Below are 144179 nucleotides of genomic sequence, written 5' to 3' on the forward strand. Positions count from 1 at the left end.
GGAGGGGCACAAGAAGTTGGCACAGGACACAGAGAGGGCACCTGACCCAAACTGGCCAACGGGGTATTCCATACCATGTGACATCATGCCCAGTATATAAACTGGGGGGAGTGGGGGTGGGGGGATCGCCACTCGGGGACTAACTGGGTGTCGATTGGTGGGTGGTGAGCAATTGCACTGCGCATCATTTGTACATTCCAATCCTTTTATTATTACTGTTGTCATTTTATTAGTGTTATCATTATCATTATTAGTTTCTTCTTTCCTGTTCTAGTAAACCGTTTTTATCTCAACCCACGAGTTTTACTTCTTTTTCCTATTTTCTCCCCCATCCCACTGGGTGGGAGGGGAGTAAGTGAGCGGCTGCGTGGTGCTTAGTTGCTGGCTATGGTTAAACCACGACAGTAGCCCATGGTAAATTCTCAGTTTCCAAAGTTGGTGTTGATTTGCACACAGTGTCTTTTCCTTATTTGAATGGATTTGCATAATAGTATTAATATGAGAAACATAACTCTAAGAGTAGCATTGGAAGTGTGGAACTGATTACTGGTGTTCTGTAAAATTTTCTTAATCTTCAGTGTTTGCCTGAATGTCCTTCTGATAGCACATGCAAATGAAAATGGTAAGGACAGAACCTAAATAAACTAAAATGTTATTTTTCTTCCACTTCCATTCTGCCCCAGAAAGTGCTCTATCCTTCCATCTGAATTCAATTAATTCAACAATTAATCAGGAATGCTGTATCTTAATGAGGCTCACCCACACAGTGGCTTTCCACTCACTGCAGTTCTCATGTTAAACTCAGTAATTAGCACAACAATATGAGTTCATGTTTGTTTCTTTGCAAGATGTTCCCTCAAGGATCTTCTTGCAAATGAGCACTATGCTTCAAGGATTTTTTGCAGAGTAAATAAACTATGAAAGTCAGGACTAGAATGTTACCCACAGATACAGTTTCTGCATCATGAGCAGGATGCAGGAGATGAAATAAGGAACAGAACTATAAAGAGAATGCCTCCTCAGGAGCAGTGTGAAAGGGTAAGCAAAATATATTTAAAATCTAAGGGCATGTCAATGCAAACAAATGAACATAAAGAACTGATGGCAGCTGCTGAATTCTATCAAAGTGGTATTGTAGATGAACATCTAAAAATTTTGGGGTTGTATAAGCAGAAGTAAACAGCACTGCCCAAGCATTCAGCCAAAGCCAGTGCACCATGAGAAGAAATTAAATGCAAGGTTTTTTGCTTGTCAGACAAAAGTATTGGGTCCAGAACAGAGTTCAGGTGATGTGATCAGAAAGCCCCTGAGCTTTTGGTAAAATGGGGTGGTTACTGGAGAGATTAAATTGTCACAGAGGAAAAAGAACTGAGCTTTCTCATGGCATGGAAAGAGAAGAGATTTAAACAAAGCGATGGTATTCTTGTGTTCTTCCCTCCTAAAGATCTGTTCATTACAGCCAAGCTCCAAGGTGAACTACAGGGTCTGTGCTGAGTTTGTCATTGCCCTTTGGGAGATTTAGAAAAAGAAAATCTCCCTTCTTACTAATATTAATATTAATCACATAGGATAAAATGTTAGAGTTTAAGTGTTGGCAAGTGGCTTGGAAAGATGAACTCCAGCTTTGGTGAATTCAGGTGTTAACGGTCTCTGGCTTTGGACCTCACTCTTCTGCCAGAGGTTGATACAAAGAGGAGGGTTGTGGGAAGGAATATGTTATTCCAGCTGGACACCCCAGTTTTAAATAGCTGAAAAAATGGATGTGAATTAAAAGAGCTGTCTGTGGTGTGCTGCAGCAGAGCCTTGGTCATGGTCTCCCTCCTGTTCCCCAGCAGTGATAACCTCCTGCAGTAGGGCCCTGTGAACAGCAGCAGCATCTTGACCTTTACCAGAGCTACCTCTGATCATTCGTCTGCCCAGAGCCCTGATGTAGCTGCTGGTTATTGTCACCCTTAAGTAGCCTAAGTTGTCACTTGTGATCCTTGAATTGTCTTGCTTTTTCTTCAGAGGGAAAAGTGATGACCGATACCCACCTGAGTCCTACTTTGGAGGACTAGGAGTAAGAGCAGAGATGTTTTGGGGAGGCTTTCTGTTGTTGTGCTATGCTGCTTTTGTACTATCCCTCAGAGAATGGGGCCTGAGCGCTTTAGCTAAACTGAGTGTTAAAAACAATTTAAGACAAAGATTAGCAGCAGAATACATGGAGTAAAAACTTAGGTGCTTATGAATGTTGTATCAAGAAACCATCTGATACATGACTAAAACAGAGACTAAAACTTGCAAGTTATAAACTCCAGCTATCTTTTTTTTGTCCAAAGCCAAAAAATATTCAATTTACTCAACTGCTGAATCTTAAAGACAAACAAATGGAAATGTGATTTACCTTTGCTGGTCTTACATCACACGGACTTGAATTTAGAGGGGCTCTAATTTCTGTATGTCAAGCCTTGTAGTTGTTTACATAGTTTCTGCCAGCATTGCAGCAGCTTAATTTCTAAACCACTTTCTGATCCACTTATGCAAATTTATATAAATATTATAACCACATAAGTCTTTTGATTTTAAAGGAGGCATCCATACATCTGAATATAAGTGTGTACAGACCTGTTATGGTACAATGGGACTGATTTAACCAGAATAATGTCCAGACACCATCAAAACACTGGGACTGTTAACAAATAATATTAAGTTTCTGGATCAAATCAGTATAAAGCGTATGTGAATAGTTCTTCTGTATTGTAAAATGTACATTTATAATGCTTCAGAATTACTAGAAAGTATGAAGCATTCAATTCAAGTAAGAAAAGTTCCATGGTTATCTAACTTGTAATAAAAGGCCTATGATAAAGATTGTTTTTTTAAAAGTCAGGGTGAGATCCTGGCAGTGATAACTTCCAGAGGTCTGAAGTTTTTGCTACTCATATGCAATGCATGGAGACCCAGATTGTTGATGTGTACAAAGGAATCTCTTGTGATTATATGGCTATGTAAGATTAAAGAGAAAACTAAAAAGAAGCAAAATCTGTTTTCTTTTGGACATGGTTTACCAAGCCACTAAGGAGACTTTGAATTTGAGAGATTTTTGCACTTGTGTGCAAAAGTGATCTTAATCTTGGCTTTAATTTTAAGAATACTCACAATGGCACTGCCAAATATTTTACACTTATCTCTTGGATAGGCATACAAAACCCCCTAGCTTCCTAATTCCTCCTGATGATCTGTCCCTGAACTGAGGAAAAGGTTGTATTTTCCATTTGTACAGGCAGAGGGGACTTCTCCTTAAGGAGAGCTAATAAATTGGATTCTGGCATGAAATCTGGGATGACTGATGGACTCAGAGAGCTAGAACAGTTTTTTAGGTCATAGTGACTAAAATATGAGTATCTGAGTTGAAAGAGTGGAGCTGCAATGATTGTTCACTGGTGTGCAGTCTGCTCTTAAGACATTTCCCAGCTGGCTGGGGAAATATGTATCTTAACTATAATTTAGACTGCTGATAATTTTGGTATTGCAAGTTATATTTGAAACAATAAGAAACCCAGTCTATGTGGGTAGGCACAAGAAAAGAAAGCAAGAAAATAAATCCTAAGAGGGACAGTTCTTCCCACATTATAATTCCTACCAAAACCCATGGCAGATACAGAATATATTGCACTAAACCAACAAGTGAATATGAGCTCTGGGAGGAAATGAAATGGTTTCTTTTTTAATGCAAGCAGCGCACTAAAAACTGTCAAGCTTTTAATTGTCTTTTCCCACTAGCTTCCCAGAAACTCAAAGATAGAGAAATGGAAGCCACCATAGAATTATTGTGAACCTTTCTGTTCAAATTTAATCACACTCCCGGTGGACATGTGAGAGTTTTATCAATGATTTAAACTAAAGAACTATCTGGCCCAAACTTCTAGTGCTCTCCCTAGTTACAATGGAAGGCAGGCATTATGACAAGTTTCCTTCAACGGTCAAGACAGAATTAAGATCTGTTTCATCTCTCTCATTTTGATCGATTAGTATGTGTGGATGACCTCCACCTGGAAGAGATCTGTAATTTTACAAGATATAAACCTGCAAAGTTTGCCTGGCTTTGGAGAAATGTTTATACTGGCTTCGGATAAAATGATCACTGGTTGCTTGGCAAGTATGTAAAGGGGGGATTTCCAAATGCAAAACCAAATGTGACTACCTTTTTTGTAAACAGATTAAAGAAAACCTTCTCTGTGAAAAAATTGTCCTTCCTTCCCCCGCTCCTCTCCCTCGTCCCATGTTTGGAATGAGGTCCCAGCTCTCCTGGCAACATGGCAAATGAAGCGTGCATTACTTGCTTTAACACTGTTCTACTAAGAGCTGTACTTACACCATGCCAGGTGGCTGAGAGCTCAGAACAGAGCACCGGAGTAAATGGTGCAACTTAATGAGCTGCTGATCCAAGTCCCCCAATCAAAAAGTGCCAAAATAGTTACTACCTTCAGTGGGCCTTGGGAAGACCTATGAGAAGTAGAAGACTGCTCTTAACATGTAACTTTTCTCTTGTTTGGGGGTGGGTTTTTTTTCCTGTTTTTAATGAATGTGATCACACAATCATCTGAACCCTTTGTTTAATAAGTGTTACAGAGCATGAGAGAAAAGCACAGAGCTAGCGGACGAGAGAGTGGACTGCTACAACTCATTATTCAGTTCCAGCTTGTTACCAGTGATAGCAGTTTCAGTGTCAGATCATTTTGCTCAACAAATATGTCACCATGTCTTATTTTAATTTGTATCATATTCTAATTAATTTCTGTACCTTTTGAAAGAGCAAGTGGATTTTTTCTTTTTGCATTTTGCAAACTCCTGACAAAGTGCGTTGTCCTTTGGCAAAATGACATTTTGTGATAATGTCAAAGAAAGCAATATTGTTTTCAATAGTGTTGTATTTTATTTATATGCATCAATTTAATATCTGCTTCTAGTCATCTGTTCTTTTGGAGCAATAAATGCTATGCATAAAGAAAAAACAGTTACTTTACATTTATTAGAAAGTGTATATTGATTTTCCTTGCCACTTAGGACTTGCATTGGGGATTTTTTGGATGGATTCTATTCTAGGCCCATTTAAATTAAAAAAAAGAAAACAAACCACTATTAATTTTCACTGCAGGAGAATTTTCACAGAGGATTAGGTGTTATTAAAAAGAATGGAAGATAACTATGTACATATGAATCTGCACAGCTACAGCAGCACAGCAACACAACATTTACCTTTTTGTTCTTTTCTGAATTAATACCTGGCTGTGGGACCTCCTGTAACAGCCTCTGTTCCAGACAACAGGACCATCATCCCAAAAAAGGAGGTACTTTCTCAGTGACTTTCCCACAGACCTGGAACTTTAGTCCTGAAATACCAAGTTGGCCTGTATTGCCTGCCTCAGGAAAAGGAAATTCAAAGTCAAATTTTGTCATGTCATGCCATTGTTTGGAAATTATAATAGAGCTGAATTAATATTTCTGAAATTTGTCATTTTCTGTAATCTTACTCAAAGTTATAGTAGGACTGGGTTAATCTTACTGAAAGAAAGGAAGAAGAAATATATATTCCTTAATATGAAAGGTAGTTGGCTCAGGAACAGTTTTGTTTTGTTCATACACCGTTTTCTATAATGTTGTCCTTTGGTTTTAAAAAACTAACAGCCTCCCCACCCCTAAGATACTTTCCAGTAATAAAGTAGTTGAAAATAAAGTTTCGCTGGGTATGGGGCTGGAAAGACTCTCTAGGATTGGACAGTTTTTCACATAACTGAAGTAATTTGGGTAGGTTCAGGCAGGAATGTGCGTATGGTGTATTTCCCTTGTCATGACAATCAACCTCAGACTTGCTCCTTTCATTTCATTCTACACTATAAGAGGGGGAAGCTGATACTTACATATTTTGTGCTTGAGGCACAGGAGTCAGCAGAAAAGTGAGACGTTTAGGCTCCGTTTTAGAATTGTGAAAGATTAGACATCTTCCTCCAGAGCATCCACAAAATTTCAAATCATTACATTTGGGCTGCAGAAAAATCTTGTAAATGCCTATCTGTCAATTTATGTGTAAATTTGATGGTTCTTGAAATGTTTATTGTTTTGGAGTAGGAATTTGCATAATCTTATAACAGGCAAGATACATTGTGGGTATTTCTCAAGAGGTACCGATTATATTTTCTTCCCATTCATGTATTTTGGAGTAGAATGGGGATTACAGTACTGTAGTTGCTCAGTAACTAAACCGTCATTTTAAATTCTTACACTATGGACATATATCTCCTAAGCACCAACTTTGTTATCATTCTGGACAGATAGTTAGGCAGTTCAGAAAATATAACTTGTACCTTTTTTATCATTACTTAACTTCAAAAGTAAAGTGGTGTTTGTTGTAGTATTTTCCTACATGTGATGTATTTTGTGCATAAGATAGAACAGCTCCTGCACAGTGAAATAGTAATCACTTAAATCAGCGTTAGTGAGAGCTAGTTTATTGCATATTTGCTGCAAGAATTAATGTGCATCATAGGTATGACTATACCTCTGGTTTTGTGTATAGACAGAATTTTCCTTTTATCTTCACAATAATAAAATGAGTTGGCATTAGATGACATTTAAAGCATCATCTAATCTGTAGGACAAAGCACACTAACAGTACTGTCATCTGCAGTATCTCTCTTCTTGCACTTTACATGGATTATTTGGAATACGGTGTATGTTCTAATACTTAGCTTGGGAGACTGGTATTAGGATTAGTGAATTCTGTTATTGCTGCTGTCCCTGAGTGCTGGCAGTCTTTGTGAAATTCATTTTAATAATACATTTGAATCTTAAATTTTATATCTGATTATCTTATGTGTTGATTTTTTAAATGAATTACATTTGAGGCATAATTCATATTTTTATTTAAATATTTTAAAACATTTGATCATTCGTAGGAATTTAGAAAAACCCAATCCCTAATGGTACTGTGGCAATGCATTCTATACTTATCCACAGTTGTAGGACTACACCTGACTTGCGAGAAACACAAGTCAGGTTAAGTGTGGGGAGGAGCACTAACTACTTGTATCTGTGATCTTTGGTAGGCCTGTCCCATGGAGGAGCAAAGTAAAAGGCTGCTGCATTTTCCAAGCTGGAAACACTAGGTGCTATGCTTGTTGAAACTTCCTCATTCTTTAAGATCCTTGCTTTTCTTGGAACTTGAGTATACTTCAGTCTTCTGAAGCTTAACCTAAAGGCAGTTAATCTGAATCATTTTTTCTTTTCCATGTTTTCTAAAGAGTTCAGAAGAAATGGGTTGTCATTTGTGGCTGTTATATTCTGTCATCTTTCAGGAGAAATTCACACATCTAATATCTCAGTGTTTGTATTCTCGCTGCTGGCAAGAAAACTGGATACATTTCAATGTCTGTTTAATGTAATCTCTGTATTTAAAATATAAGCATCTGGATTAGCTAAATAAAAAATATGCAGCAGGGAGTTTTGGGGGGTTGTGGGGTTTTTTTAATATATTAAGTGACATTTGACCAGAACTCTGCATTTCATCTAGATTTCCTAAACATGTTTAAAAAAAAAAAAGAAAAAAAAAGAAAATTCCTATCTCTGTTTTACATTTAACACACAACATTAACACAAGATTGTACATCATATTTACTTGTTTTGGAGTGACATATAGTATATGTTTGAGCATTAAGCAATATTTTGCCTGTCTTAATACATACTTAACTCACTTATATACCCAACTCAATTTATAATTCGTAACAACATATTCATCTGCTGAGTCCAATTTCCTGATTATTGCTGATGAGAAGTTCACACAAGTTATTTTCTTTAGATTTAATAATTCAGTGAAGGATCTCTGAGCACATTTCTTAATTTTTTATACTAAATATTCAGAATCTCACCATGACTCTTACCACTGAAATGCTGCAGTTAAGGTCTTCCACTATGTCCTTAGATACTCAAAACTGGAAAGACTAGATCTGGTCTTTTCCCAAAGAGAAATATTTTGGAAAGGATGGGTAAATCCAGTTCAACTTTTTCTAACTAAAAGTAGTGTGAAATAATACTACTTTCTCCCTTTTATAGAAGCAATGAATGTTACCTTTACACCACTTTTAATACTGATGCAGCTGGAAAGGGAGCTAGAAAGTGAATTTCTGCAGCGAAGTGATTCCACAGTATTGGCAACACTGGATTAAAGAAAAAACCCTACACAATTAAGCATATTAAATTAGATTCACTACAATAAGCTCAATGTTCCTGAATGTACAGTCTGAATCTAGCAACAACCTTTTCTACAGTCCTGGGAAATAAAAAATTAATTTTAGTGGAGACTGAGTATCTAGTATAGAAATGTGTTTCCAGAGATGGGATCCTTTATTGAAACTGATGGTTAGAATCAGAAGATCTAGGAGAACAGAGGAGCTAAGTAAACTGTTTTTTTGTGGCTCTCGAATATAATGTGCTGTACTTTCACCCTATGTTTTCATTTAGTTCTTTCACCAGCCTTGAAGAGTGCTGCACATGTTGGTTAATTTTCATAGGTTCCTAACTTAGGCAATAAATTTGGGGGTAATGAATAAAGAATGCTTCTAAGTAGCAACTTTGGATTTATTCCTGGCTATCATTATAGTATCAGTGACTCGTACTTATTATTTCTTGGTTTTGTCTGGGCATAGAGCTATTTGTCCTTACTATAGCATGACCCTTCAAGGGTAGAACACAACTTTTCCCTTTCATTTAAACTATAACAAAATATATTTTATTAATAGCTTTTATAGTCCCTATTAAATGCAATTGTTCTAACAGTTTCTAGATGAAACACCTTTTGGAAGGACATTCTTCAGACAAGAAAAGGCATATAAACACATTCTTGCACACCCAACTCATCAAATATCAGTATTTCAAATATTTATCTCCCTAAATGTAGTCATAAATTAGTTCCCCTTCTCCATGTGTATGTCAGGACCAGTAATATACATACATAGTAACACCTTGCGGCCTAGATGGAAAAAAATCTTTGAAAAATATTTTTACTTCTGTAAAGAGTTAAGTAACATGTCAAATTCACATACAGTCCTTTAACAGAAAGCATGTCTTATTTATATTTATGCATTTGAACCTAAATAATGCCATAAAAAGGATCTTTTTTACTTCCATTTTTCCTTTACTAATAAACAATCCACCTTTCTTTTGTCCATTTTTTTTTTCCAAAAATATTTTAATTTCAATATATTTCTACAGAGTCTAAGGTGTTTTCCTACTTGGTTTTTTTTTTTAGATCTGTTTATAGATGTGATTTCTGGCAGGTACATAAATGCATGTCTAAATAGAAAAAGGTTCATTTTTGTGGGTTTTAGGTTAGAATATAGTCATTCTGTTATTTATTAGTCCTGCAAAACTGGAGGTCATCATTAGCCAGACTTTTTTATACTCTTGTATTAGCAGCAATAGGATTTTGCTGAATATTTTTCTAGGTGGTATTTGAAAGCCTCATTATTCTAATGGCAGCTTGCCACTTAAAAATAATGCATCAAAACTAGACAGGCAGCAAAATTATTTATATTAATGTAAATTAATATTTATATACACATCTTTTCAATTCTCTCAGTAATGGACTATTCTATACTACTATTTAACACCATCAAAAAGAAACAAGGCTCACTGTGGTGTGCTGCTCCTGGTAGGCTTGTCATAAAAAAAACCAGACCCAGACAAAGTTAGTGATTCTGCTATTTTACAAAACAAGCTAACAAAAATGTAATCTGCAACTGTGAAATGGTTAGATGCATTAATTGAGAAATTGTTAACATTTCATATGAGAAAAAGAGTGTTCAAAGGAACTGAACAAGTCAGGGACTTTCCCTTCCCAAGAAAAATTGCCCAAAGAGTGCAAGCAGAGATGAATCAGTATAACTTACAGCAGCATATGGTATTCATCAACTGTTCAATTTGCTTTTAACTCACTGGGAAGGCTTAGGACTTTGCATGAAGTGTTTGGGAAACCAGCCAAAGACAGATGAACAATTCCCTTTCATTTATCAAGAACGTATACAAAACCAACCCTTTGCCTTGCACATAGAGCAGTGGTATCCAAATTGCTTATGCATGTGTATTTACATATGTTAGAGCTTTTTGATACAAATGGCTTGAATTTGAGCTAAGAAAAATATCTGGGGTTTGGCTTTGAGGGTTTTTGGTTTTGGTTTGGTTTGGTTTGGTGTTTTTTTAATAGGCCCTCAGATTCGTGCCACGGCTTTAATCAAGTCATATTTGAATGTTCTGTGACTTGCTAAGTTTCTAGGGATTGGCCTCACACTCACATCATAAGTCCTTCAGTGCAACCTTGCTAAGGTTGGAGTTCTGCTCATTTTTTTAAAGCCTTGTATTTGTGCCAGGGAACTGAAGTGGACTTTGAAGCCTTAGATATGTTCACAGAACAGGAACACTAGGCAACAACACATCATTGTTTCCTACAAAGCCTCACTAAACCATCTCAATTCCGACATAAAGGGACCATTCAAAGCATAAAAATGGTATTTTAGTCTTTCTGCCTATGCAGTCTCGACTTTCAAGCCGAGAAGAGATCCCATCACTGGCTGGCAGGCAGGGAGTGTGCCCATGAATGGGGTACCTGTGCAAGAGATGCCTGGGGTACCGGTGGACCCCGGTTGCACTCACAGCCCCATTGGATTTGATACCTGCCTCAGACCCCCTCTAATGCTGGACTTATATTTTACACCTCTGGGGCCTTCCTCCCGCTTCAGGGCCCATCACTCTGAGATGGGGTCAGCTTGACCGTTGTCTGTGGCATGAGGGTGAAAGAGAGAGCCGAGGTTGCATTAGGCGGGTAATCCTATAGGGTTAGCTCTTGGAAAGGTGTGTGGGGGTGAATCTCAAGTCCATTGGCATCACTGGGCGTGATTTATACTGACTAAAGGGGTTTTGGAACTGAACCCTTGGGTTTAAAATTATGCATATCTCGTGAAAACAAGCCTCAGAGATAAGCACATGGTTGCGTGTAAAACAGGTGTAGTTGGGTTACAAAAACCTACTAAACGGTGCCTATTTACATAATGGGTTATGCATACACAATACCTATACATGCAACATACCTGCATGCACATCCAGTGCTGTTCCGGCAGGTGTCTGTGAGATGCTGGGGAGCATTACGTGATCAACTGCTACTCTAGAGGCAAGCTGCTCTACAGCCCAGGGTATGCCAAAGCATGAGGAAATTTGCTGAATCCAAGTGGCGCTTGTCATGCTATGAATTTTGGAAGTCAACTCTTGCAATAAAATTTGGCTCGCCTTTGCAAGTCTTTAGTATTTTTAAGCCTCAGTGTACTAAGCTGTAAAATGGAGATAAAGTTTGCTTATTCCCTAGAAAGCAGAGTTTATTCATCTACAGATTATTATTTTAAAGTGGCAAAGTGGGTTTTGAAGTGAAGAGTATACTAGTTAAATTAATACTAGTAGATAATTGTTGTTAATACCGACAGTGCAGGAGTTCAGAATCCTGAAATTGAAATGCTATTGTAGACTAAATGGCCACATGGCAAACATGGCCTGAAAAACAACCCTATCACTTTCCAGGCAAATACTGCAAGGATAGTGCACAAAAAGGTGATGCAAGTATATCAAATGAGATGTAGAGAGCCCACAGTTTAAAAAATTCCACACAAATAAAAATGCTTAATCTTTGTTATCTTTGTGTTCTGCCTTCATTTATACATCTGCAGTTCCACTAGCTTCAATAATATTGTTCAATTATAAACCAGAGAAGAATTTTTTCATTATTATTTTTTTGTCAATGCAGTCTTCATAGATTACGGTTTGGAGTTTTCTAGTATCTGGCTCTGCAGACTCTGGAGGGAAAATCTTTGTTATATAAAAAGACATGATGTCTGGGATGCCATGTGAATCTGGCTAATTTTCCACAAGCACAACTTCTATAAATTTTTAAGTCCCGTGTAGTACCTTAAAAAACAGAGATGTTGAAGGTAAAGGCTGTTCACATGATTTTTTAGTTAATAGCTGTCAGTAATAGACACCCTGGGTTAGATATAGAGCTCATCAGAGTAACTCAACTGCAGTTAATGTACATTAGGAGTGAGGGAGGCTTGGAGCCAGCTCAAGTCAGTGGTCATCTCTCAGCCTAGGTAGGAGGCATAGAAATAGCTGAGGCACCAGGACAGTCACTGAAGAGCTCTACAAATGCATGGAGTAAATATAGGATGGTATATTATGAATGTTAAAGAGTAAATTAAATTGAGATAATTTTTTCATCACATCTTATTATGGGAAAATTATTTCAAAGGGTTCTGCTGTCTTCAGGGAAATGCACTAATTTTAGATCCTGAATGTTTTTCCCTTGAACTGTGAGTAATTGGCCTTGAGTGGCACAGGAAATGGTAAAGGGCAGCAGCCAAAGCTGCTGGAAAACAGCTGATGTCTGAGTTTTCTGAGCAAAAGTACAGCTGCAAAATGCTTAAAATTAACAATGTTTAACACACAGAGTGATTTGAGCCAGCTCCTCCACAGATGTCAATTGGTCTGTATCTGTTACTGCAGTGGCATTCCTCTGACATGCCATTGTAAACTGTCTAGGAAAAAAAACAGTCAAAACATCTTTTCTCAGTTGTTTTTCTTCAGCTGAAAATCAAGATGCTGAGTCTTCTTTAGCTTTACATAGACTAGCTCTGCTTCATTGGCATTACTCTCAACTCTCACTGTTGTGACTACGAAAACAATCAGACCTGTTCATGTTGTCTCATTTTAAATGATCTTCCTCGATTATTTGGCACTAGTATGATACTCTCAGCTAGTGCACTTGCTGTTGCAAAGAAGTCAGATAATCTACAGATGGTTATTTTCCTTACAGCTCACAGGTTTCATGGACTTTTATGCATTTAAAAAGAAAAAAAAGTAATCTGGATGTAAAAGACTAATTTGGAATGATTTTATAAAGTAGCATAATGAACACATACATCCCATGATGAGTTGTTCACTGTGTAGCTGGAAGTTCTGAAAATAAGCAGAGAAAAGGATAGCAGTGGTGCAAAAAATTAGCTCAAGACCTAAATTGTCCTCCGAGTAGTGTTTAGCTGTTGAAGTTGCAGCTGCCACTGATGCTAATACCAGGTTCATAATAACCGGTAGGACCAAGGAATACAGGTTTTTACTGAAGGACAGAAAATCAGTGATGCAATGACAGCTATGGGCATATTTGAGGATAGAATTTAGCCAGTGAGTGACCTCTATGTTAGATGTTTAAGAACTGGATAGGGAATCTTCTGATGAGAAACTTTCATACTAGAATGTATTCTTAGCTGGAAGTGAAACACTTTAGAAGCAACTTCCCACCTTTTAATTAAATATTTGTCAGGAAGAAATTCTCAGCTCCAGAATGGAAACCACTCAAAACCAGAGAAAGGGATCCTTAGGTTGGCTGGCTTGCCTACATTTGTCTGTTTTCCATCTTTTGAAAATTGTCTCAGTATAGAATGGATTTTTTTTCTTATAACAATAATCTTGAATTTTCAAAATGTGAAAATAGTTCCTTGGCCAACTGTTCTCAAGAGAGAATAAAACAGATGAGATCTGTGAAACTTGAAGAATCGTAATGTTATAACTTGGTTCTTTAGATTAAGTTTTAGATACCAGTCTGATTTTTGAGACAAAATTAATTCACTTTCAATAACAGCAAATAAATAAATACAGTTTTCAGAAAACTGTAATCTCAGAGAAATAAAGCTGTGGGCAAGCAACATCAATTAGCAGGCTGAAAGTAAGGTAAACTGCTTCCAGCAATGCATGGTAACTGAAGATTACGAATGTACGTAAGCCTTCCAGTCAAGCTGATGCAACTATGCCAGCTGGTGCCAACGGCTTTTGAAAAATGCAAACAAAATGGAATATATATTAATCAGAAAACTTGGTGTTACCCTGACCTGCATGGGGGAATGAGAAGCAAGTAGCACTGAGAACAGCAGTAGCTCTCCTTTGAAAAAAACATAATGCCTTTCAATTTGAGGTCATAATTATATTGTTGTTGTTGATGTTTAAAGCTGTGGAAAAGCTGCAGTGCTGTATATGAAAACTTTCCAAGCGTTGATCTTTTCATGCTGAATAATCATGAGTTCAGTTCTTGCTGTGTTTTCAAGTATATATTAAACTATCAATAAGAGGCTTCATAAACTGTTCTTACCAGTGAATAGATTGTTAAAAATAAGCTTGATTTTATTTTTTTTTAAGTGGCATCCAATTCCTTAGTTTCTCTTTCTGCTAGAGGAGTATTCAAACAGGAATTGTGAACTATCTATGCTGGTTCTTTTTCTCCATCTTGTAAGAGACAGAGTCACAATCTTATGTACCCACACTTGCATGCACACACCAAGGGTCAAAATGTAATTTTTTTAGGAACAGCAGACAAAGAATACCAACTCCCTTAGCAAAGAACAAAAAAAAAATTATTTAGCAGGTTTAGGAAACCCTCCAAGTCTATATATTCAAGAAAAATACTATTAATATGTGTTTGAATCATTAATGAAGATAATACACTGCAATGACCTGAAGAACAACAATCTGAATAGAACTAGGAAAAGGAAATATTAAAATGTTTTCTAATACAGATGCTTAGGACAAGGATACATTTTCTACTGACTGTCTTAGTATTAATTATTTTTCGCATAAAGTTCCATATTTAGGTGTTTCACGCTTTCCTGAGGTTTATCACTGCTTGGAAAGCTGATGTAAACTTGAAAATGCATAGTAGGGACCAAACCAGATGAATCTTAATTTGTTTTCTGAAATAGAAAAAATTGTCAAATCCTGCTATTTGAGAGGTAAAGCATATCACAGAGTAAAATTACTTTCTCTTTTTTTTTTTTTTTCCTAGTTTGTCACGATATGATTTGGGTGAGTTCTGTTTAGGACAAATCATTTGTCAACATTTCCTTGCAAATTTCCCTTTGAAGCATTAAACCACACTGCTGTGGCAAACTGCTTTGTTGCTTCTGCAGCTGCCAGCTTATTATCTGTCTGTCTTCTCACTTTTCGTAGCAACAAAATACATTTCAAGCTTTTTTGGTCCAAGAGGTTACGCTAGAATAATTTTAATGATCTGCTCTGTTTACATTTGACATCTGTTAAAACAGCATATCCTGAGCTTTTCCCACAGACTTTAATAAATATTGACTTTTTTGGCCGCAGTGCTGGTTTATGCAACGCAACTTCTCTGGGTGCTTCTCAGGGTGATTTTTAATCTAAACCACTTTCTCTATGGTTGCCTGTGTGATCCCACCTTTCTGGCATACCTGAGAAGTATGGATGGCTGCTCAGGGGAGAAGGGGCTGCACAAGCTGCTTCTGCTGCCAAGAATTTGTATATCAGACAGCGACCTGGAAAATATCTTCAGCATAGATGACAGTAAGCACTGTGGCAATTATCAACCCACCTCAAACCTTGTCTTCTCTCGTTCCAGAAAATACAAAGTATTTTCTATATGGGATGTGTCATGGCTCACTGCTAACATTGCAGTAGCTGTTGTGCTGAACATCTGAATGAGGATTTATCCAAATAATTGGCTCAGTTCTCTGTAATGCTTTTGTTTCAGGCCATTGGACATCAGACGCTAGTCAGTATCTTGTTCATGAGGAAAAAATTGTCCGTACATACCAAATTATTTGTGTTACGATAGCTATCCTACCTGCATGCATATACTCTCGTATACAAAAATGATCCTGGAAATAAGTTTCACACTTACTTTTTCATGTCAGCAGTGCTTGATGTTATTTCTGCACTATGTGTGTAGAGAAATCCAAGACCCACTGTTCTAAAGGTGTTGCACCAATCTAGTCTATTGTGTATGTAGACTTGATTTCAGAGGGGAAGGGGTTTCTGAGATTCCGGATGCAAGATGACGTACTTCTCACAGTTCTTCTGGACCTTTGTTTCAACTCATCTGTTTTTTTCCAACTTCAAGCACAGGATTTAGCTTAGATGTAACACATTTAGCATAGGATCAGACAAAGTCCAGTTTTTTTTCCTTAAGGGAAGTCTCAGCTGTGCTTTCCCCTGGATTTTCCACTCAGACCTTTCCCAAAGGGGAGCCACCTTCCCTTTCCAGTTCCCCCATGCAGCTCTGCCATATCACCATCTGTGATTCCCCCAGCACCTGGAAGTACATTGGCAATGGGGCACAGTGGGATCTGCGCCGTGGGTTGTTTGCTTGGGCCTGTCCACAAAATATTCAGGGGAATCAAGGAAAACATCTACAAAAAAACTTCCAGACCCTGCCACAAGGAGGTGGCCTGCTACCATGTTTCAAAGCTCTTCTTTAAACACCCTTTGAACCTCTCAAAAAAGTAGGTAAATGAACACCTACCTCCATGTGACAAGCCTCTCATTCTGCTTACACAGCCATTCATACAGCTTTCTAGTTTGCTTTCTTTAAAGCTACTTTCTTCCTTAAGTTTCAAGTGTAAAAACACTGGCTTGAGATAGTACCGTCTTTAGGCAGAAAAAGCCTCAAGCATCAGTACTAGGCAGTGTGGTCTAAGCCGAATGGAGGGACCTCTTTTTCATATTTTGTGGTGAGTTGCTGTTGGAAGTCTGCAAAGGTTTTATTTAGCTTCTTCCTTTGTGTGTGGAATGAATGAAGTAGAGGCTGTATATTGAAAAAAAGAGGAAAATAATAAATTTTTACCAGCCCAGCTTAGAGTATTTCTAGATATGAATACAAAGAAAATGGAAATCACAGGGAACTTAGAAATCAGCCTCAGTTCATTTGTTACATATGTCACCTAGATTCTGAGCAGCAAAAGTAAATTTTGGAAGCAATATTTATATTTTGATGTCCATCCCCATCTAGTGTCTGTGACTGTTATTAGCAAAATCATCCATCTCTATTGTCTCCTCCTTATTCCTTGCATCTCCCCTGCCTCCAGCACAGCGCAGAAAACGTCTGCTTTCTGCATAGCACTGACTTTCCTCTGCTGGTAAAAGACATTCTTTTTTTAAGGAATTGCAGTCTTTTCGACTTTTGTGGCTAATATACAAATAGTCCTTTTTTACTGTCCTCCAGAAATTAACAGATCTAGCTACTGAACTGATAATGAACCTCTATCAATGAAATTAGGTAAGGTCAGGCAACGTTTGTCCTCAGCCTGTTGCAACTCCTAATACTATGAATCTTAGGTAATGCGCAACTTTTCAGTAGCTTGCACATCAGTACCTTGTATTTCTACAGCTACTAGCAAATGAACTGGCATAAAATATTTTCATGTCCTAGTACTTTTTCCTTCTGATTCTTAGATCTATGGAGAAGTCATAATATTTTTATTAACACATTTGAATTTATTGACAATTTAAGACAAGACCAAAAATAAAAATCTAAAATAAATATCTTGTACATTTTAAAAGCTTTGTGCCAAGAAAGGTAAAAGCAAATTTGCATATCTGAGTGTCTGAAAATACAGTGAAACTTGTCCATCTTTAAATTAAATAACCACATCGTTAGGTCATCCAAAATATGGAAGGTGCAATTCAAGTTATTCCAAAGGAAAGAAAGATGAGATCACTATCCAATAAAATATTACCATCTGTGATTCTCTTTGATGGATATTTACCAGCAAAAAACACCATTCCCTCTCATGAAAATGTGACTTACTTTATCTATATAAAATTGCATTATTGGAACTAGTTTGCAATATTGGAAATAAAATAACATTAAAACCCAGTGGGAGTGAGTGTTGGCGTTTTTTTGGTATCTTTTTTTAAGATTTCTCCCATAGAAAGAATATTTTCTCTCTTTTGCAAAAGATTTCAATTTTATTTCTATCTTTTTAGAGGAGAAAAAAAAGAAAGGATTGTTTGTTCTGGTTTTAAATACATCTACTCTACTGCCTTTTATAGAATCGTTGTTGGGTATGGACAATGTGTCTTGTACATCAGGGCAGTGTAAACATCTAGAAAATTCAGGAAAGTGTATCTCAGTTTACAGAAGACAGCAACTATTATGCACCAAATGCCCTGAAATGTGAATACTGTTTATTCTTCTTAGTGATTTTGGGTGGCTGTGTACAGCTTCTATAAAAGATACTAATCTTTTAGAAGACTTGAGGAAGCATTATAGTACTGGTGTTTTTTAATTTCCTAATTGTATTTCGCCCTCTGTTTCAATATTCCACTCTTTTCACAAGCTCCACCATTAAGGATAAACATTTAGTAGAATATTTCATTGGAAGCCATAGCAATCAGCTACATTTCTACTCTCAGATTTTCAGTTAAATGATAGCTGTGCATTCCACTTACGTCTTCTGGGGCTTGGAATATGCACTCTAAAATTCACTTCTCCATCCTAGCTTTTTCATAATTGCTCCGTATTTCCATTCAGCTGTTATTCCTGTGTACTCATGAGATTTGCTTTTGGGCATTTTTAAGCATTGTTATGAAATGGGGGAAAGTCAAATTAAATTGTAAATGAAATATGTAAAGTTTCTTGGTATCAGGGTAGAGAGCAATTACTGTACCCCTTGAGCAATGTGGCCCCAAAATAATCTTGCATATCTACAAAATGCATCAAAAATCTAAGCTGTGGGAAAGAATGAGAAAAAACTCTAGGAAAAAGCAAGAGAAAATATGCATATGAAAAGATGTTGGGAATTATTGTGCTTCACTCACTCTGAGTAAATAGGAACTCCAGAGAGGGAATAATTATGAATTTTATTCCTTAGTTACATCACATCTTCATCCAAACAGAAGTAACAATGGAGATAGTAACTCAGTGAGGGATTTTTTTATATGAAGAAGTTGCTGTGTAGTCCAAAAGCCATGGGGAATTTTCTTGGAAAAACTGCCTGAAAAATTGAATCTAAAATTCTTTTGTTTGCTTTAAAGGTTCAGTACTGACCAAAGCAGATTGGGAGAAGTGAATTGCCATAGAAATGCTGGATTTTCTCAAAAACTTTTGTCGTGGTAGATAAATCTTCAAGAGTCTTGGGATGTAGTTTGCAATAAAAAACCTCTACTGTTCATGAGATTATCTTTTCTGGCTGAATGGAGTTTACTGTCCTCCTCCCCCCCGCCAAAAAAAAAAAAATTCTTGTTTAGTACTCTAATGTAGTAATGGTGTGACTTTCTTCATCGTAGGTGCAGCCAATTTGTAAATATGGAACTAGCTGAGCATAGTGAAATAAAGAGGGGGATGGGCTTTTTAGTATGCCTGAAACAGTCCTTCTAATACTTGGAAGAACTCACACTTGGGTGAAATATAGAGCTTACTGTTAGGTAATATTGGCAATCAAAGATAAAACATTCATGCTTCATGTAATTTCAACTGAAGGAGAACACCTAGAAACGTTGTGCCTTTTGGAGGAGAGTTTAATCCTTTTTTTTTTTTTTTTTTTTAATGCTGGAAATACAGGTTCCCAGTTTCCCTTCCTCTCCTCTCTACCCACTGAGCTTTCAGTAGCATTTAAGATATGATCAACATCGATCTCCCGGCATGACTCTGAAAGCTCTCCTTTTTGTGTTTTATTATAAGAAGTAGTTTTATCCGTAACATAGCAGTGAAGTTCCGTATGAGCAAGATGTGAATGTAATTTGGGAACCCTCAGAGGTTTCATAAGGATGGCATTCTGCAGATTCTCTCTACACCCATTGAAGGACAAGCAAAAGAGGGGTGTGTGTTTATAGCAGCCTGCAAGGTTGTGGAGCACCCTCCCTCAGGATACCTTATTGTTGAATTGCAAAATTTTGCACCGTTAAAATGTCACGGAGCTTGATTTCATATTTATACTCTCGCAGAGGTTGGCTATATGGCATGTATTGGAATGTGATCATTCACTTCTGAAACAAGGAATAAAATTACCTGAGGGTTAGTAGAATGCAATCCTACTTCAAAGATTTCAGACCGTATCCTCCCAAGACATAAGCACACACTTAATTTTGCTTGTAATAGTTTGTAAAAACATGATTAAACTGGTGTAGGACCACAGCACGGACAAACATGTTTAGTTGCTTACACTACACTGTCCTTTGTTAATATTGTCTTCTTTCTGAATTACTCTGGAATTGAGCTATTGAAATCTGCAAGGCTCACCAGGGAGCAAATAATTAGCACTCATAGTCATTACCAACACCATTTCCATTTGTATCTTAAATGTTTGCTTTAAGTAATTGTATTTAGATGCTGGTTTTTATTAAATCTTTGCAATCCTCTAATGAGTTATCCTCGAGAATTCACAGATTAACATGGTTAAATATCTGTTTTGGAAGCTGTATCTTGCCTATCTTTGTTTCAACTGCACTTCAACTAATTTTTATCCTTTCTTACATTTTCAGACAGTGTGAAAAATCTTTCCTCTGCTGCAGATGATGACAAACTTCCTTTTGAATTTACTTTATGTGTTGTCAGTGACCTCAATGAAGTGAAAATTTTACTTCAAGAAGGTAAGTTTTACCTTTCTTACACTGTAATTATTCACATGTCAAGAAACAAAAATCCATAACACATTTTTTTAGTCCTGTTGGCCTCAAAAAACACCCATAAAATGAAAAAAGAAAGGAATAGTGTCGTATCTGGAATAAACCAAATTAGTTGAGACAGACTTCAGTATTTTTTTATTTTATTTAAACCTACTTGAAAAGAGAATAAAATAGACATCATTAATAATAAGTGAGGAATGAAAGGAAAGCTAAGAATTGGGCTTTCAATTGTGTGTATCTGTATAGAAGGAGGAAGTGCTCTGGTTTGTGTGATTTCTGTCAGGAATGCAGTAGCATATCTGAGGTGCTTTGGGACACTCTGCCTGACTCTGGCTAGCATCTGATAAGGAGAAAAAGACACAGACCTGTCAGTGTTGCCATTTAAACAGGTAATGATAGAGCTGATGACTGATTCACTCAGTGATGAAGCTCTTCAGCAGCCTCCGCAGTGCTTTTCCTTGAAATAGCTTTAATTGAGAAGAATTTTTTTGATGACAGAGGCAATATTTTTTTAGAAAAAAAATTGTTATTATACAGCCTTTTTGACTTGTTTAGCTCTCATCATGCAATGAGATTGGTGACATAAGAGATCCGTGTTTTTTTCCCAGACATGCTATTTATCCAACTTGGAGAACGAGGCTTATAAAAATCAGTATCTCAAAGAACTACGTGACAGCTGTAAGAGAACTTGTTTCCTCTGATACCGCTGTTACACTGGAACTTCTTCAAGTTCAACTCAACTCCAAGAAGGTCCAGAAAAAGCTTAGAATTGGGTTTTCCCAGTTATCATTTTAAGTTCTTGCACCTCAAACGTGATCAGGGTACTAGTTACTTTTTCTGCTAAAGCTAGAAGCCAAGCAAATGAGTCACTTCTTACAGCATTTCAAATGTAACAAAGGTCTAAATTAAAGTCTTATAGACATGCATAAAATATAGACATAGTATTACAGACAAAATATAGACATCTGTAAAATCTCTTTCCATGATGCCCACAGCAACACATGGAAAACCCCATGTGGCTTCAGTTGCACTAGTATAACCAATGTAATGTTAAAAATTAGGATTATGACAGGGAAAATTGACCCTAAATTGTGCTGGCTTTTTCATCATGTCTGCTGATCTAACTCTAAAAATGATCAAATCTTAAAAAGCATGGAACACCCAGTGCTATTTATCCTCAGTGCAATTTTAGATGGAATGGTACCCTAAGAACGAACTGTGGTGAAAATCATCAGTCAACAAATCAACTGATCAAGAAAATAAAAAAAAAATGTGCTGTCTTCTGTACTTCAAATATCTACTAGGCCATATTCTAAAACCTTGTCTGTAGTATGTAAATAACTTGAGGGAAGAAAATTGAGAGAAGTGGTAGAGGGAGAAGGTGTTTCAACAGAACAGAGGAAATGAAAGGCTCAGGGAAGCACTCTGGAGAAAGCAGAGACCACATCAAATCAGGAAAATATTCTAGAGCCATGCAGTGTGTTTATAATGTATATGTGATTTGATCTTAGTCCTTTGTGCTGGTTTTGGCTGGGATAGAGTTAATTTTCTTCACAGTAGCTGGTATGGGGCTACGTTTTGGATTTGTGCTGGAAACAGTGTTGATAACACAGGGATGTTTTGGTTACTGCTGAGCAGTGCTTACCCAGAGCCAAGGGCTTTTCTGCTTCTCTCCCCACCCCACCAGCGAGGAGGCTGGGGGGGCACAAGGAGTTGGAGGGGACACAGCCGGGACAGCTGACCCCGACTGACCCAAGGGACGTTCCAGACCATAGGACGTCATGCTCAGCATGTAAAGCTGGGGCAAGAAGGAGGAAGGGGGAAATGTTTGGAGTGATGGCGTTTGTCTTCCCAAGTCCCCGTTAGGCGTGCTGGAGCCCTGCTGTCCTGGAGATGGCTGAACACCTGCCTGCCCATGGGAAGTGGGGAATGAATTCCTTGTTTCGCTTTGCTTGAGCATGCGGCTTTTGCTTTCCCTATTAAACTGTCTTTATCTCAACCCAGGAGTTTTCTCACTTTCACCCTTCTGATTCTCTCCCCCGTTCCACTGGGGAGGAGTGAGTGAGCAGCTGCGTGGTGCTTAATTGCTGGCTGGGGTTAAACCATGACACCCTTGCATTTGACAAGGAAGATCTGCTGACACAGGCAAATTCTGTCTACAGCAAGGCTTGATTTGTGGTCAAGCAGAGATACCATGAATAATCCTCTGTGGATAGTTACCACATAGTTTGCATTTATTTGATAATTACTGCCAGCATTTTGCTGCAAGTTGCTCTGTTTGCCACACCTGATGCTCCACATGCTTGACTCATGCCTGAGTTTGAAAGATCAATGAACATACAGCAAACGACAGGAATTGTAACTGTTGAATAGAGACTGTAGACTTCACAGTTGGTTAACTGAGATAATTTCCCCAGTTTCCAGATAAATCAGTAGAGTCAATAGTAAATTTTTTGGACACAAATATCTGGTTTTTTTCCTCTCTTTCTCTCCTCATTCTCTCATTTCTTTCCATCTGTGGTGGGTTGACCCTGGCTGGATGCTAGGTGCCCACCAAAGCCGCTCTATCACTCCCCCTTCTCAGCTGGACAGGGGGGAGAAAATATCACAAAAGGCTCGTGGATCAAGATAAGGACAGTTTAATAAAGTGAAAGCAAAGGTCGCGTGCGAAAGCAAAGAAAACCAAATGACATTATTCTCTACTTCCCATCAGCAGGCGATGTCTGGCCACTTCCCAGGAAGCAGGGCTTCAGTACGTGTAGTGGTTGCTCCGGAAGACAAAAATGCCCCCCTTCCGTCTCCCTTTACTTAGCTTTTATATCTGAGCTGACGTCATATGGTATGGAGTATCTGTTTGGTTAGTTTAGGTCAGCTGTCCTGGTTATGTCCCCTCCCGAGATCTTGCCCTGCCCCAGCCTGCCATTGAGGGGGGGGGCAAAAATGTTGGGGAGACAGCCTTGATGCTGTGCCAGCACTGCTCAGCAGTAGCCAAAACACTGGTGTGTTATCAACACCTTTCTAGCTACTGATGCAGAGCACAGTGCTATGAGGGCTGCTATGGGGAGTATTAACTCCATCTCAGCCAGACCCAATACACCATCTCATTTTTTCATTTATTTTTATCTCATTCTTTTGATGCAAGCCCTGGATTGTGCAGAATGCTTTTTTCTTTTTCTTATTCCTGTAATCGTTGGCCTGTGTGCACATCAGCTGTATCTCTTGTGTAATTTAGGTATATGTTGACTTCCATATTCCTAAGGTTAATTTAAAAGAGAGAGAGTTTTCATATGACCGTTTTAGGATCTAATGTTTAAAGGTTACTTTCAGAACCCAGAAGCTTAAAAGGAGATGCAAAAAAGGATGAGTTGTGTTGTTTTGTGCTTGTCCCAAGTTACTCTTTGGATTGAATCCTTGTAGGCTGATGTTTGGGGTTTTTTTCCCAGGTTTCTTCCTGGTGTTTTTTCCTCCTATATATTAATTAAAACAGACTTAATTCATGCCTCCACATGATTTACAGTCCTACTGCTCATTGTAAAGTGTCTTCTTATTGCCACATGTATTGAGAATATTTTTACACATATCAGTCAGCGTTAGTTGGTGGAATGCCTTTTGAAAGTCTGCCACTTGATTTTTAATATTGTTTGTGGATATAAGGTAATATATTTTGTTGCTGAAATCCAAGATTGATCATATTATTATGCTTCATGAGATTTACATTGGTCTTATGTCCACAGGGTGACTGAAACAGCTTACATTAAGGAAGTGGGATAAATCTCTCTCACGTGATTTCAGAAATGAAATTCTGTTTTACAGTAGTAAATTAGGTACTTGAGAGTCCAGTTTCACTGAAGGTTGTTTCTCTACAAGCACTTAAGTACTTTTGAAAACTTTCAACCACACATCCTGTTTGTGTCACGCTCCAAATTTTGTATGATCAGATGTTGTCCCTGGATGTGGTAGGTGCCTGACCTACTGCCTGCACAACCTTTCTGTTTAATGTAGGAGCATGGGGTTGAACAGGAAGAGTTGCAACTATAGTGTATTTGTGGTGGAAATGTAACTGATAGAGCACCGCTCCAGAATGTCTGACACTGAGCAGACTTGTTTTAAGTTGAAGTGTTCCTTGCAACCTTTGATGTCCCTCCCACAGTTTCTTTCATCCAAATAGTTCAGGTATTCCACAGGGACTAATGTGACTTATCTAATTTTAAAATCCTCAAACTATACACCATACCAGTTTGATCTTAATTGTTTCCAGATCTCATAAGGAACTGGTCCCTTTGCATGAATGTAAAATATTTTTTACTTTTTTTTCAGTGGAACGGATCTAGTTTTAGAGATCTGGCTAATGCTTTCCTGCCTCCATACTGCTATGTATGAACACAGCAATGTATTCCGTGGTGGACCTTTTCCAGTAGAGACAATGTCTCAATGTGCTTCAGACGTTATGTAGCTATCATATATTTTTAGATTTTCAGAATGAAATATTCTAGCAGGCACTAATTAAGTCATTCCAAAGTGCCTTCTAAAAGGTTAATGTTTTGCCGCTGGTATCACTCTTCAACTTGAATTTTGAAGACTAGGAGATTGTGTAAGAGTACAGGGGTTTTTAGTAACCTGAATCTTGGCAATCCATGGGAGTTGTCCACCTATACTCTTTAGACTGAGATTCAGGATAAAAGGATTATATATTTAATATTTCTACTAGACAAAAATAAAAAATAATAAAACAAAATTAAATATATATATATATATCAAGGAAGACTCCCTTGCAGTTTTCTCTACAACTGAAAATGTAAGTGTGTACAAGAACAGAAAGGCAATTGTTCATTTGCCAATATTATACAAGATTTTCACAAAATATTGGTGAAATTCCCATGAATAATCAACTTCATAAGCAGAAATTATTCAGAAATATTTCGATGCTCTGTGTATTGTCTATCAAAGTTAATACTAGTAGTGACATACAAGCAATTAGGTTAGATGAGGGGACAGCCTCTCTCAGAAAAGCCCTGCTCTTTGTGTAAGATTTTAGCAGCCTTGAATCTAAGTATAAAAAAAAAAATCCAAAAAATTAATCATGTTAAATAATATTAGCACAATTTCCATCATTTCTGATGCTCCTGAAAACAATTGTGCAAAATAAGAGACACCTTGAAATGTTAGAAATGTTCTTTTTGATGGCTGTTTTTTATATTTGCAATTTTATTTATGTAGCACAGCAAATTTACCTCCAAAGGTTGTATCTGACAAGGTTAAAAAAGGGATCAAAAGGAATACAAGATCTAAGCTTAGGTTATATGTGACCTTAATGCAAAATTCAAACGAGCATAGCGGGCAGGAAAGAATGCAAAATTTGAATGTGGGGTTTTTTTCTGGACCTGCGGGAATACATGTTGTAGGGTACACTGCTGCACCAATGTTATGCTGATGTGTCAAGCAATGCAATAAATGAAAATTTAGCTGAGAGAACCTTTGTTTCCTTAAGGAACTTAACTACTATTCTTTTAAATCATTTTAGAAGCCTGTTTTCCTGCGTTACTTTAAGTTATGTACTCCTATCTTTCCAAAATCTCTGTGCATTGAAATTAATCAAGTGATTAGGCTTAAGTATGCATTTTAGTCCTGGGTGAAAACTGACCCTCCTGGCTTCTATGAGAGGTATGCTGGCCTTATAGTTTCACTAACAAAGCACAATGGAATAATTTGATGACTAGCCCTTACTGTTTTCTTCCCGCGTCTCCGTCACAAATGATAAATTCTAGACCTGTATGTATCAACACAAATAATAGCTGTACAATCCCTTTTTGCCTGAGTCTAAACTAAGTTTATGTTCAAATTTTATTTTGTGTACATAAAAAACATTTATGTGAATAAGGTTATGCATGTTTACAGAGTAAGCATTTTACTTTGGCACAGTACTATTTAAATGCATGGCTGTTCAAGTGCCTGATCCAAAATCCAATGCTATAAGGGGAGAAACTCCCACAGACATTGATAGTTTTTGGATCAAGCTGAGACAGAAGCTTTGAGCATGCTTCTTACATAGGCTTTTAAATTGATAGTTTGACTTAAGTCCACTAGCTGTAGTTTAACTGTAGTTTTAACATTTGAAGTGAAACGTGGACCCTTGTAGCAATTTGCCATTCTTTTAGTTCAAGCCAGAGGTTCATCCATGATGTTACAGCACTAATCCTTTCCTAGTGTGAAAATAAGATGGGTATTGCAGGCAATGCTTGCAAAAAGTAAGCTTTGTTGCAATAGTCAACAGCAAAGATGAACCCTGACTTTTTCTGTTTCAATTAATTCTGTAATTTAGGATTTTTATTTTTGAATGATGTATTTTGATTTCAATTTCCCACTAGTTTGAACTTCAGATATAGAGTTGGGTTTGTGCCCTTGTTAATTTTTGAGATATGGAGAATAAATAGTATAATTAGAAAATTGCTATATATTCTGAATTACTTGTTTTAGCATGGACAAAACAATTGTCCAGTGATGCTTCATTTAATCCAGTACAGATGTGATGCAGATAATATGAAGAACATATTTGTGGCTAGACACTGGCTGTCCCGTTGTATCGCATCTGTACTCATTTCTTTCTTTTCTCTAGTATCCAAGACGAAGAACTTGAGCTGTTCCAAGCTGTGATAACCAGGTACGAAGATCGTTCATTACGCTGAAAGTCTTGCTGTGGGCAAAAAGTGCACATATCTTGTAAGAAAAGCCAAGAAATTGTTGTTAGTGTAGCTGAAATCATAAACATTTAATCAAAGAATTATTAGTCCAAAACTAGTTGCTTAGAGCCCTGGGGTCTCCAGTATCATCCTGGACCTGAAGTGTGTATTCTGACATATCTGGTTGAGAAGAAACTTTATGTAGCCAGCTTGTTGCTTAAAATCCTACGTATTTGTCACATTTCAATGTGCAGGTGTAGGAGACCATGCAACTTTATGCACCAAGGCAAGGTACATTTAGTACTGAATTGCACACCAGTATGCAATTGATACGTGGCATAAATCAGAAAGTAAAGAAGTTGAAACTGTTACTGAAACAGTACTGTAGAAGAAACTGGCAGTCTGCAACCTGAAGGAAGCACCAGTTAGAAACTGAAACAAAGCAGGAGAACCAGCAATTCCACTTTTGTGAAAAAACAGGCAGGAGTCTAGTCAAAAGTCCACATGACTGTTGATGACATCAGGCCTATTGCACTTCAGAAACAGCTCTTTGGGAAGACAGAGTCTCAGAAAGGGATGCTGTGTCTAGTAGCCTCTGTTGTGTTCTCCAGCCAGAGAAATCAGAGACCTAGTTTCAGGTGGTTCAAAATGGGAAAGGCCTTTCTTACCAGCTCACAAGGAGGTTACATGCAATGCACTGTGGTCCCTGCGATGGTGTCTAACGCCATTGACCTGGACAGTTGCAGTACAGGTTTGCCCAAAATCTTATTGCAAAAAAATATTCAGATGATGAACATTTAAGGCATATTACACAGCTCTGTGTTCTAACTGGGCCATATTAAAACAATCTGCACGTAATTCCTATGTAAAAAACCCCATAGCTTCTCAAGTATTACGTAAAATAGTCTTAATAGCTTTTTAATGTTACCAAATTTCTCCTTTCTATGAAATATACAAATATTGGCTTGATTTTTAAAAGTTAATAGTAAGCAGGCATCTATTAAGATACAGTTGTTTGGCTTATATTCACCGGGGCAGCAAATATGACTGACTATTTTCCGGGTTGGTATCTCCCAGTAATCCTGATAATACAATGGCCTTGCATTTTTCACAAAGTAGGAAAATCTGTACAATATTGTTAGTGAGAACAAGTCATCTCTCCAGTAAGAAAAGAGATGCGTTAAGCCTGCGTACTGTGGTTATTGTGGGATATGGAGTACATTTTAGTATTTAAATGAGCGGTAGCTACCTCATTTGTGTATGCCAAAAGGATATTCTGTTGCAGGAGGCAAAGGCTTATAGAGCTGCTCCCCTGTCAGCTAGGACAGCAGTGCTGAGGTATGACAAAAAGCAGATATCCCTGGCTCATGTACAGCAAAGCTCAAAGCTGCTTTCAGAAAGGCTTTCATGGCGTCTGCTGTTTCTTAAGCACTTCTTCCTTCTCTTCCAAATGTTTCTATTCAGCATTTGCATGCTGTATGCACTTTCACGATCATTGGGCAGGTCCCTCACACAACTACAGCTCTGGTTTATGATTTAAAAATGTCAGTCTACAATTCTATTAAGTAATGTGACAGCATCTCTCTCTATATACAACGGGACCACTTGAAAGTGAAAGTAAAATTTTTTAATTCATTCATGTTCTTATGCTGTTTCTGTGAGATTTTGTGGATTCACTTATACTGATTTGCCATAAAATTACAGTGAGAATAGAATTCAGAATTACTATTCTAAACTTAGGTTTGATTGCATGCTACTATGTAACGGGAAATTTAAGCAACATTCCTTTTTTTCCACATATTAAAAATGAATGTCTGAGAGTGAAACAAAAATCTGACATGATGCATTGTCACATATGAATCATGTACTTTGTCCTGGGGAAAATCATCAGATTTGTTCTGGAAGGTTAATTTAAGTATTTTTAAATTATTTTCATTATAATCATAATAATTAATAAAATTGTAGGTTAAATATTAAATAGCAGGTGGATGTGAGCACATATTTAATAATAAATTAGAATACATAAAATGTATATGCTCACAGATCTGGGAGAAAAACACTCTGTTAGATCATTCTGTTTCAGAAGCTTCCTCTAATCAGTATAAAACTGTTTTCAGAAGCAGTCTGCAGGAGGGAAAATGCTGTGTGATATTCAGCAGGCTGAAGCTTAGTTTTCTGACTTCAGTTCCTCAGAAAGTTTAGGAAGTTAGGAAATTTTTTTGCTGAAATTCAACCTTTAGAGAAATGTCTGAGTCTTTCGTACCACACCTTTGCTGGCACCAAGTCAACAATTCAAAACTTGCATTGTATCAAACAGAACTGGTGGAAGTTTTCAATGAACAGAGGACACTTGGAAATGTGAGTCACTGAAGTCAACAGAATTAGGGAGGGTCTACATGTATGGTGCACATGTTTAAATTAATTAATTGTGTATCTTCCAAAGATATACTTAAAAAAACCCAACAGAATAATTCAGGGCTGCCCCCACCGCCATACCCAATATTGTGGAATATAGTGTACTATATCTTTTTGGTCTAATTTTAGTGTTCTGAAAAATATGAACGGTGGCCTTCATGTCCCGTTGTGAGTGTTGTATCTGTGTATCTGTTGCAGAGAGGGTGAAATTTGGAGGCAGGACAAACAAGGTTGCTCTTTGGATCTGGGAGCTTTGCCAGTGCAGCAATGCCAACCCTTGCTTCAGCTCTGCTCACAGTTAGCAGGCTTGACTCAGTTCCACTTCACATCTCTGCCAGAGAAGGTTCCTGCAGTGGCCGATGTACATAGAGGCAGTCACCACTTTGTGAACTGGGCTGAGGGTGTCTGTTCCCTCAGCATTCTGTCAGTTACCTCACATAACCGTTCACCCCAGTGCTTAGAAGAAAAAAAAACCTTGTGGTCCAGCTGACTCTTAAGGGAACATGGAGAAGGACTGCAATTTTTTATTTCCTTCTGGTTATTAAAAAAACCAAACTTCCATCTACTGAAGAATTGAATTTGAGTAAAGGAATAATAAACAAAGCAAGTATACACTAAATAATTGCATATGTCTTTAGTTTGGCTCAAGACTTTTTGCTATTTGTTAAATTTCTTTCTTCTTTCTTCCCAGCACTGCCATGGGAGATCTTTTTATTTGTTAATAGGTTTTTCAAAGTTTTTTTTTATACCTGTTACGTCTAACTGGAAGCAAACTGCAATACCTCCCTCTAGCATCTGTTCCTTCTTTTGTGTAAAATTGCACAAACTATTCCTTCTGTTTTATTGCTGCTTGTAGTTGTTTTCTATACGATGGTGACACTTTAGTTCTGCAGTCAATGGGAGTTTTGCCACTGATCATTCTTGCAATGTTCTTAAGCTGTGGTAGGGTCTAGGGCCTTCTGTTATGAATAGTACAATGTCTCAGTGCTCAGCAAGATTACTAAGCACAATTACTATGCTTAGATGTTCAGATATTTTTTTTATTTTTAGTGTGTGTGTGTGATCCAGAATGAATAGCTTTGGCCTGGACAAAACATTAGCTTGCATAATGTCTGGAAACATCATTAAATAGAGAAGGGATAAAACAAAGCAATAATTAAATTTCTAGGCTATTGAAAGTTATTGCAAATTAGTATGTTCCCCAACCAGATGGATATCAAATTAATGTGACCATGTTTACTTTAATCAAGTGTGCTCATGAAACCTGTTCCCTTACCACATTGCTACCTGACAAAATTTGCAAAAGTTTATGCATATCACAAGAGATTGCTACTTACGTTGATCAGACCCTAAAGAATTAAAATTTTTTACCTCCCTTCTCTAAATCTGCTTGTTTTGTTCAGTGAAACCCATGATTTAATGGTATCTAAGATTGCTTTAGACAAAATGGCATAAAATTAATATAGTGTATTGTTCATGTTATGATTTTTCAATCGTAAGCTATACCTTGTTATGTATAATATAACCATGTGGATTCAAAAATACAAAGGAGCAGAGTACAGTTGCCAGCCTACCAAACTGCACTTTTGGTAAAAATTTCCATGAAAATCCCTGTACCAAGGGTATTTATTTTCTCTCTCTGTAATTACCCTTTATCACTCAAAACATGCACCGTTACATCTCAGAGGTCAATTTCTGCAACTTGAGTAGTTAACATTGAAAGAAGGAGTTTCAAATATATCACTGTACAAGTGTGTGCAGGTATCTGAGGACACTGGGAAGTTTACAGTACTGAAATGCTGCAAGCTGCCATCTTGATATCTAAAGCTGGATCTTCAGCTAGTATAAATCCAGATATAAATTGCTGTAGCTCTGCTGTTTTTTGCAATTTACATGAAGAGTCTCTCTCCCATCACAGAGCAAATTGGTATAATGTAATTAAAATTTTGAAACGAAGATAATTCTACTGGGTTGATGAAAAAAAAGAATAATATTGAGTATTTTTTTGTGTGTTGGATGAGGTCTGCTTTTAATTAGATTGATAATAATTTGACATAATTATCCTGTATAAAGTTAGCATCAAAAAAGACCCCTGAGCAGAAGCTGGCACTTAAACAGTAACTTTTGTTAACGAGGAAAGAGAAATGGATACCATTCACTGTGTAATTTAACAGAATACCACAGTAACTGTATCAAGTTATTTTCAAATAAGTTTTCACCAAGTGTGCTATGCCCACACACATTCTTGTATGGGCAATTTGCACTAGTCATCTTCATATTCTATTGCTTAGTTAGAAATTTCTCCAAGATTGAATTAAATTACTGAAAGATTAACTTTCAATATTAGCCAAAAAAAAAAACCCTAAAAGCCCATCATGTGTCTATTTATCCTCTTTCAATTTTGAAAAAGAATAAACTGAATTTCCTAGGGAGATAAATTAATCCACAGTAAATACACACAATGTAGTTTAAAAATTAGGTTGTGAAAGTACTCTTCTGGTTAAGAACACAGTGTGTTTTCTGCCAGGTTCTTTAAACTGAATGAGATTATCTCAAAATTCCCTAGTGATGCAGGGTCCAGCATCAGCTGTATAAATTTTTTTCCATATAAAAATATTTATATTTATGTTCATAAAGCAATGAAACCTTTGAATAATAGAGAGGAAATGTATTAGAATTACAAAGGTGTTTCAGTGTGTGTTTAGCTGATATGTAATCCACATATTTATCTCATGAAAGTTGTTTTAAAATGCTTTCCTGAATAAGGATGGCTTCACAAGGTCACGGATTGACTGAGTTGTGGTTGAGCTCCACCCCTGGATATCTAGTTTGTTTGTCAAGCATTCCTTGTCTGCTCTAGCCACATTCAAAATGAATTCATTTCTTCTTTTAACTAATTGGTTTGCACATTTACTTAGAAATTGCCTTATTTCCTCCCAAGGGTATCTGCCTAACAGAAGTGGGTGAAGAGATTGCTTTATTGATGGTGACAAAAGGAAAATGCAAATTGCCTCATTTTAGAAACATAACTTAAAAGTTCCCGAGTTAGGGGTCTGGGCTTTCTGTGCTCAATCGAAAAAAGCAAAACTCCTTCAAAGAGCACTTTAGAGCCTGACTCCAGCTTGGGTGCAAAGTAATGTTTCCCAGAGAACTGTCTCTATCTGTCTTTCTTGAATGCATATGGAGTCTAAGTCAGAAATGTCTGACATTCCAAGCAAAACTTGATGCTGTTAATTTCCTATATCACATTCTGCTCTTATACTCTGGTATGTCTCTAACTAAAGTCTGTTTTTAGATAACTAATAGTAAGTCTCTTTAAAGCACAATGATACATATATAGTGTTTTTTAGATTCCAGGCAAGTTTGATGCTATTTGCTGTTCAAATGCAAGTAAAGACATTCTCTACACTGGAATATCACTGTCTAATAAAAGTAATATAAAGTAGCTCAGGTATGTGCCCAGCTGGGAGCTTGCTTCTTACTGAGTTTCTCCTACAGCTGGTTCAGCTGCAGTGAGCAGAGGAACCGCACAGTGGTGGGCCTGGAGGTGCAGAAGGCACAGCAATTTCCTCACTGCCCCTCAGGCTGACTGGATCCAGGCTGCGACAAGGAATCTGCTCCAGCTAACAGCTTGCTTTCCTCTTTGAGCTTTTATCATTTTCTCCCTGTTCCACAGAATTAAAACGAAACCCCACGTATTAGGTTTAGTTCGTGGAGATTTGGTCACACCAAGTATAAATGGATGAATTTAGAACACTGTGGACATATCTGGGAAAGGTTTCTTGCTGTGTAAGGTCACTTTTAGTCCTCAAATCCAGGCACACCAGCAAGTTGTGTTCACTGGGTCCGTCAGCACTTGTTTGCAGAGTAGCCTGTGATGTTAAGTGAATACTTTGATAGTAACCATTTTATGTATTTCTAGCCATCTAAAAGTCAAATGTCTAACTTAAGCTAACCAAAAATTCCTCAGTAATCAATGAAGGCATAATGGAACAGATCATGGAACAGATCCTCCTGAAATGTAAGTTGAAACATTTGGATGACAGGGAGGTGATTAGAGACAGCCAATATGGCATCAGCAAGGGCAAATCATGCCTGACTAATCTGGTGGCCTTCTATGGTGGAGTGACTGCATCAGTGAACAAGGGAAGTGCTATGGATGTCACTTACCTGGACTTCTGTAAGGCCTTTGTTATGGTCCCCCATAATATTCTTGCTGCTAAATTGGGGAGATAATGGGTTTGATGGATGGACAAGGAAAATTGGCTGAATGGCTGCATCCAAAGAGTTACAGTCAATGGCTCAATGTCCAAGTAGAAAACAGTAATGAGTGATGTCCCTCAAGGGTCTGTAGCTGGACCAATACTATTTAATACTTGGACACTCACAAGTCTATGGGACCAGATGGGATCCATCCACGAGTACTGAGGGAGCTGGCGGAGTAGCTTGCCAAGCCACTCTCCATCATTTATCAGCAGTCCTGGTCAACAGGAGAGGTCCCAGGTGACTGGAGGCTTGCCATTTACAAGAAGGGTCAGAGGGAGGATCCGGGGAACTACAGGCCTGTCAACCTGACCTCGGTACTGGGGGAGATTATGGAGCGGTTCGTCTTGAGTGCGCTCACATGGCATGTGCAGGACAAGCTGGGGATCAGGCCCAGCCAGCATGGGTTCATGAAAGGCAGGTCCTGCTTGACCAACCTGATCTCCTTCTATGACCAGGTGACCCGCCTAGTGGGTGAGGGGAAGGCTGTGGATGTTGTCTGCCTCGACTTCAGCAAGGCCTGTGACACTGTCTCATGGCATACTCCTTGAGAAGCTGGCGTCTCGTGGCCTGGATAAGTGCACTATTCACTGGGTGAAAAACTGGCTGGATGGCCGAGCCCAGAGGGTTGTGGTGAATGGGGTGAAATCCAGTTGGCGGCGGGTCACAAGTGGTGTTCCTCAGGGCTCAGTGTTGGGGCCAGTTCTGTTTAAGTTTGCAGACAACACCAAATTGGGTGGGAGTTGATCTGCTTGAGGGTAGGAAGGCTCTTCAGTGGGATCTGGACAGGCTGGATCGATGGGCCAAGGCCAATTGCATGAGGTTCAACGAGGCCAAGTGCCAGGTCCTGCACTTCGGTCACGGCAACCCCACGCAGCGCTACAGGCTTGGGGAAGATTAGCTGGAAAGCTGCCCGGCAGAGAAAGACCTGGGGGTACTGGTTGACAGCCGGCTGAATATGAGCCAGCAGTGTGCCCAGGTGGCCAAGAAGGCCAACGGCATCCTGGCCTGTATCAGAAACAGTTTGGCCAGCAGGAGCAGGGAGGTGGTTGTTCCCCTGTACTGGGCACTGGTGAGGCCGCACCTCGAGTCCTGTGTTCAGTTTTGGGCCCCTCACTGCAGGAAAGACATGGAGGTGCTGGAGCATGTCCAGAGAAGGGCAACCAAGTTGGTGAGGGGCCTGGAGCACAAGTCTGATGAGGAGCAGCTGAGGGATCTGGGGTTGTTTAGTCTGGAGAAGAGGAGGCTGAGGGGAGACCTTATCGCTCTCTACAACTACCTGAAAGGAGGTTGTAGTGAGGTGTAGAAGAGGTTACTTCTATCAAGTAACTAGTGATAGGACAAGAGGAAATGGGCTCAAGTTGTGGCAGGAGAGGTTTAGATTGGATATTAGGAAAAATTTTTTTACTGAGAGTGTTGTCAGACATTGGAACAGGCTGCCCAGGGAAGTGGTGGAGTCACCATCCTTGGAGGTGTTCAAAAAACGCATAGATGTGGCAATTCAGGACATGGTTTAGTGGGCATGGTGGTGTTTGGTTGACAGTTGGACTTGATGATCTTAAAGGTCTTTTCCAACCTAAACGATTCTATGATCCTATGATTCTATGATATGTTCATCAACAACATAGACAATCGGATTGAGTGCAACCTCAGCAAGTTTGCAGATGACACCAAGCTGAGTGGTGTAGTTGTTATGCTTGAGGGAAGGGATACCATCCAGAGGAACCTTGACAGGCTGAAGAAGTGGGCCCATGTGAACCTCGTGAAGTTCAACAAGGCCAAGTGCAAGGTCCTGCACCTAGATCAGGGCAAACCTCAATATCAATCGACTGGGGGATGAATGGATTGAGAACAGCCCTGTGGAGAAGGACCTGGTCATACTGGTGGATGATAAATTGGATATGAGCTGGCAATGTGCACTTGCAGCCCAGAAAGCCAACTGTATCCTGGGCTTCATCAAAAGAATTATGGCCATCAGGTCAAGGGAGGTGATTCTCCACTCATGAGAATTAAACTCCGCTCTCATGAGGCCCCACCTGGAATACTGCATCCAGCTCTGCTGCCCCCAGCCACAAGAAAGACATGGACCTGCTAGAGCAGATCTAGAGGAGGGCCACAAAAATGGTCAGAGAACTGGAACACCTCTCCTCTGAAGAAAGGCTGAGAGAGTTGGGGTTGTTCAGCCTGGAAAAGAGAAGGCTCTTGTGAGACCTTATTGCAACCTTTCAGTATATAAAGGGGACTTATAAGAAAGGAAAAGGAAGGCTGTTTTACCAAGGCTTGTAGTAACAGGACAAAGGGCAATGGTTTTAAACTGAAAGAGGGTAGGTTTAGACTGGATATAAAGAACAAATTTTTTATGATGAGGGTGGTGAGACACTGGAACAAGTTGCCCAGAAAATTGTGGATGCCCCATCCCTGGAAGTGTTCAAGGCCAGGTTGGATGGGGCTTTGAGCAACCTGGTCTAGTGGAAGGTGTCCCTGCCCATGACAGGGCGGTTGGAACTAGATGATCTTTAAAGGTCCCTTCCAACCCAAACCATTCTATGATTCTGTGATTCTATAATGCCTATGTCTTTCTATGCACACAGTGATGTATCTCTTTTTGTCTTCCATTTTAGGGGAGAAGGACTCTATCAAGGTGCCTTTCTTCCCTGACCGTACAGAGGGTCTAGATGAATTGACTTAGACTAAATGGCTTAGTTAGATATTGAATAATGCTTGCTTTATTTGATGTCTAATTTTTAGCAGTTTAATCAATTATGTAAATTAGAGACTTCGTGCTCTTTATCTTCACTTGTTTCAGATTTTGCATTAGTTACCAGTCTGGACCCTTTTAATCTCTCCTCTGCAGCACTGAAAGGGAAGAAATTAAGTATGACATTTCATTTGTGTGGAGAGAGTAAGTTATGTGTATGTTTCAAGGCAAAAATGATTGTGCATTTCTGTGAAAATGCATAAATCAAGTGTTTCTGGTGTTGTATCAGAGTTCTTCATAAATCAGAGCATGTCAAAGTTACACATAAGGATGGTGCTTTAAAGGATTAAGAGCCATGGGGATGAAAGTTAAATAGAAAACTGAACATTTCAGAAGATGCATTTAACACCTTCTGTTTAGACTTTCAGTGTGCATAAACAGGAGAAACTCACTCAGAAAGACTTTCAGCATTACCTTGTGAAGCCTAGGCAGACCTGCAATCCTGTTCCACTAATTTTGTTTTGTGAGTACTAGGAATCCCTATGAGTTTTCCAGTGATTAAGCTAAGATATTGCCTTGACTTTAAACCATAATGTCCTAATTCTGTTGAGTGGTGCACATTAAAAGCAACAATTTATTTTAGATAAAGATTTTCCTTCAGAGCAATAGCAATAGAGAACCCCCCCACACACACACATTCAAAGTTATCTTTGAATTATTTGGAATACTTTGCTAATGTTTATTCAAAATTTGGTTTATCTTACATTCAGATCTACCAGTTTGAAAAAAAATCTTACTTTAAATCTTACCCAAAATAGTTACCAGCTTGTTGTAACTGTATTTCTCTAGTGTAAGACTGGCATCTGCTGGTAAGATTCATGCAGAAGCTGAGACACAGGGTAACAGCCTTCTCTCTTGTTTTGGTTATCCTACAGCTGGCAGAGTCTACAGGGTTTAGTTTATTTATTTGTAGAGGTAACCACCACTTCCTATAGAAATTGAAGTTGTGTGTGGTGTGTCTAGTGTGGAGCAGCTCTCTCCGTCAGATTCAATTTATAAAGACATGTATTTGAGTTAATGGAGTGTGATTTTAAATTCATTACTGATTTTGCACTGCAGTTCAACAGTCTGCTTTCAGTCTTAGCCAGGATGTAATTTTTCACTGAAAATATCCTCTCAACAGGTGCAATAGCGCTTGAAAATGCCAACAGATATTCAATGGATGGTCTGACATTTTCTGAGTGCCCATGCCTAGTGATTATGTCTAATGGGTGCTTCTTGGTTCAAGGTGCAGTTGATCTTACCTGAGTATATTATATCTCAAAAATAGATACAGAGTGTCACAATTTTAAAAAATGTGTTTTTCTCTATTGACTGTCAATATAGCCTATGCTGGCCAGCTCAAATGGAGAGTCTCACATTGCTAGACATATAGGGAAGAATGCTGTCTTAGGCACGTTTTTGATCATTTTGTAAATCTGACTTGATATACACATCTGCATCTTTAGAGATCATAACTCTTAAAGAAGTGGTTCAAGATCCAGAAATGTAATCATGTAATTTGGTGAATCACGGAGTTGAGGTGACAACAAAATCCTCTCATTTTGCAGTGAGTAACTTCGTTGTCAGACCTGAAGTTCCAGGACTTACAAACTTGATCCAGAGGTGGAAATGAAGTTTAAAGCATTTGCATCTTGTCACACATAAGGTACCATTGGTGAACAACTGCAAATGCAAATTACATCTAGGTGCCCGCAGGCCAGCTCTGAATTTGATAGCTTCCCTCTTCCATGTGTGCACTCATTTTGACTTTGAAGTAATGAGAAGAAAAGATGATCAGATTCAATTTCTGCAGATACCATTGTGGTGGGTTGACCTTGGCTGGCTGCCAGACACCCACCCAGCTGCTCCCTCACTCCCCCTCCTCAACAGAGCATGTGGAGAAAATAGGTGAAAAAGCTTTTGAGTCAAGCTAAAGGCAGAGATCAGTTACCAATTACCATCATGGGCAAAACAGACTTGATTTGAGAAACATTAATTTAACTTAATGCCAACTAAAATAGGTTTGAATAGTGAGAAGCAGGCAGTGTTTACCCTCACTATCAAAGTAAGCGAAACCTCTGGAGAAGGGGAAGGATGGAAGCTGATGACTTCTGGCACCAAGAGGAAGGATCCTGCCCCACCTAAGGGCTATAACTGCAAAATAGTTTCAACTACCCTCAAAGTTGAAGGGAAGCCAGATGTGCCTGCAAGCAAAGAACCTGGTCCACCTAACCCTAAACCATGCGAGACTACCAGGAAGAAGCAGTAAATCATTGGAACAGGTGAATCCCTGCTGTGGGAGACAGAGGCACCTGTCTGTTGACCTGACCAATCGTCTAGAGGATGGGCAGGGTCCAGGAGCTGGGATGTTGTGGAGGGACTGCCAAAGCTTGTCCGGCCCTCCGACTACAACCTCCTGCTGTTATTTTGTGAGGGCACAAATGGATACTGCCAGGGGAAACCTGGACAGTATCAAAAGTAACTACAGAGCTCTGGGGGTAGTAGTCAAGAGCACGGGGGACCCAGGTGGTGTTCTTGCCAATCCTGCAGTGAGGGGAAAGTGTGTGAGGAAAAAGGGTCTAATAGGACAGGTCAGTAAATGGCTGCGGAACTGGTGCTGGTGACAGGGTTTTGGTTTCTGTGACCATGGGTCCCTGTTTGCAGATCAGCATCTGCTTGGAAGAGATGGGATTCATCTCAATAAGCAGGACGAAGCTATATTTGACAGTAGGATGGCTGACCTTATAAGGAGGGAGACGGTAACCAGCAGTCCTGTGAGAGAGTGATGAATAGGATGGCTGAGCAAAGGGCATAGGGTGATTTGACAGGCAGGGATCACAAAATCAACAAAACAGGTCTTCAGTGGGGTTACCTCCAGCACTTGTGTGAAGGCCGAGAAGTGTTTACAAGGCACCATTGTGGAGAAATCCCTCAAACCCTCTCCAGGCCCCCAACATGCTGGGGTGCCTCTCAAGTGACTGAATGCAAATGCACACAGGATGGGGAATAAGCATGATGAGTTCTAGATCTGTGTGCAAGTTGCAGGGCTGTGATCTTATTGGGAACCCAACATGACGTGGTGGGATCGTTCCCATGATGACTGGAGTGGGATACAGGGGGGATACAGGCTCCCAAGGAAGGACAGGATAGGAAGATGGAGTGGGGAGAGGGTGCCCTTTATATGAGAGAGCAGCTGGAGTGCATAGAGCTCTGCCTGGGGATGGACAGGTAAAGGTGACATTACAGTGGGTGTCTGCTGCAGGCCACCTAACCGGAAAGTGGATGAGGTCCTCTACAGACCAATAGAAGCAGCCTCATGTTCACAAGCCCTGGTCCTCATAGGGGACTTCAACCATCCTGATATCTTCTGGAGGGATGACACACCAAGACATAAGAAATCCAGGAGGTTCCTGGAGTGCATTGATGATAACTGCCTCTTCCAATTGATACAGGAGCTAATGAGGAGAGGTGCTCTGCTGGACCTCATACTCACTAGCAAGGAGGGGCTTACTGGGGATATGAAGATCAAGGGCAGCCTTGGGTGCAGTGACCATGAGATGTTTGAGTTCAGGATCTTGAGGGCAGGAAGGAGGACGAAAAGCAAGCTCACAACCCTGGCCTTCAGGAGAGAAGACTTCGGCCTCTTCGAAGATCTGCTTGGAAGAGTCCCATGGGATAAGGCCCTGGAGGGAAGAAGGGCCCAAGAAAGCTGGTTAATATTTAAGGATCACCTCCTCCAAGCTCAAGAGAGCTCCATACCAGCAAATACAAAGTCAGGCAAAAAATATCAGGAGGCCTGCATGGATGACAAAGTCGCTCCTGGCCAAACTCAAAACCAAAAAGAAAGCATACAGACGGTGGGGGCAAGGAAGGGTAACCTGGAAGGAATACAGAAACATTATCTTCTTGTATATAATCCTCTATCTCTGATGATCTATATTCACTTAAAATAAGGTCTTTATGAAAATAAGTTCTCAAATAACCTGTAACCTCATCTAACCTTTAGAAAATCAGACACAGTGAAGGAAGAGATTTGACGAAAGGACTGTTAAAGTTTAGGGAAAGACTGAGGCAGCCAGTCAGTGATCTATTCTGAAATCTGAAACACTATGTTCTTTTATTACCACTGCTCCCATGCAGTTATCATTGTTGAATGAGGCAGAATATCTTTACACATAGATGACATGTTATACTCATCAAAATACGATACTGTTGTGTGTGTTCAGTGTATGCAGTACTTGGAAAAGATACTGCTTACACTTGCTATTACACATGAAAAATCACAATTTCAAGCTTTACTATTTGCATATGAAGTCTGTGGGAGATTGGGTCCTTAGTATAGATAAGAGGTGTAACTGTAAAATAAATCCAAAAATTGGGAGAGAGGAGAATTCAGAGAGACGCCAAATTTCTGCTATAACCCGTATATATGTTCATGTTTATCTTTAATGAACTAAGGAAAAGAGAAGCATAAAAAGCTAATAGTGGTGCCATATATTCTTTTATATTTCAGTAAAGGATTCCTTAAAAACTGTAGTGAAACCAGATTATTCATATTTACAGTTATCTTTGAAATTAAAAAAAAAAAATCAGAATGTCTGGACCATTGAAAGAGAAGGGAAAAAAGTATAAATGAACTTCAGTAAATGAAAGCTAGGATATTCTACTGAGGAACTGACTTGTGCTGTCTTACCCTTCCCTAGTCATCTGCTTTTGGAGGTAATACCTTGGTCTAACTGAACCTTTAAACACAGCTACTTTCAGTTTCCATCATTTCAATTCATCTGCTCATATACCCATTTCTCAGCATGTGTCCAGCTTTAAACACTGCAGTAACCCCATTGGATCAAATGGAAGTGCTTTTGTCCTTTAAGTTGAGTGCATGGTTAAGTTTTCAGAGGATCAAAATCACACTTAGAGAATGACTTGTTTAGAAATTTAAAGGCAGCATTCAGAATGCAGAAGGGAACAATATGAAACACAGCACCTCTTATTAAGTGTTTTTGAGGCTGCAAACCAGCTGCAGTGGTATTATTCTATAATTTAATCTGAAGAAAATGCTAGATATGGTTGTAAAGTTATGGAGTCCTTTCATATTATTGCCCTGACTGTTGTATATAAAACTGTTGAGACCAATGATTAATTATTTGCAGCACGGGCTCTTAAGTTATTAAAAACTGGGATAAGCTGATGCCAAATCTGTTCCGTTGCACTTCTAAATGTAGAGAACGGTCACTATGAGCAGAACTTAGTTCCCTTATTTTTCTTTGTATAGCTATAAATAGGAAATGTGATTTCATCCATTTATAAATGAAGACCTTCATTACTCATTTGTGGTTTGTTATATACACAAGGAAAATCTGTCCTTTTATATGACACAGAATGAAGATCCCTGTCAGCTGTAATTGCTATATGTGGAAGACAAGTGCTACATTATTTTTCCCCAATGGAGTGAATGTTTGCTGTGTTTAATATCATAAAATTTGATTTCCCCCTGAGCTAATCAATAATCTGAGGCTAAATGCTGCCATTCCTTTCTCATTCTTCACTGTTGACAGGTTGAAATCCCAAAGTACTTATTCCTTTTTGTGAGTATTGGTTTTTGCAGCAGGAGCCACACATACGAATGCCAAAGGAACTGACGCTAACAGAGAGAAGAGCTGAGATTCTTATCGATACAGGCACAAGGAACTGACAGGGACCTGCAGTCCAGCTCTGGTCAGCCACTGGTAATCATGCAAGAGAGCTTTAATCAAGAAGGATCCATAGAACATCCTGTCTTCATGTCCTGACATAGCGCAGCTACAGAATGTTTAAAGTCAAGCAATAAGACACAATAGCCACACTTGAAACATGCCAGAGGAAGAGAACAAGAGAGGTCAGATTTCAACAGAATAGCAAGGAAATTGGAGACTCCAGATACCAAATGTGGTGATTGAGTCAAGCTTGAGATAGTGAGCCTGATCTATCAGCTAAGCCTCTGACAGACCTATCATCTTAAATCCTGTCTCTGGCTGTGTGTGATCTCCACAGAAAAACCCCTTCCCACCTCCCCAAAATTCTAGACATTATACATCAAAGGGAGATTATAGGAAGGATCTTTTCTGAATGCTGCAGGAAACTGAAAAGGACAGGATTAACATAGTCTAAATAAGGTGCAAATGGACAGTAATCCAGTTTTGTCTTGGATCCCCTGGGCAATGCCAGCGTAAAGAGAAAATGTCTTTAAAAGAAAAAAGCAAGCCCTATATTTGATACAGATCTCCTGGGCAAAAGCAATTTTGGGGATCCAGATGAATATTACTGGAACCACACCTTTTCCAAAATGGGTTGCTGAAAATTAATTAAATGCTTACATTTGGAGTGAAGCCTTTGGTGATGCTGAAAATTTCTGACTCCCTGGAATGTTCTTCTTCATAAAATGAATACTTCAGAGTTTTTTTGCAACTACAGTCATCAAATGAGCCAATTCTTATGAAGTTGGTGTATATTAGAGGGCTTCTTGGACCCAATATTGAGCATCATCACTTAAAAGTGTTCTCAGAAACATGTTCTCTATCAGTGTGTGTTTTCCTCCTGCTAGTAGCTTAATTCTGGCATCTGTGTTAATAATTCTCTGAGGCAACTCTCTCAGGGTATGTCCTGCCAAAAATAGTGTTTAAGCTTCCTTCTTATCTCTGTAGTCTGTACACCTTGTCTAAAATGAGCTGCACTGAGAAGTGCTGGGAGAATTACCGTTGCTTTTCCCTAAGGCTGAGATTAAAAACTTTTTCCTTTATGTTGTTCCCTCCAAAGGCAGGAAGCAAGACATTTTCCTCTGCTGTCTGTGGAACAGTTTCTGTGAATATTTATTTAAATAAAATCTGTAATGCTGCTTTCTGTTGACAAGAATTCTTGCTTTTCCTAAGATAATTCGGAGATTTCTGTTTTTTTCTAAGAAAGTTGGTGGAATATAAAAACTTACTAATTTAAAAATAGGCCTGGCTCAGACCAGTGGTGTCTGGCTGCAATTCTGCAAATGTTCGTGCAACAGAAAACTTTGCACATTAATACATATGTTAACTTCAGCGGGTTTCGTTTTTTGCTTATAAGTAAGTGTAGACTTTAAGTTCCTAGCTAAATCACTGCCTGTATTCTAAAATAATCATGTAAATGCTGGGTGGTTTGGTTTTTTTAAAATTTGTTTTGTGTTTAATTTTGGGCATTGGGAATAAAAGTTTAAAATGAAATTTCACACATCTTTTTATGAAGATCCAGATTCTCATATTTACTGCATGAAACACTATTCTGCACAGGCTTGGTACATGTCATAAAGTGTCCGGTTTAACAAGTCTCAGAAAATCACCTCCCTTTCCCTGTACTATTCCAGTTTAGCTCTTTGATTAAAAAACACACAACAGGGTTTAAGTGCTTACAAATACTTTGCTAGCTCTGTGTCCACAAGATGTCAGTGTGGATTCTTAATTCACTTCTACTGTTAACTCTCTGCCTTACAACATTGCTGGAAATAATAGTGACAAACTTGGGCAACCTATTCTGCAGACATTTCCTTTGAAGCTGAAAGGGGTATTCATCATGCAAAAATCCCATTATTGACCTGGATCTGATCTTTGCCATTTAAAGGGACATTTGGATCAGTGTGTTGTTTCTAATCCTTCCTTGGAGAAGTACGAAGCTTTGGATGTGTCTGTTGAACAGCAGAGACCAGTGAAGCTGGTCTGACAGCTGACACTAACAGGGCTGCTGGGATAGAGCAGTACAAGGCATTGCTGAGCATTGCGTATCCAATCTGGAGCATAAACAAGATGCCAATGGCATGGGGCTGTAAAAGCTAACTAAAATTGCTCAGAGACAAGGCTTGTTACGCTAGGATCATTGCAGTGTTAATATAGCATGATGATTTTTTTTTAGCCCGAATTACTATTTCTGCATTGGCTTGCATTGCATCTTGTGGGTGTTAACATGTAGTTGGGTTTAATTGATTATCTCAGTCTAACTAATGTTTGGCAATAGGTGCTGCATATTCATTTCCTTCTGTTTAAAGCCTATTAAGCTTGGTGATTTTAGTTCAGGTTGTTTACTGTGTCTTGCTATATACACAGCCCTGTAGTGGGGGAAAAAGCCAGCAGAATTTGGTAAGCTTTCAATGCCCAAACAGCAGTTGCTTAAATCCCACTGAATTTCATCTGAGTTGCCAGCTTTTGCTGAGGAGAATTCAATTGACCTTAATACTACGGATATGTAGCACATAAGAGGCATTTAATCAAGTTTCACACACCACCGCTTTGAAAGCCTACTTGAAAACTCTGAAGAGATCCTGATAAACATTTTATTAGAATGCATTTTTTATCAAAATAGTTTACTTGATGGAGCTAGATATAGGAGCCATTAATTTTTTTTTTTTGCTTTACATAAATGAACTAGAGTGAACTGCCTAGTAGACTACTTTATAAGTAATATTCTTTAAGTGAGAGTTGAAGAGAAACAATGGCTTTGAACCAAAATGATGATAGATCTAGAGAAAACATTTTCTAGCAGCATGCATAAAAAGAATGTGAGTGATGTGCCCTGTATAGCAGGACATGGTTTTATTTCAAATATGTCTCTCAGGGTAAGGCAAACAGCAGGGAATCTACATCTATCAAAGCCTAAGCTGCTTTTTCTAGGCAATTAAAAAGAAGTTTAAAAATGTATCCTTTGCCTATCATAAGGAAGATCACAATTTTTTCAGTAAACATGGAAGTGAAATAATAGAATAAAAATGGTAAAGAAGAATTCAGGTTGCAAATGTAAATATGTATTTTAATTGTTTCATAAACCACATTTTTCTTCTACTAGTGCAGTACATCCAGATGAACCACTATGTTCTTTAGTCTGATTTTTTTATCACACCTTTCTGTGTAATTGCAATTTTGGTCATCCCTAAATGTAGCTTACTGTATTAGTGTATAAGCTGGGAACTAGAGGTGTGAGAGTCTGAAGAAACACTGTGTGCTTTACATGTTTATTATGCTGTGAAAAGCTGCACTGTTGCTTAAAATAAGACAATGAGATATTAGATCTCAGATATTTGTGTGGGAAAATTCTTTGTAAATGTTAAGATGGTATACCACTGTTCACAATAATTTGACTCTTCAAAGTTTTATGATTCTCAGACTATTTATTATGTGTCTGGCATATTTGCAGTATTTGTGTTACAGAAGCCTTCTCTCATATTCCCTTTGTCAGGGACCTCAGGAGTAGATATGACGGAAAGTTCCCAATTTGGGAAAATACTCAGGTGTTCTTGTGGGTCCCACTGACTTAAATGAAACAAGAATAGTCTGGGATTTCAGCCCATGCAAACATCTTTTGTTTCACGCAAACATTATAGAAGAAAATATCAAGTGTAGAATATAATTCTTGTCAATACCATGTGTTCTGCTTGCTCAGCTGAATAATTAGTCTGTCTTTGCTATAGATTCAGTCTTTGGTACTGAACACTTGTTTTTTGCTGTTTTGAAACAAGATCCCAATTCCTGAAAAACATGATTCTGTGATGATAGCTGTTTGATGGCCCTTTATCACATAGATAAGTTCACTATCTTTGGCAGGTGTATGTGTATATACTGCTTTTGGTTCTTCTTTATCTCTGTTTTTTTTTTAGTGTATGCTAGCAAGTAGGATTCTCCCATCAGTAAAACCATTGTAATTTTCAGATGTAAAGAACAATGACAGGTCAGAGAAATAGTCTTCAGCTTCTACAACAAATAGGAATATTCTTTTAAGATGCTGCTATCTACAGTAGCCAGCTGGACTACCATGTGTTGATAGATGTTAGCAGGAGCTAAAGGACATATATATACCCCATACCTTTAACCTTGTCAGAATTGAATCTGGAAGCCAACAGGAAGTACCACAAGATGGGCTTCTACAAGTACACTGGCAGCAAGAGGAAGACTAGGGAAAACGTGGGTCCTTCGCTGAACTCAGTGGGGAACCTAGTGACAAAGTATGTGAAAAAGGCTGAGGTACTCAGTGCCACCTTTGCCTCAGTCTCTACCGGTAGGATTTGCCTTCAGGAATACTAGGCCCCTGCAAAAGTGGGAAAGCCCAAAGCAAGGAAAACTTAGCCTGGGTAAAGGAGAATTAGGTTAGGGAACATTTAAACAAACTGGATGTTTGGGACCTGATAGGGAGGTTTGGGACAAGTATGGAGGGAGCTGGCCAATGTCATTGCCAATTATCTTTGAAAGGTCATGGTGATCAGGGAAGGTTTCTGAGGACTTGAAAGCAAATGTCACTCCTATCTTCAAGAAGAGCTAGGAGGATCTGCGGAAGTATAGGCTGATCACCTTCGCCTTTATTCTGGGAAAAATGATGGAACAAATAATCCTGAAAACCATTTAAAATCTTATAAAGGACAATTAGGTGATTGGACATAGTTTGGATTTAGTGAAGAGGAACTCATGCTTAGCTAACTTGATAGAATTCTGTGAGGAAATGACTAGCTAGTTGAAAAGGGGGACAGGAGTGGATATTGTTTAGCCTGACTTTAGGAAGGCTTTTGACACTGTATGCCATAACATACTCATAGACAAAGTATGAAGCACAGACTAGGTAAGTGAACAGTGAGGTGGACAGAAAACTGGTCTCAAAGGGTTGTGATAGGCCATCTGGAGGCCAGTCAATAGTAGTGTACCCCCATGTTGATTATGAGGCCAATACTGTTTTAACATTTTCATTAATGACCTGGTTGATGGGACAGACAGCACCCTGAACAAGTTTTTAGATGATATCAAACTGGGGCGGGTACACCAGATATCACTATGATATAGCAGTTGGTTGTGTTACCATCCATAGGAACCGCAACAGGCTGAAGTATTGGTCCAACAGGAATCATATGAAGCTGAAGAAAGGGAAATGCAAAGTCCTGCATCTGGGGAGGAATAACCCCAGGCACTGGTGCACACTGGGGGCTGACCAGCTGCAAGGCAGCCTTACAGAGAAGGCCCTGGGTGTCTCAGTGAACATCAAGTTTAACATGAGCCAGCAATGTGCCCCTGCAGCAAGGACAGCCAATAGCCTCTGGGGCTGCATTAGGAACAGTGTTGCTAGCAGGTCAAGGGAGATTATTTTTCCCCCTACACAGGACTGGCGAGACTGCATCTGGAGCACCGTGTCCTGTTCTGGGCTTCCCAGTACAAAAGAGACATGGGCTTAATGGAGCAAGTTGACTGAAAGGCCATGAAGATGATTAAGGGACTGGAGCACCGGTGATATGAGGAGAGGCTGAGAGAGCTGGGACTGTTCAGCCTGGAGAGGAAAAGGGTCAGGGGGGATCTTATCAATGTGGATTGATACCTAGTTGGAGGCAGTAAAGAAGACAGAGACAGAGTCTTTTCAGTGGTATCCAGTGGATGGACAAGAGGCAATGTGCACAGATTGAACTGCAAGAAATTCCATTTAAACCTAAGGAAAAAAATAAAATACTGTGTGGGTGGTCAAGCACTGAAACAGGTGGCTCACAGAGGCTGCAGAATTCCCTGTGTGGATCTCATCATATCATTGATTTTTAAAGACAGCTCCTATCTGACTTCAGAAATGAATCCTACTTAAGAACTAAGAGCATGATTTGCACTCAAGTTCAATGTTATGATAATGTCTCCTCTCTGTTATCAGAGGAATCACCCACTACTAGTCTCAGTAGCTATTTCGATGGTTTCAAGAAGCTCTTTTTTTCCTTTTTTTTAAGGTTGAGGCAGCTGATCAGTTTCACTCTGAAATGAGATTTAAAAGTGCTTTCTGTTTGTTTTAGATGTGGACTGCTTTGGAAAAGAGTGGCTTCATGTTTGAAATTAAAATGTCAGATCTCTACTGTTCATAACTAAGTTAACATATATAATATTCTCTGAACATATAAAGATTGCAGTATCCGTGCAGTGTTGTCATTTCAGGGTTGCCTTTCTGCAGGTCCGTTTTTGAATTAGTGCAATGAGGCATAACACAACTGAGACAGAACTCGCACTGATACTGCTGCTAACTCCGTCACACTTGCTATGCTAATTCCCACGCAAAGCCCGACCTGGTGCCACCATTTTCCCGTGCTCTTACTTTACTACTTGCTTTACAGACATATGCAAGGCACTGGACCTCATTTACTGTCTCAGCAATCTCTAGTTGTCATAAGTTCTCTGTAGACAGAACACCACAAACCAGCTAAAGAAGAGGGTGAAATTCCACTCACTTTCAGCCAAACACTAATGCAGAAGCCACTTTTAGTAACTTAAGTGCTCTCAAATGTCTCCCCTAGGAAGAAACTCTCCCACAGTATTAAAGAATAGCCTTTGAGCAGATTACCTGCAAACATTTCTCCAAATTTAGGGGTTTATTTCTCTAGAAGTTCAAACTCTTCATGCTTGGTAGTTTGGTCATTATAAAGATGGCCACGTGACCTCTGAATTCAGAGTCCATGTCTTTTGCTGAAATAATAATGATGTCAGCCCTTATAAACATACACTTGGTCTAAAAATAAAATCAGAATTGTGTCAATGTTGTCTAAACAAACTCCATAGCATTATTTCAAGGTGTTATCTAGGAAAATGATTCATTGCACTGAACTTACCCATGATTTCATTCCACTGAAATTTTAATATGATCCCCTATTGTTATACATATTTCTTGGGGTCTTATTCAGCTAAAGAGTTGTTGCTATGATGGAAATATGGTCTTATCTGAGAGGAAAGGGGAGGGTATTCTTGTCATTACAGTGTTGCCCAGAGATAGAAGAAATTTGGGGTTAATTACAGTGTTTTTCTTAAGCTTCCTGTATGATCATTGGCAAGTTGTTTTGGATAAAAATTACAGTAATAATGTCGGAGCTGAAGTTGTACCAAATGCTTCTAACTCACTTCCCCTGCTAATTTCTGTGATCTGTGTTCTCAAGCTGGGGTAGAAATTCTTCTGTACTCTTCTCTGTCTTCCTGAGTATTTAGATTATATGATGTTTGGTTCACAGGTTGACTCTTAATGCATGTTTTTATCATGTTTACACTCAATAGCACCACTGTCTGGATAGGGAATTTTAATAGCAATAACTAAACATATAAAATCATCCTAACAAATTGAAAAGGGTAAATTGGAATGACACATTCAGTAATACTGCCAAGCTATATATCTTTCATCTAATCTAATTATCCAGATGCTGTGCCTAAACAAACAGTTAATGCTTTAGTAAGGATTGACATAATTTATTGAAAGGTGCTGCAAAAGACTTCTGAAGCACTATTAACTTGCTCTGAATGTTAGAATAACAATAACAACAAAAAAAGTCCTCATTCAATCCGTAGTTTTGGGACCTGCTTAACAGATGCCAATAAGCCTTTTGGAAGGGTTCATATAAATCAATGCAAACCAAAACAAAATCCATAAGATAACCCTCAAGCAATTGGTTAATCCTTGTTATTCCCTATTGTCTGGGCCAGAAGTTTAATCAGGCTTCTCAAGAGACCACTACAGTGTGTGTCTCTGAAAATCAGCGTGTCATTGCCATTGTGTTATTGGAACAGTAATATACCTGTTGCTGCTGTAAATGACTGTTTAATATCCAAAAATTGGTCTGGTTTCTGAAAGATCAATGAGAAATAGTTTATCTTTTGTCACAGGGGAGTTTATGATTATGCCTTAATCTTATTATAGCTCTCAATAAAATAAAATAAACTCTTATTATATCAATACAGTTGCACAGAGATAGTGTAGTGTAAGGTTTTGTTGGCATGTCCATTACAAATCTTTTATTCCAAGGAGGTATAACTCAGTTGTATGCATCACTATGGGAGATTATTTCAAAATACAGTTCCAATGAAATAACTTTTTAGTGTGTGAATGATAAGATTCAGCAGAATATACTTTTACCGGTGGCAGATATCTATATTTAGGTTTATGTTCGTTAAAAATAGGAAAGTAAAAAAATCTATTTCTCTTTCCACAGTTGCTGAGAAGATGTGTTCAGGATAGCTGAACTCAAACATCTTTGGGCACCTTGAAAAGGAGGGCTAATCCTTGTCCCATTGAAGCCTGCTAAAGATTTTCCATTGACTTCAGAAGGGTAGAGATTTTAAGCTGAATCATTATATACTCACTCAGAAACAGAATTTGTCTTCCACTCTCAGTCTGGCTGACTGAGAATTTTCCTCATGATTTGCATTATTGGTGTCAGTAGTGTAAAGTGTCAGTTGAATGTAATTTGCTTGGAGAGGATGGATTGCCTAGTAAGATACAAACAGAACCTTGTCCAATCCCACTGAATTCACTAGCAAACATTCTGTTTACTTCAACATTCAGAAAAACTGGTATTTATATATTAAAAGCAAGAGATGCACAGATAGTAAAAAAATACAGTTTTTTTCAGTGTTTTGGGATTATTTAATAGTTTTGATTGTCACTGCTGATCCAAATCAGATGGTATTTTAACATACTAGAACAGCATCAAGCTGTTGCTTGTCCTAAACCCAATATTTCTTAGGGTAAAACCCCAATACTGGGCACTTCTAGATTTGGAAGAATGAAAAAAAAAAAGTTGAGATAACTTAAAACCAAGTCAAATACATTTGACATTTCCCAAAAACTTTTGGCAGCAACTAGAAGAAAAGTTTGTGGTTAAAAGACTATATTGAAAACCCGAGTTTAGAGTTACACAATGCACATGGTAAAATGCCTTCCTAGAAAGAATGTTAATTATGAATGACTGTGTATTTGGTATCCTAGATGGATTTTAGATCAATAAAATTCAAGTTCAGTGTTTATTTTACAGTGACAGTCAAGTAACAAGGAAAACCAAGAAATATAATAATGACAAATAGTTTAAACATCTACTATTTACCTCACTAAGACAACAAAGATGATTCTAAATGGAATTATGCATTATTTTATTAATGGACGCATCTTTGGTTCACAGCACTCTTGGACAGTTCATGCATGCTTTTAACTCCTGCTGACTAGTAACAAAAGGGAAACTTAGAAGATATTTCAGGAGATTTGATAGTAAAGAGCCTAAATCTCATTAACTTTAAGGTCTTTTGAACATCTTGACTCATTTGAGAGGAGAAAATTGTAGTGCAGGTGCTCTCCTAAACCCTCCAAACTTTTGAGTAGGTACATCTGATCTGTAACTCTTGGTTATAGATGAAAAAACAGATATTACCATTTTTAATTTAGAATCATCTCAAAATCTGTCATAGAAATATAAGTCTAAAAGGAATGGAGTGAGACCATGTACTCTGTTCCCTACCACACTTGAGTAGTATCAGCTGTATCATACTGGACAGGGGGGTGTCTAACCCATCCTTAAAGATCTCTGATGCTTAAAGACCCTGAAACTCCTCAAGAATTCAATGCTTTGCTAGCCTTAGCCTTAGCCTTAGCCTTATTTTCCTGACAGCAAATCTGAATATTCCCTTGTGTATTTGACACTCCCCAACAGCATGGAGGACAGACAATGCCACTCCTCTTTGTAAGAGTCATATAGAAACACATTGAAAACTGTTCTCCTATCTTCATGACCTCTCCACTCCTTTCCCATCTCCACTCTGTATTTTGAACAAATGGGAACTTTTTGTGATTCAGTTGTTGTTCCCAGTTATCATTTTCTAGCTCACTCTCTGCATGGCCAAAACTTGGCATGATATTCCAGCAGAGGCCTTGCCAAGGCTCTGGTGACTTAAAGGTTTGTGCAGGCCCTATAGGTATGCGTATATAGATATATTTGCCTTTCATGCTGTTTGTATATTTTGCAACATATTATTGCTCAGTTCTTGCTTGGCTTCCAATTCAAAATAACATCATCCTTTGCTTTGAAAAACTGTCACCTGGCAGTTGTTTACCTGACTATTTTCTCTTTAGTACAATAGGCTCTTTAATGATACAGAGATATTTTCTTTTATCCCCAGACAATTTTTATTTTTCCAGTTTAGGAACATCATTTTCTAAGCCTGTCCTTCAGCTTCCTGATAGTCATTCTCAGTTTAGCATCTTCAGTTTTAACAAGGATAGTCTCTTTTTCATCATCCAGGTTATCAACAAAAATACTGAGGAGTGCCAGGTTTAGGGATTTCTAGTGTAATGATGACCAGTAATCATTATAAGTAAGGGTTTTTTTCAACCAGTTTTGTACTCTTTTGTAACCTCTATGACACTCTCTTGTTTTGTTCATAAAAAGTCATATGACACAGTCAAGAGCCTTAACAGAAGGCAAGATATTTGCGTTACATTGCTTTTCCTGTCACAGGAGGAATGGGGATATTGTACTTGACAAACTCATATAAACTTGCTGCTCATCATTTTGTAATCCACTATATGGTTACAGACTTTTTATTTGTTCTAGTGTTTTTTCTGGAAGTGGAAATTGACAAGTCTGTAATTGTAGTGTAAAAACTCATTCTTTTTTGATCTTCTGATCTTCTTCCCATAGATTCTCAAGGATACCATTTTAGGTATTTCTACTTCAAAGAAAGAGTAAAAAATGAAATAGGGAGAACAGGGAAAGCAAGAGCTTTGTGTTTTTTTGGTTTGGTTGTGTTTTTTTTAGTTTTTATGTATATTTTTAGCCCTTTTAAAAAGTCTCATTGAAGAAGTGCCTGAAAGTGGGTTTGTGTTTTGTTTGGGGAGATTTAACACTATTGCTGTCCATCCTTGCTATCTTGGTATATCATTGCAATTTGATCAACACTTATAGCCCCTCATAGATTTGAACACCCAGGAAATATGGAAGAAAAATTTGTTACTCTCCCCACAGAATTTACGATCTAAGTTGACCTACTCCTGCTTAGGCTGATGGATAAATCAGTCCATGAAACCCCTAGATGAATTTTGGCTTTGATGGTCTGTGACTGTATCAACAGTAGCAAGTATTATGGTAAAATCAGAATGAATTTGTGAAGTAGTTAGTGCCATGGATCTGACGTCCACACTATGTGTATTTAAAAGATTTTACTTCAGATTAACTCAGGGATGGCCCTATTCACTAAGCATGCCCTGGCGTTGGCATGATGAGATGTGCTTTGGTTTAGTTTCATGTGGAATGAATCTAGTTCACGTGCTCTGAGGCTACACTGTGGCACAAACCAAAGCACAGTAAGTAAGGGGGAATTAGGAGATTTCCTTCTGCAGTGCAGTCCTTATTCACACTAAAGTACTATGTATTTTCTAGGGATACTCCCATAATTTTGGATAATGAGTTGGTTGGTATCCCTAATGTTAAAAGACATCATCTGACTTTAAGGTGTTCATAGTCAGTTCAGTAGTCACTTATGCATCTAGCCACCATTAGTCTTGGGTTTCAGATATGCCATGGAGGTCACTTTTGTAGGAACATGTAGTTTCTGCATCTTCCTTCTGCCGTGCTTCAGTAATGAAAAGCTGAAATACAGTTGCTTTCTCTATTTCTGATTTGCTTTGCCAAAACTCACTGTATTATTAATTGATGGTTTTCTTTGCTTCTTGGAAGGGTGTTGTGGGTAATGTGCAAGGAGGGGTTTTTTATAGTAGTTTCCTGCCAAGGCAGAGGAAAAACTACATCACTTCAGTGCTTGCCATGATATCAGTGGCAAGAAGGATACCGGGTGAAGGCTGTATGTACTGTTCTCCACTTGCCTGGCAAGCTTTTCAGGGTCATCAAGGTGCTGCTATTGTAAAAGCAGTTGCAGCTATATGGCAAGAGGAGCAGCTCCAAAGTATTCTAGAGGCCAGATTAACATGGCCATTATTTAGGTCACATATAATGAGGCCCTGCTATGCCTTAAGGAGAGACTTAGAGAGCTGGGGCAGTGACTGGGCACATCTGCTCCTGTCTGTTCCATCAGCCCTTGCAACGAGGTCATGACATGGGGCTCCATGTCACTTGATGCAAACAGAGATGGGGTTTGTGAATATCCATCCATTTGCAGACCTGAACTCTGCTCCTCTCAGAAAAGTTGCAAGCTGCACTTAACCTGGAGGCACTCTCTGTGCCATCGTCCTTGTTTCTGCCTGCCCCAGCCTGCTGTGCAGGTGCTTCTCCCACAAGAGCACATTCTGTAAGGAAGGACCATCTGCTCCTCTCTTGGATGGCTTCCCACTATAGTGAAATACCATTAAGAAAGATAAATCACTCTCCTTTCTTTTTTTCAGCCATGTTCTTTTGAATAACGATAGGTTACAACTCACCCACAATAAGCTGTGAGCAAACAAGTACAACAGTTCCATCACCAGGCACAGCCCACAAGGACAGTATGGGAAAGGGGTGTGCTGGTCTTCACACTTCTCTTACAACTGCACCTGCAGCTTTGGTGCAAAATGAAGCATCATCAGACCTCCCAAAGCTAGGGCAAGCCTGTCTCAGAGCCCTATGTCTAAATGCCATATGATGGATTTTCATCAGGCAACCTGTAGTACAAGGAAATTTGTAGCCCAGAAAAACTATGGGAAAGAAATGCTTGTGCAGACCTTAATAGGAAGAATTAATAGTGGTCATTTCACCTGTGCTTGACTTTAAATAGTGTATCTTAATTAATAATAAAATGTTCTTGATCAATGTGTAGTCGTTGTCCAAATTTAAAAAGTGGAAAATCTTTGTTAAACGCAATGAAGATGGCTTAAAAAAGAATTATTTCAGCATTTGATTTTTGAGTATTTCACTGTTCGCCCCTAGTATTTTGGAGAAGGGTGTGGAAGGAAGAAGGCTTTATGCTGTTTTATAAAATACTTGCTCGAACAGTCAGCGTTCCTTTAAAATGAAATGAAATGGGATGACTCTTCTTTACATCCTTTCAGAATAAAGAAAATAACCAGTGAATCTTTGGCATGAACCAAAACCACCACCGCTGTTCCCACAGTGGCTGTGAATGGACCACTCTACTTTAGCAGGGGGAGTCCTTGGTAACTCATTAAAATCTGAAGAGACTTGCAGAACAATTGAGCACAACGTCTCCTCCAGTCTGTGTTGCTCCTGCCTTCACAAGGTTCATAAACAAAAAGCCTTAGTCTTTATATCACCATTGATACTTCACAGCATTTTACTTTTTATCTTCAGCACTTGTTAAATTGTATAAACAACCTGCCTTCATCTCCTGCACCAAAACCCAGTAATTGCTGGTAGTTACGTATATCTTCCCACCTGTTTCTCAGGTCAGTGATTGTGGTATGAGGTGGTCTAGGAAAATAAGTTGATTTTGTCTGGTTCTGTTGATGTCATAAAAGGAAAGTTTGTTCATGATTTAAGATGCCTGGTAGGATTCACTTCAGTGCTACTAATTTCTGTATTATTCCTCCTGTAAGCGGTGAACAGCAGTACCCAATATTCTTCTTGGCATTGGTATTTTCAACACTTAGGTGAAGGTGAAAAGTCACTAGTGTTTGTGAAGGATTTTTGATAGAGATTTTTTTTTTTCTCTCTCTTTTTTTTTTTAAATGAAGAAAGGAATGTTAACAGTAGGAGTTGTGCAGCAGGTATGTAAGGGTTAATCCACAGTTTTGCATTTGAGAAGCCAGAGTAACCAGGTAAATTTAAAGGATCCCTTTAAGTTTCCAGGTCTGTACAAGGGGGAAATCCTGCACAGTTGGAACAGGAGCTCTACTTGAGGAAAGTCAAAGAAGAGGGGTGGGGAGGATAGTGGTATCCCGCTCCTTTTTCCCGAGGGGGAAAGGTTAACTCACCCTAGAGGAAACATCCCCACAGTTTGAAACACTAACACAGTTATACAGCCTTAGGAGGTATGTCAAACTTCAGTGCAATCCGAATAAGGATGTGGATTTGATAGCACTTACCAAAAAACCCCAACCTTTAAACAGAAAAAAGGTTTTTGAACCTAATTCTAGCAAAACTCTTGCTATAGCAGTTTTAAAAGATCTACTAGTGTCTGTATGTTGTGAACATAGCTTGGTAACTCTCAATGTACTTGCTGTATTATTATTTGGGGGTCAACGGGGAGAAAAGGAACGAGCCAAACATTTACTTCTTCACAGATTTTAAGGTGAGAAAGAATCATGATAGTCTACTCTGATCTGCTGCACAAACCCTTTTTTGTAGCTTTTATTTACATGTACTGAGATGAAAATAAATAACAATAATAATGCTTAGAGCTTATGAACGAAAGCAATAAGCACATGAAACCTCAGCTGTGTAGCTCCACATACCATATTGTATGTTCATTATGTATACAGTTAAGTTGATGGGGAGAAAATTACCAGCATGGTCTAAAAATGCAGAATGTTCATCCTAGGGAAAAGATGAGTTTGGGGCTCTGAGTGGAACATCTGCTGTTGGGAATATGCGACGGGACACACAGAGGTGCTATCCATCTCTCCCTCCCTCCACTTCCTCTGACACCTATCTTATTTCTTTTCACTGGAGGTTAAGTGGCTTGTGGAACCCACCAGCTGACTCAGGATCAGTGTAAACAAACCTGCATAGTCAGTACAGCACAGAATGGTTAAGTAATCTAGGGACACAGCCCAGTTACATTTTCTGATGCTTTTCCACTGGTGGGCTTTTTTCAGTATATATTTTTTCAGTATATATTGTCAAATACAGTGAGATGTAGGATTCACATAAGATGTGGCAATTAGATTATTATTTCTTTAAATTTATTCTTGTAGATCAAAACAAATTAGTTGTCCATTCATGCGAGTGTCTGATTAGCACGTCACTGCTACTTCCGCGCTAATCAGACACTCGCCTCAGTTTTAAGCAGCCAGCCATATCCTTTAGAAAGTCCAGTGGAAAACAAATTTTCATTAGATTATTGTTACTTCCAACTGAATGGCTTAAACATCACTGATTGACTACTAGGCTGCTGAAGCATCTCAAAGAATTCAGAAGAAGTTAACGTGTTTTGTGAGGTTTGGTAAGAATAAGCTAGAATGAAGGTGAAATGAAGAATGAATTAAGGTGGATTCTTAGGTTCTTAATGACAAGTATTTCCTTAATCAATGCAAAAGATTGCTTCAAAATACAATTCCTTCCCCAATGCCTTATTTGATAACCTTCCATAATTGTTCTCTAATTTCTCTAATTCTCTATTTCATTACTGAGTGGGGTGTTGTTATGGGTTTGTGTGGCGCGGTTTGTTTTTTTTTTTGGTACCGGGTGAGGGTCCTCAGGGCCAGCTCCTGCTGGAAGCTGCTGGAAGCTCCCCCGGCTGGGAGCCGGACCCGCCGCTGGCCCAGGCCGAGCCCCTCCGCGACGGCGGCAGCGCCTCTGGGAGAGCAGAGTTAAGGGGGGAAAAAAAAAAAAAGAAAAGAAAACCCACCTGCTGGGAAACCTGCCGCGGAGAGGGGAGTGGGAGGTGAGAGGAACCCCTCTGCGGGTACCGAGGTCAGGGAAGGAGGAGGAGCGGGGGAGGCCGCGGTTAGGCGGCAGGCTGTCCCCCCCAGCCCATGGAGGGGAGCGGGGGAGCGGAGGCCGCCCAAAATGGCCGCGCCTGCGTGGCTGAGGCAGTCTGTGACTGAAGGAGTGCGCCCTGTCTGTGGAAGGGACCCGCGCTGGAGCAGTGGGTGAGGAACTGCAGCCTGCGGGAAGGACCCACGCTGGAGCAGTGGGTGAAGGGTTGCCTCCCGCGGGAGGGACGGACCCCACGGCGGAGCAGGGGCCGAGCGCGGAGTCCTCCTCCCCCTGAGGAGGAAGGAGCGGCAGAGACCAGGGGTGAGGAACCGACCCCAGCCCCCGTCCCCTGCTCCCCTGGGGAGAGAGAACCGGGAGTGGGGCTGAGGCGGGAGGGCGGGGGGGAAGCTGCTCTCGGGTTGGGATTTACTCCCCAGCAGCCTTGGTTTGGTTTGACTGGGAGCAAATTACATTGATTTTGGTTTTCTCTTCCCCAAGTTGAGCCTGTCTTCTGTCCGTGATCATACGTGGGGAGTGATCCCTCCCTCTCCTCGTCTCGACCCACGAGCCTGCCTTCATATTTTCTCCTCATCCCACCATGGCCATGGGGGAGTGGGAGCGAGCGGCTGTGTGGTGCTTTGTTACCAGCTGGGCTGAATCCACGTCAGGTGTAAACTGCATTCATTGAAGATTACTTGCTACTCTGGAGGACAGGATGATTTTGTCCATAAAATCCACTGATTACATGCTTTAAAGTTGTTTCGTATTAGCTTAAAATTATCAGTTCTACTTCATAATAATGAAGATGACATTAGACAGGGTTGCGATAAACATTTTTAAATTCAGGGAGCTTTTTAATAATGAAATTCATTATCAGCTGAAGGGCATATCTCTTACCAATAACTGTCAAGGGAATCAAAGCAGATTTTATTTCTAATTTGGGTATCTCATTTAGATGACTAAACAAAAGTGGGAGAATCTCAGTCTGGAGAGTCTTGAATGTACAGAGGAAAAAATGCGTAGGAAAACTGTAGATACTGTACAGCAATGAAGTTGAGTTAAGCACTTCTTAAACTTACAAAAAAAAAGGTAATAATTATTTTCAAATATATGTCTCCAGTAGTTGTTCTTATGCTTTGCTTTTTTCCTAAGGCATTAGAGAAGCAATATTAGAAGTGCAAAGTATCAACCCTTTAAGGGTGTGTTGGGTAGATGCTGTATGAGAATATTGTTTTATTCTTGGTTGATGTCCTGTTGCTTATTTAGAAAATTATAGTTTAAACTATCAAGATTATTGAATCTTATAAGCCGTGTCATGGTTTAACCCCAGCCAGTAACTAAGCACCACGCAGCTGCTCCCTCACTCCCTCCCACCCAGTGAGATGGGGGAGAGAATCAGGAAAAAAAAAAGTAAAACTCGTGGGTTGAGATAAGAACAGTTTAATAGGACAGAAAGGAAGAAAATAATAATGATAATAATAACAATAATAAAATGATAATAATAAAAGGATTGGAATATACGAAACAAGTGATGCACAATGTAATTGCTTACCACTCGCTGACCGATGCCCAGTTAGTTCCTGAGCAGCTATCTGCCCCCAGGCCAACTCCCTCCAGTTTATATACTGGGCATGACATCACATGGTATGGAATACCCCGTTGGCCAGTTTGGGTCAGCTGTCCTGGCTGTGTCCCCTCCCAATGTCTTGTGCCCCTCCAGCCTTCTCGCTGGCTGGGAGTGAGAAGCTGAAAAATCCTTGACTTAGTCTAAGCACTACTTAGCAACAACTGAAAACACCAGTGTGTTACCAACATTCTTCTCATACTGAATCCAAAACGTAACACTATACCAGCTACTAGGAAGGCAATTAACTCTATCCCAGCTGAAACCAGGACAGCCAAAAAATGTTGGAAAGATATTAATTTATCTTTCTTTTTCCTGATTTATGATGCTTTTAGATCTTTTCTCACAATTAAGAAATGAATGAAAGCACTGAGAAATGTATTTACTTTCTAGAGAATAGACTGTGATTCCCTAATTCACATTGTTGAGTAGTTTCTTCAGCAGACATATTAAAAATGTACTCACTAGACAAAGGAATTAATGACTGTAGATTGTTGAGATGTGAGAAAAAAAGGGATTCATGGCCCATTTCTACCCTCACAGATCTGCCCAGAGATATCTGGCTAGGTAGTTTTACTCAAAAGCGTGGCAATGTCCTAGACTGCTCTAGCTGTCTGGGTTTGGTCGAGTTAGTACTGTGTATCACAATGAAACAGCTCAGTATGGTAGGAAATATTTAGTTCAATTTGGGAAATATTTCTTATATAAGAATTTTACTAGTCCTCAAAATTTTTACCAAAACAATCAAAAAAGTAGATGTTTGCTTTCAAAGGAATCTTTCATCACAGATTTGTACTACGGGATTAGCAGGCAGAATGCTTAGGCTTGCTTGCTTTGAATATATGATTCCTTGCAATGTCTTCATATTGCTTTTGTCAACTCTGTCCATAAGTAATTGTTGAATATAATGTTTGGTCTCTGTGGATCTTTGTGATGTTATTCCTATTTATCATAGTGCCATGCCATGCATGGTTAGTATTCAGACAGGATGGAGATACTCCATTTTTCTGTGGGTGAAATTCCACAGTCAGGTAATTCACACCACTCCTACAGATTTTAAAAGCCTTTCAGCAAGTGCAGATTTTCTGGAGAGCAGAAAGGGCTGAGCAAACATCTGAGTTCGCTGGTCTTATACCTTCACATATTTGCTGCACTGTTATTTGTGCGCCTCACAGTCATTCATCTTTAAAATAAAGGTGTTGCTCAGGGATTTCAAGGACTGAGATTGAGCTCCACTGAATATTGACAGCTATTGGCTGCAGCTTAACATTGTCTAAATTGCCTGAATAATCATCACTTTTTATTCTTCAACATTATCTTCTTTGAAAGCTACTCATCTGGTTTTTAAATCTCTTTGGGAACAGCCCTGTGAAATGGAGATGCCATCTGTCATCCTGTCTGAGACCAGCCCTGCAAATGCAATACCATCATTGTGTTGCTTGTCACAATCAGAGCACATAATATGTTGATGGAATAATTGCCTTGAATGCCACCGGCTTCCACTTTGAAGGTAACAGATTCCAGAACTAAATTAGGATTCAAACACAGCAATTGTTCTCTTGTCTCTTGTATTACTTTCTCTTCACAGTCTTCCCCTCTATAAAAAGGATACAAATGCAAACCATTCAACAGTTATCAATTTCATAAATGGTATGAGCTATGTTGTTTCTAGCTCTATGGAGGTTTAGAAAGGCATAAAGTTGTGGAGGCACTATTGAACCTGTACACCTGTATGAGGCACTTTCTCAGTTTGCTCAGAGTTTGGAGGGAAGGACCTCTTCAGAAGATGATTTAGTCCATCTAGAATATGAATTACCTGAAGAGCACGTCTCACCACTAATTGCAGAGGAAATCAAGGAATATTCCTAATTTAGATGCCAAAACCTGAGTGGGGCAAGTCCAGATTGTCACCTTAGGTGACAGGGGGAATGGGAAGCTTATTCTGTGAACCTTACTATCATGACACCACATTTTGGAATAGTCTTTCTTCATCACTTTTTCCTCCCTGTCATATTTGTGCTAACTTAAAATGCACTCTGGTTTTACAATAGCAAGTAGAAGAGATTAAATTCCTGCAACGGTAACAAACCCTTATTTGTCTTTACTGAATTCAAGCTCAGTTTAATTTGGATTCAGCTCTGAGTGGCTCTCCATGAATTTACTCTGGGTGAGCATCTCAACTGCAGTGCAGAGGCACTGGCTTTTGCAGTTAGTCAGGCACTTGATCATGATGGTTGTGGTTTGAGGGAAAGATTCTTGAATGATTAGCAGAGTTTTTTCCAGGAGATGGTACTGCTGTATGGCATTTACTTTCCACATTTAGAGTCAGTAACATAAATAAGCACATAGGAGATGCAACAGGTCAGGTTTATGTTTTGCAGTGCAAAATGCTAGAACTGTTTGGCAATAGATGGCTGTTTCTGATAAGTACTTTGGGTTTATACCCATTTTCTGTAGATTCTTTAGGATAAGACCTCTCTAGATCCTAGAGATGTTGTGAGGCTCCCTTGAAACAGTGATGGGAACAATATAAATTAATAGATGGATATAGATCAACACAGAAGGAAGTGTTGCCCCCTTTGCAGGTATACATAGGAAGAGTAAGGAAAATTCACTGTAACAACTTAATACCTTAGAAACCCAAAATTATTTTCCTTGTGAGAAGTTTTTTTTCACTCCAGCCTGGTCCCGTGCAAGCCAGCTGTGATTTAAATACTATGGGATTGCTTTTAAGAGCCACAGAAGCCAAGCTAATACATCTGGCATTTGAACAATACTTACTTGTTCAAGCTTGGCATTGTGCTCAGTGCAGTTGATGCACTTGGTCTGCATTGTGGCCGAAGTGGAGTGCCTTCAGACCTGTCTGCGTTATCCCATGGAGAACCTCAGTGAGTGATGTGTGGTGGCTCCACAACTTTTGACAACCAAGTTGGAAGCTTAGGCAAGGTCCGACTTTCTGCAAGTAAATAACCCAGACTTCTGAAAGATTTTGCCCCTTGAAACATCTTCAGCCAGACACACAACCTTTCTCAAAGAGTGTTTTCTTAAAGATTTGAGAAGGAACATATGGCTGGGAAACAACATCAGCTACATTTTAAATGAGTCTCTTTTATCAGTGCAATAGGTTTCTCATCTATGGACTGTGGTGGTGAGCCACCAGTAATTTGGTGAAGGTTTGGAAAGTTGTCAGCACATTCCTGCTCCCTGTTGCTAGGGAAACCTCTCTGTGGGTATTTCTGTGCTCACAGTTGTCATGGTTTAACCCCAGCCAGCAACTAAGCACCACGCAGCCCCTCACTCACTCCCCTCCCCCACCCAGTGGGATGGGGGAGAAAATTAGGAAAAGAAGTAAAACTTGTGGGTTGAGATAAGAACGGTTTACTAGAACAGGAAAGAAGAAACTAATAATGATAACAATAATAAAATGACAACAGTAATAATAAAAGGATTGGAATATACAAATGATGCGCAGTGCAATTGCTCACCACCCACCCATCGGCACCCAGTTAGTCCCCAAGCGGTGATTCCCCCGCCCCCACTCCCCCCAGTTTATATACGAGATGTGACGTCCCATGGTATGGAATACCCTGTTGGCCAGTTTGGGTCAGGTGCCCTGGCTGTGTCCTGTGCCCCTCCAGCTTTCTCGCTGGCTGGGCATGAGAAACTGAAAAATCCTTGACTTTAGACTAAACATTACTTAGCAACAACTGAAAACATCAGTGTTATCAACATTCTTCTCATACTGAACTCAAAACATAGCACTGTACCAGCTACTAGGAAGACAATCAACTCTATCCCAGCTGAAACCAGGACAACAGTGTCTCTCTTCCTTGCAACTTCATTGGATAATGAAAGTATAACTGAATATTTTATATTCTGTTAGCCACACCATGACTAAAAAAATACACCAAAACAGCATGGGTAAACTGAATTAAACTAATGATGTCAATTTATCTGCATGATTTTTAGGGGATTTCCCAAGTAAAACATTCCTAATTTAGTTATGAATAAATTTGATTTTATGTTTGATTTTATCAGAACCTGGTGAACCAATCTGTTTTTATTCCACTTTTTGTGATTCAACTCTTATTTTATTTTTGCACATGGGGCACTGAAAATAAAGTATAAAAGCCAGTATATAATGTCAGAAATGAGTTGCAGAGATACTTCTGGTGTAAGTATGTGTAACTTGTAATATGTAAAGTAAATGTTTTCTCATGTTGTACTTCCCTGAGGCAATAGCTTATTAGCTAAAAATAAATGCTTACATTTACATATCAAAAATACAGACACCATTGTTTAAACTTGCTAAAATATTACAGCAGTATCACAGGAGTCAGGGAACCCAGTCTGTGCAAGACATTGGCAGGAATGCTATGCAAAAATATGATATGCAATGACTTAATATTAACAAAGACACTGCTTTAAGGGTTCTAGCATTTTATAGTCTTCAAAAGCATTTGTCTCTACAACTGTGGTTATGTTCTTTTTTTAGTGTACTATAGGATACATACTCATTTTTTGTATGATTTTTTGTATATAATTTTCTGCACTGCAAAAAAGCAATCTAGCACTCTATACTTTCTCCATTGTATGTTACCAATGAGTTCGTTCTTCATGGTTCTTCAGAAGATTTGGCACCCTTAGACTGAATCAACAAATTCCTACTACTCAAGCTAAGCATATGATGTTTAGTAATAGCTAATAGAAATTCTCAATATGGACTAACAATAAATGGCACGCTTTTTCAGTGGTTTCACAGAGATATATGGGCAGGAGATGTAGGAACTTCTGATCTTTGTTTTGCACTCTGAAGAGTAAGTAGTGAGCTTTAGATTTTTTTAGGGATAGACTTTGTTGTTGTTCTGCCATTTCTTGCCAAAGGCTTTTCTGCCTCAGTCCTGCCTCTGTCCTACTACTGGCCTCTTAACCCGGTTTACTTTTCAAAGTCCACTTAGTGGGCTTGCTGTATCATTCTGAGTTTCCTTCTTAACTAATTGTCATTTGGGGGCTTCTTCATTCTCCTACTTCTCTTTTAAAACCTCAGTTCCTTGTTACTGCCTTCCCTCCTTCTCATCCATCTTGCCCTATCAGTCTCTGATAGGCAGTCTCTGGCCAGCAGTGACCTCCCTCCTCTTCTGCTACCTAGCATCTTTCCCTTCATGAATTCCTATCTTTTAGCCCCTTATTTTCTTCCTCCAACCACCAGCCTGTCTGTACAACACCGTTAGTCCTCTCCCAGTATCTGAAATACGTGGTTTCCTTCTGTGGACCTGTCTGGGTACCGATGGAGGTATCTAATTCATTTGCAGCCAGAAGCAGCCAGGTGCCGTTGTTGCAGAGAAGGACCCAGACTTCCCTCAGCAGTATGATCATCTGTCATATTTTCTTTTCCCCGGTGCAATCTTTGCACCCCTCTCTATCTCCACCCTAATCTTTTCTTTTCTTCTGATGTAATCGTCTCTCTTAATGCTTAAAAATATAAATTTTGATAGCATATTCTACTGCCATTATTTACAGTGGGAAATACCTGGCTCCTTGCTGAAGCTATGAAGACTCCTTCTAGGGTGAGTTACCCAGGAGTAGGGCAAGAGTGGTAGACCCTTATATCTTTTTTTTCTTGACCAGTGCTTCATGTAGTAGATGAAGACAAGTACCATTCCTGGATAGGTTAGAGGAACTGCAGCTTTTAAGAAATGGTATAAAGGGCTAAAGTCCCTTTTCTAATCCTGGTAAACAGCTTGCTGAATGCTTTTCTCAGTGATGATAAGTGACATTGAAAATGCTCTTTCACCCTGAGAAAAGGACTCTATTTTAGGGTAGAAAAGGATCCCACATGCCACCACAGAGTCTTAGTACAGAATGAGAAAACACAGCAGAAAATCTTTGGAGCAGGAATTGGAACTGGAGAGGGTTCGTTCAGAAGGTATTAAAATCCCAGAATTAAAAAGGGCTAACAGTTGAATTTTTGCCACTGAGTAGCGCTGAGTTTCCAAAGGTTTTGAGTTAAATTTATAGTTTTATATTTTATTTATGCAATTGTATGTTTTACTAAAGTGAACAGCTGGGTGCTATTGCTTTTAGTTTCTGACAGCTGCCAAATGAGGTCAGTTACAGAGTTTGAGCTGATTCATGTGGGGTGAGTACTAGAACTAAGTCCTCTGCACAGAGCACTTAGATTAAAGGGCCATATGCAACTTTAAGAGGATTTGATCCTCTTTGCAGTAGGAGCTGCTGTCTTAATTGTCCACAGTTCAGGCTGGCAGTGTGATTAATGTGCAAAGAAAAGTGTGCAAATGGGGTGCTGGTGGTAGTGTATGTATTTGTGTGGTTGGTTGGTTGGGTTTTTTGTTTGTGTTGTTTTATTTTTTACCTACACATGTGGAATTGCTTGATTTAGGATTTTGGAAGTTGTTGAAATCAAACTTGTGACAGAGAAGTCTCCAGTAAGATCTTTACCAACATTCACATAAATGCATGAGTTATCCTGCCAATACGAAGATTCTACTCTTTCTTTTTGAGGAGGAGGGGGAACTTTAAGAGATTAAAAAGTGTTTTAGTTTATGGTCTTTTTCCATGGATGTATATTTTGTTAAAAGATATATCACCTTCAAACATTCTTTTGTTTTGCTGGATAACACCAGCTAAGATGAGATAATTCCAATAATAAATCCTGGAAGCTGAGCACTTGGGATCAATACCAACAATGACTCAAAATTATTTTCGTTTCTTTGGAGAACTATGGCCAGTATTCCTCTCTTATACAGATATGTTTTGGAAGAAACCCAAATGACTTCTTGTTATTTCTTCTTACTCTAATAGGAGAAACAGAAGAAAATGGTCTAGGTATGGTTACTAGTTAATCCACAGCATTAACTGGGAAAAGAATTGTCCTACAGACCTTTTTGTCTTTGCACTTACAGTCCTCTTCCCTGTACAATCCTCTTCCCTGTGGTAGTCCTCAGGCTGTAGTGAGTACCAAAGAGTCAAATCTGTCATAGCAAATGCTACTTTCTGTAGTCCTGAGACCTAACAGTATTTTGCAGTATGCTAAACTAACCAGTTTCAGTTTCAGAGTACATTCCTGAGGGATTTTTCCATGTGAGATTCCAGGAGAAAGGTAGATCTTGGAAGTTGGCTGTCTCCTCTGCTGGAAGGTATGAATGAGTATACTTAAGGTGTTGGTGGGACACTGAACAAACTGCATGAGAGACTCTGGGCGAAAGACATGCAGTAGGAAATCCATATGAATATATATTGTCTGTCTGCTTTCCTTCCACTTCTGTTGGAAGCTACTCTTCATTGACTGCACATTGGGATCACTCTGAATCAAGGATTGTGACCCTCAAAATCTTGACGATACCATTCATCTGCTGGTTGATGTTGGACAAATAATCTCTATATGCCTCAGTCTATAAAACAAAGATGACAATTCTCTCTGTCTTTATATAATGTTTTGGGCCAAGAGAGAAAAACTGGTAGTACGAGAGGTGTTGGCATTGCTGTTACGTTCCAGGTAAGATCATCACACCCCTTTAGTTTATGCAGAAGAACTTTCTTGCTCTCTAAGGTGTCTTACATAATCTGCCCTGGTCAGACCTGTTAGTCTTTACAATGTTACAGTTCCTTCTCATCTAATATGTCTCAAGATGTCCGAGAGAGCCTGGGAAGTTGGTGGCACAGTGATAATGTTGGTGGTGAGAGCTGGACAAATGCTGCTTCTGTAGTGCAGTATGATTTCTTCGAAAATAACCACATCTGAAGGTCTAAAAAAGTGCAGGATCAGAGCCAGCTGAACCAGGCTCTCGGCAGGTGTATATGCTTGTAATTCTACTTAAAGCAAGCTGTCCCAAAGTCTCCTTAAGTGGTTTATTGAATGAGCAAGATATATAGCTGTATGCAGGGAGTGCAGTGCTCCCTGTTTCGAGTATTATCAAACTTATATTTCTTATTGTATCCTTTGATGAAATACTGGTGCTCTTGAGCTGTACATGGTACGGCCCTGAGAAAGTCTGCATGACTAGCTGTCTACATAGGCAACCTTTAGATTTACCTGTTTTTCTCTTCATTTCTTATTCTAACACTGATTCATATTAATGAATCATTAATTTACTTTGTGGCATAAGCCAGTAGCAATTACAGAAGAGTTATTATAAGAAAAGTAGCTCTCTGAATATGTTTATTTGTGTCTGCTGGTGGCAAATATGATTGAAATCTCCATTTTTAGCATCTGCTCATTCTAGTATCTGTTGCAGTAAAAATACATCCATTTGACATTCAGCAACTGCATTTCACAAAATCAGGACATTTTTTCTTGATTGGTATAGGCTATTAATCATTACCAAGGAAGTTTGAGAAAAGCATTGGGCAATAGTTGCAAGAGAGTTTGGTTTGTCTTTGAGTACTGTTTGGCTAAACATGACATTGATATTTTCAGGCTTGCTGGGCAAAGCTTGTCTCTTCTTGTCACTGTCTTTACTTAATGTTTACTTTCTCATGCTATTTTTGTTTCTTTGCTCTCATTTAATGCCATCCTGGTGCCTCACCTAATGACACATGCTAACAACGTGGCAAAAGAACTTTCTTATCTAATTTTCATCAAGCTGCATTAGGATTCTGGTTACAAATATCTTAACGGTTGTGGAGAATGAGGTCTCTGAGCAATCCTCACAAGGGCTGAGTAATCAAACTTAATTATTAATTAGTGTAGGGCTGCTATTGTAGCATAAATGTTTGTGTGTATAATTTCAAAGTACATTGCACATAATCAGATGTTCAGGATTATTTCCATTTCAATGAGTTTTCTTCTTCTTTAACATACAGATAAGAAAGACAGGAAGCCCTTTAAATAAGAACATGAAATATCAGGAGGCTGCTGTTCCAAAACACATTTCATTGAAATAGTGCTATTTTCTGTGAATTGGGTGCAGGGGGAAGTCTATAGAGATAATTAGATGTGTTGTTATTGTCATGAATGAACCAATATCTGCAATGGTCTCTGCTGTTCTCAGTGTATTTTTCAAATTTCAAAGGAGATTATACAGGCAAGGACAGATAATATCCAGAATTCATTCATGATGCAAGTCTGTTGGTTATGGAGACTTCAGACTAGGAACAAATTTGACCAAAACTGTAGCTGAACTGAAGGATAGGGGTTAATCTTAGATTAGATATGATGATTTTTCAGAAAGGCTGGCTCTCCACAGGCAAGTGAATTTACTTAACCAGGGAAGTATTAACATCTTTCCTCCTCATTTTCAACAAGTTTTAGTGTATGTTATGTATGATGGTTCTAAGGAATATGTTAATTTTCACAACTCTTAAAAACAAACAAATGAAAGAGTAAGAAGAGACATACATGGAGCAGTTAACAAACTGATACCGTATTAGCTTCCATGGTCTTTTTCAGGGTTTGTCCCCGTTACAAACTCTACAGGAATAATTTCCAAGTTGTAGAGAAGCCAGGTTGGATCTGAGAAAGGTATCTGAAGATTTGAAAGCTTCTAAAATCACAGAACTGCAAACTCTTTATATCAGCTGTTGGCCAATTAGCCAATGCAAAAAAGTGAAATGCATTTTCTTGAGATCTATTTGCTGTTGTTAAGTAGCTTCTTTTTAAACTCATCTGTTTATGAATACTTGGACAGCTTTATGTTTTGGTTTCTGTTGGGGCCCAAAAACTTGTGTAGAGACAGAAACAGCTGATTGATTTAAATACAACATAAATTGGAAAAGAAAAATCCTTGCCCATGTGGAATTTTTGTACTTGGTTGGATTTTTTTTTTTTTTTAAATTTTTGGAGGGGGAAGTTGTTCTGATTACTAAAAATGTTCCAGGGCGGGGGCGGGGGGGGAGATCAAAACCTTCTTTTTAAGCAATTTTTGCCAGGAATGTCCCATATTTTATAAAAAGCAGCTTCTGCTATAGCTACTAAGTGTGTACGTACACATTTGCAGAATACTAGATGACTCTCTTCTCAGTATTAAGTAGTCACACACTGACAAAGTTATGCCAGCTAACATGGGAGCAGGTACAGAATATGCTGGTAAGAGTGATTTGGAAACTAGGGATGGGTGAGCATGTATGTAGGCCTAGGGGGTGGCCAGAGAACTGTGAAGGAGTTCTGGAGCAAGGGACTGAGTTATATGGGGCTTGGCCCACTACAGTAAGCAAGTGACACCGGATTTGGCTTGAAAATAAACAACTTCTTAAAAAAATGTATTTATCATAAGCTATTACAATCACAAGTTCAGTTAAGATATTTGCAGCAGAAAAATGCTTTGCTCATACTTCACTGAATCTGTTATTGAACCTATAGTTCGTCATTATGTTCATGTCAATGAGAATTATATCAACACTGATGGACATTATCAGACTGTGACATAGGAAGAACAGGAGTATGTTTGTATGTGTGAGTATGTAAATACTATGCAAAATATATTCCTGTCTTAGGACTGTGAGGGGAAAAAAAAGGAAAGATGTTCTAGGGTAGTTATTTTGAACATTCAGGAATCTATAACCAGTGCTACTAAAACCATTACCTCAAAACCCATCATAGTCTATAAGATCTTCTACATAGACTTAGGAAGTTTCATATCACAGTGTGATATTTCTCACAGGGAAAAATAGTATGAGATTTGGGTGGGTTTCCTAAGTGTCTTTGGTTTCTTGTACAGACTGGTTTAGCAACACCTGCAAAATTAAGGTTAATTTTGTATTATTCTGTTGCTGTTGATGGCTGGAAAAGCTCCTGAGCTGGAAAAGAGAAGGTAGAGCATTCTTGATGAAGCATTTCTTCCCTTCTGCAGTGTTTTCCTACTTTTGGTTCTTTATAACACTCTGGAAGAAGTTGAGTGCACACCTGTAGTTCCCCAAGCCTTGGCCTCCATGCTCCTCTGTCCTGGGAGTGAATAATCCGATGTCAGTGAATGATATAACTGCTTTTGAATCAGATAGATAGACAAAAGACCAAAGACAGCAATATCATGCCATTGTGAATACACTCTTGGCTTGGAACTAAGATATTATGGTCTAGAAGAAAGGCCATGTGATCTGAAGCCAGTAACTCTTGCTCCTTCCATATATCAACCTTACATAAGGGTAGTGTCTATTAAGAATTCAAAGAATGGCTATTGTAATTCTGAAAATCAAGAGCTGCTGCTATTAAGAGATGTTGCGTGGTACTACAGAAATGTGCATAGTGTGACATTTTTTCCTGTTCTTCATATGGGAAAATACTGGTTATGTCAAATATTAGTGTGCTTAATATTGATTTAAATGACAATGTATCATCTCTTGCTCAATCTTTTGTTCTTTTATAAGAAGATTGTTGTACACTAATTAATACTGATTAAGAAAACAAATATGTTTTGTGATGAAGGAAGAATATAGCAAAAAATTTCTAATGTCTTGGCAGTCATGATTCATCTGTTAGAAAATGTGGGATTTACATAATATTTAATTTGGGGAAATGGGTCTGAGATGCATGTCTGGTTCTACTCGTTTACTTTGTTCATCCAGTTCTACTTAGTTTCATTATCTAATTTTATTCCAGATGATCCAGCTCTGATGTTAAAAATGACATAAGATACTTTGCTGTCATATCCAATCATCAAGCGCGTTCTTTTGAGAGATTTATTCCTGCTCTACACGTTCTAGCAATCTGAACTAAAAATCTGGATGATGGTTCAACGTAGTCTTTTATCAGTACTGCAAAACGAGCCATTTTTCTGTCACCTCTAGATGGCACTTTAGTCTACTTATTTAATCTCATAGGAGCTTAACGTAGTTTTGTTTTAGGCAACTTCTAGCAAAGATCAGATAGAAAAATGATAACCTAATGCACTAAAATTTATCTCATCCATTGGCAAACTTACAGCAAGTGTAGTGAATATAGAGCAGCAAAAAATGGAGCAGCCATGTCTCAAAAGACTATGCCAGACAAATAAGAGTATGAAGAGCTTATGATATATATAGAAAGATATTTTTAAAAGCTTAAAACCAAGTCGAAATTGTGAAGTGTTTTCTATTCTGAAAAGTCACTATTATAAAACTAGGCAGATGTATGGATTTTAATGGAATTAAATCATGCTAGTAAATCAATTTTGGAATTATTTTCATATTTTGGGATGTAAATATCTCTCAAAATCATGTTATCCTAGGCTATTCGTATAACAGTTATTTGTGTTTTCTCGGAAGAGCGCAATTACAGTGCTCTAAGCCAGCTGTTATGCTGCCCAACCACCCAGTGTGAGGGTTTTCCCATGTTAAAACCCTCTATGCGCTAAGCTGCAAATTGAGAGGAGCATTTTTCAACCACCAAAATCTTTTCTGTTTTTGTCCCTTTTAAGCTCTTTAACCTGCTACTGCCTTAATTCCAACCAATAAAAATAAGCTTGATTGACATGACCAACTTTAATTTGGCGGGGGGGGCGGGGTGCAGAGAAAGGGAGCAATTTCTAGATTATCTGCAAACTCACTGTAGTAAATTGGCAGTTACTGTGGCAAATGGTGTTAGCAAAAAAGAAATATTGCAGTGTGATCTCACTCAAGGCATTTGTTCATCTTTCTCCAGGAAGAAAAAGGGGTTAAGGGTAATAAAAGTAACCTTTTCTTAGTCAGGTAGGCCAGCTGACGTACCCCTGGATATGCGTTTATTTATTGTGTGGAAATTATCAGCATAGGGACCAGTTTCAAATGTTGGAAAAATAGCAGAAAGCTGAGCCTAATAACCATGATTTAAATAATACTTCTCTGCACTTGGATAGCACTTATTTTAATTTGTTCAGTTCAGAGCATTAAACCTTTAACTGATCAAGGCTCTGCTAGCCTCTACTTAATGTAAGCTAGTGATTTTGATTTCCTTAGAGCTGAAGATTTCTACTAGACCTTGTTTAAAAACGTAATACTATTTTGAAATTAAAACCAAATCTGAAAAGCTCTGACGTGTTTTCAAAAACTTTCTATGTGTTCTGCTTTAAGCTTCAATGTTATTTTTTGGGGAAAAAAAAAAGCAAAATTGAAAAAGGAAGAAATCGCTGAATTGCCATTATCTTTTTGTTTTCCCCAGTCAGCTTTAGTTTTAGTCTTTATTGGCATACTCAAAGACAACAATATGATACAGGTTTGGATGCTTGAGTGGAAAGGCAAAATTCAACTGAAAATGAATTCTAAAGAAATTGAAAGTATAATTGCATATAGATACAGATATGCTGTATCAGGGATTTAAGCATGAGTAAAATCAATTTTTAAAGTGTTTAAAGTACTCTTCATGCTGGAGAATTAAGTAGTTCTCTATCTGGATTATTTAAAAAAAAATAAAACAGGAAGACGAGCTAAAGGGGTGCAGAAGTTGTAAAAAGGAGATACAGCACACATGCATTTTTTGTTTTGCCTCTTTTCTTATATAGTAACAATAATACTAGTGATTGCTGTGACTGTTATCTGCATTGAAATTGGGCTTTGGAGTCCCAGTCATGGAGCAGGATCCAGTAGTTCCTGTACACATGAAGCATTTTTTATTCCTAAAGAGCTTACTTTGCCTCATTATCTCCGCTGGAAGTCAGTGGAAGCACACCAGTTAAAAACCTTGCTCTGTATGATGACAGAGACACTGTATGTGTTCAATGTGTTATCATAGAGAGTTAGAATCATAGAACAGCTGAGGTTGGAAAGGACCTGGAAAGATCATCTGGTCCAGCCTTTAATGGGAAAGGGAGCCTAGATGAGAGGCTTATTCTATTATCTTCTATTTCCCAGCCTAATGCTTGATGTTGTGCAGCACTTGTTGGTCCAGCCATGGTTCCTGCTAGCTATTATTCAAAGGTTTGATAATAGCAGGATGGAAACACAGGAACAGGATGGAAAATAGCAGGATGACACAGGGAATTGAAATATGTTTTTGATAATTAATTTAGAAGAAAGGATCAAGAGTTTAATGGGACACGCACGTTTTAAACATCTGCTACTTCAAATATTCATTTCAGCTATATATGTAAAAAAAAATGTAGTGGCAAAGATTTTCTCCAGAGAATCAAATCATTCATGCTAAAGAGGAGTGCAAGGCATATTTTTTTTTAATAGAAATACCGTGTCTGGCAACTTGATGTCACCTAACAAAAGGACAAAAAATAAATATCTAGCAATTATCAATAATGTTTGGAATTTTAATAGGGAATGTTTACCTTTCAGAATATTAATAAAACCACAAAGATCAAGAGAACCTGATGGTAGCATATAAATGCCAGGGTAAGTACTGATCAGAGAAAGGGAGAAGAAAGTAAAAATGAAAAAAATCCATATTGATAATCAGATGTACACCATTGAAACTATTCTCAAATGTAGGATTTTCCAAAAGGTATCTGACTAAAGAATTAGGATAACACAGATGTGGGAGAAAAAATGAAGGTTTAGTTTTGTCATGTAAAAAAAAAAAGATTTTTTTATTTTAATTTTAAACATTAAAAAAATAAATAGTCATCTATTGATGTTTGAACACAAACACATTTGTGTTCACAATAGTGTGGGTTTAAAATTTAACAAGATTCAATTAGATTTATTTTGAATGGGTAACCATTCTTAAAAACATTCCACAAAATGTTTCATCTTATGAAGAGAGGCAAAAATCAAGCAAAAATTCTTTTAATATTATTCTAATGAATTTTCCAGAGGATGTTATGACAAAGACCAAACTGTCAATATCTAATTGTTGGCTGTCACATATTGACACTGCTTCCACTCACCAGTTCAGCTGGTGCCTTGAAGGAATACATTTAATCTTCTCACTAGTTTGTTCTTCAAGGAGGTGGACAGTGACATACATGCTACTTCAAGACATGAAGCAGACAGGCTTTGTCACTTAATTTGTGAGTTCGTTATCATCAGCTACAAGATGTACCAATTAAGCATGCCTGCTACCATAAACTAAGCCACTGTTAAGCAAGATTTTATCAGAACTTAAACCTCCCTGTAGGACCTTCTTAGTTCTAGTGCTTTCCTGATGTTTCTTGATGTTATGCTGCTCCTTGATGAAGGTAGGGTATGACCCTTCATTATTTTCTTCTCTTCACTCCACCACCTCACCAGTCACTTGTTATAGTCTCTTAGATGCTATGCAGATAACTGATTTCTTTTATCTAATAAAGGCTTTATCAGATCTGCCATAGGCAGTTGATCATCAGTTTGCCATTCTCTCCTACTTGTCATGGTTTTCAGAACATCCTCAGATTAGTTTTTGCTATCATTCAATTTTTTTCCAGGGTACATGATCCTTTATGTGCATATACAAGTTTGATATTAATATTTGCTTTCTGCCTCTAATCCTTGTATCCTCACTCTGGGCTTCCTAGGTGGGTTGCATCAGTTAGGGTGTGACTGCTTTCTGCTTCTTGGCTTAAGGAACAGAAAGATGCAAATGCAGAGAGACACCAGTGGGCCTATTTCATAATCCAGGTGGATCACTGAGTTTTTGTAAAGATAGAGGACTTCAAAAGCTGTTTTTCTTCATATTCTTTTAGAAGATGTGTCATGAAGCTACCCAGCTGATCTTGAGGTGTATTAGGGATGTAGCTGTAAAAAGTCGTTTGGTTTATAGATATAAAGTTTGGTTTATAAACAAATTAACTTTAGCTTGAATTCTATATAGCGAGTTGTCCAGCATCAAAGGATCCATGGCTACTATTGTTTTGTATTAGAAAGGATATTCAGTTATGCTTGCTGATGGGAAGTACATTCTTAAAGGCAAAATTTATCAGAAGGAAAAGATTGTTAATATAATTAAACTTGCCTAAGAATCGAACATGCTACTGACAGATAAGTGTACTGCTAGACATTAACTGTACATTATTTTATCCTCACCAAAGGTCTTTAGTGATGGTAATTAAGAAGTCAAAATAGACTTTCAACTCATCAACTGAACAAAAGCTTTAATGAATGTGTTTTGAGACCATTATGGTATGTTATTAATATGAGTCAGAATACATAGACTTTATTCATAGGAATAACATTTTGTTCTCAAAGCCTTCCTCACTAGATGTGGCAGATTATTTAGAGTGCTGCAAGATATCAAGTGCTGTGTCTGAAAAATTAGTGACTGATTTAAAATTAAAAATATAATAACAGAGTTAGGTCAATGACATAAATTGCATAAAATGTAGTCAATAGTATTATAAGATTCACTAGAACTTACTTTTTTAATCTAGTCCCTTAGATTCTTTATATCATTTTTTTTGTAGCTCGGGATTATGCAGTGTTTATACCTATGCAGATAACACATATTGGTAAGACCTGTCATTAGGCAGTAATACAGGAAATGGAGCTGATTGATAGGCCTGCCTGTTATTAAGGTTGTCTGACATTCCTGCTCTAATTGCTAGACATTATTTTTTTTTACCAAATTTAACTATTTTGGAATCTGGAATTACCCATTGCCCCAGGAAGGCTTCATCTGCAAGTCCTCAAATGCAGTTAGCACAAGATACTATTGTTGACTAGTTTGCTGGCATGTTCACTGTAAAGAAACAGAAGAAACGGCATGCATGAGGAGTTGGGAGGAAAAAGCGGGGAGAAAATGTCATTATTTGCATGGCAGCCAGATGCTTCTGCCCCTTTTCTCCAGTTTTGTGTTCTTGCTTTTTAATATTGAAGGTAGGATTTGAAGCACTCAATAAACATCTAATTATGGGTTTGTCTTACTTCAGAACTAGTTCTATTTATTTTAATAGAACTCTGTGTAAGGTAATGGGCTATTCTTTATAAATAAAACTGATCGCAGGAATGGAGAACTTTATGCTACTCTATGGCAGTAAGAGCAGGAATAAGGGGATACAATTAAGAAAGTAGTATATCTTGAATCTGCAGAAAATATCTATCAAGATTTTTTTTCTATGTGAAAAAATAGAAGAGTTGTGGATATTCATTAAAATTTTGGCTGGACAATTCATTAGAGAATGTTACATAGGAGTGAAATGAATTCACAATCTAACAATCTTTTTCTACCTCTGATTTCTCTGGGTCCTTCATGCTAAGTAAAGGAATTTTAAATTAACCTATTTTTTCCTCCAATTACCCTTTTTCATTTTGCTTATGCTAATGTATCTTCAGCTATTACAGCTTCCAAATGGAGAATATTACTGATGGATGGCTACAAACTCTGTAGGTGGCAGGGTTAGCACCCTTTGGTTAACATGTTACTGTTCAGTGTCACAGCACTGAAGAACAGAGATTTTTAGGGTTTCAGAGAAGCTGAAGTGGCAGGACTGTTTTGTCCAGTTGAGCTTTGTTATTTCCAGCACTTCCTTGGTTAACTGAAAATGTCTCTAGCTGAGCTATAATGCTAGGTTTCAGTAGATGGAATCATGACCACTGTGATACAAATAAAAACATCTTACTTTGAAGACATAACATTGGATTATTTCTAGCTGAAAAAAAATTATCTGTGAAGTTGCTGTGATGCTTGATGCCAATGTAGAACTCCAGGAGTTTAAAAGGGTCCATCTCATATAGCCATGAATTATTCAGCCCTTGGGATTAGTCAGGCATGCAACACAGTATGTTATAAAATGACTTTTTCAAGCTAAAATGGATATTAGTGGTGAATTTGCCTCTAGGATATGTGTTTTCATCAAGATTTACTGAGAAAGCCATCTGAATGATCAGACTTGGACTACCACAGCCAAACATCTACATGCATAAATTGCATGTCAGTGTTCCCAGCCAAATAACAAGGCAAAACCCAAGTTACCGTGTTTACAGGTAGGGCTTTCAAAGATTTTTGCTCTTTTTGCTTCTCTGCTGTCTTTTATTAGATGAGATTTTTCTTCTCTCTCCTGTTGTAATTATACAAACTAATTATTTCACTGGGTTTACACAAGGTTTCCTACCTAGTTGTTTCTCTGATTACCTCCTTGAACTCTCTAGAAAATCTCTATGGCCTTTCCCCATTTGTAAACTTGCCTCCACTTAGCCTTCTTTCATGAGCCAAAATATTTATAAATATAGATACATATTCATCAGGGTGTGTGTATCTGAATGAAGGAGAGAAGTGAGAAGGTAACTGTGAAAGCGTGTGGATAGGTTATGCATGTAAGAAATCCTTAAAAGACAGTGAGACTAACCTTTTTGGACCTAAAAAGGAATCCTTCCCAATCCCAGCACTGGTCATGGCCCAAATTAAGCTAATCAATTATGCTAATAAAAATAAAAATGACAATGTTATTTGAATTGCAAGAAAGGATTAGTTTGTGTCTTGGGTGGTTCACATTTAATTGCATCTGTTCCACAGTGGGTTTATATATCCTCTAAGTTAACTTCTTATGTTTGCTTTGCTTTATGTGCAACTTGAGACCAAGATCAGGACTTGATTTGGAAAAGCAGTATAGCTTTTAAGCACTTTTGATGACATTCTACAAAGTGTATACTTTAAGATTTGCCAAGGTACTTTTTTAAAATACCCTTTCTTTATGAGGTTTGGTGTGTTTTTATGGGTAGAAAATATATGCAGTGCAAAAGCCACCTCCCTAGTTCATAAAAGTGATGTTCAGACGATGTACAAGAAATATTTCTCTTTACTGGTTGTGATAGTAGTGAAAGTGCAAAATGGGTGATAGCATAGTAAGATTCTCCTTCTGTATCAAACATTTCTGGTACAGAAATGTCTGTGCAGTTGGTTCCTTGACTGATAGTTGTGGCCGCCCCCCCCCCCCAAAAAAAAAAAAAACCAAAACTTTTTTTCACTCTGGCATTAAGGATGACATAATATATGTTCTTGAATATATTCAGCACACATAAAAGCTGTGATGAGGCTATTCTCAGTAACGGAACACATTAAGTTTGTTGAAAAGTACAGTTTGTGATGATTTCCTCACAAAAATTGGTTAGTAGGCTTGTAAATCAAGGCACAACGATTTCTTTTAGTTGCAGCATTTGTGTTTACAGACTGGTGTGAGAGAATTAGAGTAAGATATTTTACCTCATGTTAACTTCTGCAAGACATGCGAAAGATCAAAAAATGCGCTGACCTGGAATACTCCTGGGAATATATTGCTTTTATCTAAAGATTTAATTTATTTCTGAAACTGTAGAAATTTTCTTGCAGTTGGTACAGGAACTAGCAGTAATTGTTCCTTTTGTTTAAATTATTCACTATTTTTATTTATCCTAAAATACTGAAATGGTAAAATACTCTGGTCCCCTATCCCATAAAAACATGAATGTAGACCCAAAGCTGTAGAGGTCAACAGAGATATTGTTGACTACAGCATAACAATGCAATGTAGAGGAATACAGGTTTGGTATGACAGCAGAAGCCTTGAAATGTGGTGACACAAGATGCAGAACAGAGGAGTACAGGTGGGATGATAAGAAATGAAACACAGGCTGACACTGGGGACCTCACAGCTATAAACAACTCGCCAAGAGTCAGTGAAAGAAATGCAGATCTGGAGCTAAGCCAGTTTCAGGGGTACCAAAGAGAACAAATTAGAAGCATCTAGCGCACATAAAATCCATCATAAATAGTAAATTCATATGTGATGTGAACTTGCAAATCAAAAAAGAAAGAGAAAGGTGTAAGAGCATGCTGCCAAACGTATTAAAGCAACCCTAAGGAGACTGCACATTGAGGAAGAATAAGCCATCAGCATACTACCATCAGCAGCCCAAGCGAAGGACTTGAGATGCTGTTAACTTGCTGTACCCTCCGCCTCCTGGGACAGACTGAAGCAGTGCTTGCAACCCCATTCAGACTAGTGCTCTTAACCTTGCGGGCAGGGGGCAGGGAAGGGCAGGCTTTGCTCTGTCCAGATGATTAATTTAACTGATACTAAATGAAGGGAAAATACTGTGAAGTGTGGGTATAAAAAGTTTATTATGATTGAGAATTTTTATGAATAGTGATATTGTTCATTATCTTTTGCATTCACTTTATGTAATAACTAGACCTGCAACAACAACAATAATAATTAATACCATTAATAATAATAGTGTTTTTATTGGACTGCTAACATTGCAATTACACTAAGTTCTTGCCTTTATATACGAGGTGTGTTTCTTTTTCACCCACAAGAAGATTTTGAGTGTAACAAAAGCACATGTCATAAGGTTTCAGTATCTTTTCCTGTCACGTAACTTATTTCTGATCTTCTTCATCCTGTGGTGAGTGTATTCCCCATAGAAAAATCCTGTTTTAAGTGTTAAGCCCATTGTTCTCCCTAAAATGTTCATCACTTATCTCATATTGTATGACTAATTGTTCAGATGGATAACCAGATGTACAGAGCAATCTTCCTTGGGGCAGCCAGACACCATTATAGATTGTCTTCCTGGTAGCTGTCTCTACTTTTAGCAAAACAAAATGTGGATGGACAGTTTAAATTGAGAAAGACTTTGAGATTAGTGGTTCCTAAAGCTTAGTTTATCTAATAAGCCAGAAAATTCAAATAAAGTGAGCCAGATCTATCTATTGTAGTACTGGAAAAGTACAAGACTTCCTTAAATTGGTGTTTTCTGTTCCTTCAGGCAAGCTATACAACAGAGGGTCTTTTATGTGTCTTTTTTTGTCAGATGGACAAACATCTGACACTCCTCTGACATCTTGATTAAGGCCTTCATTTAGCCATCCAACTTTGAACATCACATAAGCTACTGAATAGGGATGGAGAAAGCATAGATGCAAAAATTGTCAGGTAAAATGGAGCATTATATCCAATCAGTGGCATTAAAGCTGCTGTGTTATAGTGTTGACTTCTCTTTCAAAAATTGTAAGTTAGGATTAGGAACAGAGACTCATACATCACCTCACTCATGCCCAATAAATTAGAGATTTGCTCTAGACACCTTTTCATTTCACGCCACATTTATTGTTCCCTCTTCTTTACAAATTGATGAGTCTTAAGTAGGTCAGGTGGCTGAGGAAGCCAGCTGCAATACTCTGTACACTCTGATTTACTTAAATTAATAACCTGAACATAGCAAGCCCACTCAGGCACTCTTGCATGAAGCAGTGCAGAAAAAGAAAAAGAAGTTGTCAGACTGAAAAAGAGGTTATCAGAGGTCACACAGAGAGCTCTGCAGGGTCTGTAAATAAGCCCACTATTCACCACTTTCTGTTGTGGCTTTTATAGTTGTGGAGATGTGTTTTATAAAGCTTCTTTATTTGGCATTTAATTTACAGTCTCTGCTGTGTTTACAGCCACAGCCGTCTGTAGCTGATTCTATTTATGTTGAATCATTTCTCGCCAATTTCATTATTACTCTTGTGTTAAATATAACCTTGGCTAATTGTACGCTTCCTAAATAATTTTAAATCATAAGAGTTTTCCAGTCTACAAAACCATCAGTGAAGATTTAGCAGCAGTCAGCTCTCTTCGAGAATTGTCTGGAGGTGGCTTGAGAAGCACTGTGAAGATTGATTAGTTTCAGTCATATTTTGGTTGACTTTGCAACCTGTCAGCTTCAGGTTTACTGGTAACATTAACTTCAGCACTGGTCATTTTCAGTGATGTATACCTATGTCATTGTGGCATGTGTCTAAGTTTTTTCCTCGGTGAAAACCTTTTTCCAAGCTTTTCTGCAGTTATAGAAAATTCTGCAGAAATTTTCTCTACAGAGAGCTTATTCAATTGCTTCATTGTGCTTACTGTTATAAACTGTCTTCATAACATCAGAACATCCTGCACTTTAAGCTCACCATTTCTTACCCACATAGGCACAGAAAAAATGGTAGTTTTTCTCTGTTGCTATGAAGGACAATGCTAAAAGAAGAACAACTCCTTAAGATAGGAGTTCAAGAACTTATCACACCTCTTCCAGGCTAAACAACTCCAGTTCTTCAGCCTTTTCTTCATAGCCATTCCTGTTCTCTGCGGACTCCTTATGGCTGTTGCACATCTTTTCTGAAGCATGGCATCCAAAAGAACTGCAGAACTGTTAGCCAAGCATGTGCTATCTGTTTTGCTGTGGCACTTACTGTAGAAAATTGTTCTTGCCCTTACTGAATTGTGGTATATTTTTTTCCAGACAGTTTATCCAGCATGGCAAGATTCGAGTTCTGTCCTCGTTCCCATTACACTGCTAAGTCCCTTCTGGCACCATGACCCCTGTATGGGAGGCTGAGATTTTCTTTGTGGTTGACAATCCTTGGGTTTAGACTTGAAGATATCCAGAAAAGAATTTTAACATGAAGTGATTATGAATACATTAAATCTTTAATAAATCTGTAGCAGCACCAATTTATCTGGAAAGCTGTGAGGTTTCAATGGGTGTCTTCCCTGTCCGTGGGGAAGAGTGGCTCAGGGTGTGGGTCCCTGCCATATTATTCATGATATATGATTTTATTATTGATTCTGATATTAGACAGGTACCTTGTAACCGAAATTGCTTCAATTTCTCCATTTGTTGAAGGGGAACATGAGACTGACTTCTTTTGTAATGTGCTTTGAAATCAACTGTCAGAGCTATGTAAAAGTGAATAACTGTTGTTGCATATTAGTGTGATTGATATGGTAATGTTAGTCTGATTAATCACTTTTAATAGTCCCCATTTTCATTGTTTAGCCATTTCCAACCCCACATAAAAGACTCAGACCAACAAAGCATGATAACTCTCTCAATACCCGCCCAAGGCTGTGCCTTCTCTTCTGTACTGCACCCCCTTTCAGCCTGGTGATGTAGGACACCAATCTGAATCTGGACACTCTGCAATCCATTTTCATGTTCTTCAGTGGTTCAACTGATCTTTGACAACCACTCAGAAATAAAGCAATATGGAGTAATTTGTTTAATGAAAGAGGGAAGGAGATTCTGGGAGCATAATTGGGAAATTTTGTACTGTGCACTGACACTAGAATGAATTTGCTGGCACAGGGTGAAACAAAAAGAATTTGAATAGTACAGCTGATTATGTTTTAGTTTGGCTGTAAATATTTCAAATTACATCACAATACTGGAATAAATGCAATTTGTGAGATGGTATTTAGTCCTTCAGTTATTTTTAGTTTTTGTTTAAAACCTTTAACTCTCACAGCAAGGTGTATATTTTTTGTGGTAAGTGAAACGTCCCTGAAAGAATATCACCTCAGCCTTATGCATTCTTGTCTTTAGATATTCTCTGTGTTTCCTTGCTCACTATATAGCCACAAAATGCATGTTTGGGAATCTGTTGGAAAAAGATCTATAATATCATGGAGTGTTTGATTTCTGCATCTTCACTGATGAGGTTAGGGAAATCCTCACATTAGATCACCTTTAAATTTTAAACTAGCCAGAAGCACATACATTTTTCTAAATGAAATCCAGCATGGCAGCTGGAGCTCTATAGGTTTCCAATAAGCAAACCAAATTCCTTTTCAAATCAGCTAGAAAGTATTGAGGGACACTTGCAAAACTGAAGAGCAAAAGATGAGGTTTTGACCTGATTGTCTCCAACACAACAAGCTGAACAAGCTGTGCTGTTAGCAAGCCATCTGTTGACATTACCGTACTGAACATGAGCAGCTAAAAATGCAATTATAAGAGGGAGTGATGAAAGCTTTTTATTCATAACGTATCCGTCAAATGTGTAATTGTGAGTCTAATGTATTTCTCTTTTTTTTCCCTACAATGGTATGTTAGACCAACTAACCCTTTTGCTTTCTGGAAGGGCAAGCTGACACGTCAGAAGATGGCTAGGAAAAAGCCACAAGCAACTGAAAATGAGTCGCAGAGTGACTGAGGGCTCTTAAGGAAGTTGCACAGTCTAATTCCCTCCTGACTCCAGGTGTCAGGGTGCTGCAAGGGATGGGAAGGTCCCAGGGCCCAGGAGCACGGCAGGGCAGGGTCTGGCAGCCAGAGCCTATTCCACCGCCCCAGCAAGGAGCAGGACAGCCAGGGAGTGGATTCCCACATGGCTGATCCACTCTGGGACTTGTGAATGGTCGGTTGAAAGGGAGCTGAACAGCTAGGTATCAAATTTTGCTGACATTACGCAGTTATTTAGTCACAGCTGAAACTGAGTACGAGGACTGGCAGCAGGTTTGCATGGTAGTAATGACTCAGTTCGGTTGCCAAAACATGGATGTCTTGTGCCATTTGAGGCTCTCTTGTGTGTCTGAGCCATCCACACATGGCTGGTACATTTTCCATGTGACTTTCAGGAGCTCTGTATCCTTCCAAACAGGCAGCTGGAGGCAAAGCATCTCCAGTGGTGGTGTGCACCTCTATTTTAGCAACTAATGGTAAAGACATAGTTATATACATAGAAAAAATACAAAAGTGTGTGGAAATGGTTTTTAGATGAGTTACTACCCTCAGGAGAGAGATTTTTAAATCATAGCAAATTTTAGCTAGATGTGAAAATATCTTTGGTAAGTAATTGAGAAAAAAATAGGAAATATCATCCTTTTCTGTAGATTTATGATGCTCTACTTCTTAAACACTTTGTGCCATTTTGGTCAATTGTCTTAAATCACATATATTAGCTGAAGAAAAAAAACCAACAGAGGCAGGTGGTCAGGACAAACAGAGATCAAAACCAGTATCTTTACCGGTAGAGATGAAATAAATTAGGACTTGTGCTTTGGAAAAGAAACAGCTGAGGAAGGAGAGAGATCTTGAATGGCATTGAAAAATTAAAAAGGGAATGATTTTTTACAATTTCTCGCATATCAGAGGAACTAGGATACTTCCAGGGAATTCTCATAAATTTTGAGACAGAGGGAAGCAACTTTTCCATACAACTTATATAATAATTTATTTCTAGAATTCATTCATCATGAAGACTAAAATTATCAATGGGTTGAAAAAGGAACAAGACAAGTTTGTAGAGGATGAAATTCTTCAAATTCTTCTCCATGAGAAACAATGGTCCCAGTATCACTCTGGCTCAGGAGTTTCTAATCCTTAATGGATGCAGGGAAGGTAGAGGAAAAAATGTTGCACTATGCTTGCCTTGTTTTCACATCTTGATTTCTTGGCTTGGTGGTTTGTTTTTTTTTTTCTCCTAAGAATCTCATCTGGGCGATCAGACATAGAGTGTCTAAAAGAGACTCTTAGTCTGATCCAGAATAGCCATTTTTATATTACAAGGAAGAAGTTCTTGTGCAACCGTAATTTCCATCTCATTGCATTTTTAGATAAAAAAGTATGTTGCTGTTTTCTAGTTTGTATGATGTAGGCATGCAGCAAGAGGACAGCTCCTCCGTGCTGCTGATAGAGCTTGGCGAGGGCAGGGGCCAAGACCAGGAAATTAATTCCTCCCAAGAGCTGAGAGTCACCAGTAATCCCATTATATTTTTCTCTGGGAACAAAGCTAGTAGATCTAATTTTGTATCTTGTAACATGAATATACATATAGAAGTGCAAACATATGGTAACTAATTTTGCATGCATATGATTCTTTGCATACTGGCTAGGGAGAAAAAAATATTCAAAATCCATGTGATAAATACTATTTATATTACTTATCCATTTTTTTCAGAAAGTGTGGGATGAAGGATGATACAATAATCTACAAAAAATAGACAGAAGCCAGGTCTTGGTTTGCAACATGTTTCTAGTCATCTCTCTTTTTCTTAGAGAGGGGGGATAGCTGCACCATCATTGACTAAAAGCTGAGCAAGGCCTCTGTTACTCTTGCTGCTACAGCAGTAGTGACAGGGAAAAGTAATAGTTGCTCCTGGGGTAGAGCTCTTGGTTAGTACTACCTGATGACTTTGATGATTTGAGAATGTTCCTATTTTGTAATGGCACCATTACTCTTTAGTGTGGAGTCTGTTTTGCTTGAATACAATTATCCCTAATACCAGTTGCTCATCATTATGTGGTAGGAACCTGAAAATTCGTAAGAGATCCTTCTGCATATAATTTTTATCCCACTGAAATACACACTATAATCTTAGAATCACAGAATCATTTAGGTTGGAAAAGACCCTTAAGATCTTCAAGTCCAACCATTAACCTAACACTGCCAAGTCCACCACTAATCCATGTCCCCAAGCAGCATGTCTACACGCCTTTTAAATACCTCCAGGGATGGTGACTCAACCACTTCCCTGGACAGCCTGGTCCAATGCTTGATATCCCTTTTGGTGAAGAAATTTTTCCTAATATCCAATCTAAACCTCCCCTGCCACAACTTGAGTCCGTTTCCTCTTGTCCTATCACTTGCTACTTGGGAAGAGACCAGCACCCACCCCACTACAACCTCCTTTCAGGTAGTTGCAGAGAGCGATCAGGTCTCCCCTCAGCCTCCTCTTCTCCAGACTAAACAACCCCAGATCCCTCAGCCGCTCCTCATCAGACTTGTGCTCCAGACCCCTCACCAACTTGGTTGCCCTTCTCTGGACACGCTCCAGCCCCTCCATGTCTTTCCTGCAGTGAGGGGCCCAAAACTGAACACAGGACTCGAGGGGCGGCCTCACCAGTGCCCAGTACAGGGGAACAACCACCTCCCTGCTCCTGCTGGCCACACTGTTCCTGATACAGGCCAGGATGCCGTTGGCCTTCTTGGCCACATGGGCACACTGCTGGCTCATATTCAGCCGGCTGTCGACCAGCACCCCCAGGTCTTTCTCTGCCGGGCAGCTTTCCAGCCACTCTTCCCCAAGCCTGTAGCGCTGCGTGGGGTTGCTGTGACCCAAGTGCAGGACCCGGCACTCGGCCTTGTTGAACCTCATACGATCGGCCTTGGCCCATTGATCCAGCCTGTCCAGATCCCTCTGTAGACCCTTTCCACCCTCACGCAGATCAACAGTCCTGCCCAACTTGGTGGAAGGAGCAGGAGTTACTGGGTTCAGATCACATGGCACGTACAGGACAACCAGCTGATCAGGTCCAGTCAGGATGGGTTTATGAAACGCAGGTCCTGCTTGAATAACCTGATCCCCTTTGATGACATGCTTAGTGGATGAGGGAAAGGCTGCGGGTGTATATATAGAAACATTTTTTTATTGTCTTTTATGGCAGTAGCCAGATTTAAGTTCTAGTTGGGCTTTGGTCCTTGTAATTTTCTCCCTGCATAGCTCTCGACATCCTTGTAGTCCTCCTGAGTTGCCTGCCTCTTCTTCCAAAGGTCATAAACTCTTTTATTCCCTGGGTTCCAGCCAAAGCTCCCTGTTCAGCCAGGCCAGCGTTCTTCCCTGCCAGCTCATCTTTCAGCACATGGGGAAGGCCTGCTCCTGCGCCTTTGAGATTTTGTTCTTGAAGAATGTCCAGCCTTCCTGGACTCCTTTGCCCTTCAGGACTGCCTCTTGGAGGTTCATTCAGGAGATACTTCCAAAAGAAGTTTTTATTACACTGTTTTCCTATTTCCTCTGTTTCTGTGCTAGTGCAAAATTAAATAGACTTGCAGTTGTGTGAAAATAAAAATGTTTAGCTGATTTTCAAAAGAAGTGATCAGCTTCAGCAGCTGATTCACAAGCAGCTTGGCTGCCCATGCACTGCGGTATACAGTGGTGATCTTGTTAGTCAACTCTCCATCTGCATCACTTTCTGGAGATGCTCCTCTTCCTACGAAATAAAAACAGCATGTCTCTGATCCTAATCTGGGTAAATCAGCCAGGTGGTGGAGCTGCCCAGGATGAAACAGGGGCCTATGGAAACAGCTGTGCAGAATTGCAAAGGATCTGAAATTATCAGTCAGTAGTGTTTGGGAAGGCCTATATTTTGGCATATGTTTTTTGGACCTCTTCAGGCAATTCTTCTCACAATTTTTTTGATGTGTGATCTAGCCTTTAGCATAAACATGATGGGTTTTGAGCTACAAAAAACATAGAGTGTCTTAATATGAATTTTGTTTTTCCAAATTTCATACAAATCAGTGCATCACACTAGCAATTAAAAAAAAACCTGACCATGTTTCCAAACAATACTCTATTCCAGATGAAAGCAAACTTCATTTTTGTTTATGATAAATTTTTACTCTCAGCAAAAAAAGAACAACTGGGAGGTTAGAAAGTTTAACACATTTCTTTTACAAATTTATCAAGCTGCTAGTTTTAGTTAACCATCAAAATTAGCAAAATCTGTACCAAACTCAGACTGCAGAACATTTGCATAAGTTAGCAATTAGAGGCTCTTTTTTTTTTTTATTAAATTGAGGCAAGCTAAAAACATGCCTTGTCAAGGGGATTAAACAGAAGGATTCTTAACTGTGAAGATCACATTTAGCTTTCCATCAGTGACCTAAAATAGTCTCTCATAATTTAAATAATTTCTCTAAAAAAGGAGGCAGAGAGAGAGAGAAGGAGAGAAATCACATTGTTTGACTTTGATTTGCTTGCATCTCTGAGGACCCAGATCTAGTCTAGGTTACTAGAGAAATTAATTAGACAGTCCTAGCATGCTCCCCAGTGGACAATAACACTCCTGTACTATTTAGCAAATACTTAGTTCAAAGGAAGGCAGGTATAAATGCTTTTGGAAGCTGAATCACTTCTCAAATTTCCCAGGAGACCTAACCTCAAAACTGGCCTGATTGGTAGTTCTAAAGAGTAAATTTCTTTTCATCCTTTCACAACCTGACAATTTTGAATAATAGCAGTTGAAAATCATTTTGTGTCATATTCTATTTGGACTAAGAGCTCATTAAAATTGCATTTCTGCCTTCTGGGAGGGCAAGACCTTTCGTACTGAGGTTCAACAGGTGCTTTTCAGATTTCTCAAAGGAGAGTTTGTGTACAGCCCCTGAACACTGTACCTGAACTGTGTAGGGTCAAAATCATTTAAGCTGCATGTCTGCATGGACTGTGGGAAATGCATTAGCGGAAATTTATGAGCCATTTAAACGCAGGACATGCTGTAAATCTCATGAAGGAAATGCATTATCAACCTGGTGTCTGGATCAGAGCAGTCTGAATCCATGTCTCTCCAATTTAGAGAGAAGGATGTCGTGCGGGACAGTGTCAAATGCTTTGCACAAGTCCAGGTAGATGACATCAGTTGCTCTTCCCTTATCCACCAATGCTGTAACCCTGTCGTAAAAGGCCACCAAATTTGTCAGGTGTGATTTGCCGTTAGTGTTGGCTGTCACCAATCACCTCCTTATTTTCCATGTCCCTTAGCATAGTTTCTGGGAGGATCTGCTCCATGATCTTGCAGGCACAGAGGTGAGACTGACTGGCCTGTAGTTCCTCAGATTTTCCTTTTTTCCCTTTTTAAAAATGTGGGTTATGTTTGCCCTTTTCCAATCAATCACTATACCCTTACTTATACTCCTACTGTCTCAAGTCTTGCTCTATTTGTGGGCTCCTGTTTTATCACTGCCACTCTGTGTTTATGACTACCTAAAATCACTACATCGCTGTGTGGCTTTGATCTGCATCTCTGCTCAAGCCCTTTTAATCTGAAATAAGAGTTATATTGAGTATAGCCTTTGGGATTTTGTGACACGTTGGCTATTATTTGTGTGACCTACTTATAACATTTATGTGCTGTTGATGGTATTACTGAAACCATAATTAGTTGCAAATTTTTGATTCATGGTTGGTAGTTGGCTTTTCAGGTCCTAGAACTCTCTATGGTTAACATGAATCAGCACTCTGACAGTTTTTCAACAGTGGTGTTACCCTGGCTTTGCAGATAGGGAAGCTGAGCTTGGATAATATAATTGACTGGCCCCAGATTATATCCTAAATTAATGATCAAGGGAGAAATCTTACCCTCTAGAATTCTAGTTCAGTTTTGGCCTTCAGTGTCAACTATCACATAATGACCAAACACACGTGATTCATGCCTTCCCAGCCAGACAATTGTCTTAGTAAACAATAATATCTAGAGGAGACAGAGTACTTATGACTAATTAATTAGTCACTTAGTGACGTTATGTCAAAAATGATTTAAAAAAAAAAAGTAACACAAAGACATGGTTAGTTGTAGTGTGACTGTGTGTGCATGCATAGACATTTAAATACATGCTGGTAATGTATATGTATTGAGAAAGCATGTTACTAGTATTGTATTGTTGTGAGTATTGCTACCCACTAATGATTTCCTGGGTCTGTTGTTTGAACCTGAATTCTTTCAGTGTATTTCTTGACAAAAGTATTTTTCAGAAGAGAAAGAAAAAGGAAATTTCAAGTTCTGACCAGAGTAGAAGTACACAGAGAAACTCCTGGTAAATTTTGAAAGTACATACATGAGGATGCTGTCCCCATAGTAATACCTCTGGTGTAACTGAATAGAATTCAGGGGAAATTCTAACTGAATTGAGCCACCAAAGGCTGAAATTCTCTAACTAGCATTTTCAAATGTACTTGGAAATCTTAGGCATAATCTCAGTGCCTAAGTTATAGTATGAAGTTATCAAAATCTCCTCTTCACCTTGTCAGTGCCTGCCTTTTCATCAGCTGGATTCCTCCAAACTCTCTTGTTCTGGCTGTCCTCAGAAGTCTTGTCAACCTTCATGCCTAGCTCTTGCTTGTACCCATTCTGGTTCTGGAAATAAGACAGCACTGTACCTAAAGGGCTCCAGTTGGCAGGTCTGATTGGAGCATCGCTAATGTGTCTCTGCAAGTTTGGAGTTGGCACAAAATAGTAGCACTTTCATTCAAAAGCAGCGCCAGAGAGGGGCAGTGCATCGGGTTTGTTGTGGAAGAGGTTACATTTTCATGTGGCGTAGTGAGAGTTTTGAGTCTAGTTTGAGTAGTCAGATTTTTGTCCTGCCAAGGTCGCGACAGAAGAGAATTAGAAAGCCATTGAGCCAGGAAGTGTGTCTTTGCAGCCAGGGGTGAGAACCATCTCCTGCAGAAAAAGGAATTTGGTTCTGGTGGCTTTTCCACAAAGTCATTCTATATTTATTCCATGACTCTTTCATACAAAAGGCATAAAGAGTGCTTGCAGCAAACATGATAGCTGTCTTCATGTTTCTGTAACGTGTGTGCTAAGGTGTACGGGTGGGTTTATCTACCAAGGAACGGGAAGGTAGGAGAGCCTTAGTCCTCATCTTCTGCTTCTCCACATAGCACCAAAGTCATTGGTGTTCCCAGGACTTTTAGAGAAGGCTCATTTCTGTGCTGGGATCACCAGTGGTATTGGTTTTGCAGAAATACACAGGATTAAGGCCTCTCAAAACTGAAATGCTATGGCCTGCTCCAAATCCTCCAGTACCAGCAATGCAGAGAGATGTTCCAGCTATGGTATGCAAACACTGTGACTGCATTTTAACAATCTGATGCATCTTTCCAAATCACATTAGCAGCTATTCAGAAGGAATGATGGGTCTTTCCTTTAAGTTTACCTGACTGGAATTTCTTTTACAACTGAAAGCAATGAGGGTTTTGAAAATCAGTGGAGGTGTGCACATCGAAGTTTAAGGTTAGAATTCACAATGTAGGAGTTCAGTATGTTGTGTTCTGGCTCTTACCTAACTCCATGAGTTGGGTCTGATTTCTTTTAAAACTATACTTCTGTTTCATTTGGTAACAATCTTTATATGAGATTGTAAAAGGTGAAATAATACTCAGCCTCCTATTTTGTTAAAAGTTTTATTTTCTAAAAAACATGCTATGAAAACAATACATCATGTACTCTTTACTATCTGCAGTAATTGATTGCCGGCCCTCTGGGAGCTATATTCTCTCCTTCTGGATACAGTATGTTTATTAGAAACTCGGAAAGTTACAGAGGTGCCTCCAGATGATAATGCTTCTGTGTTGCTTGTACTAAATTGGATCCTTGGGTCTTGTACAGCAATTGCTGACCAGTAACAAAATTACTAAAGCATCAAAATATCATTAAGAGTTTTTGATCTCTCATCATGTTTAATACATCTGTAATAACAGCCTGTGCCTTTCTCCTGCTCATTTCTGACACACTGGTTCAAAAATTGTTCTCAAAAGGCTACTCTGCCTGCCACACCAGCCTTGTTTACAAGGCTGTCCACCTTGCCTATCATGTATTAATTGAGAAAATTATGCTAGGCCCCATTGGCATGATATTCTGAACAAAAAAATATATTACTTATTATATTCCCCATGTTATATAATGGAATAAACTTGTAGTCCATTACTATATGAGGAAAGAAAGAAAAGGTTGTCACATGCAATGTTATTGATGTTTGAGCTTCTGTCAGAAATATTAGCAAGGTCCTAGTGAAATAGAAGCAAATTTATTATGACTAAGTCAAAGGGATCCAGGTAGTCAGCTGCTAAGGTGTGTTAACTGAGATGATACTTCAGGAAGTTCAGCACAGAACGCCGCACCAGAATGCTGCAAGCCTGACCTTACCTAGTAAGACAACAGAAGTCTCTTCATGGCTCACTGCACACAGGACATATCTATGTAACACAATGCTAAGCAGGGTCTATGGCAAGAGTTTGTATTTAAGCCACATATAGTATTTGTCAAAAGCTAAGAATGCACTGGGGAACATAAGTTTAACACAACATACGTGCAGTCAATACTGTTCAATGCATGGGCTGCTTTTTACAATACATAAAATGTTTTAACCTTCAAAAGTTCTGAAAATATTTAGTGTACTTTCCCAGGTGGGTTGGTAGATGCATGGTGGGGCAGACTGCAGAGGAAGTGATGTCTGTAATACTGTTCAAGTAAAAGTTTTGATCCATCAAGGGTTCATTTGATATTAAAAAGAAGGAAAATGTTAAATGAATGTAATTGGAGATTAAAAAATGAGCAAAGCTAAATCTAATTGAAGTGCTGTCCACAGGGTAAGAAGTGTGCATGAAAGGTGAACCATTTTCCAAACAAATCAAAGCCTAAAGCCTCAAAGAATGCATTGTAAACAAGATACACTAGAAGGGAGTGTACATTACACAGAAGGTATCTGGGTGTATACTGCAATCACCTTTGGTATTGGTTTTCCTTATAGCCTGTTTCTTCCAGCCCATTACTTTAAGACTAAAGATGTGAAGAAGTCTTTTCATTCTTCTGCTGTTCACATCTATCAGGTGGTGGAGTGAGAGTGTGAATCAGGTGAACTTAGCATATATTGCTTGCATGGAAATGGTGAATCAGAAGAAAAAAGTCTCCAGAGAGACTCCTGGGACCTCTGCATGTGCTTAAGAAGCCCCGGTGCTGGAGAGTGCTTCTTGTCAGTCTGCAAGATAGTGTGGTTGGAGTTCTTCCAGCAGCTTTGGGGACAGAGACCCTTCAACAGGCACACCTGAAGACTCCTTGGCAAGGAGTAGGTGAGCAACACCTGCCAGTGGAATACCTGGGTGGACCTAACATGATTATTTTACTGTAGCTTTCAAAATATAAAGGGGGCTCATAAGAAAGATGGAGAAAGACTTTACCAACGCCTGTAGTGACAGGACAAGGGTAACTGTTTTAAACTAAAAGAGGGAAGATTTAGATCAGATATTAGGAAGAAATTCTTTACTGTGGGGGTGGTGATGGCACCAGAACAGGTTGCCTAGTTGTGGAAGTTGCGGACCTCCCATCATTGAAAGTGTTCAAGGTCAGGTTGGATGGGGCTTTGAACAACCTGATCTAGTGAAAGATGTCCCTGCCCATGACACGGGGGTTGGACTAGATGATCTTTAAAGGTCCCTTCCAACCCAAACCATGCTATGGTTCTATGATTTTCCTCTGGTGCAAAACCCAGTTCATTATGAATAACACTATGTTGTCTCATGTAGGCATACTCATGTAATTGCGTTCTCAGGGCTTTACTTAAACAGTCCTTTCTCAAGTTTAACTTTCATAAGTTTCATTGGGATTTATGGATTCTGAATGCTTCTCCAGCCTTGAGTAGTGCCAGCTTTGGCTGAAAAAGAGCTAAAAAGAAAGGAAAGACTTACAGATTTACCCCTTAAGGAATTTAATATTTAATGACAAGTAGTTTGTTTTGAAGTTGACTGGATGTTATAGATGCTGTGGACTCAGGATGAAAATAAAACCTTTAAGCATGTCAAAGATGAAAGACAAAATTGACCAAATTGTAAGCTTCATTTTTATGCATCTAATAATGTTCAGCTTTAGTTAGCTGTCCCCCTATCAGCTACTCTGTGTTTGACACAGATATTTTTTGTGGATGTCATGTATTGTCCAGCTTTTCAGAATACAAGCCTAAGAGAAACATAGTATCGCTGTCTTTGTTCCAGAGTATTTTCCAGAGTAATCTGCTATGGAGATTCATAATGTTATTTGAGGACCATGACTGCACAGAGCAGAAGGTCACCTTGAGGAATGGTCAAGGTTTGGTCCTTAAATAAGACTGTAATAAATATGAATTCAACCTCCAAACTGTTGATGAATTTTGAAGAATCTAGTCAAACAGTAGGATCTGGAAGCTATAATTTACAGAATTGCTAAAGGTTTCTAAGGAGGAGGTACACCCTTTTCTTGTGCTTTTAATTACATTTAAACTCTTTCTCTGGACAGTTAAGAAAGGGGCAAGGCTGGGTAGGACTGAGAACTGCACAGAGGAAATAGTTAATCTAGAATCATGGCAGTAGAATTGAAACGTAGATTTTATGGTTGCACTTTCAATGGTCTCTGTTTCTGGCAGGAATCAACTTAATCAGGCATCTTCTCTGTTCACAGAGCATTCAACATAGGATACACTATAAGCTAATTTTTATGTAGTTATGCAAATTATGGGAAAATCACAATAGTTTTTCTATTTCTTTTTTTTAAAGAGTAAGCAGAATTGGACCAATACTGAATAAATTTGAAAATTTTAACCTTAAAGTTGGGCTTCATTTTCTAGATCAGATACTCATTTCACTTCAAGCAATGAAACACAGAAGTTACTTTTTTACTTTCTGACTTGCAGCCAAAAAAGCATTTTATCATATTTACACAGCATGTATAGGTAACTAGTGATAGAAAGGACAAAAGGTATGAGATCAGGCAATGTAGTGAAAATTATATCCTCAGTACCAAATCATTTTATATGTGTAATTGTTACCATGAAAGTGAACAGAGATTTGCTTGACTAGCGAGAAACTATTAGGGAAATATTTAGATATTAGATTAGGCCAAGGGCCCAATCCTCCAGGACTAATTTAGAAAAGCACCTGTGAAATGAGTAGTCTATTGACCTCAGGGAAGATGACCATATATTTGAAATGAAGCAAGTGTTTTGCTGCATCAGATGCATAGTGCATAGAATGGAGTTTGCAAGTTGTCGTTGAGGAATAGATTCAGCAGTTTGGGATCAGTACCTAAGTCACTACAGTTCTAGTACTAGATACTTTAAATTCAATTCAATAGTATCTTTACACATCCTGCCTGTTTAATTATCATTTCAAAACTGCTCATGCATCACTATTTTCTGACTCTACAGAACCATAGCTTAATCATGTTAGCAACTGTCTTTGATTTCTCTTTTATAATGGGTACAATTTTGCATAATAGGACACTTAAATCGGCTTACTCTGCTGCATTGGTTTAGCTGTTGTCACAATATTATCCTTAATTTATATGTAGTTTTGAAATTGTATCTGCTTGTCTTGTGGAAGTGTGCATTGGTTTCTCCTATCTTTTCTCAGATGAGATAATTTTCTTTAGGAACATTCAAAGGCACAAAGATTGTAGTGATTAAATGATGACATTGTTAAAAAAGTCCAGTATTAGGAATATTGAGGAGAGGAGATACCTGTACTAGAGAAACATTTCCTGAAAAATGTTTCTTTTTTACAAAAGTTTTGTGTATGTGTGTCGACAATTATCCAATACATATATGTACTCATTTTTTGTTGATAATAAGAAGGAATCCTAAGTGTTTAATCACCAGGGACATAATGCAATATCTGTGGGCAGTTTACTAATGCAATTTTTTTCCATCCCACACCTCTGCTTTATGACACTAGGCAAAACTGAGTATTTTGTGTCAGATTACTGCAGCATGAGCTCTATTACAACTTTCTACAACAGACAAGCAAGGATGTTGGTAGTATTTGGTGTATTATTTTGTTTATGATGAGATGTCCCTCATGCATATGTAGAAGAAAACTAAATGCGTATTGCTCTTGAAGAAGGATAGAGTTAAACGTAATTTTAAGAAATGCGTTTGTTTTCTTTTCACAAGGAGGGGCATAGTCAGCCTTAATGGCTCAGTGAGGCAGAAGTCATTCGTCAGGGAAATTTTTGGAAAGGGAAACTAAATATTATTAGTTTTCTAGTCTATTTTACTTATACAATTTGCATGCAATCTATGAGCATCACGTTATCTGTGCTTGTTGAACTTTGATGTTGGAGACTTGGACCCTGGTCAGTGATAAAATGGAAGGGCTCTGTGGGGAGTGGAAGCACAGCATGTGTCTCTGCTTTTCAAGACATAGCTGGGAGCGAAGTTAAATCAGTCTGAAGTTGCTGCTTAGCATCTTACTAACTAAATGGTCAAAAAGCAGTAATAAAGCATATTTCATAGACTTAATGTTTAAATTAGAGGCCACTCTTGTGTGTTGCCCCAGGATTCAGATTATGCCTGTAGATTAGCCTAGTGCTTTTCTCCCGACTAAGGAGAAATAAGTTGTGCCAGTCTTTTTTTCTGAACTGCAGTGTTTTTCCTAAGGATGCAGGCCAATCTTTTAGGCCATGTTTTATCTTTTCCTGGAGAACATGTTGTTTCTATAGGTTATGTTCCCCTAAAGCTAAAATCATAGTATCTCATGCAAGGTGTAAAGGCCTCTTTGAGAACATGCATGATTTTAGTAAGGGATGCATACAAGTCATGTAATATTTACTTAGCTGAGATTTCTAATGTTATTTAAGTTAATTCAGGAGGCTCCATGTGAAGAATATACCCTGTAGCAATGACAGGAGAAGCAGAAGGACATATATTCTTTTCAAGTAGCAATTAATTTCCAAGAGTTTCTCCTCATGGATGGAAAATAATGAGCCATATTTAATAAAACTTGTTGACAAATAAGCAAATAGAATTAGTCATGTCATTTTGTGGGTTTTTTTGTTGTATGTCTGTTGTCCCACCAGTTTTCCAGCTTTCCTACACAATCTGGCCTTGGAATTCCATATTGATTAACTAGAGGAGCTACACTCCAGACTGTGGTTCAGGTATTATTGTGTAGTATTTTTAAAGACTGTGACTTTGTTCCATACCTTTCTCCTTTAACACTGCTTAGATACAATCCCAACTGATACTGATAGGTAAAATAAGACAAAATCTTTGTGACTTTGGAGAACTAAATCAGAATCAAAATATACCACATCAGATTTAATGACAAACCAAAACAAGAGGACCTTTGGGAACTCTGGGTTGACAAGTGGCTCAGGATTATCACACTGTGCCATGAGCTCCTGACCCTCCCTATACTTTCGTAGATTTTAGAAGAACTTTTTTTTCTTGTTCTTACACAATACAAGCAAAGGAAACAGCATGATCTTCTCACCTCCACTACCACCTCCTCCTTTATCACCTTCCCAAATGCATTTTTTTCCCTATTTGTATCAGTAGGCATTTAGAATTATTTAATGAATTAGCAACTGAGGGCAAGAAATTATTTGTAAGCATGCATTTTGAGGTTATTTTTATCCCATTGAAAACTCATTAAGGATATCACCACTAATGTCTTGCAATAGATTCCTAATTACACAGAATAACTTCACTATCATATTACTTAATGCAAAAAATGTTAATCAAAGTGGACATTTAAGGTCAGCCTTCAGTCCTGTAATCACTTATGTACGCTGATTATGATGTTTGTTTACTTTAGAAGTATGCTTGGTTTCCACAGATGTAAATGGAAAAGCCTGTGGCTTGTTATTTCCAATAACTTTTATTTCCAATTTACACAGACAGAGTAAATGCTGTTAATGCTCTGTGGGTGTAGTAAGACTTGCCCCATAGATCCAGCTGTACTCTGTACTCTTCCCCACCACCATCACCACTTTCTGCTACACCACAGAACCAGAAGCCTCCACAAAGTTGGATATATTGCAGCACCTTTTGGAGAGACTCGGAGTGCCTCTACACCCTTAGGGGTTAGGCATGTTGGTGACAGAAGGCTGGAGCCCTCTTTTCCCTCACATTCACCTTCTGTCCCCATTCTGAACACCTTGGGAGAAGCTTAGGTGAAGCAAGAGCTGCAAGGTAATATGTCCTTCCTCCATATGGGCTCCACCTGAAACCATGGGATGCAGAACAGCTTTCGTCCACATGAAAAGACCAGCATTAGAGCATATGTTAAAACATCAATACCTTGTATAGTTAAAATATTTATAATGACTTTTTTTTAAATTTTGTTTTCCTGAGGTTGCTTTGTAGGTCAAACTTGTACTAAGGACTGTGACTAATAAAGTTTAGGTCAAGCTAAGAGCACCAGAACCACCCCTAACCCAATGAATATCCAAACAATTCTGCTAATAACAATTACTAAGATGCTTTATGCAACACACACACACACACACAAAAAGTTTGCTGGCCTATGCAGAAAGAAAAATTACTAAAATCTGTTTGAAAGTTTCATATATGCATGGATTATGATGGATTGTTGAAAGGAAGAATTTCCAGGGAGCCCTCCAGGTAAGAGAGAGTAGCTGGGGTTGCTGAGTTGCCTCATGGTGCAATTGCTTTTCTCAAAGCCGCTATACTTGCAGAGAATTTCTTCAAGGGCCTATCGGAGACTCCCATACTCCCATAAATACCATTATGTTGATGGGGCTCATTTATCCTGACACCAGTATTCATCTGTGCTATGAAACTACAAAAATCCAAGGTGTTTTCATGGCCAAGGATAAGAAAAGGCAGAAGATATTTCATTTGACAGTAAGAATTACACATTTTCCATTTTTTTGAAGGCTCTTTTATGTGTCATATGGGAAGATCTCCAGAGATTGATTTTTTGTTCAGGAATTTGTTCGAGACCCATATAAAATTAGTTCAGTTCTGCAATTATTAATCACGACAAGAAGCACATATTCATTGAGAAGGATTCTTTTGAGTCCCATGAGACCACTCAGACAAGTTTGTGTGTGAATACCATCTACTGCAAAACTAACGGCTTGCTGAATTTTATTTATAGCCCATTTAACTTCTGTGAATACTAATTAAATGGGGCTTTTTTTTGTACATATTAGAGGTGAGTGATTGTGGCCACGTTGAGAATTTGCAGGGAATTTGTGATAAGGTTTAAGCTGAACTAAGCAGAATTTTAATAATGTGAATATTTATGGACTTGTGTCTATTAAAAAATAATTCCAACTTGGTATTAAATATGTCCTTTTTAAAAATTATTTAGTTTCGGAAAACATTTTTTTAAATTAAATTGTAAGACTATTTTGAAATAAAAGCCATTATTCTGAAATGGTAGGCTAAAAAGGGGGGGGGGGGGGCTTCATTTGGTTCAAAATGACCTACAGAACAAAGAGCATTACTGAAGACATAATGAAATCAAATGTTTTAACATCTTTGAATTTTTTGTCCAAGAGTATTTGCAATGTTTGATCTGATTTCTTACAAAATCTCTGTTCCTCCAAAACTCCATTTTTTAGCAGTTTTAGTATTTGTGAAAAAGTCATCCCGTTCTAGTACAGCTTTCTCATACAGCTTTCCTTTCAAACAAGAAGGCCTGATCCTCAAATAAGATAAAAGTTCAGAATCAGGTTTCCCAAAGTAGTTACCTACTTAACAATGGCAAAATTGTGTTCAAACAATGTTTCTGAAACATAGAATTATATAACTAAATTGGCTAAGCAGAAATATGCAAACTGTTGCCACTATTTACTTTCTCAAGTATCTGTTCTGTATAGTTATAAGTTTATGTTTACTTGAGAAATTTCACTATTAGGCAGGTAGTTCTTAAGCATAGTAAGTACATAGCTTGTGAGATCCTCTTAAACCCTTGCAGCTTTGCATCCCTGCAATTTTTGTGACACACAGATTTTATGTTGGCCTCCTGCAGAAAAAGCATTTCATAAGGATAAACACATGTTTCAGATGAAGTAAGTCCACCTGGTTTTGTCTGTTGTTTTTAAATAGCCCCAAGGACTTCCCAGAACTGTGCTTGAACAGAGAATAGTCCTGTCAGAGCAGTTGGAAGTGGTGTGAAGAAACAAGGATCTCTTCTTCAGTCTGCCTCTGAATCATATTGGGTCACTTTAAAACATTGTTTTGCTATGTTACATTTGAAAATTTGTGTAGTCTAGGACAGTGATCTCCACACTTTTTTGATTGTACATCCCTATGAGCACCTCCAATATATGTATATGTATTTATAAATTATACACATGTACTACTGTACTAATATGTCATGTACATTTTAGAACATACAAAAAATAGAAATTTATAGGGATGAGATAAATATTAACTAAACAGTATTTAAAATTTTTACTTTATTTTTAAATTTTTTTTTAATGGTACAACAAATGTTTTCTTCCCACACACCAATGGATTGTCTTGCACACTCCCTGGGTTGTGTGCACCCCACTTTGGAGAGCACTGATCTAGGACATGAGTGAGAGCCAAGGCACAATTTAGACTGGGGTCTTGAAGTTAAAAGTTTGTGACCTTTCATGTTCCCAGGTTTTCCAACCCCACTAAGGACTCTCTGTGATAGCTTCTTCTTGCTAATGTTGCATAAGGGGAGCAGTATAGACAGAGTTTTAAAGCATCTCGGTGTGGCATTGCACTTTTGTTAAATGTCTTTAGCACCCTTAATGTAAAATAAGAATATTCACGCAGGGAATTATTGTGGAATTGCTATAGCATTTTAAATTCAGAATCTCACCAATTTCCCAGTAGTCTCCCCTTATGTAAAGCACCATTTTCTTCCAGTGGGAGCTCCTAATTCTCTTATGCTTCTGAGAAAATGTCAACTGTGCTTGATGAAATACAGTCATTTGCTCTTGATGCTTTCTATTTTTTTCCTCAATGCACCATTATAATCTATAACACTGAAAAGAACATTAGAAACAACAACTTAGGCTCTGGACATTGTATAGCTGACGTAACAAGTCACACAAAGTTTCTTTCAAGTTCTGATATACTCTCAGTCCAAGTTGTTACTGAATTTCATTAACCAGTTGAGTAAGCACACAGCATCATACAGTGATGTTATAGCAAAACAAGCAGTCGCTGTCATCTCCTCTAAAGGAGATGCTGCTTTAAAGAATTGACAGAAAATTATTCTAAACACAAGAACAAGAAGATTGAGAATATTACCTGTCAGCATCTAGAATGAACATAGCATGCATTATTTTAGACAAATTACTTTACATGTTGTGTGCAGAGGACTACAGTTACTATAGTAACAAAATGTGCTTTGATTACTTAAATATTGTATGCTATAAATCTTCATTAGGAATTCTCTTATTACAAGAACTATCTATCCCATAATGCATTTCACTGAGCTAGAGCGGAGGGGAATAGGTGCTTCCATGAGCATTTGGATATGCCGTCCTAAGACAGACACTGTCTCACCCTTCTGTCATCATCATTCAATACTTCATCTAAAGCAGGAGATCTATGATCAAAGCTATTGAACTGAAAATATTTGCAAGAGTTGGAAAAAAACCAGCCATGACCCGATTCTTACAGATATAGACAAAACTTGATCCTTTAATAATACTGCCCTCCTTTTTAATCTCTCGTTGTGTTTGTGAACTTGGGTCTAGCTGCTTTATTGTACAGGACCAGAATTAAAGTATGAATGATTCAAATATGCAACTGTATGTTGTTCCAATATTGTACACATGATTATACTATAAGACAGTTCATAATCATGTAGAAATCAATGAGTTTGTTGTCTTGTATAGAAGGTCTATATATTCCATACATAATTTTTGTCCATTTTTTCTTTCTGGATCCATTTCAGTTCTTGAAAATCAGGTCAAATTCTCTTTTAAGTTGGAAAAAAATCACATTTTGATTTCAAGGTCAGTTGGTTCTGCTGTAATGATGAATTTGGTCAGCTTTCGGGGCACATACAGGCCTGTTCTAATGGATGTGGAGACTGCATGGATCAATAGTTTTGATATGGTCGATGTTCCTTGCAGGAAACTGGAACTCCAGGGAATCCCTGAAAAGGTGACAATAGCCTTTCTGCCCAGGCAGATCTGTGTACCTTTGTATGTTAAAATCTGTAACACACTGCTAAAGTAATAATGCCAATTTCCAAATCATATTGGTATAAGAATTTCAGTGTTTGCAGTTGCTGATTTTTTAATGCTTTGATTAACTGCAAAACAGTATATACACTGTTTTTGTAATCTGTCCCATAAAGACAAATACTTTGATGTGTGTGAGTATGCATTTGCAAGAATTAACAAAGGAAACCATTTACTGTTCTTCTATTTTATAATAAAATGCTTCAGGAGGTTAAACAATCCTTGCATAATCTGGGAGAGCTCTCTTCACTTATTAGTATTGCAACAAACTGCTTGCCCCACAGATAAGCTGTACCTAACAGCTTCTTAATGGCTTGAAAGTTGCCTTGTCTAGCATAGCTGTGGTGTTTCGACAAGGCCAGCATGTATCTGATAGGCCTGCCAAAAAGAACAAGGTAAAGGAAGCATTGAGAGTTGGAGTTTCTTGAATGAGTGGAAAATTTCATATTTTAGAAACTGGATCCTACAGTGCTGACAAAATTAAATGTCGCTTTTAGGCTAAGATCTATCATGAATGTGAGTTGAACATACATTTTTGTGAGGGTAATGGGATTTGTTTTAAATTGAGCTGGAAGACAAAACAGGGACCTGCATTTGAGTGTATGCATTGAAAATGGGGTAGGAGGGGAAAGGGTAAAAGCAACCAAGGTATTCCTAGAGAGTGTGAGGAAAGGGACGAAGGATGAATGGACGGATTATGGAATTTTCTATTCCTGAGGTGATTTAGGCATGCAGAAGTACTTGATTCCTTTAACTATGTGCAAATGCTGATTTTGAATAGACCCTGAAGCCTCTGCAGTGTGGATGCGACTTGGCCTGGAAATGTGGGTACACTGAGGTCCTACCAAATACTGCTTGAATATAGCCTTAGGGAATCTGAGGTTTTAACGATGACAGACTGGAATAAACCTTGTGCTCCCTAGTTTGCATGGAGGGAAAAAGATTTCTTTCATATGATCCTGCTTCTCCTTGCCCATCCTCATGTTCCATTCATTTGTTTTTCTAGAGCTGAGGCTTGATGTCCAGACTCACTTTTCTATGTTTCTGCCTCAGAAAAATCTTTCACTGAGTGCAGAGTTTGCTTGTGGTTGGATTTTTTTTCCTGAAGAAGTCCCAAGTAAAGTTAAACAACAACAAAAAATACTTTAGCATTTGACTTCTGGTGTTTTCTAAATATTTTATTAACAGTTCTGTTAAAATACTCCTAACTGGGTGCTTAAAGTGGTCTGATGTACTGTATGAAAGCCCACAAGGAGAAAAAAAGCCTTCAGAGACTTAAGATGCCTCATCCTATTTGTTTGAAATTTAATTTTGATTTGGCAGCCTGTTCTACCTCTTCACTGCTGAAGGATTGTGTGTGCAATCAGGATATACTATATTTAATGCATCTCACATGGATACATGTGCATTCATGTAGAGGCTTGGTTGCATCCTGGTGCTAGCATGTCTTACACTACCATAAGGGCTAAATCTCATTTTACTGAACTCTTCTACTGTAATGTACAGGGTATGTGCTTATAGATTAACAGAGAGAAGGGGAAAAAATGACAGAAAAAAAATTTATTTTGCCCTGAATTAGGCAACTCTAATCCTGCTTTAAAGGTGATATTCCCAAAATGTGCTCATTATTTGGATGGGGATTGGTTTTTTGTATTTGAATGTTTCCAGCAATGTGTGATAAAGAAGGCTGGGATCTGCAGAGGAACTAGGAGATCACATCGCACTTGTAGTTTCACATACATTATCAATGGAAAGGGATTCCTCAGTAATGAAAATTCCTCATAAGGGCTCTCAGTTACCATGCATAACATGAAAATGTCATTCTATGTATGCATCAACAGGCCGGTGTACATTGTGTATTCATTATATGTATTGTACAATAATGTATACCAAAGTGTGCATTTACTGTGCATTACAGGAATGATTGTAATATTTACAACTCTTGAACTCTTGTGTTTGTTTGTTTTTAAATACATGATAAAGCAATGGAAGAAGCCAAATATACAAATCTATAACAAATGTAATATCACCACAAGATGCAATCTAACTGAGCCCCACAGCAAACAGCTTAGTGCCCGTGCACAAATAGTGCTCGTCACTCTGGAGTGTGGGAGGGTTAATTCTGGGCAGTTTGGGAGTGAGGTTTTGCACTGGTTGAAGGGAGCACAGTAGATACGTGGTCCAAAGAACACACAACACTCCCTTGTTCCCTGGCCTCCATAAACTCTCCTAGTAGTACTTTTTATAAACAAAGACAAACAGATAATCATCCTACCCATCTGCTGACCACCATTTGCAAGCTGGTTTCTCAGTGTTCCAATTTAGGAGGATGTAGTCAGGGAGAGATCCTTCCAAGAGTCTGTTCAGTGCAGGAGCCACTCACGATTATTGTGAACTGCTTGCTAGAGTTGTCTTTTCCTCTCCAACAATGATTGACCGAATAGCTAGTGTCTCTTAAGCTTAGACCCAAGTGTAAGGCATCATTCAAGTTACGTGGTTAGTCACTATTATTCAATGTCTTCTGTCTTTTTGAAGGAGCATAAAAATTGGCAGTTGCCCTGATTTTAAATATCAAATCTTTTTTGAATAAAGTTGTTCAGTTAAATGGCCAAATTCCTACCCAGGGGTAATCTGTAATAAGCACTCTGCTGAGAAACAAAACCATGGCAGCTTTCCATTTTTGAAGTGTTTGCAGCATCTATTATAAATCAGACACTATCAATATTGAGGAAGTTAGCTTTTCCATTTTTGGAGTCTTTTTGAAATATTTAAGAATAACTTCCTTAGGAAAAGTGGATTGTGCTGCCTGTTAACATTAGCTCCCTAAATTTAGTGCATGCTGTTACCATTGAAATCTCCACACTTACCACACACTCCCAATAGCTCTTATTGCTTACTGCTGAAGTCTAGTATCTACTGACAACTTGTCCAGCAGCTTGAAGGCTCTCTGGAGTTGTAAAGCCTATTTTATATCCATCAGGACTGAATAACATGGTCAGCAGTCATCATTTAGAGATGAGACAGATATCGAACTTCAGGCTGAGAATGCAAAGATGTCTTTCTCTGTATCCAAGCGACAGGGATTGTCACAGTGTCTAGTAGTTCAAAACAAAATATGTTTCCATAGAGCATTTCAATGGATCTCCAGTGTTACTCTGTCTGTTTGAAAGGCTATTTGTTTACAGCACTTCAAGGAAGATTTCTCAGTGTTTATTGCTAATGTGATTAGGCAACAAAACCAAAAACTAGGCAGCAGAGATCTGTCTATAGAGTTGTAAGTTTTCTAAAGCTGTTCTGCAACCATCTGTAAGCCTCTCTAGCAAATCTGGGTCTTCTGTAGTATTTAAATTAGTGGTCAATTTTTAAATAGAAATGTGTCCATTAGCGTATAAAAGCTGAGGAACCATTACCTGAGGAAATCTCTTCCCTTCTTCACATGTCAAAAACTGATTTGGTGACCTTCATTTTGCACTGAATGTAAGATCCATCCATTTAAATCTCTGGGCTTTCTATTTGAACAATAGACAATCGGAAGGGAAAAGGACAGCTGATGAACTAATGGTAGTGAGAACTCAAGTTCTCACAGGTTGCATGTTTTTACTTTTTTGTGGTTTGGTTTTGTTGGGTTTTTTTTCTGTTTTCCTCCTCTGTTTCCAGCTTCTTGCCCATCTTGGCTGTAAGTTTAGAAGATGTAAGAATCATGTTTTTGTAAATTAAATAGAAATAAATAGGTGCCAGTTATTGCAATTGAGCCTGGAAGGTCTTTTCCTGCTTTTTACTTGTGCATGTCTGTATAAGAGTGCGTGTGTGTATTTCTGTGTATGTTACCTTATACTAACTTAGAGATGAGCATAGTAGATATGTAGCAGGTTTTCACAGACATGTGAAGAGAAAAATTATTTGGTAACAATTTAACAGCCTTACAAGTGAAGAAGCTCATTTTGACAAATCCAAACAATTGGCAGCATTTTTCTTCATGTGTTTGTTGTTAACTCATAAGAAGAGCTGCCTCCACAGAACTGCTGCAGTCTTGGATAGATGGACTGCAGTCACTGCAGGGTGGCAGAGTAGGAAGGCAGGGGAGAGAAAGTTTCTACCTGTGATAACTGCCATGAAGAGAAGTTGCCTTTAACCTGTTGACAGTTGAAGGCTTTCTTTGGGGAGTGAAACATATGTAATATGCCTGGAAAGTCCATTTTACTAATTGGCCAGTGGAAGCAAACAGCACTCCACAAGTAGCTTGTGCAGGCATGTGTGGTTCTGTACTAGTAGCAACACTAATGGATCTTCCATACCCACTGATTTCAACTAGATTGTAAGCAGAAGCAAGAGATCGAATCAATAGAGGAGGTAGCAAGATAAGCCAGGAGTCCTACCTGAGTGCACAGGTTGTAGGTTGAGATATGTCTGCCAAACAACCACTGTGTAAGCAACAATCTGATGGGGGGATGTGGAGAGGAAAAATAGCCTGCAAGACAATTATCTTTTTAGATACTTCTCTTTGTCATGATCATCAACCTTGAGAGTAACATTAGTCATTATTTGTATCGCTCAATTGAGACTATTTTATTTTAAACTGATGCAGCATTCAGCAAAGCTGTATATCACACTTTTGGAAAGGGCACAGTTTTTAAATTTACATGGGAAAATGGCATAAGGCGAGATAAAAAGAGAAAGCCTTTAGTTGTGTAAAGTAATACAGACAGAGGATGTAGTTATGAAACTGGATACCAGTTGATTTATTCCTGGTGCCATAAGAAGTGAGTAGGGAGTAGGGAGGTGGGTTTGGGCCACACAGTTCTTCAACGCTTCAGGCTGAGAGCCACCACTGTTCAACAAAACCACAGTAAGCAGCCTTATAACGGTATCTAGAAATTATTTTTATAGTATTTGCTTTCACTTTATTGATTTTATGAGTTTGTGATGAGCAATATGTTTAAACCTTGTGAATGTCCTCTTCCCTGTTACCATTTTACTTTAGGTGCAGGAGTAGGGCAGTAAGTCCTAATAGCAAAGGAACTTAAGGTAGGCTTGTGACACGGCCCTGCAGAGATGCTTAGGACGCCTGTCAGTGAACTAGTTCAGGCATTATGAGTAAAAGCAATCTGGGCATCTTTCAACTGTGTCTTGCAGACAGACTTCCAGAGCCAGACAAAGCTAAGAGAGATGCTGTGGAAAATGCATTTGCATAATTCAAGCAGTTGACATTATCTGATAAAAGAAACATAGACAAAGAGCTTCAAGAGGGTTAGAACTGAGATGACTGTAATGCCAAAATAGCACTGCCACATATGGGCCTTAACCTCATAAATTAGCAGGTGGTAGCTTTTTGCTGGCAGTTACCTGAAATTCAGGACCCTACCATGCGAAAAAGAATATTTTTTTCTGAGCTCCTTGAGCACATATTGCTCCTCCTGCTTGGGGAGAAACACCCATAAGTGTGTGTTAAATTTAACATGCATTAATTCATAATCCATAAATTTAGTATCAATGAATGCATTTATTGAGAAAAAGTATAATGAGAGAGTTGAAAGAAAGAAGGATGAGGACGAGATCTGCATTTTCTGCTTTTCCATTTTTCTTCCTTAACTGTATTTTCTCTCTCTGCTTCAGAGCCTTTACCACCACCACAGCTTTCATTTCTTCTTCTGCTTTCCCTCCACATCTCAGGTTCATGTGGATGGCTTCACCCTGCTTTTTCAGGTGTGCCTCAGTCCAACAGCTCTTAATTAGTCCTCCTCATGATTTTTTGGGAACCTCATACCCCAGGTTGGCACCCTCCAGCCTGCCTTGTGCCCCAGAGTTCATCCTAGCCCTTCTCTCCCACTTCTCAATCTGTCTCAGGCTCCACATCACCTTAATAAACTATTTCTTATTTTCTTGACTTTTTTATGTGCTACCCTCTTGGAGTTTGAGAGTAAATAACACATTCTTTTCACTTTCCTTTTTAAAATGAGTTTCAGATTTCAAATCTTTGCTATACATATATATACACATATACATGTATTTTATTTATTTATCAGATCTTCACTTTTGGACCTTCACAACTCAAAAGGGTGACCCTGGAACCCCTGTTTTCTAAAGCCAGATTCTGGCATTTAGCAGCTCCTTTGCTCAACATACCATTTAAAGCAAGGTAAGTAGGACTTTAATATGCACACCATCTGCATTTCCCTTCTCTCTGATCAAAAATCTCAACCATGTTCCACCTGCTTCCTACAGCATAAGGTAATCTTGGCTTCTTTTTCAGAACCAATGAGAATCACTCCTCCAGTGGTTTGTGGAAGATTTTGCATCTGTATTTGAGGAAACATATGTATATTTGCACTCCCTTTCTCATTTATGCTATAATTTCCCCTATAATACTCTTGGGGGAGTAGGCTCCATTTCACATAACCTCTAGAATTGTGTGCATTATAAATTCTGTTCTTACATTTAGCTTTAAATCAGTGTATTGCATTATGCAGTCTTACAGTTAAATCCTGAATTTAAGCTATTAATGAATCCTTTTTAATGAACTAATGTAAAATTCAAATGTAGCTTATAAAAAATAAATACACATTGCTCAGAATCTGAAAGTGCTTTCTGGAAAATAGTTGTTCCTGTCATTTTGCCTTTTGATAAAATACTAACAGAGTTTCATAAGACAAAAAAGAAGACGTTCCTTCCGCCAGATTTCAACAGCGACTGCAAATAATGGGAGTGTGAAGAGAATAAAAAAAACAGACAGGAAGAATCCTGTGTATGGTAAAAAATTGACCACCTTAATCTATATTTCAGAATCCCTCCTTTCTTCTCTTATGACAGTGATTCCCCCTTCTTGCAATGTGGGGTTTGGGGTTTTTTTATGTATAACATGGCATACGCTACATGTAGCATATAGTACATGTATAGCACATGGTATGACTCAATATAATTTTATAGTACTGACTGTGACTGATATTTTCAGGCCTGCTCAGTAGGCAGAAAGCAAACAGATGCACATATTACATGCATATGCATGAAAACTAGCATTTTGCAGTGGGGATACAGAAAGACTTAGGACAAACCCTCGTTGTGCTACTAATGCACAGTAGCCATCTTTAAAATGTCTTAAGTGCTGCAGAAGATCTACGATGCCTGCTATGTTCTGTAACCACATTTTCACAGCTCAGTTCTTGCATTTAGTAGCTGTCTTACCTTGCCATTTCAGCAGTCTCGAGTAAGACATGCAAGCAAATGTTATGACAATAAATATTGACAGACCAGAAAATGGTTCCCCTCATCAGGATTAGACCTTCTGGGGCAGGATTTTATAGTGACTGAACTGTTGAAGGAAATTGTGGAAGAGCTATCTTCTTGTCTGATATCAAAAAGGCAGCTGTTAACTGTCTGAGAAGCTAGGTAAGATCTAGAAACAGTATCTCCAGTAGATGTTGGTGTGTCTCAGTAGCACATATCTATGTAGGTAATCATTGCACTCACAGGATTTCAGTTCTCCACTAAACCAGAGACACTGGCACTTGGAAGTAAGCAACCTGAAAAAAGCTGGCAATTATCATAGAATCACAGAATGGGTTGGGTTGGAAGGGACCTTAAAGATCATCTAGTTCCAACCCCTCTGCCATGGGCAGGGACACCTGCCACTAGACCAGGTTGCTCCAAGCCCCATCCAACCTGGCCTTGAACACTGCCAGGGATGGGGCATCCACAGCTTCTCTGGGCAACCTGTTCCAGTGCCTCACCATCCTCACAGTAAACTTTCTTCCTAGTATCTAATCTAAATCTACCCTGTTTCAGTTTAAAACTTACCCCTCATCCTATCACTACACTCCCTGTTAAAAAGTCCCCCCCAATCTTTCCTGTAGGCCCCCTTTCAGGACCAGAAAGCTGCTATAGGGTCTCCCCAGAGCCTTCTCCAGGCTGAACAACCCCAACTCTTTCAGCCTTTCTTCACAGGAGAGGTGCTCCAGCCCTCTGACCATTTTTGTGGCCCTCCTCTGGATCTGCTCTAGCAGGTCCATGTCTTTCTTGCGCTGGGGCCCCAGAGCTGGACGCAGTACTGCAGGTGGGGTCTCACGAGAGTGGAGCAGAGGGGGAGAATCACCTCCCTTGACCTGCTGGTCGTGCTTCTTTTGATGCAGCCCAGGATACAGTTGGCTTTCTGGGCTGCAAACACACATTGCCGGGTCATGTTGAGCTTCTGGAACAGCAAAGGAATGAGCTGGAATCAGATTTAGGAAGGCAATGAACCGATACCAGATATAAATGAAATGAAAGAATGCCTCAACCTGGGATTCAGTTGGGATTTCAATGTAGGTCTCTTAGATCCTGGCACACTGGCATGATAGCAATGCTTTAGATAAAAAATACCATTTCTTGTAGTCTTGCTCTTGAAGCATCAAAATGGATTCTGCATAACACTTCTTTGGTCTGTGTCTTGCTAGAACAAACTTCTGGTCAGACATGTTCCACCAGACTGGTCTTGTAAGGAGTACTCTCCGGTTCCTTGAAGGCTGGCTCAGCAGCTGACTAAAGACAGCAGTTTGATCTGATCCAGGCAAAGGTGAAGAGCACCAGACACTGATTGGCACATTGAACAAAGGTGTAAAGGGGAAAAAGGACATTCACAGGATCTGGTTACCACTTAATATCGGTTCACAGGTGATGATGTCTAACATACAATTGGCATGATAATGCATGAGACTTGGTAGGTACCTGCATTAACACGCTGATGCTCTGCTAAAATAAAAAATCCATTTTTTATTTTTCCACAACATTTTTCAAGTAAATACCTACACATAATTAAAAGATGAGGAGAAAATTGAGTGAAAAAGAACAAATAGACTTTGACTGCAGGGGGAAATGATGACAGATTTCATATTAAGTTGCCTGTTACTTCCCATAATTGAAGCATCATGCAAACTTTTCTTTGAAAACCTCTCATTTACATATAAACACAATGCATCACATTTCTAATGAGGAACGGGACGCTATCTCTAGTGCCACACTGAACAAATTGTCTTTGATTTTCAAAACCACTTAAGAGATTCAGATGCCTAATTAAAATGAATAGGAATAAGACATCCAACTCAATGTGCGGCTCTAAAAAAAAAACCCCTCCTCCTATTTGATTTTATCTTCTAAAAAACCATGAATTCTACTAGTTCAGAACATGACCTAATTTGAGGACACTTCATTCACTCTCTACGCAATTCATATGAGTCAAATCTAAAAGGCTATGTCTACGCTTATAAACTAAAGCAAGCCACAACAGATTTTTGAACACCGATACGCAGTTGTCCAATACTGTTAAATTGCTGGCATGGTCTCCAGCATGGTTCTAGTCCAGGCTAGCCAGAGTCTCCAAAGCAATCCCCAGGCACAGTCTGGGGAATGGCATGGGCCTTGGTAGTAAAGGCTCTGCCCATTTGGTGGGCTTCCTTGGGTCCAGTCATCTAGCATTATCCTGTTAAACTGTTGGCCCGCGTATACACCAGCAAGCCATGCTGCAGCATCCTCTTCCCCATCCATGTGGTTGAAACCTTATCTTGGCTTTTTTGAGGGTTGGCGAGGAAGGTTTGCAATAAAAGGTTTGTAAATGATGCATGTCATAAGTAGTTGTATGCTGTGCTAGCATGCTTGTGCTATATTCTACTATCCCTAGACTAAAGATGGGTTCAGAGGATGTCAAAGGCTGTCTGGCACCAACACAAGCAGTGGAAGTAGAAGCAGGAGAGGTGCCAGGAGCCACCAAATTTGGGACCGTGGCAGGAGCTGCAGGTGACATGCAGGAGCACCTAGCACTCTCCGTGGAGGCTGAATGACTTGGGTGGGAGGGATAGGATGCAATAACCTGTTTTGTTGTAGGTATGTGAAGTATAGTGCATGGAGTAGAGGTGAGGAGAGTGTGGCATGTATATTGGGTTAGAAAAACAACGAGTAGAAAGATGCAAAGGCCTGTAGGATGCAATCTGAGTCAGGGCTTTGCCACCACCTTGCAGTTGCTATACAGCCACTGTGTTTTGAAGGAAGGAGAGTTCAAGTGTATAAACATGGGCCATGTCATGCCATGTGGCCTCAGGCTAAAGAGTATTGCTAGACCCATTTCTGTTACTCAGGTGTAGTGAAAGCCACTTAGGAGGATAAATCAAGAATGACAGTATAACTCTTTGGTGAAGCAAGAAGGCCGATTTTGGTCTACAACGGCAGGAAAGACATGACAATGTAAAAACTACGCATGGAAAGAGGGACCATATATGAAAGGAAAATTAAGCCAGAGAAAGATAGAATGAACAAAAGAATGAAGGGAGAGAGGAAGAAGATGCAAGCAAATAAAGAGGTGGAGAAAGGAACAAAAGGCAAGTGCATACTTCCAGGTTAATCAGCATTAGTTTATTTATTCATATGCATTTATTATATTTTATTTCCTTCGTACATGGCCCACATTCTTACTTGGAGAGAAAGGAATGACAGAATACTGTGCAGCAGGGATTTGCACATTACTTCATCCATTACTGGGCATGTTATTGTTTTTCAGAGGTTTATGCATTTTTTAAAACAGCATGCCCCAGCAGCAGGAAAATCAGTATTTAAATTTTAAACAGAAGGTTTGAGTGAACATAGGTCTGCAATCTTGACGCTTTCTTGTTCCTCTCGGTATACAAGCTCAGTCTGCTGTGGCTGGATCAGGAAATGACCAGGAGATTTTCAGAAAAACATCGAGGGAGAGTGAAGATATTGTCATGCTGTTGAAGAACATTTTCATGCTTTTCTGAACCTGCTTGCAGTACTATCTATCAGTGATCACGGTGTTGTCATTAGGGTTAAAATCTTGACTGTAATTCTCTCATAGAAGGGGTATCTGGCTGTATTTCAGGACACTGGATTTCTATTCTAGCTTCTCTGTGCGACCATTAGAAATGAGTTAATCACTCTGCAGCTTAGAATCAGTGGATATGAATCAATGGATACATTTGGAAAACATATTGATATACACTTATGACAGTGTTTTAGATGTGCTGGATATTATTGTCATAGGAAAATAATTATTTTTCAGAACTCCCTGGGCTGTTTTGGCAGGAAATAAACCACAATCATAAGACAAATGCTGTCTGCATATCTGTCTTCCCTTAAAACTTAAATTATGGATCATGTTATCCTTCAGTTCCTTAAAAATAATATGGCTTATGACACAGGGGTCAAATGCAATTCCAAAGGTAATGTGCATTTCAGACATGAGTGAAGTTATCCATGGGTCTGCAGCAGTTTCTGAAGTCCTTCAGAATTAGAGTTAGTTGACAGTACACTTTATGTAACAGAATTTCTCAACATCTTTAAGAGTTTTTAGAATAACTAAAGTTATCAGAGGAATGCTAATAAATGAATCAAATTATCTTAGTAGCTAGCAGGTTTAAAACTAAAGAAACTGTCAGTTCACACAGTGTATAACTAAACTGTAGATACTTTTGACACATGGAACTGTGAGTGCTAAAACTTTCCAAGGATTCATGGACAGATTCAAGGAAGAAAAACTCATGGTGCTGTGAAGCAACCTGAGATGAGCTGAAGACCATGTTTCTAAGTAGCCGTTCAGTCTCTTTGATTCTGAGCTATGTTTGTGTGAAACTGTGTCAGAATGCAGTATCTATTTTAAATATGAGGTACATTTTCCTTCTCTACCATTTTCTTTGCTTCCCCCAAAAAATCCTTAAGATGATGCCACACAGCTAAGAGTAGAAATTCCCTAAATTTAGTGATTTTTTTTTAATTCTTGTGGAATATTTGCTTCAGACAAGTAGCTAGGTATTGTCAAAATGATGCCATTTTTTCGCGGAAACCAACCAGGAAGATCGTCTTAGAATGGAAATTGTAGTATATAAAAGAAATAATAGTCTCTCACTAGCTACTAGTTTCCTTGCCCATGTAGCAAGAGTCCACCTCTGTGCTGTGGGTGGAGAGAGATGCCATAGTCCAGAAAAGGTGTTCTGCAGGGAAGTGTAGGGGAAAAGGTACTTCTTTGAATTTCCTGTTCTAAGCCCTCTCACTGCAAGTAAATTAATTTAGATGCTTCTCTCTTCTTGTTGTCCTTTTTCTAAAGAGCAGTTACTTCGGAGTCCCTTTACAAAAAAAATGAGTCTGTTAATTTTCACTGTAGTGTTTCCAAGTTGTGAAGTGTAGCAGAAATCTGATGCTACTAGAAATAGTACTGTGGACTATTCAGAGTGAGAGATGCTTCTGACATATACATCTTACTTCTTGTTGCCCAAACACAGTAGGATGATGAGAATTAGGTGAAGAGAGCTTTACCAAGCCTGCGACTTTGAAGCATCTCCCACTCAGCAAACTTTTAGAGTTCACTTTAGTTCCCATTGAACTTGTTGGAATGTGGTTTACCAGGCATTTACAGAAGAAAGGTCTGAGTAGAGGCACAAACTAGGATAATAAAGAACTTGAATTCCCACTAAGTGTTTATACGTTACATCTATCCTATCTATCTGAGTTATTTGTAACAAAAAATATTTTTAACAGAAATGTGTTTATGTCAGGATGAAACTAGGGATGAGTAAAGATTTTATATGAGTAGATTTGCCAGCTAGCATGTTTTTGGATCAGTATAGATGAATTTGAGTGCATGTAGAGAAACAGTTTTGAAAATATAAAGACAGAAAAACTAAAATCAGTGTTTTCTAAACAAAATATTTCAATTTTTTTTTAAAGAATCTTTCTGCAGGAGCAACATTTGGGGTTTTAGATAAAAGTAAAGACAAACAGCTGAACAAAAGAAACTTTTACTATTTTGGTTAATGAAACAAACAGAACATGTTTTTTGATTGTTCTCAAGTGAAATGGTTTTTCTAAATTTTTCAAAAATTGGCCGGTGCATTAAAGGAAAGTCAGTGCAAGGATTTTCTTCAAGAATGTAGTCTGAGATGAATGCAAGGAAAAAAAAAAGCCTATTTGCTATAGAACAGTAAATTAAGAAGTATAAAAGAACTGAAGAATAGACAGATTTACTGCTCTTATTAAATGGGTCAACTGAAAAAAAGCAAGCATGAAAATCTATTAGAATTAAATTTGTGCCATGTTAAGTTGGTGCATATTTCTTGGATACATAGAGGTCATCACTGTCAAAAATAATGGAAAAAGTGCTTTCGTTAACTTTAAAATTAATCACTCATGGTAACTGCAGATGCGTGAAAATTGTCAAATAAAATAATTTCTGTGAAATATTTATCTACTTCCCATTTTATCTACTTTTTAGTGATTTTTTTTAGAAATCTACATTGGTTACTACCACCGGTTTAAAAAAAAAAAAAAAAAGTTTTATACTAAAAATACCTTCTCCACACCATACTGTATTCTCCAGAGCTGCACAGAAGAGATATTTCATCAATGCAAAATTTAAAATATATTGCTGATTCAGACATATGTTATATTAATATATAACTTAATAGATGTTATATAGAGCATATAAGGAAATTATTATGAAGAGTTGGTGTCACTTGTTAGGTATTTAGTTTTGTTTTCTTTAGTTACTTGCTGTATTTTTAGTAGACTTAGGGAGAGAATATAGCATTTAAAAAATATTTCCAATCTCTTGGGAATGCTGGTAGATTCCCAAACATCTATCTAAAATGTATTTCCTATGGAGAGTTGATAATATGTTATCTGATAGTATTCTGTAGAATTGAAAATTGAAAAATAGAAAAGTTGGCCACAGAAATGAGCTTTGTTCTAACTATGATTCAGGAGGCTGTATTTTTGTCTATATGCTCTTGATACCATCTTGCCCAAATTAAGATTTCCAGTTCGCTTTAAAATAATTGTTCAGATTATTTGAGGCTTTTTCAGCTAAATTATAAATACCGATTAACATTAAAGGAATCCTTAGGTAGATGTCCTGGACATTGTATTATTCCCTGTACATGGACAGATCTCTGATGCTGTATAGAATTTTAGGCAGGAATGTGTTCATATATTGATAACAGTTATCTCCCCTGAATACTAAAATAAAGTTAATAACCTGGGTCTCCAGATTTCCATCCAGTTTGGTATGTGCTTGATTCAGCTGAGTACAGAAAAAGTCAAATTTGAAGAAATTTTTTCAAAAATATGCTCCACTCATGCTCATGAGAAAGAAGTGATAATTGCTATTAGCTATTTATCTGGCAAATCATCAAATAAAAATTGATATTTCTTTCATGATCAGTAATTATAGCTCTGGCTAGGGGAAAATTTTAATAAAAAATTCAGGAAGCTTCTAATAAAAGTTGCTGTCACTAGGTACATATAGCTATTTATAAATTTTTTTTTTACACAGAAAATATGAAAAATAGGTACAATTTGAATTCTTTTAGACTTAATAATAAAATATTTACACTTTTATTTAATTTATTTATTATTTGAATGCTGCATGATAAATAGTAAAACTCAGATATTGAAGTGTTGCTATGTGCTGAACTGGGCCACAGGCAGAATTATTGTACTAGACTATTGGCAGTTAAACTATCAGAAGAGCTATTTATCTTTGAAATTTATAATTTTCTGATGACAACGATGGGTGGAAATACTCTGAACCACTCCAGTTTGGACTCTAGCCGTGCTGGCAGGAGTTTCTTCACGTCTGCCCCTAGCCCAAAACTCCCTGTCTCTGCAGGAAGAGTGGAAGAATCCCTGACTCTTTCTTCTGAACCAGCCAGGTGAGCTCTTCAGTTCTTATTTTGACTTCATTTCAAAATAGAGAATTTTGTGTGTATAATATGTATACTTTCAATATTGCTTTTTTAGTTCCCCCGCCCTTAAACTTTAAAGAGATTTTATTTTCCTCCATATTCACCTTTTTCTTGTTAATCTTGTGATTCCTCTAAGTTGCCTTGGTGGGCTGCTTCTTCACTCTCTCTCTGTCCAAACCACAGATGATCAAACCTGTGAAACTCCAATTCCTCCTAATGGCTACAACCATTTTTTATTCTGCTTGTGTGACCACCATGCATTTAATAAATATTTCAACTGCACTGTTATAAAAGAGGGATGAAGAGGAAGCAGCAGAATTTGCCATGCCCTCTTGCAGATCCCATGCTCTTATACCTGGCCCCAGTGGCTCTAGTTCAGCCCTTCTGGTGGCAGATGTATTGGAGAAGACGGCAACTTCAGGGTATAAATCTAATTCCAGGGGTGGGTCACTGACCCAGTCACCCAGAAAACAGCTTCTCCTTCACCCCACCATCTGGCAAACTCTGAATCCTCTGGGCCCTTCTCTGAGGAAGAGTGTTGTTCTTCAGATTACTACTACCCCACCGGAGAGCTCATCCAGAATTAATGAATATTGTTGAGATTTCTTAGGGTTTATGACAAGCTGTAATGTCATTTTTTAAGACCCCACCCAGTTGACTTAGTGCTTTCTCAGAATAATGGTCATTACTTAGAGCCATATTACATGTGAGTACAGTGCTCTAGAGAATGATTAATGGCAACTGGAGTTTTTTTATGTGGTGTGCATTCACAGCCCAGCCTCCACCCCATCTGTACTAGTGTATCATTAGTAAATGCAGTCATACTGAGGGCAAAAGATCTGCTGACAGCTGGTTTCACAAAGCTGTAGAACCTGGAAACAATTAGAAAACCTGATCTTGTATTTAAGCACCTAACCATGAAGTTCAGAAGCACTGCTTAAGCAGTATTTTGTGTTCTTGGTGTTTCAGATGCAGAAAATTTTCAGTGCATGTTGAACTGAGCTGCTACAGGGCTTGGGATGCTTTAATAAAAATTAATATCAAGATGTCACTTCCAGAAAGCATTTTTTTCTTGCTGTAGTAATGCTTTAGGCATTTGACACAAATTGCTTCAAAACACCATACCCCCACCAATTTCTCAACGTGGTATAGAAACAGGTTCAGTTTTAATTCTGGAATGGAAAAAAATTAAGTAAGTGATGAATTGTGAAATCTTTTCAGGTGAACTACTGCTCTAGATTAAAGATGACTTTAATTACAGTATTTTAACACAAATTATTTCTACAGGTAAGATACTCAGCCAAAGTAGGTGGCTTCTAAATAATAAAATCCGTACTCTTGCTAACATTTCTGTCTGAAAAAGCATTCTTTCAATAAGTGAGTAACATTGAATGGTATTGTTATTCAGGAAACTAAAACACTGTTTTAGTCTTTTGCACCAGGAGCTGCTGTTTTGTTATGATCCTATTAAGAAAAGCGCTCAGACACTGTAAAGTATTGCTTAAAATGCCATTTATTAGAGCTAAAATTATACAGGAGGAGAGGATTGGGAACCCTGAGCTGGGCAGCGATGCCCAAGCCTCCGATGAGGCTGCAGCACACCGTGCAGATCTCGTCCATGGAAAGGTTGCCCATTTTGGTCATTCAAGATCTTACAGGATTTTCTTGTAGAAAAGAGCTCTAGTAATCATTTTAAATGAAAGGGATGTTCACATGAGAACTTCTGGCTGCAGTTTTAGCTAAAGGCAAGGATGTGCAGGTGGAGCAGCGGCTGGTGCCAGCTCCTCTGCTGTGACACGCTGGATGAGGTGACCCCCCCAGCCCCACAGGGACGCGCAGAGCGCAGCACGGCACAGGCCAGCGCCTGCCCATGTGAACTGCAGTGTGGCTCGCCAGCTCCTCCACGGAGGATCGCTGCTGTCAGGATCGCTACAACTAGCAACACTATTTCAAGAATCCAAGACAATGGGGTTGATGGTATCTATGAAAATTAAACCATTTTGTATATGCAAAACTGAGGGTATCATGGTACATGATAAATTTGTCCAAGTTGCAAATACAAGGACAGAGCTTGAGAGTGCCTTTGTGTTATCCAAGGCTGCTGTAAATAGACAGTATTCTATTCATCTGATGTAAGTGGAGCTGTAAAGATAGCCACCAGCTAAAGATCTAGTCCTGTGACTCAGGCTTCTTTACCCCATACAGACACTAATGAAAAAATGATTCAAGCAATAGGAGTCCTTCAGAATTGGCATTATCTATGTTTTCACAAGAGCTTAAATTTTAAATTAGGAGCAAGAAGTGGAATATAAACACTGTCAGAATGTATTATAATTTATTGTGTTATTGCTGGTTCAACTCTGCCCCTTTTTGGTAAACTCCATACCAGGAAGGGAGGGAAGGAGGGAGACGATACAAGAATTGGACACCAGCAGGAGCCACATGGGTTCGTGTGGCAGAGACAAAAATCTGCTCTTGGACATGAGGACTCTTGCTGCAGTCTCTGGTTGCTTTTTGCTTCTCTGATGTTTTCCCTTTCTGGGAAGGAAGATATTTTCACTTTGCTCAGGCTTGACGTACTGAACTTTTCTGCAGTCTGAGAGGTGAGGTTTTAGAAGGGTTATAAGCTGTCTCCTCTCATAGGTCTAGGAAGCTGAAGCAGGCATTCAGCCTGGCTGCTGGCAGAGGGAGGAGATGACCAGATGGCTGTTGACTCTCTTCCCTACCTCCTCTGTCACCCTTGTCCTAAGCAGGTTGCAGTGAAGCTATATGCTGAATAACACAATCCTTAGGGCTTTCCTATGGCAGCACTTGCTACAGCCTTCCAAGCCAGTTGCAGAAAGCACTTTCACTGGTAACGCAGAAAGTTAAGGTCTTTTGGAAAAAAGATATTCCTCTTCGGGAGATCTGTTTATCTTCAGCAGCAAAAACTGATCCAGCATTTGTAGTTGTAAACCAATGGTTGAGAAGAGATTTTGCCACATACTGCAAAGCTATGTATGGGATAAGAAACTATGTTCACATCCTGAGCAGGCTCATCTGACCTTAGGTGGTCGGCAGCAAACTGGCATATTAACACCTGCAGATCTCTCTTCATCCTGAGGATTTACTGCTGCTATAACCTCCCTGCAGCAGAGAAATGGGCCTTTTCCCAGCAGTTCCTGGTGGATCACAGTCATGTTTCTCCTCAGACATCACCTTTTCTAGTGGCTACTGTGGGGAAATAAAACTTACTTGCTCCCTAGTTGAGTTAAACTATTCACTGCAGCAATAAAATGTACTTTTGAAATGGAAATCTCAAGGTTTGATCCTCACTGATGAGAGGAATATTAGGCAGCCAAACTTTTTTCACTAATTTTACGCCGAGGAATAGACACAAACTGGCATATGGAAGAGACAAGTGGTTCAGTTCAGAGTACCATGAACAGTGGGTATTCTTGGTCCAAGAAGGTAACAGAAATAGTGCAATTTATCCCTCCATAATATGCTATCTTAATTATGAGGCACATATTCTGACCCAAGCCTTCAGAAAACATACTTCCCTGTAGGATTTTACATTTTTTTTTAGTCACACAAAATATGCTTAGACCATTGCTTACAGATGTGGTTAAGAACAAACATCTGTAGGTGTATATATGGTGTATATCAGTCTATACACCATAAGCTATAATCTATATTCATCCTTCCTTTCAGTGTGATTGCTAAAAGGTGGAAGTTGCTGTCAAAAATCCCATGTTAGTTTTAAGAATAAAGCAAGAAAACATTATTGAAATAGATAGAAATGTAGACTGACAGAAAAGTAGCTGTGACTGTGAGATCACCAAAACTGAAGTGGTGTTGGAAAGCAGGTAGAAGGATGCGGTAATTTAGGAAAACACTTTAACAGACAATCTGTCACATGTCTCATTATGTTGTGGGTGCTGCCCATGAAGAGCTAAAACAAAATGCACACCCAAGCATGAGATAAGTATCACCTGGCATTAAGCTCTCTGAAAGGTATGGATTTAAGTCAAATACAGTTTTCTAATGCCATGTATAGTTGCAAGCTGAATGAGTTTGGAGTTACTCATCTACACTACAGAAACTGCAAACAGAATTGCACTCCACACCTGGAGTACTGTGTCCAGTTCTGGGCTCCCCAGTACAAGAGATACACTTTTTTAGCGTGAGGGTGACTTAGCACTGGCACTGGTTGTCTCCATCCTTGGAGATATTCAAAAGACATCTGGACATGTTCCTGGGCAAATGGCTCTATGTGGCCCAGCCTGAGTGGGGAGCTGGATGAGATGAATTCCAGACGTCCTCTTCCAACGTCAACCCTTCTGTGATGCTGTGATTTTGTAACTGGACTCAAAAACTTCAGCAGGAGGAAGTGACTCAGTGTTATGTTGTGAACTGCTCAGTCACATCAAATTACAGCTATCTCAGCTCTCATTAAAAATACCCTTACCTCCATTAGCCAAATCCTTACCCCATTTCTTCTTGGGGTTTTTTTGGTGAGGTTTTTTTTTTTGTTCTTCTATAGTCACAGACTAAATCTGCAAAGCAGGAAACCTTAAGCTCCAATAACAGAGCAAAAGTCTGATTCCAAAGTTGTTCTTCATAAAAAACATTATGCTAATTTAGAAGACTTTTTTCCAGGGACCTGTCTTTGTATGCTTCGAGTTGGCAGTGACAGCTTAGGGCTTGGCACCAAGCTTTTGTTCCTGAGGGGGTTGCTAATCTGCTGTGCAGTTTAGGAAACTATGGAGCAGCTATGAAACAGTAATGAAATAGTGATTCTTTTGTGGCATGGAGGCAGCTGTAATGAAATGAATAATCAAAGGATATGGCTGTCCTTCACAGTGTACCCTTACACTCAACTAAATAGCTTTAAAACAAAAAAAAAAATTAAAGATCTAGAGAACAGATTCTCCCTCTCTCAGTTTTACTGCTGGTGACACTGAGGAAACAGAATTAAAGAGCTCCTTGAAAAATGACAGTTTATGTGAACCAATTAGCAAACAATGCAGTTCAATTTCTCAATGACAGTGTACCAGAACAGGAGCTCACACTTCAGTTACACTGGGCTTTGACGGCCTGTAGCCATGAGCTGAAATGTGGTGGAAGGGTGACTGAGGAGCAGCTTGCTTTGCAGCTGGCTGTTCGGTAACTTGCACATAAGAAGACGTCAGGCTCTAGGGCCTCCTATCCTTTTGCATTCAGTAAGATTTCATAGAAAGCTAATAACGGGTGATGATACTTCCCTTTGAGATTTGTGGTCAGTATGACCATACATGATATGCAGGGGATAGGCTCGGCCATTCTTGTTTAAACTCAGGTTTTGGGGAGTATCTTCACCTTCATAGCTCTCCCCAGGATCTCGGACTTCACCACAGCCACAGGGATTGAGCTGCAGTACTCTCCTGAGCCTGCATGCACTGGCTCTGTAATAGCTTTCCATGGCCTCATCTCAGATCCTTTCTTGCAGCCTCAGCTTTCTGGGTATTAATGGTTTGATACGAACATTTTCTATATGTGTTGGGCATCCATGCTACTATTTCCTTTTCCAGCATTAATCTTCTGTTTTATGTTAGCATAAGGCTAACATGTTTTATGTTAGCGTAAGGCCATATAAAAGGCCAACTGGCTGCTGTTGGTTTTAAAGGCGTTTTCATTTGGTGACAATATTTATATCATGTTCCAGTTGGCTACATTGAAACCTCTGTCCGTTTGTTTTTTTTTTTCTGTAAATACAAAAATATATAACCAATTACAAGGAATATTTAGTTGAATACTTTCAGTAATCATTTTGCTTCATGACTTAGACGGATAAGTAACTTTTAAAGAAGTGGGAAGGAAGCAAAACCTTGCAGATTAAAAAAGTGATATTGTTTTTCTTTACAGAAATACTACTAAGACTCTCACAGCTATCTAGATTTTTTCCTCCCATTGCTAGTAGAAACACTCTAATGCCATGACTACAGCTACACAGTAGCAACGTGACTGCTCTGAAAAATGAGACAGGTATTTCAGACCTGCCCAGGCTCAACTAGAGCATAAGTGCCTGTGTACCCAGCCACTGGCTACTCTGCATGTACTCCGTCTACTAGCACAGGAGAACTCCAAGAAATAGGATGGAGAGCATGTAAGGCTTACAGCAACTCCTGTTATTAGTGATAAGAATGATAAAAATGTCTTTGATGAAGGCCCTTCATTTTTTGTTGAGTCTAGATGAAGAGAGTAACTGAAGGAAACAAAGTGAACACTTCAGAATATATTAAAAACAAACAAACAAAGAAAACACACAAATGTTTATGTTTTGACAAACTGTACACAAAAACATCCTTTTGTACAGGGAGCAGGAGTCCCCATGCTCCAGTGTGAGAGATGTTTCTTAGGAGAAAAAACACAACCTTCCATGCTGTCTTTAGCTCTCTGTAACAGCAGTATTAGTAGCTGGTGGGTGCTGTCCTCAATTCCAACACTTTGTTGGGTTTTTTTATATGAATTCACTAGTTACCCTCTGTGGGAATAACACAGCTGCTGCTTGATTCACAAGCTGATGCAGTCTGTGAAAATATTGCACTGGGTGGTGAGGGCCTTGGAAATTAAATCTCTTAGGTTAATACAAATGTCTGAGCCTTTGTGTGAAGCAGCACAGCCAAGAAGTTTAAAATGAGCAGCTTCTTCTTTAACACTTTCCTGCCCACCCAAATTGAATTAAATGTAAGTAAGTGTCAGGATGAGTAGTAAAAATATGTATGCTGTTTCATATTTCTTTGTCTAGTGGTAATAGGTGTGTTTCTGGGCACCTGAGAAGAAGCCTGACTACTTTATGCTCTCATCAAGGTAGGAGGACTCTGTGAAAAAAGAAGGGATTGTGCCAACTGAGAGCATCTGAATATGTGTGGCTGAAAGGGGCTTCAAGAGACAGGGAAGAAACCTGCCATGTATCTACAGACTTGGGCATCCTTCAGTGTGGTGGAAGCAGGGAGCAAAGTGAAACACCAAGCTCCAGAGAAAATCGGATGCTTTCTATGGACTCAAAGTTTATACCCGCACTAATCAACTGAAAAAGGCCAGGGCATGACCTGAAGCACTGTCATATGAACAGCCCTGTTGCTTAATTGCTTTTGCTCTCCCTGGCATGATTCGATCTATACCACCTAGCACACTCTCAAGCAACATTCAGAGGATACCGTTGGTCCAAAGACTGCTCCTAATAGGCAAAACAGATGAGGTTTCCCTTTTGTGGGTGAAAAGAAAGTTTAACCATGTGAATGCATATCATGCTCTGCCATTTGCCGTGTGGAAGAGGAAGATATAAGGCGACCTAGTTGAGTAGTGAAGGCCTAATTATGCTCTCGGCTACTGGGAAATGACTGGGCCCAGGAAGAGCAATGCTAATTATTGAAGATGGAAGAGTGGGTTCTCTTGTAGCTCATATATTCAAAAATCTCTGCCTGATCCAACACATATGCCCCTGAAATTTCTTATTAAAAATCGAGTGGGCAAGGAAATTTAATAAAGAACAATTAGACCCTTCTGCATTCTTTTAAATTAGTATTTTGGATTATTGATGAAATCTTAATTAGATGCTATAATTAGTTTGGAAAATTGCATATTTTGAACTAGACCCATGTGTTATGTCCACTTGCCAGAGAGAGACTGAAATTGCTTCAGTATTTCCTCTGCTGTAGTTGAGAGCATTTTGGCAGGCATTTGAGAGGGGTGTTCTTGCCACAGATTTTAGATTCAGAAGTCACCGTTATGACCATGTAATCTTACTTCCTGCAGCCTCGCAACCTAAAATACCATACATAGCATTTATTGCTTTTGTCAGGGCCCTGAGTGCACCAGTAGGCCTTCTGGCCTGACCAACCTTACCCGGGGCCTCTCACCGTGTGTACCCATGGCCCAGGGAGGCCATTTTGGCTCCGCTCAGCCTGGGGCTGTTAGTCCCTGCCCCACTAGTGCTGTAGCAGTGCTGGTCTCCAGCTGACCCACAGCCATGCCTTCATCGTTCCAAGCCATGACCAGCAGACTGATCACCCAGCTTGATCTCAGCTGTGCCCTGTCACCACAGACTTGTCTGGCGACCCGGACTCTTGGCCAGCAATGGCTGCCCGCCTTGGGCCTTCCTTGCTTGTTTCACCCTGGGGGCTGTGGGATGGCGCCCTGGCAGATGAGGCCCGTGTCCTGCTGTTCACGTCTTCATGCTTGGCCCTCAGGCCCCTGCCCCTTAATGAGCAGCCAGCCATCGCTGTGCTCTGACAAATTTCACTAGGTTGCTTGTAAATTACAATATAGGTCAAATTTGCCTGGCAGTTATTGCAGCATAAATCAGGAGTTATATCATAGAAGATGATGTGATTTTTCACCTCTGTAAAATCAGAATATGCTCTACCTGAAGTCCCAGATGTCCAATTTTCTACTACTTGTGTAACTTTCTTGTCTAGCTACCATAGGACTTATTTCTCCCTTGATACAAACACCTCAAGGAGAGAATATGCACCATATTTTATTAAGTAATCTTTAAAGGCTCTGAGTTCTTTCATGCTGCATGGTGCAGAGAGAAGTAGAAAAGGAGGAAAAATGATAACATGGCATAAACTCCAAAAGTTGAATCTTGAATTTTGAATCTTGCCTGCAGGAGGTATGAGCTGGTTGAGGAGCTGTGTGGGCAAGTTAAGAAACTCTGGGAGGAGGTGAGCAGACTACGCAGTGTCAGGGAAGATGAAAGAGAGGTTGATAGGATAATCGGAGGGATCCTGCAGAGACGAGAGCCCAAGCCAGTCTCACATCAGTACCACTTCTATCCTAGCAGCCCTCTGGCACAATCCATCTTTAGAGGTCCCTTCCAACCCAAACTGTTCTGTGATTCTATGATCATGAGGAACAAAAAATATCTGCCTTTACCCAAGCAAACATGAGTATATCTTTCTAACAGTGCATTTTTAGCACTTTATTTCATGGGCTATATACTTACTTTGATACTAAATGCCTGCAACTCCTAAATTTTGAAGCCCTGTGTTGAATACAGGTAAGTTGCTTTGTGGGCATACAGAAACTAATTATGACATTTGTAAATCCCTGAATCACTAAAGATTTTTGACATATTTATTACTTATCAAATGGGTAATATGTAGCACAATTTCATAGCAACTGTTCCAAAGCCCACCATTATACAGCTGTTTTTTTATCCAGGTACTTGCATTCTATATCAACAAGGATATTTCCTATATGCACTTCTTTTTTGCCATGTTGGAGACATATACTCTAGGTATTAATCCTAAAACTGTAAGTTGCCTGATTTGAAAGATGAAAGTATGTACCTTGTTCCTTCAAATACAGTAGGACAAATGAGTTCTTTCTAAACCTTTAAAATTGTCTCTTCAGCTGCTCCCTCCTCCACTGTACTTGCTGTAATGAATGAGCCATTAAAATTAATGGGCCATTAGAACAACCCTACAGTCAGATGAATTGGTCTGGTCCAAGTAAGTACATCACTGAGTTTTCTTGTTTTTCTTTTAAATTGATTGCCATTCTTTATAAAAGGTTTGAAAAGTCTTCATTTATTGATGAAAGCTCTCCGTGGGAAAGGCTATTTGCTGTTTTTCAGCTCTCAGGAGCTCTTTGTCTTCTGGTCTACTTCACACCTTCTCTTGGTTGGAATGTCAAATACTCCTACTAAGTGGGCACTTCGGCTAATCCCCACCCTCAGTATACTTAGCAGTTCATAGGGCTTCACTAAAAGTCCAGCATACACTTTGCTTTTTCAGTTCTGCAGAACAGTAATTCTCTTGCATCTTTCCAGGCCAAATAATATAAGGATTCTCAACTGGCCTTCATTAGATTCTGTGGTTTTTATTCAGAATTGCATGTATGAGGCTGAGATTTTTCTGACTGCTCCTTCAGATACAACAGAAACATACCCATGAGCTGCCCCAAGCCACCCGTGTCTCCTGAAGAAGAAGATAAGGCCCTGTTTTGGTTTAACCCCAGCTAGCAACTAAGCACCACTAAGCTCTATCACTCCCCCCCTCAGCTAGACAGGGGAGAGAAAATATGACAAAAGGCTCATGGGTTGAGATAAGGACAGGGAGAGATCACTCAACCAATTACCGTCACGGGCAAAACAGACTCAACTTGGGGAAAATTAGTTTAATTTATTGCCAATCAAACCAGAGCAGGGTAATGAGAAATAAAACCAAATCTCAAAACACCTTCCCTCCACCCCTCCCTTCTTCCTGGGCACAGCTTCACTCCCAAATTCTCTACCTATCCCCCCCCAGCAGTGCAGGAGGACAGGGAATGGGGGTTGTTATAGACGCTCCTGACAAATTGGAGGAGCCAATTTGTATTAAATGACAAGATTGAATTTATTAGCAAGCGATAAGAGAGCAAAACAGCGCTGGGCGGCCGGGGAGACAGTGCTCCGCCAAAGGCTCGCGCCGAAAATGGGGAAGAGTCCCTTTATTTATACAGTTTCTAGTTTCTGTTTACGTGACGGCTCATATCTTCTGCATTGCGTGTGCGTTTGTGCCGTCAGTTGCTAGGTGGTCGTAATCTGCCTTCAGGTGGCGGCTGGTATCTTCTGCATTGTGTGTGCGTTTGCGCCGTCATTTGTTTTTTAGGTGGAACGTCTTTCGTTAATCATCGGTACTTAACTGGATACTGTGGTTTTAGATAAGCGAGGAATGTCTCTACCCCCACATGCGATTTCATGAACAAAGTTAACCAGTTCATTACAGGGGTTGGGGTCACCTCGCCACACGTTATCTCTGCCACTCCTTCCTCCTCAGGGGCAGGACTCCTCAATCTTCCCCTGCTCCAGCGTGGGGTCCCTCCCATGGGAGACAGTCCTTCACAAACTTCTCCTACATGGGTCCTTCCCACAGGCTGCAGTTCTTCACGAACTGCTCCAGCGTGGGTCCCTTCCACGGTGTGCAGTCCTTCAGGCACAGACTGCTCCAGCGTGGGTCCCCCACGGGGTCACAAGTCCTGCCAGAAAACCTGCTCCAGCGTGGGCTCCTCTCTCCACGGGGCCACAGGTCCTGCCAGGAGCTTGCTCCAGCGCGGGCTTCCCACGGGGTCACAGCCTCTTTTGGGCATCCCCCTGCTCCAGCGTGGGGTCCTCCCTGGGCTGCAGGTGGAGATCTGCTCCACCATGGACCTCCCTGGGCTGCAGGGGGACAGCCTGCCTCACCGTGGTCTTCCCCACGGGCTGCAGGGGAATCTCTGCTCCGGCGTCTGGAGCATCTCCTGCCCCTCCTTCTGCACTGACCTGGGGGTCTGCAGGGTTGTTTTCTCTTACATGTTCTCACTCCTCTCTCTGGCTGCCGTTTCTGTGCCCCAGCAACTTTTTTTCCCTTTTAAAATACGTTATCCCAGAGGTGCTACCTCCATCACTGATGGGCTCTGCCTTGGCCAGCGGTGCATCCATCTTGGAGCCGGCTGGCATTGGCTCTGTCGACATAGGGGAAGCTTCTAGCAGCTTCTCACAGAAGCCACCCCCGTAGCCCCCCCACTACCAAAACCTTGCCATGCAAGCCCAATACAGGCCCAGACCATTAAAGCATGCTGTGAGGTTTCTCATTAATGACTGAAACTTGCTAGACAAGCCAATGGCGAAGTCTCCTCCAAAAAGAAAAGCAGTAGAAGGTCCTCTGTTCTCATTTTTCCAGCACCAAATAGATGACCAGAAAATCTTAGGCACAAATACTCACTGCCCTGATAATCTGATGCCCAATTAACATGCACCAGTGGTGCCATTTTCTGTTAAGACTAGTGGGTCCAAGGAGTTAGACTGAGGACTAGGTAAGCTTATTACTGCACTATTACTGCAAATACAGGACTGGTACCAGAGGACCACCTTTTCACAACTAGCTTTTGCTGAACTTAGCTCAGTTCTTACTCTAGTCAAGACATCTGCTGCCTCTTTTCCCACCTCAAACTAAAATCTAAGCATACATTTTTATGAGGTATACAGCATAAATAGTTGAAATTAGCTACTTAGGAAGAAAAAGATACTTTCCATCCTACATACCAGAAGAATTGTGCAAAGAGGGAAAAATTAAATGATGCATATTTCCACTGCAGCTAGAAAACAAAATATAAAATGAAAATATGTCAATAAAGTGACACAGGATTTTCCATTTTTCAGTCTAAAACATAAAATGCAATGTTTGTGAGGAAAACAAGTTTAACAATTTAGATGGATTTTTTTCTTTCACCAGTTGAGTTATAACAAACACTGAAAAAAATTAGATAAAAATGAATAATTTCTACCCAAATTAGAAATTTAATATGTAAATTATGTATCTTCCTGTTCTATTCACCTTTGTCCATTTATTCCACCTTGGCTTTATCTGTGAATCCTACCGCCCATATTTCCTAGTGTCTGTTTCTTTCCACCTTCTTTTCCTATTCTTTTCCTTCCTTAATTTTATTTTCCTTTTTTGTTTTATTATTTTTAAGAGCCTGTTATAAAGCCAACTCTTTTTGCTGCAACTTTTAGTTTCCTGCCATACATCAGTTTTTTAAAATGATCAGAACATCCATAATTCAGACTAAACACAGCAAAAATTAGACACCGTCTGCATTTGCTTTTCATTTTCCCTGTATTTCACATATATATGAATAATATATATAAAATTATATAGAATATATACACATATATTTTTAGATATAATATATATATTCCTTTTCAACCCAAATAATTCTTATGGCAAAACATTACAAATGTGATTAGAATTGATGATTCTACTAATAAGGGAACAAATATCAGTTGCAAATACATTTTTCTGGTTATGATTTATTTCTATTGATGTCAAAAGTTGAAGGAAAGGCCCATTCCCTGTTACCAACTGGAGTGGTGGCTGGCAGCTCAGCTGTGAGCTTTCCAGGCCCAAAGACTCAAAGGAATCTGAACAGTTACTGTCATAAGTGGGACTTAGATCTGCTCTCCTCAAGAGCAGTTTCCCCACCTGAAACCTTTTATGAATCACAGATTTATGCATACATCCTGGGGTTTCCTATTTCTGTTTTTTGAAGAAGAAACCTGTGAGTTGTTCAACTCCTAATTCTCAAAAGTCCGGGATTTTTTGCTTTGCCAGGACTTACTAGACTTATCAGGATGATTTGCATTTTGGACTCCTAGGATCAGTATTATTTTGAAATTTGCCAGAAGAAATAGCTTGGGGTTTTTTTAAACAAGATATTTAGGGTTTCTCTTTTGTGGAAAACATTTTAATAATATATTTCTCAATTATCTTTCTCAAAAATAGATGAGTGATTATTTTTTAAATTTTCTCATCATCCCTCTAGAAAATAAATTCTGAATTCTGACCACCTTGCTATGTATACTTTTGCCGCTATGATCAACTTCTCTGCAGTTCTAATTGATTCTTTGATTTGACCTTAAAAGGTGCATTGGTTCTTTGCATGTACTGCCTAAATATCTGCATGGCTTTGGATGAATTTTGATGAGCATTCAAAAGAGCAAAGGTAGAATGGTTACTTGGAAAGAAGATTCTGAAATGAAAACTGCCATACCAAAAGGCAAAGCAGAACTGGGTCTTTAATGTATTCAAACAGAGTGGAAGGATAATTTCCATATAACAAATCTGAAAGAAACAGTAGCTAGGATAGATATCCAGTACCAAATAATTTTAGTACCTCTAATTTCAGTTATGGCAAACAAGGGCTGGATATGTACCAACTGATTATAGTATGTGTACTTTGACAGAAGTCAGAAAGGGATGTGAAGGACTATACGCCTTTCAGTTTGAGCTCAGTGGTAGCTCAAATTTGATAACAAGATAAAGAAAGGGAGGAGGAAGATATTTTTGCCTTTATGAGTGTTGGGAGATATATTTAAACTCCATGTCAGCAGGAAGGAAGAATCCAGACTTTTAATAGATTATAGGTGTTTTATTATCACACTTAGAAAAGAAAACTTCAGCATACTAATAGTTGTAATTCCTCTTGGGCTCAAGAAGGTGATGGTTAATGGGGTAAAAAAAGTATTAAATAAGTAGCAAGGAGAAAACAAATGAGGAAATTAACCAGAATTATTCAAGAGAAAGCTGAAGGGCTATTCTGAAAGTGCTAGGAAATGAGCCACATGACTCAGGCATGCCTGAGTTCTACTCTTGCTGCTTCTTTGATGACTATATTCCAATAGACAGAAAAAAGAAAACAGGCAACTCTTCATATATATATATATATATATATGTAAACAAATGGATAAAATCACAAATTATATATATCACTATATATATTATATATATAGTTAATATATATAAAAAAATAATAGAATCACAGAATATCTCAAGTTGGAAGGGACCATAAGGAACATCAAGTCCAATCCCTGCTCCTCACAGGACTACCTAAAACTAAACTGTATGACTAAGAACGTCATCCAGATGCTTCTTGAACTCTGACAGGCTTGGTGCCATGACCACTTCCCTGGGGACCCTGTTCCAGTGACCGACCACCCTCTCAGTGGAGAACCTTTTCCTAATGTCCAATCTGAACTTCCACTAGTGCAGCTTCATTCCATTTCCATGTGTCCTATCACTGGTCACCTGAGAGAGGAGATCAGGACCTCCCCCTCCACTGCCCCCCTTGAGGAAGTTGTAGAGTGCGATAAGGTGACCCCTCAGCCTTCTCTCCTCTAAGTTGAACAAGCCAAGTGACCTTAGCCGCTCCTCGTAAGTCTTGCCCTCAAGACATTTCACCATCTTGGTTGCTCTCCTCCGGACACACTCTAATGGTTTGATGTTCTTCTTATATTGAAGCACACAAACCCGCACACAGTACTCGAGGTGGGGGCCACACCAGTGCAGTGCAGAGTAGGACAATCACCTCCCTCAACCCACTAGCCATGCTGTGTTTGATGCACCCCAGGACATGGTTGGCCCTTTTGGCTGCCAGGGTACACTGTTGACTCATATTCAATCTGCCACCAACCCAAAGCCTCTTTGTGCAGGGCTGCTCTCCAGCCTCTTGTCCCTCAGTTTGTATGTATAACCAAGATTATCCTGTCCCAGGTGGCAAATCCAGAACTTGCTATTGTTAAATTTCACATGGTTGGTGATTGCCCAGCTCTCTAGTCTATCCAGATCTCCCTGTAAGGCCTCTCTACCCTCCAGGGATTCTACAGCTCCTCCTAATTTAGTATCATTGGCAAACTTGCTTAATGTACATTCGACTCCTGCATCCAGATCATTTATAAAAACATTAAAGAACACTGGCTCTAAAATTGAGCCCTGGGGATTCCCACTAGTGACTGGCTGCCAGCCTGATGCAACCCCATTTACTATAACTATGTAAGCATGAACCATCAGCCAATTGCTCACGCAGTGTATTAGGACTTGTCTAGCTGTATGCTGGACACTTTGTCCAGAAGGTTATAAAGTGTTACTGGATGTTCCCAGTATATAAAGAGTGCATGTATATATATATATACACACACAGATATATATACACATATATATAAAGAGTAACTGGGAACGTCCTCTTATGAAAGCTAAATAGATTCTCCTGCTTATTTTATGAATTTGTGATTATTTTTTTTCCTGCTATGTTTATTTTCAGTTATAAGTGCAGATCATAAGTTTGTACTGGCCTACTCCAGTCATATTCTCCAAAGAAAACTGAAGCAAATTTTGATTTACCAGAACAGGAGAAATCCGTTTTGGGACAACTTCAGGGTTTTGCCCAGCACTGAGATTAAAACGAAAACTTTAGAATTCTTTTCTCTATATACTGTTTGTAGACCACCTGTTAGACTTTTCTAATTGAAAAATTATGTTTTCCATTTGGATGTCTCCATAACTTGTTCTGGGGAAGTTAAAGTAGGCAGCAGTTAAGGCTGATAAGTCTCCTAGAAGTGGCAAAATGGCCTTGGCCCCATTGAATGTTTTGTCCAGTAGAGCCTCATAAAGCCAGATTTGTTGCTGAGGGAGGTGTTGGACAGTCACAGTAAGCACTGGGTAATGCTGGGGAGGCAGCCAGCAGGACTAATTGTGTCTCCCATCTTGGACAGCAGCAGGAACAGCAGTACTCTAGCTCTTCATCCCTTCTGCTCATCCCTGGAGCACCACATTTAAAACATGCCATTGTTGCTGAAAATTGATGCCCGCTTTGATTCTGTCTTCTATGACAGCAGAATGTAGCAAGGGATTCAGAAATGGATGCCCTAAAAAATATTGTGCTAATTAAATTTGTATAAAACATTTGGCTTCTCGGAACAATGTTGTCCGATAGAAGGGAAGTGTTGCCAAACAACTGTAATCTACCAGAAAGGAAACACTTGCGCTGATGTAGTAGTGTCAAAAAAGTTAGCAAGATGAGTGAATCCTTCCTACATGGAAACAGTATATTTCAAAATAAGTAACTTCAATATCACTCCTTGCCTCAGTATCTTGTGATTGATATAGGAACTTACAGGGTGAAGCAAGCCAATACACTGACTCTTTGATACCTTCCATCATTAGGCTCATAGCATTGATCCAGTCCCCCACAGTTAATGGGATAACTGATTATGGATTAAATGCAGCGACATTCTTGTTAGATTGTACTGAATGCAGTCAAAGTTGTAAGAATAAGTATATCATGATTATATAAACAAATTATTTTATTAAATTTTGTATTATCTTAGTTTAAAGATTGAAGCGATCTATAGCATATCGTATGTCTGTTTATCATTAATTATGTTAGTTCAAGAACCAGATGAATGAATTCAGGAGTTTGGTATTTTATGTGTTATTTAAATCTTGGCTTAATTACAGTGATTATGTATTATTTATTTCTCAAAAAGTTAGTACCTGTTCTTTGTCTCTGAATGATCTGGATGGCCAGAATATGGGTCCTGAATGCATAAGACTCAAAATGTCTCTGCAGCGCACATGTAATAGATCTACCACGTATGTTGTATGTAGAATCACAGAATCATTTAGGTTGGAAAAGACCCTTAAGATCATTGAGTCCAACCATTAACCTAACACTGCCAAGTCCACCACTAATCCATGTCCCCAAGCACCACATCTACATGCCTTGTAAATACCTCCAGGGATGGTGACTCAACCACTTCCCTGGGCAGCCCATTCCAATGTTTGACAACCCCTTTGGTGAAGAAATTTTTCCTAATATCCAATCTAAACCTCCCCTGGTGCAACCTGAGGCCATTTCCTCTTGTCCTATTGCTTGTTACTTGGGAGAAGAGACCGACCCCACCTCACCACAACCCCCTTTCAGGTAGTTGTAGAGAGCGATAAGGTCTCCCCTCAGCCTCCTTTTCTCCAGACTAAACAACCCCAGATCCCTCAGCCGCTCCTCATCAGACTTGTGCTCCAGGCCCCTCACCAGCTCGGTTGCCCTTCTCTGGACACGCTCCAGCCCCTCCATGTCTTTCCTGCAGTGAGGGGCCCAAAACTGAACACAGGACTCGAGGTGCGGCCTCACCAGTGCCCAGTACAGGGGAACAACCACCTCCCTGCTCCTGCTGGCCACACTGTTCCTGATACAGGCCAGGATGCCGTTGGCCTTCTTGGCCACCTGGGCACACTGCTGGCTCATATTCAGCCGGCTGTCGACCAGCACCCCCAGGTCTTTCTCTGCCGGGCAGCTTTCCAGCCGCTCTTCCCCAAGCCTGTAGCGCTGCGTGGGGTTGCCGTGACCGAAGTGCAGGACCCGGCACTCGGCCTTGTTGAACTTCATACAATTGGCCTTGGCCCATTGATCCAGCCTGTCCAGATCCGTCTGAAGAGGAATTACCTCAAGCAGATTAACACTCCTGCCCAACTTGGTGTCACCTGCAAACTTACTGAGGGTGCACTTGATCCCCTTGTCCGGATCATTGATAAAGATATTAAACAGAACTGGCCCCAATACTGAGCCCTGGGGAACACCACTTGTGACTTACTGCCAACTGGATTTAACTCCATTCACCACAACATTTTGGCCCCAGCCATTGTCCTGGTTTCTGCAGGGATAGAGTTAATTTTCATCTTAGTAGCTGGTACAGTGTGTTTTGGATTTAGTGTGAGAATGATGTTGATAACACGCTGATGTTTCAGTTGTTGCTAAGTAGTACTTATCCTAAGTTAAGGATTTTTCAGCTTCCCATGCTCTGCCAGCAAGCAGGTGCACAAACAAGAAGCTGGGAGCAAGCATGGCCAGGACAGCTGACCTGAACTAGCCAAAGGGATATTCTATACCATAGAATGTCATGCTCAGTATATAAACTGGGTGGAGTTGGCCAGGAGGGGCAGATTGTTGCTCAGGCATCGGTCAGCAGGTGGTGAGCAATTGCCTTGTGCATCACTTGTCTTTTCTTGTGTTTTATTTCTCTCCTTTTTGTTATATTCCCTTTCATTACTACTACTACTACTACTGTTGTTGTTGTTGTTGTTGTTGTTATTATTATTGTTATTTTATTTTTAGTTATTAAACTGTTCTTATCTCAACCCATGAGTCAATTTTTTTTTTTCTGATTTTCCTTCCCATCCCACTGGGAGAGGGGAGGAGTGAGTGAGCAGCTGTGTGATGCCTAGTTGCTGGCTGAGGTTAAACCATGACAGCCATCCAGCCGTTTTTTTACCCAGTGAAGAGCACACCTGTCCAAGCCATGAGCAGCCAGTTTCTCCAGATTAATGCTGTGGGAAATGGTGTCAAAGGGTTTATTGAAGTCCAGGCAGACAACATCCACAGCCTTCCCCTCACCCACTAGGCGGGTCACCTGGTCATAGAAGGAGATCAGGTTGGTCAAGCAGGACCTGCCTTTCATGAACCCATGCTGGCTGGGCCTGATCACCTGGCTGTCCTATACATGCCGTGTGATGGCACTCAAGATGATCTGCTCCATAACCTTCCCCGGCACCAAGGTCAGACTCACAGGCCTGTAGTTCCCCAGATCCTCCTTCCGGCCCTTCTTGTAAGTAGGTGTCACATTTGCTAACCTCCAGTCAACTGGGACCTCCCCAGTTAGGCAGGGCTGCTGATGAATGGTGGAAAGTGGCTTGGTGAGCACTTTTGCCAGCTCCCTCAGTACCCTGGGGTGGATCCCATCTGGCCCAATAGACTTGCGTGTGTCTAAGTGGTGTAGCAGGTCGCTAACCATTTCCCCCTGGATTATGGGGACTTCATTCTGCTCCCTGTCCCTGTCTTCCAGCTGAGGGGGCTGGGTACCCCGAGAAAACTGGTCTTACTATTAAAGACTGAGGCAAAGAAGGCATTAAGTATCTCAGCCTTTTCCTCATTTTTTGTCACTATGTTTCCCCCCGCATCCAGTAAAGGAGGCAGATTCTCCTTAGCCCTTCTTTTGTTGCTTATATGTTTATAGAAACATTTTTTGTTGTCTTTTATGGCAGTAGCCAGATTAAGTTCTAGTTGGGCTTTGGCCCATGTAGTTTTCTCCCTGCATAGCTTCATGACTTCCTTGTAGTCCTCCTGAGTTGACTGCCCCTTCTTGCAAAGGTCATAAACTCTCCTTTTTTTCCTGAGTTCCAGCCAAAGCTCTCCATTCAACCAGGCTGGTCGTCTTCCTGCCGGCACGTCTTTTGGCACACGGGGATGGCCTGCTCCTGCGCTTTTAAGATTTCCTTCTTGAAGAACATCCAGCCTTCGTGGACTACTTTGCCCTTCAGGACTGCCTCCCAGGGGACTCTCTCAACCAGGCCTTTAAACAGGCCGAAGTCTGCCCTCCAGAAGTTCAAGGTAGCAGTTCTGCTGACCCCCCTCCTTACTTCTGCCAGCATCAAAAACTCTATCATTTCATGATCGCTATGCCCAAGACAGCCTCCAACCATCACATCACCCACAAGTCCCTCTCTGTTCACAAACAACAGGTCCATATGTGAAATATGTATTCTGTATAGATGTTGCATTTCCTCTGTACAGGTTCAGAGGACTTATCTAGAGTTTCAACATACCAGGCTGCCAGATCCCAAAGGAATTTTGAACACCTTTGGCAAATGGTTGAATTTCTCTCTTTCCACCATGCAGAGAAACTGTCCAGTGGGGGAAAAGAACAAACACAAGCAAATCTGATGATCGGATGGGTTGTGATCCTGTTCTATTTAGGGCTTTCTAAGTGCAGTAATCAGGGAGAACAATCTCACACCGTACTTCCTGCACTATATTTTAGGTTTGGTTAGCTTCTTTCATTTTCATGTTTGGGGGTTCCATGTTTTTTTGTGGACACATTTTATTTTAAATAAAAACCCCCATGTTTTAAATCTGAAGTTGCTGAGAGCTAAGGGGCTTTGAGAGCTTGCAGATTGAGCTTATATTTAGGCAAAAAAATAAAGCTGCTTTTCACATTCTCATGTTTAACACCATAGCTTGCTTAAAAATGTACTGCCACTAATCATTGTTCTCAAGCAGCCTTTGTTCTGCTAAAGCTTAGCATCAGAACATTGATATAAAGGGTATTCTTCTTCCTTGGAATATTCAGCTATATGAACTAAGATTGTACCTGTATCAGCCCCACAATACTCAAAGCATATTAGAGATAAAGGCCTTTCACAGTCATTGATACAGTACCTTGATGAGAACAGGTTATTGGATTGCTTAAAATTGCATATTTCAGTGTGCATTGGTAGAATTTATTTTGATAAAGAACTTCATGGTGTCTGAAGCAGTTTTTTTGCAGATGCAGTAAACTTAGCTGGCCAAAGAGGATTTGTACTAGTTGGTTTAGAACAAGAATGCATTAAGAGTGACAAAGAGTGTTATATCTGTAAGGAAGTACTTTTTTGTGCAGAGAACTGTCCTGTGTGAACTCAAAGCCAAGTCAGTTAAGAGCATTTCCCTTCTCGGTATATCACTGCCTTCACATGAGTCATTAATTCTGGCTACCACAGACACAACTGGAATGAGATGTGGCAATCTGAGCAAAATCAAAATTCCTTTGCCTTCTATAATAGAGGATACAAGCTTAATTGCTCACACGTTGCTGCATATATAGCAACTGAGAGGCAGAATCTATCTGATACATTTGATAAGGAAAGTCACAGAATGAGTATTTGATTCTTTTTATTACTGTAAACTTAATTCTTTTTCTGTAAACACTCATGTTTTAATCCACTGTAAACAAACCTATTTTTCAATGTGTTTTTATGATAGATGATAGTGACTAAAATGTAGTGTTGCCAACTCCTGTGACTTTAACATGTGGTTTGAAGCATTTGCTGTTTTTTCTTAAAGCCTCGGCTCCTGAAGATATAAGATTGCTGAGCAATCTTAGCTTTCGTTGTAAAAAATGTGAACACTTAGATTTCATAGTTGTAGAGCAAAAGCCTGAAAATGAGAAGCCTAAGACTTATAAACCATTCAGCATAACAAAAAAAAAAATCTCTTATTTTTAATATCTCAGGATTTTTAAACGAGTCTCATTATCTCAGGTTGGGACAGAGGAAGAAGGAAGTATGACTCATGGTTTTCAATGAAAGAGGTTTTTAATACTGAAAATATAGGCACAGTTGTAAAATACAGTTTCATGCTCAGTTTTCTTCCCTGATTTTTCTGATACATTGCTGATATACTCATCATTTTTGAACTGACCTTCAACAGTGAAACAATCTGGGTAAAAGCATGGTGGATTCTTGATCATAGAAAGCCTTTAACTGCTAAAGAATCTCTTTCTAAAATATTTCTAATGGCTTAAACAGAATTTAAGAGCTTTCTGCATCAGTTGTCAAGCACATCTTTGCATTATCTAGAAGGTCGGAAAAGACTCTGCATATGACTTCTGGCTACAAAATCTGTTAGCTGGGAAATGTAAATAGCGATATCTATAGTTGTTGCTTTTAGAAGCATTATTCAAAGCTGACATAAAAAGGCAGCAGCTATTTCATTGTATTTAAGGGAATTCTGCCTGCATATATACAGTATTGAAGTAACTATCAGGAAATGCAGATCTTTTATCACAATTATAGCATATTATTTTCCAACAAGAAGAACATATTTTGCATTCACACCCATTAGGTATGTGCCTTAATAGTCTAAGTTCATCCAGAAAACAAAAAATACATGAGAAACAGCACTGTTAGGTGGGTTAGGATGTACATTTTGTGGAGCTATTAAGTAGAAGTGTCACAGTCTGTGGGTGAATGTCTTTTACAAATCCTTTAGCTTTATGCGTGCTGTTTTCAGATGACACTTTGTGTAGTTTCCAATTAGAGATGCAAAGGTTAGTGGAAGCTATTACCTGAAGAGCTGATTCAGGACTGATACTGACTTCAGAGAGGTATCAGACATGAAAAGTAGCAGTAGCTTAGAAAAGATCCTGCAACTGTTTTATAATATTTGTTTATGCTGGTGAGTTTGTTATGTGACAAGTCCAATGGTCTTCAAGAGATTATAGACATTCTTCCACCGTTGCTTGTGTTGTTAAGCATTAGAGATCAGATTATTTTAGATTTTGATATGAAAATCTAAATGAACAGCTCTTCAGTTCTTCAGTCACAAACTACGTCCAGGAAGCTTTTGAATTTCAAAGCCAGTCATGAGAAGCTTGTCATGAAGTTGTCATGAGAAGTTATTTAGGGTCACATAGTAAAGGAAAATCTCTGGGCTTGAGATGTAAAGAAGAAAAACCACTGGTGTTTTTTATTACACTCATTGTGAAATGGAAGTCTACCTTGGAGTACAAGAACGGTTACAGTACCTTGAGTAACAGGGGCCATAAACAAGGGACTGATAAAAGGGATAGCTTTCTGTGTTTCTTAGCTAGTTGGCTGGTCGTATTCAATGTAGTGCTCACGGAAGTGCCAGACTGACACACCACGAGTTCACACCTTCCTATTTATTGAGGCTCCACTCCTGAAAAGTGCAGAGCAGTTGTAGCTGAAGTTGTTCAGCTGGCATTGCTTGGTACCTTGCAGATTTAAGCAGTAAGAATCAGCAACATAAATTTTTCCATATTACTTCTCATTTCTCAAAGCTGAAACTTTCAACTCTTGCTTAGACAAGGCTTTCTGGAATAATTGTACATACAGTATGTCGTTCCTCTCTTTTTTTCTCCTCTTGGCTGCCAGCAGGTGTTCTGTGAAAATCTAGCCTTGGCTATTGAAGATGAACAGTATTTGTGTTGGAAATTAAGCCAAACATAACATCACATTTTATATACTGACTCTTTGCTGCTAATGGAATCATGGAAGCAGAGAACTCATTATTAAAAAAAAAAAAAAAAAGATAAGTTACTTAATACTTTTAGAAGATTCTTTTAAAGGAAAACTTTTTTAACATGTTCATTTCCACAAAAAAGATCCCACACTGGGACTAAAAAGGAAGAAAAAACAACAGTCTCTGTCAAAAATGTGGCCTGATGGACCACAGCCGTAGGGTGCTCCTTTTTTAGGTCATGTTAAGAGCTATTCCAGGGCCTAAACCAGTTGCTTTAGTAGCTATTTCATTTTCAATATGATTCAGTACTCTGGACATTGATTAGTACTGTAAAAATGGTGATAAAACACTCTGGTTATTTAAATACAAATTTCATCAGAGTTATTATTAACTTTGCTTGATTTATCCTACTTCAGAATACTACAGTGATTCTGTCCATCTGCGCATTAATACTGTATAATGGCTGCCATAATATCTCGGATGACTTCTCAGTATATATTTGCTACTCTACAGTCCCCCTACTGAAGCTTGTGATCATATTTATAAGAAGAGGTGCAATAAATTTTGGTGTAATTTCTAAATCACAAAACTGTTAGGGGAATTGGGCCAGATCTGGCAGCCCAAGAGACGTGATGCTGCCACAGCTGCCCACCCTGAAGTCCAACAGGTTGCAGGGTTGAGCATGTATTCCCAGTAGGCGCGCGCACAGAGCACTCGTATACAACACATACATATAGGATCATAGAATCACAGAATGGTTTGGGTAGGAAGGGACTTTTAAAGTTCATCTAGTTCCAACTTCCCTGCTGTGGGCAGGGCCATCTTTCACTGGATCAGGATGCTCAAAGCCCTGTCCAACCTGACATTTAACAATTCCAATGATGGGGCATCCGCAACTTCTCTGGGCAGCCTGGTCCAGTGTCTCAATACCCTCATATTAAAGAATTTCTTCTTCATTCCAAACTAAATCTACCCTCTTTCAGTTTAAAACCATTTCCCCTTGTCCTGTCACTACAAGCCCTGGTAAAAGTCTCTCTATCTTTCTTATAAGACCCCTTTAAGTATTGAAAGGCCACAATAAGGTCTCCCCAGACCCTTTTCTTCTGCAGGCTGAACAACCCCAACTCTCCCAGCCTTTCCTCATAGGAGAGGTGTTCCAGCACTCTGATCATTTTCATTACCCTCTTCTCGACCCACTCTAACAGGTCCATGCCTTTCTGGTACTGAGGACCCCAGAGCTGGATGCAGTACTGCACGTGGGGTCTCACGAGAATGGAGGAGAGAGGGAGGGAGAATCACCTCCCTCAGACTGCTGGCCACATTGCTTTTTATGCAGCCCAGGATACAATTGGCTAGGCAAGCATACTGACCAGCAGACTGGTTTCATCCCTTATTTTTATAATAGAAAATAAGCACCATTATTTCCATGGTGTATATGAAGCAATCAAAATTCGAGGACTAAACTTACCCAGAAGTATATGCTTGCAAACAGAACCAAGAATGAAAGTTTGATCATTTGTCTCCTTGTGTAAAGTCTTAGTTGCTTCCTTTCTGTATACCATACAGTTGAAGTTTCACTAGTCATTTTGGCTAGTGCTGTACAACTGCCTAGTTGATTAATTAGTTGGTTTAGTTAAAGAAGTGAATCAATTAAGAAAGTTTTGGTACATCCACAACAAAAATGAAATTATTGACCCTAAAAATTGTTAAACAATGGTTTGACTTTGATTGGAGGAGCTTACCCTTATTTTGCTTTAGGACTAGGGAGGAAGAATCTTTTCTTTTGAAGTACTGGGTAAAAATACTTGGATTTTAAAAGAATGAGTTCAGTTGTATTGGGCAAATCATTTCAGTCACTGTAAAAACTGGCTATTTTCCATGGGCGGGAAAAATATGGTCTGAAAAATTTTGCCATGCTCTGAATAATATGCTGTAACAAAAAGCCTGGAGAGCATTTTAGTCTTACACCAGTTTGGCACAGTGTAGGTCTGTTAACCATTGCACATGGTTTGCTCCCACTGCTGCAGAACTGCTTGCTAGATGATATAGGTATTAAAAGTTTCCATGGGCTCAAAGGAATATTGAGCACTGTCATAGAAGAGAAAGGTTACCAAATACATACCAAATACATCAAGCTCAGTATATACCTTCCGTGAACAAAGACTTTGTCTGGGAGAGTATTATATTGCTTGCCTGGTTTTAACCATGTTGCTTTTGCCTGTTGTCAGAGACATGGTACTGGACTAGATGGACTTGTGGTCTGACCCAGAACAGCCATTCTTATGTCCAAGGAACATTAGTTTCCTTCAATTTCCTTGTTAATTTGCTTAAAATTTAGCAAGCATCAGCATTTGTGTAGCTGGAGTTGTATATCATTTCTCTTTGGGAAAGACAACTTCATTTTGTATGATACAGTTTGCTAAATGTATTACTATATGTACTGATGGATGACTATAAATAAACTGTAGCAATAGAGTGAAGGGTTACATTGCTTATTTATGTAAATGAAAAAAAAACTCACAGAGAAAATGTTATTGCTTCTTTGTTCCTGGGAAGGCTTATGATTGATTCACTGAATATGGACAGTTGTGGGGAAAAGAAGATCATGCTGCATCTGGCCAGTGTCTTTGTTAAAACCTGTCATATAAGAATTCAGGGGTGAGAAGCAATTTTTGATGTTTTCACAGCTAAACCCAGAGTATCTTAGTTCTACATCTTAGTTTTATCTTAGCTCTATCTTAGCTATGTTAAAATAAAAGTAATTATAAATGTACGTGTATGTGTGTGTGTAGAGAGGACAAATTCAGAAGCTGAAATCTGAAAACTGTTGTGGAAGTGGGAGAGAAATTCTGCTCTTGAATTCATGCCCATGCTGTAATTTTTATGGTGAGAGCCATAAAGGCATTTGCACATTTTTCAGGCAGATACATGTTTCCAGACAATCCCAAAAGAATCTGCTTAATCTCTTCGGAATTTTATTTTTCCATATGAAAGATCCTGCGCATTCAAACATTTCTATTCTATGTGTGCAAAAACCCCAGCTGTCTGCAATTTTGTGGAGCCTGCCTCATTTCTTGTCCCCTGCCTCCTGCATGCAGATGTAATTGCCTACTCCCTTTTGTGACTTTCTTCACTGCTGTCTCGTTGGTGCCCAAACTGGAAAGGGACTAGTTGCCAGTTCAGACTGGGATATCTGTCATATTTTCACTCTGATGTCTCGAGGGGGCCTCAATTCTAGCAGCTCTCTCGGGGATAACCCCCTTACTAATCCAATGAAATGTTATTATTGGTTTCTGTTTTGTCTCTGTATACCAGCAATACAGTTGATTCTAAACAGACTAGCTATGTTCAGGTAACCTAGGAAATAGAGACATGTTAAACTAATAGTAACTCTGTGTTGAGAAATCAAGGGGAGTTGGAAGACAAATACCATTGGTCTCCTGAGGCATTTCAGATGATTGATTCAAAGAATGGGGGAATTGGAGCTAGAATGATTTTGCTTCTGTTGTTCATTAAGCATAATATTGTAAGGCACAAAGGCTAAAACTGACTATTTTAGTAATTTTTTGATTTTTCATTCCTTGCTATTTGTGCTGTGGTAGCACTTGACAGCCACCTGTCATAGACCAGGGGAGCTGCTAGAAGGCACTTTCAAACAGAAACAGAAGGTGACTGACTGCTGCTCTACAAGAATACAAGGAATATAACTGAGTCTGGGGCTTTGTCCTTCATGAAGCAGCACGTTCACACAAAAAGCATTTGTTGTCTCAGTAGAAGACAGAGTATAACAGATGGGGAACTCAGGCACACAGTGTCTCACTGGTTTAGGTAACATCTTAGGGAAAGTCTCTGCCAGAAACTAAGCTACTAATCTCCTGAAACTAAACCAATATCACAGCCTCAAAAGCGCGGGAAATCTTAAGACATTTTCCTCCTTAAAGCAGGAAAGTAATCAGATTTCATGCCATGGAAAGCATCAGATAACGCTACAGAGTAAAGGTCTAAAATTTATAAAATTTATCAGAAATAATTTCTATGTTAGAACGTTCAAAAGATAGGTGGCATAACAACTACACTCACAGCTTTTCTTTAGGAAATTTCTTTAAATACCACCAACAACCTATCAGCACTTTTCAAGGTGATGAATAAGCTAAGTTTGAAATAAATCTGAAATTATTGTAGCTGAGCAAAAGGAATGCTTCACATCTTTTACTATAAAACCACAAATATAATAGTTTACCACATTCTTTTGTGAGGAAGTTTCTATTAATTTTCCATAGCTTAGGAAAAACACACTGTTCAGAAAATCAGTTGACTTTTAATCAGGCAATCCCACTTACTTTTTATGTAATTAAACTTACATTTTATGTAAATAAAGACTTATGCTTGAATCATATTACTACTTAAATATATGTTTTTATTCATAGACATGCAATACATTTACAGGAAATTACCATAAAAAAGATGAAAACTATATCAATATATAAATATTTAACATCATGGCAATAAAAAATAGTTTCCTTCCAGGATATGGTGGATGAAGTAGAAATGTTGCATTTCTCTATATGAGGACTCATTTTCATACTGAAAATAGATATGCTGAAGATAAATTGTGGAAATAATGCTCTGAAATAGGTGAAATGTCTGCAAAAAGTGATAAAGGAATAGAAATATCAAGAAAAAATATTTTCTTCTTGTGCACAACAGAAAATATAACTTGTGCAATAACGCAGTATAATTTCAGCTGGAACACTAAATGAATAAACAATAAAGCAAAACTCTCCACCACCAGTAAATT

General features: G+C 39.0%; 1 long non-coding RNA gene across 1 annotated transcript; it reads left to right on the forward strand.

Annotated features, from left to right (window-relative positions):
- Positions 1–58163: 58163 nt before the first annotated feature.
- Positions 58164–108095, forward strand: LOC128144753 (uncharacterized). Its single transcript, XR_008236207.1, has 4 exons — positions 58164–58243; positions 60911–61056; positions 107573–107685; positions 107800–108095. It is a non-coding gene; the product is annotated as an uncharacterized LOC128144753 (long non-coding RNA).
- Positions 108096–144179: the final 36084 nt, after the last annotated feature.

Source organism: Harpia harpyja, chromosome 1 (assembly GCF_026419915.1).
Source record: "Harpia harpyja isolate bHarHar1 chromosome 1, bHarHar1 primary haplotype, whole genome shotgun sequence".
Classification (NCBI taxonomy): Eukaryota; Metazoa; Chordata; class Aves; order Accipitriformes; family Accipitridae; genus Harpia; species Harpia harpyja.